General features: G+C 59.0%; 8 protein-coding genes and 1 long non-coding RNA gene across 18 annotated transcripts in view; 6 read left to right on the plus strand and 3 right to left on the minus strand.

The window, feature by feature from the left end:
* The window catches only part of FGF22 (fibroblast growth factor 22), a 5,982-nt gene extending 2,692 nt beyond the window's left edge, over positions 1 to 3,290 (plus strand). Inside the window, 2 exon segments of the mRNA XM_032625283.1 lie at positions 1,815 to 1,921; positions 2,010 to 3,290. Coding sequence (XP_032481174.1) covers positions 1,815 to 1,921; positions 2,010 to 2,192 — 290 coding nt within the window. The 3' untranslated portion in view covers positions 2,193 to 3,290.
* Positions 3,291 to 3,420: 130 nt separating this feature from the next.
* On the minus strand, positions 3,421 to 13,293 carry RNF126 (ring finger protein 126). 5 transcript variants are annotated; one of them, XM_032628111.1, is made up of 9 exons: positions 13,117 to 13,293; positions 6,655 to 6,713; positions 6,339 to 6,402; positions 6,092 to 6,150; positions 5,152 to 5,220; positions 5,006 to 5,075; positions 4,456 to 4,549; positions 4,216 to 4,331; positions 3,421 to 4,135 (listed from the first exon to the last, which is right to left on the minus strand). In XM_032628111.1, exons 1-9 carry the CDS (start codon positions 13,189 to 13,191, stop codon positions 3,989 to 3,991), a joined length of 753 nt encoding a protein of 250 aa, XP_032484002.1. In that variant the 5' UTR covers positions 13,192 to 13,293; the 3' UTR covers positions 3,421 to 3,988. The 5 variants fall into 5 exon arrangements, with proteins under 5 accessions (XP_032484002.1, XP_032484001.1, XP_032483999.1 ...); XM_032628110.1 differs by having other exon boundaries at positions 6,011 to 6,150; XM_032628108.1 differs by having other exon boundaries at positions 6,011 to 6,222.
* Positions 13,294 to 22,335: 9,042 nt separating this feature from the next.
* FSTL3 (follistatin like 3) lies at positions 22,336 to 28,572 on the plus strand. 2 transcript variants are annotated; one of them, XM_032628295.1, is made up of 5 exons: positions 22,336 to 22,519; positions 23,871 to 24,056; positions 26,221 to 26,436; positions 27,022 to 27,249; positions 27,340 to 28,572. In XM_032628295.1, the coding sequence occupies exons 1-5, from the start codon at positions 22,417 to 22,419 to the stop codon at positions 27,393 to 27,395; spliced, it is 789 nt and encodes a 262-aa protein (XP_032484186.1). In that variant the 5' UTR covers positions 22,336 to 22,416; the 3' UTR covers positions 27,396 to 28,572. The 2 variants fall into 2 exon arrangements, with proteins under 2 accessions (XP_032484186.1, XP_032484185.1); XM_032628294.1 differs by having other exon boundaries at positions 27,022 to 28,572.
* Positions 28,573 to 29,269: 697 nt separating this feature from the next.
* PRSS57 (serine protease 57) lies at positions 29,270 to 40,369 on the minus strand. The gene is made up of 6 exons (XM_032628296.1): positions 40,323 to 40,369; positions 33,104 to 33,248; positions 32,624 to 32,777; positions 31,521 to 31,665; positions 30,887 to 31,141; positions 29,270 to 29,756 (listed from the first exon to the last, which is right to left on the minus strand). Exons 2-6 carry the CDS (start codon positions 33,180 to 33,182, stop codon positions 29,544 to 29,546), a joined length of 846 nt encoding a protein of 281 aa, XP_032484187.1. The 5' UTR covers positions 33,183 to 33,248; positions 40,323 to 40,369; the 3' UTR covers positions 29,270 to 29,543.
* Positions 40,370 to 40,630: 261 nt separating this feature from the next.
* Positions 40,631 to 66,889, plus strand: PALM (paralemmin). Of its 2 annotated transcripts, XM_032628217.1 has the most exons (9): positions 40,631 to 40,793; positions 53,154 to 53,205; positions 53,669 to 53,749; positions 53,942 to 54,072; positions 55,626 to 55,788; positions 57,406 to 57,427; positions 58,839 to 58,898; positions 61,336 to 61,467; positions 64,778 to 66,889. In XM_032628217.1, the coding sequence occupies exons 1-9, from the start codon at positions 40,789 to 40,791 to the stop codon at positions 65,305 to 65,307; spliced, it is 1,176 nt and encodes a 391-aa protein (XP_032484108.1). In that variant the 5' UTR covers positions 40,631 to 40,788; the 3' UTR covers positions 65,308 to 66,889. The 2 variants fall into 2 exon arrangements, with proteins under 2 accessions (XP_032484108.1, XP_032484109.1); XM_032628218.1 differs by lacking the exon at positions 61,336 to 61,467.
* A 5,235-nt stretch (positions 66,890 to 72,124) lies between these two features.
* MISP (mitotic spindle positioning) lies at positions 72,125 to 76,269 on the plus strand. Its single transcript, XM_032625529.1, has 4 exons — positions 72,125 to 73,805; positions 74,361 to 74,491; positions 75,567 to 75,605; positions 76,180 to 76,269. Exons 1-4 carry the CDS (start codon positions 72,125 to 72,127, stop codon positions 76,267 to 76,269), a joined length of 1,941 nt encoding a protein of 646 aa, XP_032481420.1.
* An 18,642-nt stretch (positions 76,270 to 94,911) lies between these two features.
* Positions 94,912 to 98,594, plus strand: LOC116752073. Its single transcript, XR_004349403.1, has 3 exons — positions 94,912 to 94,972; positions 96,591 to 96,718; positions 98,172 to 98,594. It is a non-coding gene; the product is annotated as an uncharacterized LOC116752073 (long non-coding RNA).
* A 9,983-nt stretch (positions 98,595 to 108,577) lies between these two features.
* On the plus strand, positions 108,578 to 120,330 carry PTBP1 (polypyrimidine tract binding protein 1). Of its 4 annotated transcripts, none has more exons than XM_032626789.1 (15): positions 108,578 to 108,694; positions 111,043 to 111,073; positions 113,867 to 113,942; positions 114,181 to 114,353; positions 114,435 to 114,581; positions 114,666 to 114,836; positions 114,927 to 115,037; positions 115,109 to 115,283; positions 115,485 to 115,562; positions 116,239 to 116,387; positions 117,536 to 117,569; positions 117,959 to 118,051; positions 118,148 to 118,364; positions 118,662 to 118,739; positions 118,838 to 120,330. In XM_032626789.1, the coding sequence occupies exons 1-15, from the start codon at positions 108,687 to 108,689 to the stop codon at positions 118,968 to 118,970; spliced, it is 1,674 nt and encodes a 557-aa protein (XP_032482680.1). In that variant the 5' UTR covers positions 108,578 to 108,686; the 3' UTR covers positions 118,971 to 120,330. The 4 variants fall into 4 exon arrangements, with proteins under 4 accessions (XP_032482680.1, XP_032482681.1, XP_032482682.1 ...); XM_032626791.1 differs by lacking the exon at positions 108,578 to 108,694 and adding an exon at positions 109,194 to 109,329 and having other exon boundaries at positions 118,838 to 120,239; XM_032626792.1 differs by lacking the exon at positions 108,578 to 108,694 and adding an exon at positions 109,375 to 109,459 and having other exon boundaries at positions 118,838 to 120,328.
* Positions 120,331 to 120,646: 316 nt separating this feature from the next.
* Positions 120,647 to 123,377, minus strand: PLPPR3 (phospholipid phosphatase related 3). Its single transcript, XM_032627429.1, has 6 exons — positions 123,198 to 123,377; positions 122,979 to 123,120; positions 122,698 to 122,893; positions 122,548 to 122,605; positions 122,291 to 122,464; positions 120,647 to 122,005 (listed from the first exon to the last, which is right to left on the minus strand). The coding sequence occupies exons 1-6, from the start codon at positions 123,276 to 123,278 to the stop codon at positions 120,647 to 120,649; spliced, it is 2,010 nt and encodes a 669-aa protein (XP_032483320.1). The 5' UTR covers positions 123,279 to 123,377.
* Between the last annotated feature and the right edge of the window lie 12,581 nt (positions 123,378 to 135,958).

Raw genomic sequence — 135,958 nt, forward strand, 5'->3', positions numbered from 1 at the left:
GGGGAAGCTCCCAGCCCTGGTCCTGGCTCAGCAGAAGGGTCTTTGTGAGATAATTGACGTTGGGGTCACGGGACCCATTTACAGAGGGGAAGCTGAGGCTCCCGGAAGGGCCCCCGTGGGCCCAGTACATAATGAGATGGGGCCAGAGCTGGGTCTGAACTCCCCACCCTGCAAAACAAAACTCAGGACCTGCCAGAGTTGGGGACCCCTCTATGTCTTCCTAGACACCCATTTGGCAGATGAGGAAACTGAAGCAGAGAGAGGGCAAATGACCTGCCTGAGGTGGGAGGTGGGGGCATGGAGCTAGGGCTCCAAAGTGCCCAGAACCTCATCGAGTTGGAGTCATATCCCTGCTGCCCTGCCCAGCAAACAGTAGGTGCTCCATAAGTGTTTGTGGAACGTATGAGGCAAGAGGAGATGAAGGGACAAAGAAGGAGAAGGAGGAGGTTGGTGATAAGTGGGAGACCAGGGCGGTCGGTGACTCCAGGCTTGTCTCAGTCTCCCCACATTTTTGAGGCTGGGCAGGGGAGCGGGGGAGCCGAGCCATTGCCGGCCACTGCCTGAATCACCACCATTAGGGCAGATAATCACCCCTGCCCTTCCCACCTGCTTTCATCTGGGGCTCTCAAGGCCCTCATTAGGCTAACTGGACGAGGGCAAGGACAGGGGGAGTGGCTGGGCCGGCTGCTCAGTGCTGGGCCTGGCCAGGAAGGGTGGCCTCGGGCTGGGGGTGAGGTCTGGCTCTGCTGGGTGACCTGGGACAGTCACTGCTTCTCTCTGAGCCTCGGTTTCCCCATCTGGGCAGCGATAAGGGTGACAATGAGGAGGTGGGCTTGAGTTGAGCCTCATAAAGAAGGAGCTGGCCATGCACAAGAGGAGCTGAGTGCCTGACCCAGGAAATAGCAGGTGTGTCCTGTGGGACATGAGGTGAGCTGCCCATCACCTGAGGCATCCAAGTCCAGAGTGAACACCAGAGGGCAAGGCCTTGACTCCAGATTAGGCCCCAGTGCCTGGGTGTGGCTCAGAGAGAGTGGGCTGGGGCTTGTCCCCCAGCTCTGCTTCACTGGATAGGAAACATCAGCTCAGATGGGGCAGGGCTCGCCCAGGGTCATCCATCCACAGACAGGGCCCGAGAAACTGGCTCTGCCACTTCTCAGGCCTCAGTTTTCCCCTGTGGGAAGTGGGCACGGTCCACACCTCCCTCCAGGGGCTGCTGTGTGGGCTTGGTGGGATACAATGCCTGGCATACAGTTGGCACTCAAGCAGTGTTAGCGGGTATCACTGATGCGAACACACTGTGCTTTAAACACCCTATGTCCCACCCCCAGGCCGTTGCCTGGGCCGTACCTCCTGTCTGGAATTGTCTCCCCCATAACCGGACACGGCCGTGGCTAGCCGAGCTGTCAGGGTCGTTGCCGGGGGTCTACATCTGATAGCAGCAGCTCACCTGGCAGGCACTCACCTCCTCTGGCTTGGTTTTCTCATCCCTGACTAACGGGGCCCTCCCCTGGGCTCCCTGTTGCCCTCCAGAGAAAACCCTGAGCTCTCCCCAATGACTTCCCCCGACCCATCAGGGCCAGTCCTGCCTCAGGCCTTCCCCCTGGCTTGGTGTCCTTCCTCCCCCACCCCGTCACTCCCACGGCCACGGCCACTCCCACGGACCTGCGTGGTCCCTGGTGCATCCCCACGCCCAGCACAGGGCCAGGAGCACGGTAGGTACTTGGGGAATGTTCCCCACACGAATGAATGAATGAAGAGCGGGGTGGGTGGGCAAGTGGGTGGTGGGCGGGCCCTGACCCAGCCCCTCCCCGCAGGCGTCTTCTTCGAGATGCGCTCCATCCGCGTGGGCGTCTTGGCGCTCAAGGCCGTGAACACCGGCTTTTATGTGGCCATGAACCGCCGCGGCCGCCACTCCGGGTCGGTGAGTGCAAGTGCGCGGGGCGGGCTGGGGTGCGTGGGGCGCGCCCGAGTGGGGGCGTGGCCAGGGGCGTGGCCAGGGCCGCTGTGAGCGGGTCTGCGCTAAGTTCCGGGAGCGCATCGAGAAGGGCTACAACACCTACGAGTCCGTGCCCTGGCGCCACCGCGGCCGGCCCATGTTCCTGGCGTTGGACGGGCGGGGGGCCCCGAGGCGCGGGGTCCGCACGCAGCGACACCACCCGTCCCCGCACTTCCTGCCCGTCCTGGTCTCCTGAGGCCCAGGATCCATGAGTGACGGCTGGACCGAGATTCCAGGAGGCGCGCGAGCCGGGCGGGCAGCTGAAGACCGAGGCCGGGGAAGGCCCGATCCGGGCGAGCCCGTGTCTGGTTACTCAGTGGTTTCACATGCGTTGAGCGCCTGCTGTGCGGGGCATTGGGGACACAGCCGGACCCCACAGACGCGGCCGGCCCTCAGGGAGCCCCTGAGTCTGAGGGGACACTGAGCTGAGCAGGGGCCATAGGAGTCCAGTCACAAGCTGGGGTCAGGGAGGCTTCGACAAAAGCACCTGCCAGGCGGGAGACGGGGACTCGGCCACGCGGGGGCCAGGTCTGGGAGGGCACTCCAGGCTGGGCACAGCCAAGCAAAGGCTCGGACCTGGGAACTCATTGGGGTGCCTGGGGCAGCGAGGAGGTGAGGGAGGCTGGGGAACACCGACCCGCCACAGACTGGCAGGGCCTGGTCCTGGGCCACCGAGCACGTGTCACCTCATGAGGCAGAGGGGACTTCGCAGGTGGGATTAAGTTAAGGCCCCTGAGACGGGGACGACCCTGGATTCCCTGAGGGGCCCAGCGTCATCCCAGGGTCCTTATAAGAGGGAGGCGGGAGGGTCAGACGCAGAGAGAGACGGGAGATGCTGCGCTGCTGGCTGTGAGGATGCAGGAGGGGCCGCGAGCCAGGGAGGCGGCGCCTCTAGAAGCTGGAAAAGGCGGGAACCGATGCTGCCCTGGAGCCTCTGGAGAAACCAGCCCTGCCCACGCCTGCATTTAGCCCCTAAGATGCAAATTGTGACCCCAGGACTGATATGATAAGCGTGTTGTCTTAAGTCACCAAGTTTTGGTGAGTTGTCACAGCTGCCCTTGGAGACACGAACACGGTGTCCTCAGAGCCCCTCAGATCCGGCAGGGTGTACAGGCTGGGGTGGGGGTGGGGCGTGATCAGCCTCCTGGGGGTTGATCTTCCTCCGAGTTGCAGGGGTGGAGCCAAGAGGGTGCAGGGGAGGCTCCCACCCCTCCCAGCAGCCACCTTCCACTTCAGAGACGGAAGACCAATATGGGGGGCACTTCCCAGGGCGCAAGCTGGACACTCACCGGCCGAGGCAGCCGTGTGACCCTGATGGGGGACAGCCTGTGGATGACACGCCAGCCGCGGGGGCTCGGCCGGCTCACCTCCCCGGCCCGGGGCTGCGCCCCCCGACGCACACAAGTAACACGCCAACCACCTGCTTTTCTTTCTAAGTAGATGTATTTTTAAATAGCTTTCAAGATACACATATTTTCTCCTTTAAAAAACGTCTGTCAGAGCAGTTTCGTCCTTGTTTTGCTGGTCATCCTGGTGGTCCCGGGCCCCCGAGCTTGGAGTGGGGTGCAACGGCCTGTCCACGCAGTTGGGACCCCAGCCGAGCGACTCCACCCTGTCTCTCCACAGATCATGCAGGGCCGCGAGTGAGCTCAAACGTCCATTTATTTCAAAGCAGTAATAATTTAAAATTATAAAAACCTTTCTGCCGTCGAACACGTAGAGGGTGAGGTCACAGACAAACAGGAAGGGAGTCAGACGCCCCAGGCGGCATGTGCCTAGCCTAGCCTGGCCCGGCCCGGCCCGGCCCGGCCCGGCCCGGTCCGGCCCGGCCCTGCCCTGGGGAGGCCGGGCTCCCTCCGCAGCCCGGAGGGGCGGGTCCTCCAAGCCTGTGCCGTGTGGGGCCTGGCGGCACCGCAGTCCGTGGGCGCGAGGGGTGCGGGAGTCCGCCGAGGCCCGCAGCCGGGTGCTCGCCCTGGGGGTCGGCTGGGACACTCAGGAGCTGCTGGCCGGGTTCTCGTTACCGGGCGAGCTGGAGGAGGATGACGAGGAGGAGGAGAAGCTCACGCCCGCCAGGCCCGGGGGGTCGGTGGCCGTGTTCTGTCCTGTGAGGCTCTTTCGGCAGACGGGGCAGCTGTCGTGCTTTGTGGGGACAGAGGGGAGAGGGGAGCTGTTCAGAGGCGGGCGGGGCGGGGAGGGTCCCGGGCTGGCCCGCCGCTCACCTGCTCCAGCCAGGGCACGATGCAGCCGTCGTGGAAGAGGTGGTTGCAGGGCAGCTGCCGCACGCGCTCGCCCAACCCGTAGTCGTCCTTGCACACGGGGCACTCCAGCCCGGAGCCTGTGGGAGCGGGCGGGCCATGGGGCTCTCAGGGGGGCTTCTCTGCAGCCCCCGCCAGAGGTGTCCCAGGGGATGGAGGGCACACTGGCCTCCGGACCAGAGAAGGCTGGGCATAGGCACGTACCTACGTGCTCCTCGGTCACGGGGATGGTGGGGAGGGCCTGGATTTTCTCTTTGTCTGCGGGTGGGGGACCCGTGTTTTCAAACTGATTGAGGAGCTGAAACACAAGAGGCCAGAGTGCCGGGAGCCTGTTGGCGGGCGGGCAGGGCCCTCGCCCCACGGGGCTCTGAAATGCAAGGCTGGGTTACCTGCAAAAGCACCGAGGCCCCGTTTGTCCTGGCCCGACCCCCTCGGGGGTCAGAGGTCAGCTGCCCCCAGGAGGCCCAGCCCCGGGCTTCTGCCCACTCTTCTCATCTAGTGAGCGTCACTTCACAGCCGGGGCCGGCAGGCACCTCCCACGGCCGAGGCACCTCCCCAAATCCTCGCGCGGCTACAACCAGGGGACCAGGCACCAGTGACAAAAAATACTCAGTGGAAGGCCCCAAGGTGGTCACGTCCCCACCTCACAAGTGCCACCAGGGACGTGGATGTGGGAGATGACACCCCGTCCTCCAGGGAGCACGGGCCTATAAAGTCGTCGTGCCCAGTGCCAACCCCGGGGAGGCCCCTGTACCTGCGTGATGATCGCATCCAGGCCGTTGGCCCCCCAGGCGTAGTCCATTGGGTTTGAATGCAGGACGCCCCTGGGCAAAGAAGTCTGGGGTTCAAGTGGCAGAGGGGCCGGAAAGGGCACAGGGGGACCCCCCCCCACCTACTCACCAGGGGCCCAGGCCCAGGTTGGGGATGGTGGCCGGGGTGATGATGCCGTTGACCAGCTGCTGGATGATCCTGGAACAGAGCAGCCAGGCTCAAGGTTAGCGCCCTCCCAGGGAGGGGCCAGCGTCAAAGGGCTGGCTTTTCAACTGGTAATAATAAGAACCAAACACGAAAGGCGCCCGAAGGCAGTGTCTCCTTGAGTGCTGTATGGCACCTGTCAATGCACGACTGCATCCAACTCTCATTTTGCAACCTGGGGAAAGCACCGTGGGGGATCCCAGGGGCTTGAGGAAGCCTGGGATCAGCCTGGCTGTTCGCGGCGGCCCTGAAACGTGCCGGCTGAGGTCACAGTGAGCCAAGGCTGTGTCCTGAGCTGGACAGGCCTCGGCCTACCTGCAGTCAAGTTCCATCTACAAAGACCCACAAGAGCTCAGCCCCGACTCCTGCAGGGCTGGGACGGGCCTACTAGGTCCTCCTGTCCTCATGACCCCGCACACGGGAGGGGCAGGGACACCGGACACCGCATACCGCTGCTCGCCTGCACCCGGGGCGGCTCGTCTGGGCGTGGACCAGCGCATCTCAGCAGATGAAGATGCCCATGGGGCGGAGGCCCCTCTGAGAAGGACGATGGGGGGCAGGGGCGGGGTGCGGGGAGGGCAGGCAGGCAGTGGGCACACAGCTCCTCGGGCCAGCCGGACCCACCGGGGAACTGCCCTGCCCGGGGCACAGCCCCTGAGCCAGCACCCACACCTCCGTGCCCACAGAACCTCCTGGAAGGATAGCTGGCTGCTCTGCCTGAGCGGGGTGGGGCGGGCTCGAAGCCCCGAGCGTCCCGCCCGCGGCCGCCCCCGGGCCCCCTCACCCTTCCAGCGTGGGGACGCCTTCGTGCCGGCCGGTGGTCCGCCTCGCGGTGAGGCGGGCGCGGGGCTGCCGGGCGCCGTACCGGTGCCGGGAGTGCTGCTCTCTCTCCCGCCGGCTCTCGGGGTCCCTGCCGTCGTCGGCCTGTGCCCCGGGGGGGAAGGTGGGAATCTCGAAGCTGTCATCAAAGATGCCGAAAGCAAAGTGCCCGTAGCCCTGCGGCAGCGTGAACAGGGGCTGGTCCACGTTCTGCGGAGAGGAGGGCCGTGACCGCGTGGATGGGGGCGCGGAGGGGGCGGGGGCAGGGAGAGAGGCCACTGCTTACCACTCACCTCGAATGGCTGCCGGCTCTGGTCCGCGGGGGCTGTGGAGGGGGTCGAGCCATTCTCTGCACTCCTGGGAGGACAGGCGCCGTCAGCAGCGGGACAAAAGCGGGACCCCCCTACCCATGGGCCTCAGGCCGCCTTCCACAGCCCCTGCCCAGGGCCCGAGGCAGGAGGCTAAGGAACCTAAGGGCGGAGGTCCAGCCCAACCCCCACCCAGGTCCGGCCGCTGGCCCTCGTCACGGCCCCCCCCCCCCGCCGTCCCCCCTACCAGGTTCGGCCAGCGCACCCTCGGGCCGGGGGTCTGTGCCGGGGGAAGCCTTACCTGGTCTCTTCTGGAAGCTCCTCGATAAAGCCAGACTCGCATCTTGGGCAGATGTAATCCTGCGGGAGGAGAGGGCAGCGAGCGTGATCTCTGGGCTGTGGTAGGGCCAGCATGGGCGTCATCTCAAGGCCCTGGGTGTGAACCCGCCAGGTCCGGCCGGGCCGCTCCGGGCAGGGCTGGCGCACAGACGCCCTTGCCCGCGGCTACGGCCTCCGATGCTCCCCTCGCAGGTGGCCTCCTCGACCTCCCATGTCCCCGAGTCCATCAGCCGGTGCTCCCCACAGTGACAGAAGTCACAGTTTCGGGGCCTCCAGTCAGCCGCATCCATCAACAAGCTAGTTCACATGGGTTCAGCAAACTCTCCCAACTTGGGGGACACGAGAGTGTTCTGTGACACCCTCACCCACACACGCACAAAAAGGAGGGCTGGGAGAATGACTAGCGGGGCTCCAGGACTATCTGGGCCTCGGAGCAGATCTGCTCCCAGGAAGGTGGCCACCAAGGGCGGGAGGCACCACCCAGGCAGAGGGACCGGCCTGCGGAACATTCTGGCAGCCCCAGCATGCAGCCCGTGACACCAGGCTGGAGCTCGACTCCATCCACACCGGCCACCTGCCCTCCCAGCCCTTGCTTTCCCCAGGCCGGACAGCCAGCGGGCAGAGACCATGATGTTCCAAGGCAGCGGAGAGGGGGACCTGCCCCAGGGACGGCAAGACGTCTGAGCACCAAAGCCACCACTCAGGCCCAGAACCGGGCCCAGGCCACACGTGTCCCAAAGCCACGCAAACAGGGAGCTGAGCCGCGAGCGTGAGGTCCTTCCACCCGAGGCCAGCCACGTACCCACGGGGAGAGGTGCGGTTCCTGGGGGCAGAGGGCACCACTGGCCTTGCCACCCTCTGCGGGGAGCGACGCCGGGGTGCAGCGGGCACAGCCCACCCTGCGGACGGCGGGACCACCACGGTGCATACCGTGTCCCCCCACCTGCCCCGCTCCAGAAAGCAAAGGAAGGTCGAGGATCAGAGGACACTGTCTGAGCCACGGGGAGGGTGGCTGGAGCTGCACAGGTGATGGGGACTTGTATCCAGAATACCTACAGAACTCTCACAATTCAACAACGAAAAGACAAACACCCTGGTTAAAAAACGGCCAGACAGAATGGCAGTGTGATGAATTGGAAGATCGGGACTGACATACATACACTAACATGTATAAAATGGATAACTGATAGGAACCTGCTGCATAAAAAAATAAAAATAAAATTCAAAACTTCAAAACAAACACAAAAACCGGACAGAGGATCAGAACAGACGTTTCTCCCAAGATAGACAAGTGGCAACAAGCCAAGAACAGACACACAACACAGGCAACAGGGAAACGCAACCCGAAACCAGCGGGACACACTTCACACCCGCCCCGGACGGCTGGACCCACAAAGCCAGCAGGGACCAGTGCGGGGAGGAGCTGGAGAAATCAGAGCCCCTACATGGCCGGTGGGGGCGTGAAACGGGGCAGCGTCCTCGGAAAACAGCCACAGTCACCCCACGACCCTGATTCCACAGCCAGGTGCCCACCAGAGGCAACGGAGACACACGTCCACAGCAGCCAAAGGTGGACACAACCCAAGTGTCCACCAGCGGATGACGGATAAACACCACATGGTCCCTCCACACACGGGAGCATCACTCGGCCACGTAAAGGGGTGAAGCCTCGACGCTCACAACAACGTGGACGGACCCTGAGAACACGATGCTCATTGAGAGAAGCCAGACACAGAAGGACACACAGGGTGTGATTCCATTGACGGGAAACGTCCAGAACAGGCCGATCCACAGACACAGAGAGTGGGTTCATACTTGTCAGGGGCCGGGGTGACAGCTGATGGGCACAGGGCTTCTGTTTGGGGTGATGGAATGTTCTGGACTTGGACAGAGGTGACTGCTGGCTTCAGGACTCTGAGTGGACTGAACACACCAACGTGTACGCTTTAAGTGGGTGGAGTGTATCTCAATAATGCTGAGCCAGAAACAACAGGGATGGCAGCGCTCTGCCCTCCTGAGCAGGGCGAGGGGCCCAGGGGAGGCTCCCCTACACAGTGAGTGGCCATGACAGTAGTCACTGGCGTGGGATTTCCAGGGCCGGCGGGGACATCACTCAGGGGCTCCTCCTCAGGCCCCCCAGCCAGCCCTCAACCTGTTGTTTATTTCAACGTTTCACAGGGTGCAAAACGTGGCCACAGGAGGCTTTGTGATGGGTGACCAGGTGACCAGGGTTCTCACCCCCTCTGCCCAGCCCCCGGGGGGAGGGCAATGGACACAGGCAAAAGGGCTGCAGGTGAGTCTGTGGTGACCGAGGTTAGGAAGCTGGGAACCAGACGGCCCCTGAACACAAGCTCACAGGCAAGCTAGGACTCCGGCCTGCCCACACCACCAGGGTCTGATCTAGGTCAGCAGGCAGGTCCAGAACCTCACTGGAGCCTGGCAGAACCCCCGTGAGAAGCATCTCTCTCTCTCTCCCGGGGACCCTGCCTGCCCCAGGCCCGCACCCTGCCCCGGGGAGAGCCTGGAAGAGCCAGGGCGGGGCCGGCGCCACACCCTGCTGGAGATCGGGCACCCCCACTTCCACTCTTGAGGCTCGCCACTGCTCCTGGGTGCCTGAGAGCCTGTCACCTCGCCATTCTCTGGAGTCCCTGTGTCTCCCTGAGCCCAAGTGCTCCCCACCTCACCTTGCAGCCCCAGGAACAACCCAGCCCGGCCACGCCCACTCCCAGCTCCGCCCATCTCTGGGCCTCTGCCATCCCCTGTCCCCTGTGTCCCCTCGATCCGAGCAGATATCTACCTGGCTTGCTCCCTCTTGGAAGCTGGGTCTGCTCAAACATCACCTCCCGGCTGCAAGCCTCGGTCTCCCCATCTGCAAATGGAGGGTGGCCTCAACCCCAGGCTCTGGAATCCGGCAGCCGCGGCTGTCCTGCGGCTCAGTGCTGGCTGTGGTCAGGCCCTGCTCTGCGCCCTCCATCCTCGGAGAGCCCCACGCCCTGAGACTGAGTGGCCTGGCTGAGCAGTGCTCGCCCCGCACCCAGGGATTCAGGCAGGGCCCCGGGCTCTGCTCGCAGGCGGTGGGGAAGGCCCAGACCCTGGTCTTCCAATGCTCTCCTCCAAGGGCGTGTCCCTGAGATTTTTATTACATCACTGTGTAATAAAAGCGGTGGAAACCCTGGGATGGAGTGCTCGCCCCCCACAGGGCAGGGCCTGTCTCCCTCGGCAGGACCCTAGCTCGTGAGCACCTGTTCCTAGATGAAGACTCCTCGTCTTGAGGAGATGGCCGGCAAGAGGGCCATCCTGTCATCATCACCACGGCAACAGCCGCCGACCGGCAGACGAGTGCTACAGTGCTACATTTACTGAGCGTTTGCTCCCTGTGCTCGGCCAACTGGGGCCCTCAGAGACAGGCCTCACCCTTCACGCGCCCTTTCACACCACGTGCAGACCCAGGGTCCCCAGCCAGGCGCGTGTGGTGAAGCCGGGGACGCTGAGGTGGGAGCTGGAGAGATGCTGGCCTCGGCGGGCCCAGGGCCCCCAGAAAGGGTTGGGGCGCAGAGCTGTGGGGGGTATGTGAGCTCAGGTCCAGATACAGACCTGACGAGACTCCCCACGCCCCTGCAGCCCCTCGTGCTCCCAGCCTGACCTCACCAGCCCACAGACCCCAGGGGCAACCCTCCTCAGATGTCACTGGGCCCACCCAGACCCCGTGGGCAAGTGCCCCTGCCCCGCAGCACTCTCTTCTGCGACTTAGCAGCTGCCCCACAAAGCGCATTCACGCCCCTCTGTCCCCCCCAGCATCTGTGAGCCCCACGCATGCTGCTGAATGCCGGGGTGCAGCACCGTCCCGGGGCCTCGCATCACCTGGGGCCCGCTAAGTGCCGGCAAGCGCCCATCGACGTGACACATGGGCCCACCCTGCCGGGGGTGCGCCTCACTTCAGCCTCCAACGGCGCCGGGAGGCTTGGAGGTGCAGCCGGGGAGCCCCACAGTGTGGCTCTGTCTGGCACCCCTCGTCCAGCCACCCCTCCGGGGCTCAGCCCCCTGCTGCACCCCCAGACTCCCGCCCTGTGCCGCACCGGCTGTCTCTGGAGCAGCCGTTGGGTCGGCCCTGTGGGGCAGCCCTCATCTCTGGGCCCCTGGGTCTCAACTCCAGGCCCAGGGCTGAGCCTCCCTGGGCCTCGGCAGCAGCGGGGGAAAGGGGCGCCCTCGGCAGCTGCACAGCACGCCGCCGGGCGGGTGGGGGCCCAGCCTGCTCCCCAGCGGCTCTGTGTGGAGGACAAGGTGCGGGTGCGTAAGGCTGGGGACGCACACGGGCCTTCTCTCCTCACCCTGATGGCCCTCCGAGGCAGCTGCCAGGTCCTGTCCCCGTCCTCCGACCCTGCTCAGGGACACTTCCGAGAGGAAGACAGGGGTCATCCACAGGACAGCAGGCCTCAACAAGGCCACCCGTGGTGGTGGGCCAAACCCCAAACGCCACCTGGTCCGCCCACCCGCGGGGCCCGCCCGCATACGCCCCATGTCCACCTCGTCCCTGGTGCTCCCATTTCCTGGGAGATTTCCTGGGGGAATCGAGTCTGGGCCTGCGCACCTGCGCAGAGGCCTCCGGATCGGCCAGCCGGTCCGGTTCCTGCTCCCACATGCCCGCTCCAGGCAGGCACCAGCCCCTCCCCAGCTTCCCGGGCCCCCCCTGACCACGCGTGCCCGTCAAGCACAGGGGTGCCCTCGCCAACCCGTCTGACAGGCGAGGAGACCGAGGCCCAGGGCGTCTGGGCTGCTGCGAGGAAGCCTGCGGGCAGAGGGCGGGCAGAGGGCCTCGACAGCAGGTCAGGACGAGCAGCTCAACACCAGCCATTGTCTCACTGCACACCAACCTCGGGCCGGTTTCCCGTGAACAGAGGTCCGTGCTGGCGGGCGGCAGGGGCTGGGGGGCAGGGGTGGTGGTGGTGGCGGGGAGCGCAATTGCTGGTGGGGCACTTCCAACGTCACCATGTTAAGAGCCCACCTTCCTGCCCCCGAGAACACCAAGTGCGCCCCTTACTCATAAACAGACACCCACTCTACTGGGCCTCTTCCAATCCCGTCCCAAACTCCACGCCGGTCCCCTCCCTGCCATTATTTGCGCTTAACAGAATTTACCAACGTTCCCGATCAAATATTTGCCAATCGCTTGTTCAGCGTTGGCTCCCTATAAACTGGGAGGGCAAAGGTCATGGCTACCTTGTCACCACTGGATCCTGTGACTAGGAAAAACCTCGCTAGCCCAGTGACAGTCGGAAAAGGTCAGGGTCCTTCTGGGCCAGGACCCGGGCCCCAGGCTGGCCCCAGGAGGGGAGGCCAAAACAGCTAGCAACACAGACTGCCCGGCCCCAGGCTTCCGATGGCTCTGGACAGGCCACTCTGGGGTAAGCCTGAGACCCAGGGCCTGTCCAGGGCTCACAACAGCTGCGAGGGGCTGCGTGCAGCTCCTCCAGGCTGGGGACTGTCCTGCGACCAGCCCCTTCCTGCCAGTCGAGAAAACCAGACCCATTGCTGGGGCGTGCAGGGAGCCGGAAGAGGCAGAAGGAGGACTTCTTCCGGGACGCTGGAGTGGGGGAGTGGGGCAAGTCTCAGCTCCTCAAGTCTGCTCACGCACCCAGGGTTTCGATTTATGCACCCCCGCCAAGCCCCTTGCCTCTGGAAGCCACACCACCTCTACCCTTTCTCTCCTCCTGGGCCCGGGCACTCCTCTCCCCTCCAAACCCTGACTCTAGCTCAGTCTCCTCTGAAGCTGGGATAATGTCCACCAACTCCTTCTCCTGCCTCCCCCAGGGAAGCCCACAGCTGCAAAGGCAGGACTAAGAGTCTGGCTCTAAAATCAACCAGGTGACCAAGGAGAGCTGGTACTCTATCAATCGCTGCCACCTGCAGCTCCTTCCCCTGGTCAACCGCACCGCCCGCTTCTTGCTCCCCGGGAGCTAGCCGAGCGGCAAATGCCGGGAGCGGGGCCGCCGTGCCTTCAGTCTTCCACCCGTGCAGCGGGGGAGGGTCGGCCGGGAGCTGGGGCACTGATCCCGTCCCGGACCTACCGACTCGGAACTTCCGGGCTGAGAGGTCTGGAAACCGAGCCTTTCACGAGCAGCCCTCCCGCGGCCTCCACCCAGGCGAGGGCGCAGGGCCCACCTGGGTGCAGGCCCCCACCCTCGGGAGGCAGAAGAACGCAGGATTGGGCCGCCGTCGGGCCCGGGAGAGCGGCGACTCCCTCCCACGAGGCGGCCGCGGCGCCGACCGCGCTCGGGGCCGGCCCCGTTCCCTCCCGGCCGCCGGCCCAGCTGCGCCACCAGGGCCGCCCGCTTCCGGGCCCTCCGCGGGGACCTCAGTTTCCCCGTCCGAGCCAGCTCGCCTCAGGCTGAGGCAAAGGCCCCCGCCCGCCTGGCCTGGGCCTCACCGGCAGGCGCGGCACGATCTCGACCGAGCAGCAGTGACAGAAGTACCGTCCGGGCTGCGGTGACGCCTCGGCCATGGCCACCGCCGCCTCCTCCGCGCCGCCCGCCCCCCGCGCGGCACTCGCCGCCCGCCGCCGGCCGTTTGCTGCTCCCTCGCCGGCCGACGCTCCCGCGCACGCTCACGCAAGGCACGCAGGGCACGCACGGCGTGAGACAGGGAAGGGCGGCGGAAGCGGAGCAGGCGGCGCACGCGGCGGGCGGTGGCCCGGGCGACGGTGGCTGCCGAGGGGCAAACTAGGAGCGGGCGCAGGGCCGGGGCGGGGCCAGGCTGTGGGGATGGCGGGGGGGCGGGTCCTGAGGGGGCGAGGCCGAGTACCCTTGGCAAACCTGGATCAGGGCCCGGGGTGGGGTTGGGGGCGGGGCCGAAGGCTGCGGGAAAGGCCGAAGGCGGGTCTTGGGCGGGTCCGAGCCCTTCCTCTTCTACAAATCTACAAAGGTCCCCGCTTCCCTCATTATTGCTCTTATTGCCAAGTCCCACCTTTCTCTCACCTTTCTGTCCTCTCTGTTCCTGGGACGCTCTTGAGCGCTCTCACCTGCGGGCCTTTGCACTGGCTGTGCCCCTACCCGGTGCACCGTTCCCAGGACACCTGCGTGGCTTCCGAACCCACACGTTTCAAGTCTTTGCTCAAATGTCCGTCTATTGAGGCGCCCTCCGCAATAGCACTCATTTCCGCCTGATAAACTGTAGGGTCAGCTCCACAACAGAAGGGGTTTTTGTATCTTGTTCCCAGCTGGACTCAGAACAGTGCCTGGCACACAGGCAATCCATAAACATTCGTTGAATGCATACAGACAGGAGACCCATTCCTGAATCAAGGAGGGCTGCCCTCCCATGTCTCAGTGTGGCACATGGGATAAGAGTCTGAGGCCTGCCAGGTATGGCCTTGTTTCCATGATGCCTTCGGGTGAGAAGAGGGCAGAAAACCTAAACCCCCCCAAAAATTAATCAGCAGGCCAGGGTCATTTCTGAGGTTAGTTCCAGGCCAATCATGCACTTATTTCTTTATCCACTCGACAAACTTTCATTGAGCTCCTGTAGTATGCCAGACCCTTTGCTGGGTGCAAGGACACAGCAGGGGCAATCACAGACTCAACAGGCAATAAAAGTGGTTTTCTGAAGTACTCCATGTCTGGAGGAGACAGAGCTGGTTGAAGATACCCTCCAGCCCCGTGAGGTTGAGCCGGAGGATGAGTCCCTAGGGTAGACTTGGTTCGGCCTGGGGAGACAGACAGGACTTCCCAGGGGAGAGGACATTGGAGCCAGGGCTTTGAAGAACGAATAGGAGTTGGTTGGAGTTGCGCTTCCTGCTGAAGGGAGCACTGGAGCACGAGCGTCAAGGAATTACAAATTGGAGCCTGTGTATAAACGATTTTGAATGTCAAGAGACTAGGAACAGAGACTTGTCTGCCAGCCACCATTTTGTACCCCTCAAGGCTCAGTGATTCCAAGCCATTCCTGCTCTGACCACCAGAGAGCGCCCCAACCCTGTTGCTGGGAAACCAGGCAACACCCACCCACCCCTGCCCCGCCCCCCCCAGGATGGGCCTTTTGTCTCAGGCCGTTAATGCCTAGCCCTGGGCTTGTTTCGCACCAAAGACATATATTCATTCATTCATCCTGCAGAAGTTTGTTTTTTTAGTGTGGGTTTTCTTGTTTGTTTGTTTGCTTGCTTGTTTTGCCGCGCAGCTTGTGGAGTCTTAACTCCTCAACCAGGGATTGAACCCTGGGCCCTCGGCAGTGAGAGCACGTAGTCCTAACCACTAGACTGCCAGGGAATTCCCCATCCTGCAGAAGTTTATGAGGTACTGCGCAAGAGGCCTTGGAGTTAGCGGGCATGCGTTCAAATCCCACCAAGTCACACTGGCTCTGTGGTCCTGGGCAACTCGCTTAACCTCTCTGGGCAGGCGGCAGAAACTGCCTCTCAGGGTTGTGAGATTGGATTAGGCTTGGGGCACCTGTGGGTACCCAAAACACCTCCTCACTGGGCCCTGCTGCCTGCCCTGAGTTTATCTGCCCCTCTCCCACCCCTCCCCAGCCCAGTCTCATTGGCGCCCATGGGTAGGCCAATCTGTATCCCACCTCAGGGCATTTACCTGGTCATGCCCTCTGCTGGGAGTGCCATTCCTACCTTCCCTTCTCTTTACCTGCTTCTCATGAGGCTGCCCCTACCCTATCCTGGGGGAGCCCACATCTCCTGCTGCACCCGGCTGCCCAGTGCCTTCTTCCCTCTCCCCCTGCCACGGCCACTCCTGGATCCAGGAGTTATCAGTGGTGTCTCCCAATATGTGAAGCCAATACCCTGCATATAGTAGGTGCTCAAAAGCACCTCAGCGCCAGGCCTGCACAGGGTGCTGGGGATACAGTGGGAACAAGAATATGGGGTTTTGTATATTATAAAACTAAGAGCTCAGGATGTGCCAGGCCTGAAGTTTAATCCTCACACAAGCACCATGATGTGGGAAAAATGAAGACTCCCATTTTACAGATGAGGAGGCTGAGACTCAAACATGGTCATATAGCAGACTCCACCGTTGGACCTCTGGGTCTGGGCTACTTGCCCTGCTGGTCACCCTGGGACTGGGGCATTTGAATTCAAGAAATCGGGCCACTGTCTGCATGTGATCCAGTGTTCCTGAGGTTCTTGGGCCTCAGGCATCCATTTGTGACTGGTGGCCACCTTGCTGCTGCCACTGATGGGACAGACTTGTGAGGGGTGCCCTGGCCACCCCAGGGCTCTCTGATTGCGGGGTGCAGCGAGACACAGGTGCCTCCTGATGGGTTCTCAGCATTTTCTTGAAAAGTCTTTGAAAGTGGATTATGAGGTAACCCCTCAGGACAGAACCATGTCACCCCTCCCCCCCGCCCAAGTCACTGACTTGGGTTCAAATCAAGCCTCTGGGAGTGACCTTTGGAGGCTTTGGAGCTGGAGAAAGCACTGCTGTTACCCACCTTGCAGGCAGGCCACCGCTCCACCGAGCATTATTTCAACAGGTATGAGTACACTGCTACCTGCTCATGCAATTTGTGGTTTGCTTTTTATTCTTTTATTTAAATATTTTCTTATGTCTTTTTTTTCTTTTTATTTATATTTGTTGGTTTGTGTTTTTTATTTCTATTTTTCATTTGCTTTTTAAAAATTAATTAAATTTTTGGCTGCATTCGGTCTTCGTTGCTGCACGCGGGCTTTCTCTAGTTGTGGCAAGCGGAGGCTCCTCTGTTGTGGTGCGCAGGCCTACTCACTGCGGTGGCTTCTCTTGTTGCGGAGCACAGGCTCTAGGTGCGCGGGCTTCAGTAGTTGTGGCTTGCAGGCTCTAGAGTGCAAGCGCACGGGCTTAGTTGGTCCGCGGCATGTGGGATCTTCCCGGACCAGGGCGCGAACCTGTGTTCCCTGCATTGGCAGGCAGATTCTTAACCACTGCACCACCAGGGAAGCCCCATTTGCTTTTTTGTTTGTTTGTTTTTGATTTCTGTTGATACTTTTTGAGTTGCGCTTTTTCCTTTTTTTCACTTTTTTGTTTTTTTTTGCGGTACGCGGGCCTCTCACTGCTGTGGCCTCTCCCGTTGCGGAGCACAGGCTCCGGACGCCCAGGCTCAGCGGCCATGGCTCACGGGCCCAGCCGCTCCGCGGCATGTGGGATCCTCCCGGACCGGGGCACGAACCCGCGTCCCCTGCATCGGCAGGCGGACTCTCAACCACTGCGCCACCAGGGAAGCCCCACTTTTTAATTCATATGTTTTAGTTTGTGGAATGGGTTTGTTTTTTAACTTTGTTTTTTATTTGTTGGTTTGGAGATATAAATACACACAGTAATTCCTCAGAGTTCTGTTCAAATGGCCTGACGTGGACCCCTGAGTCACCCATACCCAGACCAGGACCCAGGACCCTGCAGCCCCAGAACCTCCGATATTCCCCAAGCTATTCCCCAGGAGGGTAGTCACCATCATGTTAGATCAAACTTCCTTCATTTCTACCTGCTCAAAGAATCTTTCAGGAATAAGCCGTCAGAACAGGGACGGGGAAGCCAGTGGGGAAGATGGATGCCTCCATTCTCTCTCTCCTGATGAATGTCCCTTGAGTGCTGCTCAAAAGTTGTTACTTTAAACAATTTCTAACTTGCAGAAAAGTTTCAAGAATAATACAAAGGGTATTATTGACCCGGGCGTCCTTGACTCAGACGCCCCAGTGGTTGACATTTTTTGCTCTCTCTCTGTGTCTGTGTGGAATTTCAGGCAACGTTACTGCCCCCACGCCCCTTTATCCCAAACACGACCAGGCGTACTTCCAAAAGCAGGCCTCTCTCTTACCTGAAACAGTAGCACGTTTACCAAATTGGGTAATCAGCTTTCAGGGCTTTACCAAGGCTGCCCCACCCCCACCCCCACCCCCGGAAAAGGGGGTGGGGTCCCTCCACCTCTCAGCCTGGCAGGGACAGAGACCACCATGCAATCCCTCAATCAAGATGCTGGTGGAGGATCGACTGTGTGCCAGGAGCAAGAACACAGCCAGGATGCAGCAACAAATGTCTGCGAAACTAGCCACGCACTCAACAATACTGAGCGCCGTGATGCGCAGAATAAAGGCCCCCAAATACGTCTGATTTCAGCTCCTGTCGGACTCCTGATCTCCAGAAGTAATAAGTGTGTGCTATTTTCAGCAGCTAAATTTACGGCACTTTGTTAAAGCAGCAAACAGGAAACTCATACGTCAAGCTATACTGCGTCGCCTCCAGACACAGTCCGCCTGGGCATTTGTGAGTTTCCTTGAAACCCCACCCCCAACAGGCCATTGGCCAGTGCTGTATTACATGATTGTGCCTGACAGCCCGTCAACTCTTTTCAACCAATCAGAATTCACCTCTGGGCTGAGGGAGGGCCCTACCTTCTGCCGCAAACGTGGCCGCCAGATTCCTGCGTAAAATCCCGTAGTCCGCTGTAGGGAAGGGGATGGGGTGGGGACATTCGGGGGTAACGTGGTAAAGTAGCTGCGGGAAGGGGCATGAATTGAGCAGGCTCACAAGCAAGGGCTTCAAACCCAGGCCGGCAAGCCTGGACTCCATCCAGGGGCTGTGGGGAGCCATGGGTGGCGTTTGGAGCAGGGACCGTACGTACGATGGGGGCGTTATAATGCCCAGCTCTGTTCAGAGATCTCCCGTGCTATCTACCATGGTCGAGTCTTCAGTGCTGCCTTGGTTATCATCATATGCCCCATTAGGGAACAAGCAAGGCCTTGCTTCCCACAGCCTGGAGCGTTTCACGTCTAGTCCAAGGGCTGCAGATGCTAAGTTCATGTGGAGTCTATCACAAGCATTCTTCTGCCTTGAGTAATATGGGATCGGGTGACCCTGAGTGTTCCGGACCAGGCCACGCATGACCTGCATCCTGGACGCAGTGGCACGTCAGGGTGTGTGTGATTCCTACAGCCCCTGCAGAACCCGCTGCTCTGGATTCTAAAGGCTCCGCTTGAATAAAATGTAAACGGGCTTATTGTAAGCTGGTCTTGTCCACAGCAAGTGATAGAAACGCCTCTTAAACCAGCTTTATCTAATTGGGGAGGCGGAGTTCAGGCACAGCTGGATCCAGGACCTCCAAGAACAGCACAGGGCATTGCTGCTGCCTCTCTTGGCTCAGTGTCCCACTGCGCCGGCCTCTCCCTGGCCATTGGCAGGAGCCACCTGCAGCTCCAGGTTCACACCCCTCTAGCTCAGGCAAGAAGTGGGTGTCCCTTCCCCAGCAAAAGTCTCAGAGCTGACTCTTCCTGGTTTGCTGAATGTCCGATGATTCTAAGTGGTTGGGCCTTGGTTGGTGCCCACTCTTGGGGACATTTGAGCTGGGATTGCAGGAGATGATCCCCCAAAGGAAAATCTGGTGCTGGAACTGGAGCAGGGATGCCAGCCACAACCTGGGGGCTCACCCTGATTGCTCGGGGCTCAGCACATGGGTCCTGGAACCTTGCTTACCTGGTATTGACTCCATTCCCGACCTTGTGGGGCTTTGTAACGCATCCACCCGAAAGTCACTTTCCTTCCTCCAGCCTCAGTTTCCCCCTTCTGTAAAATGGATGCCTGCCTTACAGCATTGTGGGGAACGGCAAAATACTTACCCATTCTTAATTAATAAGAATCTCTGCACCATGTCATGCCCCTACCATGCACCAGGCTTTGTCCCTGGTGTCCTGGCTGAAATCTGCAGTACTAGGATCTGTGCCCATTTTACAGATGAGAGAATGGAGGCATGGAGATGTCACATGTGGCTTGGCCAGGGTGGCACAAACTGGACTGGGCTTCCACCAGATGCCTCCTTCTCCCTCCAGGCCTCAGTCACCTCCTTGGAAACCTTCCTGCTCCTAGGGTCTCTGTCCTGCGACCGTTTTCCACCAGTGCTCACTCCCTCGTTTGTCTCCAGCCAGGCAGGGACCATATCACTGCGACACTGAACCCCTTTGTATTAGCTGCTGTCACAAATCGACACAAACTTGGGGCCTTAAAACAACACAAATTTTTCTCTTCTAGTTCTGGAGGTCAGAAGTCCAACATGGGTTTCTCTGAGCTAAAATCAAGGTACTGACAGAGCTGCATTCCTTTCTGGAGACTCCAGGGGAGAATCTGTTCCTTGCCTTTTCCAGCTTCTAGAGGCTGCCCACATTCCTTGGCCGGAGGCCCCCTCCTCCCTCTTTAAAGCCAAAAACAGCAGATCAAGTCCTTCTCATGTTGCATCCCTCCAACCACAGTGGGGAAGCTCTCCACTTTCAAGGACCTGTGATGACACTGGGCCCACCTGGATAGCCCAGGATCATCTCCCATCCCAAGGGCCTCAACTTAATCCTATCTGCAAAGTCCTTTTGCCGTGGGAGGTGACATATTCACAGGGTCCAGGGACCCACATGTCTCAGGGGGCTGTATTCGGGCTTTCTCTTACTTGTAGCACACACATCCCATGACTTCTTTTCCCATCCCTCCTTCCCTCCCCCACTGTTCAATCTAACAAAGTAAATGTCCTCCTCTTCTGAGAAGTCTGCCTTGATCTCCCCAGGCTGGGTCAGGTACAGCGTCCTCCATCACAGCTCTGTTTATGTTGGACTGTCACTGTCGGTTTCCCTGGGGTGGTGAGCAGGGACCTTGGGGAATCATGATGGGTATGGGCTAGGGAGGAACGTTATGGCAGGCGCCTGGGGTAGGAAGCAGGCTGCAGGCTGGGTCGGGGTGGTGAGGAGGGCACAAATGGGAGATACTCAGAAGAGGGCTCCCCAAAGAGGGCCATGACTTTTTTGAGGTCACCCAGTGCAGAGCCTCTGGGCTGGGGAGACACGCCAGGCTGGGGAGCAGAAGGCCACTGACCGCTGGCCTCAGTTTCGAACCCACGCCAGGCCGACAATGGCCCTTTTATTTGCACAGCTCAGGACGGGGTGGCTGAGCCATGGTAGGGTCAGGTCTCGGCCAAGGTCACCCTGTCCAGCCCCCGCACACCCTTGCTGAGAACACAGGGTCTCATTCCTGCCCCATTTCCCAACAGGGGAGAATCTCCTTGGACTGTCAGAGGCCAAGGCCAGGGAGAGACAGCTGGGTGCCCTCCCTCAGTGCTGCTAGGAAGTAATGCGGCCCTTGGCACTGCCCTGGGGACACGGGTCAGGCTGGGCAGCTAAGGTGGAGTAAGTAGTCTGGGCACGGTGTCGGCCAGCAGCAGATCTCGTGCATGCAGAGGAAGGGCTGTGCCTTCAGGGATCCTCTGTCTACACCTGGGGTGGGGGCAGATGCAGGGATGGGGGGCGACGAGGCATAGGTGCCCCTGGGAGATGACCAATTGCCCTCAATCATTTTTGTTTTTTCCTAAAAGCATTTTCCACTCTTAAAAGCTATACATTAGTTTGGTTTTCTATGTATTTTCTTGTCTATGACTCTGACAAACCATGAGCTCAGCGAGGACGGGACTGGGTCTGCCTTGGTCAACCTGAGGCTCCAGCACCCCCCAAAGGTCCCTGCTACCAGCAGATTGTCACTTATTATTTCCCAGAAGCACAAACACAGAGGGGCTGCACAGGACCCATGAGCCTGTTGGGGTGCCCTAACAATTTGGGAGGCCCCCAAGATTGAAGAGATCAGCTCCAAAATAGGAAAAGCAGGGGCTTCCCTGGTGGCGCAGTGGTTGAGAGTCCGCCTGCCGATGCAGGGGACGCGGGTTCGTGCCCCGGTCCGGGAAGATCCCACATGCCGCTGAGCGGCTGGGCCTGTGAGCCATGGCCACTGAGCCAGGGCGTCCGGAGCCTGTGCTCCGCAACGGGAGAGGCCACAACAGTGAGTGGCCCGTGTACCGCAAAAAAAAAAAAAAAAAAAAAAGGAAAAGCACGCTGCTGCACTGAGGCCCTGAGGCCCCAGCGGACTCAGTGCTTCCCAGGCCCACGCTGATGTGGCCATCATAAATTGCGGAAAACCCAGGATTCCAGGGTGTCCCAGGACAGGGAGCACTGACCCTTGGAGGAGAGAAGTCAGCAGGTTGTTGATGTGGCCTGGGGGCACGGTTTGCAAAGGCCTGGGGTGTTTGGTGCAACCTCAGCTGTGAGGGGCAAAGGCCAGGCACAGTGGGCACTTTACCACAGTGTAACTCTTGTGGTATGATTATTGCCGTCAGCGATGTAGTCAGGACCATCGTGTCTCTGGGGTCTCTCTCTGCCACACCTCTCTGCCTCTGTTTCCCACCCCACCAGCCTCCCCATTCCTCCACGCGCTCACACCCAGCCGTGCCCACCGGCTCCAGCGGCCAAATGGCCAGGCGGATGGCCGGGTGTGTGTGATTAGGGAACTGGCTGGGGCTGAGGTCCCTGGGGCGTGTAGGGACGGGGAGGACAGGCCACGAGTCCAGAGCACACTGGGGCCACCCCAGCGACCACATGCAGAACACGACGCGCACGGATCCGCAGACGCGCTCCCCTTGGCTCACCGGCCAGTCCCCCAAACGCACGGCGACACCTCGAACTCACAGCCACCAGCCCGGCTCCCGGGTCGTGCCCCCGCCCCCGACCAGCTGCCGCCCACATCGCGCGCGACAGTGCCCCGCGCCCCGCCGTCCCCGCGCCCCGCCCCGGCCGGCCCGCCCCGCCCCGCCCCGCCCGCAGCCCGCGGGACCTTTATAGGGCGCGCCGGCCGCGCGCTGGAAGTGGTGCCGCCGCCGCCCTCCCTGCAGCCCGCCCGCCCGCCCGCCCGCCGCCCGCGCGTCCGACGCGGGGGCCGCCGCCGTGTCTGCGTCCGCCATGCGTCCCGGGGCGCCGGGGCCACTGTGGCCGCTGCCCTGGGGGGCCCTGGCGTGGGCCGTGGGCTTCGTTGGCTCCGTGGGCTCTGGGGACCCCGCGCCCGGTGAGTGGGGCGGCCGGAAGGGGCGGGCGGGGCGGGCCACCCACGTGGGCCTGCCCGGAATGCGGGCCTGGGGGCGAGGTCGGGGGGCGCGGCGGCGGTGGCCGACCGCGGTGACCCGTGGTGACCCGTGGCCGCTGCAGGTTGAATCTGGGAGGGCTTGAGGCTCCCCTCCCCCAGCCCCAAAAGGCCCAAAGGAGGGTCACCAGGAGGTCAGGAGAGCAGCTGGGACTCCTTCACAATTTATTTATCAAGAATCTAGTCACAAGAGCTGCTGACAGTTATTGGGCGCCTAGTGTCTGCCTCTTCCGTCCTGGAATCCATGCAACAGCCCAGTAGTGTGGGCACTCTTCTGCCCGGTTTCCAGGTGGGGAAACTGAGGCACAGGGTCACACAGCTTTCAAGTGGCAAAGCGGGGATTTGAACCTCGACCATCCGGGTCCCAATGCTCCAGAAAGGCAGGGCTGGGTGGCTGGACTCAGGACCTCCAGCTGGGGTCTCAGATTTTCCCTGGGTCTGGTTCAGGCAGACAGGTCATTGGAATCTCACACCTGCCACTTGCGGAGGTGCCGGGGAAGTCACATCCCCACTCCTGGCCTCAGTTTCCCCTTTTATACGGGGTGCCAATGTGCTGGGCTTCCCAGAGCTGGTCCCTGGGAGGCGCTCAGCACAGAGCCTGGGAGCTCCATGGAATGGGGGCCGTGGCGGCCACCCCCGCCCCCACTTAACGGTGCAGAAACCGAGGGCCATCTGCCCCCCACCCCACCCTGCAGCCCCACCCCAGCCCCGCAGTGAGGGGAGAGCCAAGCCCCCTCCCCGAAGGCCGCATCCCCGGGGAGACAGTGAGCTCATGCGAGGGGAATGTTCCCGAGTTGGAGTGAGTAAGAGGCGGGCCAGGCGAGGGGGGGCTGCTGGGCGAGGGGGCTCCGCGTGCCCTCGGGCGCTGTCTAGACAGAGGGCAGAGGCGGGAGAGGCGGCTCCAGGGCCCGCTGACCCTGACACGTCCAGCTCTGGGCGTTTGCCTGCTCGGGCAGGATGCCAGGCCCGGGCTGGGGGCCTGGACCCAGGGGGGAGAGGTTCCCAGGAGGGGGGTGGGGTGGGTGCTGGAGCAGTGTTGGGGCTGGAGCCCAGAGAGGAAGGGTCCCCAAAGAATCTGCAGCCAGGGTGGGGACACCTGTGCGGTTCTCTGCCCCTCCTTCCCAGGTCAGGGGCAGATCATCCCCTCCATAATTACTGAGCACCAATGTATGCATCGCCATGGGCCGGCAGCTGGCTGGAAGGCCAAGGCCGGGGTGTGGGGAGGGGCACCGGAGGGCGCCTCTGGCCACGTGGGAACTGGCCCGCTTGTCCGCAGGTGGTGTCTGCTGGCTCCAGCAGGGCCGAGAGGCCACCTGCAGCCTGGTGCTGAGGACGGACGTGAGCCAGGCTGAGTGCTGTGCGTCTGGTAACATCGACACGGCCTGGTCCAACTTCACGCACCCGGGGAACAAGATCAGCCTCCTGGGCTTCCTGGGCCTCGTCCACTGCCTCCCCTGCAAAGGTGAGACCCTGGGTGTCGGCCGCAGGCCAGGGTCACAGGGTCAGAGGCGGGACAGCCGAGAGTGAGCCCCCCGTCTTGGGGGCAGGCAGAAGCTTGAGGCTGCCGGCACGGGGATCCCAGGCTCAGAGAGGGGTTGCGGGCCTTCAGGCTCCCAGCTTAGCCACCTGCAGGTGAGGGTTCAGGAAGCTCCAAGGAGTCCCCAGTTTGGATTCCAGCCCCTAGGCCCTTGCTCACGAGGAGCCCTCCGCCAGGGTGGCCTTTCCCACTTGCCCTGCACCTGGTGGATGTGCTCACACCTAGTTCCTAGGAAGGTGGATTTTCCCCGACTGGCCATTAGGGTTCGTGACCCCACACTCAGTGTTCCCAGACACTTATCTGCCCTTGACCCCGCAGATTCCAGGGTCTGGGGTTGGGCTTAGCTGTGGTTAAACAGCTGCATGTTAAACAAGCGTGTGCCTCTGCACCACGCTCTGCGAAATGCTGCCTCCCCCATCAGACTAGGGGCTCTCTGAAGGCAGAATGAGTGAATGACTAAGTCAAGACATCGTCTCTGCCCTGGAGAAGGGGTTGGGGACTTTCCCAGCCCCCTGTGCAAGGCTGAACCTGCAAGGACCCAGAGGGCGCAGGGGGGCATGACTTGAAGGAGGTGGGCTCTAGAGCCAGGGTGCTGGCAGATGATTAGGAGTTCGCCAGCTGGAAAAAGCATGGGGGAGAGCATCAGCAGAGACCATGGCCTGGGATCAGACCCTGGTGGGTGGAGTCAGGACAGGGGCACAGGGAGGAGGCTGGAGCTGAGGGCTGCAGACCTGCAGGCCAAACTGAGGAGCCTGACTGGCCGCTGGGATGTGATTAATCCCAGATCAGCCTGGCTGGGTGGTCCCAGACTCAACTGCCATGTGCCCTGGCTCCCTCCAGAAGCCCCTCTGGCTTCTGGGAGGAGGACAGACTTCAAAAAGTGCCTGGCCTGGTTATGAGACGGTCCAGGACCCCCGCCCCCTAACCTTGTCTGGCCTTGGGGACAGGAACTCAGCCCTGCCACTTCTGTTCTTGCTTGCGTGAAGCCACCCGGGAGAGCGTTTCCAGATGTGCGTGTGGGCGGGCAGCATGGGAGGCGCCCAGGTGCAGCCCACATGCCCTGGCACAGGGACTTGGGGCACGCCAGCTAGTCTCTTAGGAGCATCCATCATTTTCTGCTCACCCTGTAGTGTGGGTTTCCCCATCAGCCCCACTTTACACACAGGGAAACTGAAGCTGAAACATCAACTCGAGCTCAGAGACGGCCCTCCAGACCCACAAGCCACAGAGCTGGGGGGGTCCATCGGGTCCGGCCTGGAGTTCTCACGCCGAAGTGCCCTGGCTGTCTCCAACTCACAGCTGTGACCGTTTCCCCCTTTTGTAAAATGACGACGAAACGGCACCACCTTGTGTGGGTAGATGGGAGGCTGCACTGGGCCTGGGAGGCCAGAAGCAGCCGTTAGCCGGGCCTGAGTGGGGGAGGGGATCTCAGAGAGAGACTTGTTTCCCTACCTGAGAAATGGGGCTGCGGGGGGCGGTAACCCTTGGTTCGGAGGGCTCGGGCTGTGGGAGGCCCCCTCCTCAGGAAATGAGCCTCAGACCAGGCCGACGCCCCGCCCTCCCTGACACCTCCTCCGGGGAGGTCCTGGCAGGCACGGGGAACAGACGCTGCCCGTCCTCCCCATACCCGCGCCTGGACGGGGTGGAGCCCCCCGCTCCCCCCGCGGGCTGACGCAGCCGATCCCCCGCCGGCCTTCCCAGAAACGCGCGTAAATCAGGGAACAGACGTCAGCCCGAGCGGGTGGCCCAGCTGCGGAGCGAGAGCTGGACCGGGGGCGGAAGCCCGTTCCTCCCGGACCCCCAGATTCCGGGCAGAGACCCCTCCCTCCCGCCCACACTGAGCCCCGCCCCCCGACAGAAGCCCGCCCCAGGAGCAGCGTCGAGTCCGTGTCCACCCGGGCCGTGGCTGAATCTCGTTCCTAACGGTCCCGCCCCCAGACCCCCAAATCAGTCTCCTCCCCTGTGGGCCCCGACTCCGGCCCGGCCTCTATCCCTCGGAACAGGGAGGGGGCGAGGGCGCGGGGGGCCCTGAGGACCTCCGGCCTCGGCCACGCGCCCCAGCCCACACGTGTGTGTCCTCTGTCCACAGATTCGTGCGAGGGCGTGGCGTGCGGCCCGGGCAAGGCCTGCCGCATGCTGGGGGGCCGTCCGCGCTGCGAGTGCGCGCCCGACTGCTCGGGGCTCCCAGCGCGCCTTCAGGTCTGCGGCTCGGACGGCGCCACCTACCGCGACGAGTGCGAATTGCGCGCCGCGCGCTGCCGCGGCCACCCAGACCTGCGCGTCATGTACCGGGGCCGCTGCCGCAGTACGTAGGGGCGGGGGCCTGGGGGAGGGGCGGGGCCGCCGGGCCTGAGCATCCTGTAAGGCCGCTGCCGCAACGCGTGGGGGCGTGGTCTTGGCAGGAAGGGGCGGGGTCTGAAATCCAGGGTGTCCTATTATGTCTTACGGATTTGGGCGGGCTAGGCGGGGTGGCACCCCACCCACCAGCCCTGCTCCCAGGCCTTGTGCTAGGCGGGGCTTAGATGGGAGCTCGTGGGCGGGGCCTAGCGGAGGGAGTCTATTGTCCCGCGAGAGTGTCACTGGATTAGGTCTTTTGTGGGGTCATGAATGCGAAAGAGTTGGGTGCAGGTTTGGAAAGGGGATTCTGGGGCTCATATGGGGTGAGAGATACGAGTGTGTGTCAGAGAAGCTTACTGGTGCAATCAAAGGGGGGAGGGATTGAGAGTGGATCTGGAGTGTGGGCGCGGTTCGTGGAAGGGGTGTGGCTTCTGGTGCAACCAGGGGGCCGCGTCTGAGGGTCGGACCCTGAGGGCGGGCTCGCGGCGGGGGCGGGGCCTGTGGCCCAGGTTAGGAGGAGCGCCCCTGACCCTCCCCGACGCCCCACCGGCAGAATCGTGCGCGCACGTTGTGTGCCTGCGGCCGCAGTCATGTGTGGTGGACCAGACCGGCAGCGCGCACTGCGTGGTGTGCCGCGCGGCGCCCTGCCCCGCGCCCTCCAGCCCCGGCCAGGAGCTCTGTGGCAACAACAACGTCACCTACATGTCCTCGTGCCACCTCCGCCAGGCCACCTGCTTTCTGGGCCGCTCCATCGGCGTGCGCCACCCGGGCAGTTGTGCAGGTGCGGCGAGGGGCGGGGAGCAGCGGCGGGGTCTAGCCCCCAGCCCCTCTCCGCGCCCGCATTTCTCTTTTGGTCCCTCCCACTCTGCAGGCACCCCCGAGCCGCTAGATGCTGAGTCGGAGGAGGACGAGGAGAACTTTGTGTGAGCCTGAGGGACCGGCCTGGGCCTGGCGTTCAAGGCAGCCCCGTTTTATTTATTGCCACAGCAGAGTCTAATTTATGTCCCACGGACACTCCTCAGAGTCTGGACCGGGACCATTTTGGGAGCCCTGTTGCCCCCCGACGATACCTTGGAAGGACTGGGGGAAGGAGGCCTGGGAGCAGGGCTGGTGGGTGGGGTGCCACCCCAGACCTAGGTACCCTACTGCCCAGGAGGACCCCACGCTTCTCCTTCCTCGTGGATAACTCTATTCATTGTCGCTGCCACCGAGAGGGCTGGGGACTTCCTGCCAGCAATTAATGAAGAGGCACCCTGGCCTCTATTGATAGAACAGGGACCAGGGGGTGAGAGGGGATCCACGGCCTGGGTGTGTAGAGATGAGCCTCAGAACATGCCCAGACCCCAGACAGGCCAAGGAAGCAACCACTGTCCCCCACCAGCCCCAGGGTAACCAAGGGGCTTACCTTCCCTCTCCCTCCAGCTCCCAGTGTGTTCTGTGAAGGCCCCTGAGAAAAGCCCAGCTTGTCCCCAGGGACAGGGTGCCATCTGGGCCTCTGGACACAGGACTTGGGCATGGAGAGGCCGTATCTGCCCAGAACAGGGCACCATGTCCGGTGGTGCCCGGCCCCCTTAGGGTGGGACCCGGTGGGGTCCCTGCTCACCCACTGGCCCGGGATGGAAAATAGACACCAAGACCCACTGCACACCTGGCATCCTGGAGCCGTGTGTCTGAGGGGCACCCCAGTGCCTGCTGCCCCGTGCACAAGTGAGGTCCAGACCCGGGACCCTCTGTCCCCCGCATCCTGCCCTGGCCACGCCTCTAAGCCCTGTTCCCAGCTGAGCCCCCGCTGCCTGCCAGCTGGGTTCCCTCCATCTTCCTGGGCTGTTGCTCTTTGTCACCTCCCTGTGCCTGTGTGTAGACTGGAGGTTCAGACCAGGGTGGGGGCCCAGCGGGGCAGGAGCCCAACTCCCCGAGTTTGGAGCGAGGAGCACAGGGCAGTGGGGCTCGTCCGTGTCCTTCCCAGCCTCCAGGAAGTGCCTTACCTGTGACACCTGGAAAAGTGCCCTTGAGCAGTGGGTTCGCCTGAGCCCCCGACAAGGCAACCTCCCCCGCCCTGGGGTCCTGCCTCGCCTGCCAAAGAAATAAACACTGAAAAAGCCACTTTGGATGTCCAGGCCTCGGTTTGCCTGCCACCTCTCTGAGCCTCTGCGCCGCCCACTTTGGTAGGGGGTTACCAGCCTGGGTCCTGGGGTGCTGTGATGCTGGTGCATAGTGTGTTCTGGAAGCATCCAGCGCAGAAACACAGGTGTATGTCCTTGGGGCGGCCACTGCCCGACTCGGGGCCTCAGTGCCCACCTTCAGGCGGTGGGCGGCAGCCGAGGTAGAACTGGGGCAGGTGGGGTGAGGGTGGGTGGGAGAGTCTTGGCCTTTATGGGGCAGGGGAGGGGAAGAGGGGGGTCAAGATGGCTTAGGGCAGCCCCAAGAGGCCACCTGGTTTAGGGTCCAGAAACGGAGGCCTGGCCTGGAAGGGTTGGAGGTACCATAGTGACAGTAACACGATTAGTAAAAGTACCAGCTGGGACTCGCCCAGCCTTGCCGCCAGCCGGGCACCATTCACTCAAAGCTCTTTTCAGAGGGTGAGCCAGGCCAACCTGAGACCCCACCCTGAGGACCAGAGACCCTACCCTCTCCCGGCCTCGGTTTCCCCATTTGTGTGGGGTTGGCTGGAGGGCAGAGGAGTGGCGGTCCAGGTAGGGACCAAGGCGGGGAGGCAGGGTGGGAAACTCCAGAGGGGTCAGCGCGGGGAGGGTGTGGGAGGGCGGAGAGGGGCCCAGGTCCTATGGCTCAAGGTCCCTCCGGGAGGGAGTGGTGGAACTGGACCCTCGGCCACGCTGAGGCCAAGGAGAAGCTCAAAGACGTGCATGGACCCTGGAGGCAGACCATCGTGTCTGGTGAGCCAGTTAACACTTTATTGTGTTATTTTGCCCTTTTTGTTTGGAACTGATTCCCCCCTATCCCACCTGCCATCCCACACACACCAGGCTTCCTGGGGTTTGGGGGCCCGTGGACCCTCTGCCCCAGCCACGGAATTTTCCAGGCCGGAGCTAACCTCATCTTGTGCGCTGCTGTGGTTCAGGCAACTCCTGCTGGGCCCCCAGTGGTCCTGGGTGGGGGGCTGGGCTGGGGGCCGTGCGGGCCCCGCCGAACCACATCCCAGATCCAGGTCACGAAGGCGGACACCAGTGTGTACACGTCGGGGGTCTTGGGGTTGCCGCACCAGAGGCCGGAGAAGGAGATGACGCCATGGGCCTGATTTCTGCAAACCAGGGGCCCCCCAGAGTCTGCCTGGAGGTGGAGGCAAAGGTGAGGCCAGGGGTCCCTCTCTGGGCCTCACTTTCCTTAAAGGAGCTCATACGGGTGAATGTGAGAAGGACCCTCCCTGCCTCAAAATCCTTCCATGGCTCCCTAGAGCTTTTACAGCAAAGACTAAGCTCCTCACCTCAGCCTTTAAGGCCTAGAGGATCCAGCCCCCACCCACCTGTCTGCCCTCCTCTCCCCCGACTTGCTTGGTTTCAGCCATGCCAGCCTACCTTGCTCTTCCTGCAGCAAACCAAGCTCCAACCTCTAGGCTTTTGCATATTCTTGAGACCCGTTACTGCCCCCTGCTGGACACTGCTTGTATAAATACACAAGTCGGCAGCACCTTGTGCAGTGCACAACTTGCGCAGCTGTACACAGCAGCTCTGTGACTGGTCTCTCTGCCTGGCATGCCTCCCCTCAGATCTTCTCAAGGCCCCTCCAACTCTCAAAAGTACTTTCCTCAGAGAGACCTCCCGGAATACTCACCGTAAAACTCCTGCTTCCTCCTCTCCCCTCGCCTCCCCACACCTATCACCCTAATTGTCACCTGGAATCAGCTCTGACCCTAAGAAGTAGGTCCTATTTGTGTGACAGTTTTACAGATGGAGAAAGTGAGGTCCCGAGAAGTGAGGTGACTTTTCTAAGACCACACATCTGGGAAGTGGCTCAGTCTGGACGTGGACCCAGGCAGTTGGGCTCCAGAATCTGAACCACTGCACTCTCATGGCTGGAACAAAAGACACCGCCCCCCACCCCCACCCCACACCTGGGCTGAGTTTCTTCCTTGGCACCGGGGCCAAATTTGCCATTAATCCATACAAGGGCTTAGGAGCAGGAGCTTCTTCCTTGAGATCTGGACCTCGCTTTTTTTTTTTTGACACTGCTTTTAAAGACACAGATCTGTAGCTGTTTGTGCAGTGTGCAACCTGCACAGCCATACACGGCATCCCTGTGACCCTGGGCAAATCCGCGCCCTTCCAGGGCCTTAGGCGAGGCCCATCTGGTCAAAGGTGACCTGGGACTTAGTTCCCAAGGCTCTGCCCAGCTCTGACCCTCTCTGTGGGCCTCAGTTTCCCCACGCGGTAAGCAGGCAGGACAGAGACTGAGTGTCTCACCGAGCAGAAGCCACGTCGCTGGCGGTCCCCACTGCGGGTGCAGAGCATGGCAGGGCTCAGCTGCCCGTTCCAGGAGCTGTTGCAGATGTCCAGGTCCAGCACGCGGACCTCGGCCTCCATCAACACAGGCGGCAGCTCCTCGAAGTTGGACACGGAGCCCCAGCCGGCCACCTTGCACCGTGCCCCGGCCTTGGGTGGCCTCTGTGGCAGCCCCAGCAGCCCCACTGCAGGACCCAGGATGGCAGAGCTGTTCAGCTGCAGGGGGAGCACTGAGGTTAGCCCCCCGCCCCCCGCCACCACAGCCACCCACCACTGCTCCTGCCTGTTTACCTTTCTGGGTTTCTTCTTGGCTTCATGGAGAGAAGTCAGTGGCAGCCGTCATTAGGCTGTCAGAAGGCCACCACGTGCCGCCGCCCGTCAGGCCTCAACTGCCTCAGACCAGGACTCTGGTCTTCCCCAGCCTCCAGTCTCAACCCCTCAGCTGCCCAAAGGGTCTTTCTAACGAGCCTCTCCTTCCCTGCTCTGAGCACGGGTGCTCACAGGATCCCAACAGCTGATTTTAAACAAATCAGGCCATCGTGGGGGGGGGGGCTGGGACCCGCGTCTGGCCCTCGTCCCCCACGCAGCGTCTCACCCGCAGCAGACAGATGTCACTGGTGTGGGTGGCCGGATGGTAGTCGGGGTGCGTGAAGACAGCCGAGATGCTGAACACCTGCTGCGTGGCCTCTGCGGCGCGCAGGTCGTGGGCCCCTAGCACCACCAGGCCTGTTTGGGGGTCTCTGCGGGGTGGGGAGGGTGGTTGTGAGCGAGGCTGGGGTGAGGGCCACCCGGCACGGGGTGGGGTCTCTCCCCACCTGCCGAGCAAATCCATGTCATCCTCACGCCAGCCCGTGATAATAAGCGTCACGTTTATTACCGTTCCACCTCAATTACGGTATTAACTCCAATCGCGGCAATATGAACTTAATTTAATTTTTTTTGGCCACGCCGCGTGACCTGCAGAATCCTAGTTCCCCGACCAGGGATTGAACTCGCTCCCCCTGCAGAGAGACCATGAAGTCCTAACGACTGGACCACCAGGGGATTCCCACTGCAGTACTTTTTAAAAGGAATTTAATTAATTAATTTTTGGCTGCATTGGGTCTTCGTTGCTGCGCTCGGGCTTTCTCTAGTTTCAGCAAGCAGGGGCTACACTTCGTTGGGGTGCCCGCGGGCTTCTCATTGCGGTGGCTTCTCTTGTCGCGAAGCACGGGCTCTAGGCACGCGGGCTCAGTAGTTGTGGCTCGTGGGTTCTAGAGCGCAGGCTCAGTGGTTGTGGCGCCCGGGCTTAGTTGCTCCGCGGCCTGTGGGATCTTCCCGGACCAGGGCTCGAACCCGTGTCCCCTGCATTGGCAGGCGGATTCTTAACCACTGCGCCACCAGGGAAGCCCCTGCAATATTAATTTTAATACTTATAAAAACATACTTAGAATGAATATAATACGCATTATATTTCTTCTAATTCCCACCTCGATTATAGTATTGCCTCCAGTAATTTCAATATGAATGTTAGTAGTCGTTATAACAATATGCTCAGGACAAGCATAACGGTTATAACATCGGCTTATGGTCACGGCTGCTGCTCGTTCCCTACTTCTCCTGCCGCCCCCCCATCCCTGATAAACTCCCCAGCTGAGAGGCCTGTCTGCACGAGCCCTCACCCCACCCACACCAGGGCACCCCTTCATCCTGGCTCACCTGTCTGTGAAGCAGTGGGCGGCCGACACAACCCAGCGGGTCTGCAGCAGGAAGCCCCCGCAGTGGTGCTGGCCCTGGAAACTCACGGACGCCATGTAGGGCCGGGAGTGGGGGGTCACCTTGTGGCCCCCGATGATCCGGGATGCCCAGGAGCCTGCAGGCAGGGTGGGCAGCGAGTCAGGGACGGGGCAGTGTGGGGTAGGGGTCAGGCTGGGCGGGATAGGCAGACACAGAGATACACAGAGATGCCCAGAGAAGGCCGTGGAGTTTGCCAGGAGAGGGGCCGGGTGCACTAAAAGCTGGGCCTGGGCCTGGCCGAGACCCCAGCTGGGCCTCATGCCCGCCTCCCAGCTGAGACCCGAGAGGAACAGCCATGCAGGGGGCTGAGTAACTGACTACGTGGTGCTACCTGGAGCTTCCTGGGTGGGGTCCCTGTACGGGGCTCTGACGGGCTTGGTTGGGCTACTCGGGGGTCCTCACCTGGGGGCCTCATGGGCAGCATCTGGAAGGCGGTCAGAGTCAGCAGCAGGCAGGCCCAGCTCCCCTCCCCGGGCCTCATGGCTGCTGCAGGTCAGCCTCTCCCTGGAGAGCTCTGCGGGCTGTGGTCCACCCACTGCCCAACGGCCTGGAAATGGGGAACTGGGCTGTGGCCTGTGGTCAGAGCCCCCACCAGCCCAGTTCTGAGCCAGTGCTTCGGAAAGTCTGATGACTGTCCTGCATCCGGGTCGTTGATGATAATCGTAATGTCACGGGAAGCCAGGAGCCAGGGCAGCGGAGTGGGCACGGGGGCTCTGGGGGGCTCCTGGCTCTGCCAAGTCATGTGACCCCAGAGGTCCCTAATGCGTGCCATGCCCCGGTTTACCCAGCATCTCCCAGGTATGCAGTTGGCAGCACAACAGCCCTCGCTGCCCCTCAGGGCTGGGGACCAGCTCTCCAGCTGAAGGGGGTCCGGGTCCAGCCCTGCCCGTCACTGCCTCAAACCTCAGTTTCCCCATCTGCCACCCCAGCCTCCAGAAAGCCTTGTGACTGCTGCTGCCTTTGTTGCCTGTATTGAGGTATTGAGTGCCTACGGCATTACCAGCCTCCGGTAAGTGCCGGAGATGGAGCCCAATGTGACAAAGGCACCCACCCTCGCGGTGCTGGCGTTTCTCGGGGTTGTGGGTACGGATGAGGTGATCTGCTTTCATGGCTGAAGCACAGGCTCTGGTGGCCAGAGAACAGCGAGCTTGTCAGGTCAGTTCAGGGCCTTGAAGGCGGGGGCTTCTCCTGTGGGTACCGGGGAGCCATGGAGGCTTCAGAGCAGGGAAGGGGCAGCAGGGCCTTGGTGAGGGGCCACACACAGGGGACACACAGGTCAGAGGCCCTGTGCTGCCTTGCGGAGGCTTTGCTGAGACCCCGTGCCCGTCCGCCATCAGTCACTAAAGTGGAGATGCAGAGGGACATCTGGGAGGCAGGGGACCCCGCACAGCATGGAGGAGAGCGACTGGGGCTAGGGGTGGCCCTGTGCAGAGAGGGGGCCAGTGTCACAGGAAGGGGAACGGAGGCTCAGTGGCCGCTGCTCACAGTAGGCTCGCCCCACACACGCCTCGGAGGCACAGAGGGTACCTCGCCAGAACGCAGTGCCCAGCCCGGAGGACCAGGGTGGGCTCCATCAGTGCCGGGGCGGGGGAGGGTGGTCCTCCCAGCCCATCACTCAGCATTGCGACAAGGGTGTGAGGGCGTGGGATGGACGGAGAAGGTGAGGTGGAGCTGGAGGTGGGAGAGACCCAGTGGCAGAGACATGGAAGAGAGGCAGAGACAGAGAGATAGACACAGAGATAGACACAGAGACAGAGGGAGACGTAGAGGCAGGACAGGACTCCAACATGGGCCTCCCGGGGCTAAATCCAGGTGTGGGCAGGGCCGGTCCTGCCGGAGCCTCCAGGGGAGCATCGGTTCCCGCTTTTTCCAGCTTCCAGAGGCGCTGCATCCCTGGCTCGCGGCCCCTCCTGCATCCTCACAGCCAGCAGCGCAGCATCTCCCGTCTCTCTCTGCGTCTGACCCTCCCGCCTCCCTCTTATAAGGACGCTGTGATGACGCTGGGCCCCCAGGAATCCAGAGTCGACCCCATCTCTCTTAACTCAATCCCACCTGCAAGGTCCCTTCTGCCCCATCAGGTGACATACCCACAGGTCCCAGGATCAGGATGCGGAGGCTGTGGGGCCGTATTTAGCCAACCTCAGTCCCCTGTGTTAATTAGTTTGCTATGTTGTTATCACACCCATTTCACAGACAAGGAAACTGAGGCACAGCCTTGAAAGCTGCAGGGTGGGGGTAGAACCAGCTGGTTTGGAAGGAACCGGCCGTGCTGGCATGCAGACTCCTAGATCTCAGCCCGGATAGGCCCACTGATCAGGTAAGAGAAGGTCATTCTAAGCCACTAAGTTTGCAGTGCTGTATTACTGCAGCTGCGGGAAACCATCAGGCCCTGAACATGGAGGAAAGTGGGAAACGTCCATGCGAAAGTCGTTTCCGGGGTCTCGGCCAGAGCTGGACCCCGCATTTCCCTCGGAAGTCAATGCAGGCGGTAGCAGATGATTCTTCGGGAGACTTCGGTGGCTCCTGTCCACTCTGGCTCCCTGGGGCTGTCCTGTCTCGTCTGTGCCCCAAGGCCTCAGTCACTTCCCCCAGCCACATGCCCCTGGGGGTTGGTATTACCCGAAGCTGCAGATGTGTGGAACTCATGCAGTCCTAGAGCAAACCAAGGCTGTCGGTACTGTTTCTGTCCCCATGGGGAAACAGAGGCACAGAAAGTTTAAGTACCTTGACTAAGGCTGCACAGCGAGGGGGAAATGGGGCCAGGGTTGCAGCCTCAGGCCAGCTCCTGTTGCCTCTGCCAAGGGCCGATTCTTCCCACAGCCCGTTGTATTTTCCTTCTTGTCTGGCAAGCAGTTATGAAACCAGCAACTGTCCTTCAAGGATCCAAGTAACCAAGTCCTGAGGAACGGACTGTGTGGAGCTCAGTGTTTCCACTTCCCAAACTGAAGCCCAGAGAGTGGAGCTTGGCTGGTCTGGGGCTGCACAGCAGACGGTCTTGAACCCAGAACTCCGGGACTGTCATCCTTGAAGGGTCTTTCCATGGAGGATTTGGGTGGCTTTCCAAGTCAGAGCAACTCAACAATAATAATGTCGCTTCTGATGACGATGATAATAATAGCTCTCTTTACTGAACTCTTACTTTTGTTATTGATTTGTTAGAGCTCTTTACATATTGAGGAGATTAGCTCACAGTCAGTTCCTGAGCATCTGAGTGGGGTATGCATGCAGTCGGTGCTCATCACCCAGCCCTGAGTGGGGCATGCAGTCGGCGCTCAGAAAGTGCACAGCCTCTTCCCTAGCCCAAAGCAGCAGCAGAGGTTCAAGAAGTCAGGAGAGGTTATGGGGCTTGGTCAGGAGTCCCTGAGAATTTGAGAAAAGCTCAAAATCTTCCCAGGAAACCCCCTGGGCTCAGTGTTGGAGCCCAGGGACCCCACCCCACTTGGCCCCTGTGTGTCTCAGTGTCCTCATCTGTGAATAGGGTTGGTCCTTGGAATGGGGCATAGGCCCGGCAGGTGTCAGCTGGTGACGCTTTCCCTTACACCCCACACTTTACTTTTTAACCTCGTTAACTCACATTCCAAGGAAATCACTTCTTCTTTCTTTCTTTCTTCCTTTTTATTTTTTATTGTTTTTTGGCTGCGCTGCACGGCATGTGTGATCTTAGTTCCCCCACCAGGTATCAAACCCGTGCCCCCTGCAATGGAAGCACAGAGTCTTAACCACTGGACCGCCAGGGAAGTCCCAGCTTCTTATTTCTTGAGTGGACGGCACTGCCTTAAAAGTAAACAGTCCAGGGCTTCCCTGGTGGCGCAGTGGTTGGGAGTCCGCCTGCCGATGCGGGGGGCGTGGGTTCGTGCCCCGGTCCGGGAGGATCCCACGTGCCGCGGAGCCGCTGGGCCCGTGAGCCATGGCCGCTGAGCCTGCGTGTCCGGAGACTGTGCTCCGCAGCGGGAGAGGCCACAGCAGTGAGAGGCCCGCGTACCGCAAAAAAAAAAAAAAAAAAAGTAAACAGTCCGGGACTTCCCTGGTGGCATAGTCGTTAAGAATCCGCCTGCCATACATATAGCTGATTCATTTTGTTATACAGCAGAAACTAACACAACATTGTAAAGCAATTATACTCCAATAAAGATGTTAAAAAAAAAAAAAAACGAATCCGCCTGCCAATGCAGGGAACACGGGTTTGATCTCTGGTGCAGGAAGATCCCATATGTCGCGGAGCAACTAAGCCCGTGCGCCACAACTACTGAGCCTGTGCTCTAGGGCCCGTGAGCCACAACTACTGAGCCTGTGTGCCTAGAGCCCGTACTCTGCAACAAGAGAAGCCACTGCAATGGGAAACCCACGCACTGCAACAAAGAGTACCCCCACTCGCCACAACTAGAGAAAGCTCAGGTGCAGCAACGAAGACCCAACGCAGCCAAAAATTAAAAAAAAAAAAACCAAAAAAAAAAAAAACAAAGGAAGCAAATAAATCTCTAAGAAAAACAGAATAAACAGCCCAATCCTGCATCCTGCATCCTGCATCCCAGCCAGGTTTCCTCTGGATGCCAGCCCTGGCCAGTGTGGGGTGGTGACAGACACCACTGCCCTTCACAGACTTTCTCCTGGACCCGCATCCAAAGGCCTGGCAGAGAACGGAGGAAGCGACAAGTAGGTGTGAGTGGCTGGCACGTGGGGGCCCTGAGCAAGCCCATTCCATGGATGGGTGAACTGAGGTGGCGGGCAGAGCGTCACCACTGCTGTCCACCTCGTCTGCCCTTGCAGCCTCCAGGATTTCCACAGGGGGAGGATGGGTGTGGGGATGCGGCTTGGCCACTGTTGTCCGGGCCTCGGTCTCCTCCTCTGGGAAACAGGTGACCCCAGAGCATCTCTGAGGGTGTGGCGAGATCTCAGCGGGGGGCTGGGTGCCCTGGGCGCCCCTCGTCTGCAAACTGGACACCAGCGCCACTCTTCCTGCGGGGAACGTCAAAGGAGATGGAGAGAGGTATGCAGCCCTTCATTCCATGAGTGTTTATTGAGTGCCTGCTGTGTGCGGGCACTGCATGAGTGCAAGGGGGGGCAGGGAACACAGCAGCAGGAGGACACAGACCCCTGCCCTGGTGGAGAGACAGTGAATTGACATCGTCTGCAGCAGAATTAAGTGGGGAAAGAGTGACCAGAGTCGGCAAGAAGCATAGGGAGGGGGTAGGATTTTAGGGCAAGAAGGAAACCCAGGAACCCTGGTAGAGTGAGGAGGGGAATCCAGGAGGAGCCCAGGGTGGGTGCGGAGAAGGTGTCTGGACAGCCCAGCGGGGTGTGCGGCAGGGGCAGGGGAAGGAGTGGTGCTTTCATTGTTCACCTGGGCCTCGAGAGCCAGACTGCAGGGCACTGGGGAGCCATAGAAGGTGCTTGAGCAGGGCAGGTGGGGGCAGATCTTCTGGTGAGAGTGGAGAGGAGAGAGGAGGTGGGGAGATGGGGAGACTGTGGTTGAGCTGGAGTGGGGGACACAAGGCCTGAGCTAGAGTCAGGGCTGGGAGAGGTGAGGGGGTTTGCGACTCAGGGACAGGGGAGGAGTGGGCTCTTGGGGCCCACACAGAGCCCAGTGTCAGACCCCCCTGGAATCCAAGCGCCCAGAGGATGTCCGGGAGCAGCCGGAGTTGCTGTAAATAAAGTTTTTTTTGTTTTTTTCTAAATAAATTTTATTTATTTATTTTATATTTACTTTTCACTGCGTTGGGTCTTGGTTGCAGCGCGGGCTTTTCTCTAGTTGCAGCGAGCAGGGGCTACTCTTCGTTGCGGTGCGTGGGCTTCTCATTGCAGTGGCTTCTCTTGTTGCAGAGCACGGGCTCTAGGCACGCGGGCTTCAGTGGTTGCAGCACGTGGGCTCAGTAGTTGCGGCTCGTGGGTTCTAGAGCGCAGGCTCAGTAGTTCTGGCACACGGGCTTAGTTGGTCCGCGGCATGTGGGATCTTCCTGCACCAGGGATTGAACCGGTGTCTCCTACATTGGCAGGCGGATTCTTAACCACTGCGCCACCAGGGAAGTCCCTATAACTAAAGTTTTATTGGCACATGGCCACAGATGTGGCCATGTACTGCCTCCGGCCACTTTTGCACTGCAATGGCAGAGCTGAGTCCTTGCCACAGAGAGCGGCCGGCCCGCGATGTTGAAAATGTTTACCATCTGGCCCTTTACAGAAAAAGTTTGCCAACCCCTGAGCGAGTGTATGCTGGGCCCTGTTTCAAGTCCTTCGTGTATGTTCGCTCCGTCAACCCTTCCAGCAGCCCTAGGAGGTAGGGAAGTGAGGCTCAGAGAGGTTAAGAAACAGATCCAGCGTCACACAGCATCTACAGAGCTGAGCTGGAACTGGAACCCAGGCCCCCTGATGTTTCTGAGTCTCTTTCTTTGTTCTGTTTGCTAATTTATCTCATCGTTTTCCTGCTAAATGGGTACATGTTCATTGTAAAAGGAGGGTGCAAAGGCCTGTGAGAGGAAAGGCAGCCACGCCCTCCCCCGTCTGGGGTGCATCGTGCCCCATTTTTCTCCAGAGCTCATCCAAGCCTCTTTCCCTTTACACACCCATTTACTGAGCACCAGCTGAGCAGAACAGTTTTACAGAAACCCTAAGGGCTTTGGAAGAACCTCCCTCTCTGCACCCCCCCTCCCCCACCCCATGGAATAAGTGTGTTCGGGGCCCGGTGGCTAGTGTCCTTCTAAGAACACGTTGGTGGGGACAGCTCCTGCCTCCCTCCTGCTCTGTGGGGTCTGCACAGATGAAGGATCCAAGATGGACTACAGGGAATCGAGGGGACGGCAGGGGAGCGAGTCGGCTCTTTCTGCTGCCTGAACCTGCTCCCCACCCTGGGGAGCCCCCCGTCTAGCCCAGGCTGGGCCTGACCCCAAGCTCCAACCTGGGCATCCAGCTGCCCAACCAAGGCCCCTTTGTCATCTCCCAGGCCCCGTTCATGTCTGCATGTCCTTCTAGGAGCTCAGGCTGGAGAGGGGAACCCTGATGCCTGTCATCCCTCATCCCATCCCGTAGCAATCCTGCAGCCTCCCCCTTCAAGATCCATGCAGAATCCACCTGGTTCTCACGCTGGTCCAGCCTCTGCCATGTCCCTGGGGGCCCCAGTTCAGCCTTTACTGGCCCCCAAGCCCCCCCCCCGCCCCCTTAGCCCCTTTTCATCCACTCCCCACCTGGCAGCTCGAGCGGCCTTCACAGACGTAAACCGGGGTGACCCCTCTCCTGCTCTCAACTCTGCTGTGGCTCCCCAGTGCCCTCAAGACAAAGTCTAAGTTCTCCCTGCCCCCGCTACGGACCCCTCTCACTCTGAGCACGCAGGCCTGTTTGCCCCGTGGGAGCAGATTCAATTCTTTAACCCTCATCCAACTGTAGGGCCGTCCCCAGAGCCCAGCCACTGCTCAGAAGACCAGCAATTGCTCTATTATGATTATTTCTCCTCAAACGGGCCTGGCTCGGTCCCACCGCCGGCCTTTTGCGCTTGCAGTGCCCGCTACCCTGATGCTCTTCCCCAGATACTCCCGCAGGCAGTCTGCGGGTCCTTCCGCCCGCAGTAGGGCCGTGGTCCTCGGAGCGGCCTCCTGGACTTCCCCCGGGCTATTTGTCCCCATTCGCTCACCCTCCGGACCAGGAGCCGGGCAGGGGTGGGATGGATGGCGGCCAGGCTGCGTCCCAGGCCGACTCCGGACTGGCTCGGCCGGAGAATCAGCCCCGCGCCGAGATGGAATGAATGGGTCGGAACGGCCGGAGGTTCCGGCCGGCCGGGCGGGCAGACGCCTGGCGACCGGGGCGCGGTGGCGGCGGCGGCGGCCGGCAGGAGGCGCAGGCGGGCGGCGGCGGGAGGCGGGAGCCGGCGGGAGGGGGCGCGAGCGAAACGCGGCGGCGGCGGCGCGCGCGCCCAGCCCACCCCCCGCGCCCGCCGCCGCGCGGACAATAAACAGCCGCGCGCGGGGCGATGCCCGCGCCGGTGCAGCCGCCCCCGCGCCGTTCTGCCCAGGCCGCCAGGCCTTAGCCCGCCGGCCCGCCGGCACTCCCCGCGCGCCCCCGCTGCCCGGCCTCGCGGACCCACGGACCTCGGCGGGGAGATGGAGTGAGTAACGCGCTCGGGCCGGGGGCGCCGGGGAGGCTGAGGCCCCCACTCCCGCCGCCACCGCGCGGGCAGGGAGGTGGCACGGGGCTCCCGGGATCCCCGCTCAGCCCGGGAGGGACTCGGGCTGGGTCGTGCCCGACCCAGGCCTCCCCACGATTCGGCCCCGGCGGCCCACGGGTTCCTGGGGACTCGGGCGGCAGCGGCTGGGGGCGGCCCGGGACGCGCGCGCGGGTGGGGAGGGGATGCGCTGTGTCTCCGCCCGTGCTCGGCCCGCGCCCCCGGGGCAGGCCCTCGTCCACTTGGGGCGATGGGGCGACCCTCCCCACTGCCCCGGCCGGCCGTGAGCTCACTCCCCCACCCCCAGCCTGAGCTCGCCGTGCCCTGCACCCTGGATGCGCACCGGCCGGTCCTCCCTCGCCTGGCTGCCCTCCGCAAGGGCCTCAAGTGCTGTCCGGAGCCCCTGCTAAGGCGGGGATCCACCCGCCCGAAGTCCCGGCTTGTAGGGGGCTTTTCTCCAGGCTTCCGGGTCTGGGATGTGTGTGAGACCAGAGGACCAGGTGCTTTCCAGCAGGGGAGCTTGGGTCTCATGTCTTCCTGGGGAAAGTGTCCCCCGAGGTGGGGCCCCAAATGATGTAGCCAAGAGCCCGCTGGCCCCCGTGCGAATGCGGTGGGCAGCCTGGGTCTGGGGGCTTGGGTGAGGAGCTGCCGGGCAGCCGGTCCTGCACCAGGAGGTGCCCAGTGAGTGTGCCTGGTCGCTTCCCACGCAGGTCCTCTCTTCCTGGCGTCAGGGCATCCCCCCACACCCCCACTCCCACAGGTGGATGCAGGGAGGTTGTGGGGTGCGTTTACGTGGGCAGGGGGCTGGGAAGGGGGTGTCTGGTGTCCCGCAGCCCACCTACCCTGTCCCAGGGCCAGCAGCTGCCCCACTGTGGGCCGGGTCCCCACCCTGCCTGGGGCCGGACATGGAGGTCCAGCCAGCCCACCCGGCCCGGCTCCTCTGCCCTTCCCACTGGGTGTGTTTTCTGAGCCTGCAACTTTCCTCCAGGGATTCACCCGTGACCCGCCACACCCTCAGCTGGGTGGGAGCCGCTGCCTCCTGCCTGCCCCCCTCCCAGGAAGGCGACACCCTATGTCCTCTGCTTTTGAAAACCCAGACAAAGGCCCAGCCCGGCCCCGGGAGCCCAGCCAGGGGCTCAGGGGAGCCGGGGCCCAGACCAGTCTGCTGCGTTCCCCTCACTTGTTTATCTGCTCTTGGGGCCCAAGGGGAGCCTGTGGGCCTGCCCACAGCAGGCCCTAGGCAGGGTGTGGCCCCGGGGAGGGGGCTGCCTGGGGGAGGAGGGGTGAAGAGGGAGGAAACGCCCACTCAGAGCAGAGGAGTGAGATATTCCGGATGGACCCCATTGTTTCATTTCCAGCCCCCCTTTCATTCTCGATGAGGTTATGGAGGCCCAGAGAGGGGCAGCCGCTGGCCCATGGTCACACAGCACACGGAGGGCCCCCGGGTGCTTGCTGCCCTGCCCCCAGGCCTTCTTGGTCATGGGTCAGATATGGTGCTGTGGGTCCACCGTTAGGCAGGTCACTGGCTTTTCTGGCTGCAGGCGTGGGACAGGACTTGGCGTTAACCGCTTAAATAGCCGTGCGAGATCTCCTGTCCCCACCTGGGTGACGATGGGTGCAGAGAGGCTCCATCTGGTGCCGCCCTACGTGAACACCTGCCCAGGCTCTCCGTCCTTCTCCACGAGGGCAGAGCAGGCTCCAGGCACGGAGGCAGCAGCTGCTAGGACGTAATCGTCCACCTCCTTCCGTTTCCATGGATTTTGCCATCACGGGAGATGGTGGCAGCTTATGGTGGTGCTGGAAAGTTTCTTTTAAAGAGACGTTTACGACTTTTGACAATTTTTCGTTAATTTAAGGATTAAACGAATTTTCATTGACTTAAGAATGAAAGGATTCTTACGAGGCAGGCCGTGTGGGCGCTGGGTGGTGCTCTGAAGGTGGGACAAGGGTGGGGCCTGGGTGGGGGATCCGGAGCTGGATGCATCGTGCTATGGGGAGGATTTGCTGTGTGGCCCAGGTGAGGGTGAGGTGCTTTTCTCCTCTGGGACCCTCAGGCCCCGGCTGGTAAAATAAAGATATTTTAGCTGGGAGCAGCCACCTCAGATGTCCAAACCCCTCTCCTGGGTGAGGGGAAGGCTCAGAACCCGGGACGGAGCAGGAGAGCAGAGTTGGGTCGGGACCTTCCCAGAGCCCTGACCGCCCTGAGGCCTGGACAGTTTCAAGGAGAACGTCTCCATTGGGTGCTAAGTGGGTTCTTAACGCTGCTTTCACACTTGCGAATCTCCCTTTAATGAGAAGCAGAACCAGTTAAAAGGCAGCAGTATCCAGTGATAATTGAGCTTAATGACAAGTTTTTATTTTCATCGTGTATCTATTTTTTTTTTTTTTTTTTTTTTTATGTTTTTACTCTGATGTGTGTGGCAGTGGCTTCTGGTTTTCTCAGTCTGGGTAAGGATGTAACTTTGTTTCCTTTGAAAACAAAGGGGTTGGATTTAAACAGTGAGTGGATTTGAAGGGAAGGGACAAGCAGCTGATACTAGAGGTGGTGGCAGGAATGCGGGAAGGTGGTCTGAGAAGTGCAGGTGTGATTTATTTACTTAACAGTCATTGAGCACTTGCAGTATACCAGGCCCTGTTCTGAGTGCTTTGTCCACGTGGACGTACTTGGTCCTTATAGCAGCCCTGTGAGGTGGGGAAACTGAGGCACAGAGAGGTGACAGGACATGCCTGAGGCCACACAGCCAGAAAGGGGTGATGTTGGCATTTGCCAGGGAAGGCTGGGGAGGGGGTCTTTGCACATTCCTGTATCCAGGGGCTGTGGGCTGTGGGGCTCCTAGGTATCCTGACATCGGCTTTTCAGCCTGGTTGGCTGGCTGGGCTACACAGAAGGTGGCCTTTGTTGTGTTCTGGGCTCCTGGGGCCATCTGCCCTTGCGTCCACCCCAGGGACCCCTTCTGTGACTGCTGACTTTGGAGTGGGGCATGGAGAGGGGGTTTCTCACCCCCCATGGGCCTCGGTCATACCACACCCCTTCTCTGGGCCTCACTTTTCTCATCTGGTGAATGGAGACACGAGCCCACCCAGGCCCCTCCTGGGTGGGGTGCAGCTAGGGGAGGGTGGGTGCTTTAGGGATTGAGCCCTGTAAGGACCACTCACAGCTCTGTCCCAGCCCCATGGGGAGGGCCCATCTTCAAGGGCTTCGGGTTTTGATGCAGGAAAATGGGTTGATTTTCTTAAAGAGTATCACGTCACCTTTTTCCTGGGACCCTATTCCCTCCATCCTATCTCTACCCAGGAAGCCTGTCATCTGTTTTGGGTTTTTGTTTGTTTGTTTGGTTGGTTGGTTGGTTTTGTCCACAACGTACAGCTTGGAGGATCTTAGTTCCTCGACCAGGGATCAAACCTGGGGCCCAGCAGTGAAAGGGCCGAGTCCTAACCACTGTCCCACAAGGGAATTTCCTCCTCTGTTCATATAAGAAACACTCCCTGGGCTTCCTTGGTGGCGCAGTGGTTGAGGGTCCGCCTGCCGGTGCAGGGGACACAGGTTCGTGCCCCGGTCCGGGAAGATCCCACATGCCGCGGAGCGGCTGGACCCGTGAGCCATGGCCGCTGAGCCTGCGCGTCCGGAGCCTGTGCTCCGCAACGGGAGAGGCCGCAGCGGTGAGAGGCCCGCGTACTGCAAAAAAAAAAAAAAAAGAAAGAAAAGAAACAGACCCTGCTGATCACCCTAGCCCTGTACAGGATCAGAGGGGTCTGGGTCTGGAGGAGCCCATGGAGGGTCTTCTCTGAGGTGTGGGGAAGGTTTCCTGTCCATTCTGTCATGGACCTTTTCTGAGAAATATATTTAAGGGCTCACCCAGGCAGGCAGAAGGGTGTTCCTGGTGGAGAGACTGGTCTGTGCAAAGGACCAGAGGTGGGAAATGTGTTGGGAGAAGGCAGTGTTCTTTGGTTTGTGCTCTTGGGGCCAGGTCCTTCTGGGCCTACAGTGCCCAGCTGGGGAGCCCCAGGGAGCCATGGATGGTATCCGAGCAGGGGAGGAGTGAGGTTCTTACCCAGGCACCAGAAAGAGGTTCTGGCAGCAGACGGTCCAGAGCAGGGAGAAGCAAGTCAGACCTCAGCCTGGACAGGGACAGTGTGAGCATCTTGGGGAGAAAAGCGAGAGCCGGGGGAGGGGCGGCAGGACCTGATGTCTGGGTCGGCGTAGGCTGACTTCAGAACTTTGTGGTGGTCAGAGCTGCCCACAGGGACGGTGTCCTGGTCAGGGCAAGATGGCCCAGCCCCTGTATGTGCTGGGAGGCTAGAGTGCACCCTGGCCATGCTTCAGAGGGGTCTCCATGCGGCACGAGATGGCTGAGTGGGGGTCATGGTGCCTAAGGGGTGGAGAACTGGGCTGTGGCGTCTGTCTCGTGCCAGACAGGTTTCAAGCAGAAACTCAGGGCAAGTCAGAGCCCATCACTGGAACAGTCTGGACTGGGACAGGTACTGGGAGGCGAAGCCCAAGCCAGTCCCCGTGGTGGGCAAGACACACAAGGACCAGAGTGAGGGCAGGCCTGGGAGCCCAGCCTGGGCGGTGGGGGGGAGGGCAGCTGGCTTGGCGGGAGGCTTCTAGTAACACTTGTCAGGGAGCTGGCAGGTGATGACCAGGTCAGTTTGTGTTCAGATCCTTCTGACCCTGGAGAGCCTCAGGGCATGGCTGGCAGGGCCTTACAATGCCCCGTGGGGTGGGCAGGACCCCAGCTCTGGCCCCAGTAAGGCCCTTGGTGAGAGGGCCAGCATTTCTGCTGTATCTATGTATATCTTTATTCTTACCAGCTTTTTTGAGATATCATTCACACACCACACAATTCACCTATTTAAAGTGTACAATTCAGTGTTTTTCAGTACATTCAGAGTTGTACAGCCATCACTGCTAATTCCAGAACGTTCCATCACCCCCAGAAAACCCCGTCCCCGTCAGCAGTCACTCCCCACCCCCTCCCCAGCCCCTGACAACCACGAATGCACTCTGTGTCTGTGGATCGGCCTGTTCTGGACGTTTCCCATCAATGGAATCACACCCTGTGTGTCCCTCTGCATCTGGCTTCTCTCACTGAGCATCGTGTCCTCAGGGTCCATCACGTTGTAGCGAGTGTCGGGGCTTCACCCCTTTTCAGGGCTGAGTGGTGCTCCCGTGTGTGGAGGGACCACATTGTGTTTATCCGTGATCCGTTGATGGGCATTTGGGTCGCTTTATATATTAATTTGTAAGTCACGTCCGAAGTGGTTGGGGCTTGTCCTCTGTCCTTTCTTGGATGTGAGGCGCCCAGGTCCTGTTTTAGATAAATGTAAGATGTTACAGTGAGTTTCTTTAAAAAAAAGGAAGTGATCACAGTACAGATGGTCCCTGGGGGTGGCAGGAATGTGACAAGGGTGGGGAACCCTTAGGTGGGTTCCTCCACTGGAAATGGAAGGACCCTAATTGATGTGCTGGCCCAGTGGACGTTTATTGAGTACTTGCTGTGTACCAACTGCTGGGGACACGGCAGGGACAAAAAGAGACAGTCACTGTCATTGTGGAGAAATCAACAAAATAAGTTAAATGATTAGGTGTTTCCTGATGGTGATGGCTAGGGGGCGGTGTTGGGAGGTGCTGGGGTTAATTAGGGTCAGAGGAGGCCTGAGTGAGGAGGTGACATCTGAAGACAGGCCCGAGGGAGTCAGTGAGCCCCTTGGAGACCTGGCAGAGAAGTGCCCCAGGCCCGGGGACACGGTCAGTGCAAAGGCCCTGAGGTGGGATCATGCCTGGAATGTTTGAGGTGGTGGGAGCAGCCGAGGGAGGGGTGGGAGGGACCTTGGGACTTTGGGGCTGGTCTCTGCTGCTGGATTTGCCTGAAGCCGGAGAAGGGCCCGCATTCATTCCCTGCTGCCCCATCCTGTTGTGAGGGCCCAGGGCAGGGTCCAGCTCACCCCTCCCCATCCCAGGTTAATAGGCAACAGATTTGCTCCCCTGGGTCTGGGACCTACTCCAACCTTGGTCCCCACCATGGGGGTGGAGATGTCTCTCTGCCTTGAAGCTTCTAGAAAGCCCATGCCTCACGGGCTGTTCACCTCACCCATGACAGCAGTGTTCCCGGGGGCCCACTTGTGCTGAGCGCTGAGGGGCTTCGAGAAGGGGAATTCCTTCCTGATGAGGGGAGAGACCTAGGAAGGCTTCCTGAAAGAGGCAGCTGTGTTTGAGCTGAGATTGGAGGTGGAGGAGAGAAAGGGGAAGGCAGGGAACTGGCGAAGGGTGAGGGACGAACACAGGGGCTTGAACTGCGTGCTGAGAGGCTGAGGTTCACTCAGGGTGACAGGACTGCGGGAGGGTCTGGAGCGAGGAAGGTGCTGGCGCTTAGGAGGAACCCAGTCTGGGGCTGGGAACCAGCCTCCCCCCACTCCATCCCCCACCCGATGGGGGAAGGGGCCGCTGGGCTCCCTCTCACCCCCCACCCCCAGCACCGCGTGACTCTGCCTCTCCCCCACCCCCCCACCTGTGGCCAAGGTCGTTGTCAGCTGTTTCCTTTCAATCAGCACAGGAATGTTCCAGCGCTGGGCTCCTTGCCTGTCTGGGCTGGGACCCCCTCATTCCTGCTGGAGCTGCCCAGGAGTGGGCTCTGGAAAGACAAGTGGCACCCACACACACACCGGCCTCCCACCGCCCCCCCCCCCCCCCCCCCCCCCCCCGTCCCTCCTGCCCGCTGGGTGACCTTGAGCCGGTTGTGTAACCTCTCTGGGCCTTTAAAAAATAAACGCCCGAAACACTGAGGCCTCTGCCTGGCTCGCTGGGTTTGGGTCTCATTAGCTCATCTCCTGGAGCAGCATTATCTCACGCGCTCCCAGCCGACGCCCTCGCCGAGTCCTGAGCCGCCCACAAGGCTGCTCGAGCCCAGAATTTTCTCCATGCGCCATAAAAATAATTGCGCAAGGACCAGACACCTGCGCGGGCTGCTGGTGGGCGTCCTGACGGAGGGCATGTCCCTCCACCAGCAGCTGCGAGCTGTGGCCCATTGCCCAGAGGAGCCAGTGCAGGCTCAGAGACGCTCGTGGCTTGCCCCGGGTCACACAGCCAGCGGAGGCAGCCGCCATGCTACGCTAAACCCTCCCCATGCGTTTTAGCCAAAATTCAGCTTCTGCGCCCGGCTTGTAAAATCTTCTGTAATCTGGCCTCTGCTTCCCTCACTGAGCCCAAGTGAGCATCTCAACCATCCCACTGACCACCCCTACTCGCGCCAGACCTCAGGGGGACCCTGCGCTCCGTGTGCCCGACCCTGCCTGGGTCCAGGTCCCCACTTCACCATTTAGATGCTTTAGTCCATTCATTGATAAAACAGCCATAATTATCCCACGTGCCTCACAGGATCTTCAGGAGATTGGACGCTTAGGAAATGTGTACAGACCCCGCTCCTCCCCAGACTCAGTTTTCCCTTCTGTAAAGTGGGGCTGAGACCCGCCCGCGGAAGATGGTTAGCGCTGGGGAAGGTGTTCCTATTGTATTGCTGTTTTATTAGGGTTCCATCGTCCTTTTTTTTTTTTTTTTTTTTTTTTTTGTTGTACGCGGGCCTCTCACTGCTGTGGCCTCTCCCGTTGCGGAGCACAGGCTCCGGACACGCAGGCTCAGCGGCCATGGCTCACGGGCCCAGCCGCTCCGCGGCATGTGGGATCTTCCCGGACCAGGGCACGAACCCGTGTCCCCTGCATCGGCAGGCGGACTCTCAACCACTGCGCCACCGGGGAAGCCCCCTATTTTGTTTTATTTTTCGGATTTATGATGCTGAACATTATCTTCGCTTGACCTTGGCTGCCTCACACCGAGGGCGGGTTCAGACCCTTCCCGGGTAGAAGCCCCTCCCTGGGCAGATGCACCTAAAACCAGAACGGGGAGCCCTCCCCGCTGCAGCAGGGGTTGGGTAGACCCTGTTATCCATCCAAGTCCCACCCTGTTTAGGCAGCCCCCGACGCCCGAGGCCGGAAGCCCCTCAGGCCCCCAGCGCAGGGCTGGGGACTGGAGATGCTTGGCGCCGGCCCCACCCCCGCGCGCCTGCAGGCCTCGGCGTTGCCATGGGGATGGCGCGGTTGCCCGGGCGACCGCCTCCCGTGGGCCCAGCCATCCATCACCAGAGGCAGCGGCCGCGCCCAGGGCGGCTCTGGCGCCCCCAGGCCTGGGGAAGGGCACCTGAGTGGGGCTCACAGCCTGCGCCCCTCGGGCTGTCTGGGCTGAGACAGCCAGGCGGATGGGGAGGGATAGAAATTCTCTGCCTGGTCCGGCGCCTCTCCTTCGTGTGTCCGCCTGACCTTCCCCTGCCCTCGCTTGGCCCGGCAGGGACTGGCCGCCCTAGCGAGGACACTGCCCGCCTTGTCTCCAACCTGGAAAGCTGACCTCACAGCCATCCCTGTGTCCCTGTGTCTGGCCTGAATGGCCACCTGCCTGTCAGGGTGGGGACCCGGCATTAGCCGGCTTGGTAACTCTGCCCGCCATGGCCCTGTTTGCACTAGGGTCTCAGCTGCTATGCCCCCTCCCCCAGCTCTGCCTCCCGCTTGAGTGGGTCCCTGGAGGCCGCGCTGGGGCTAGGAAAGGGGAAGCCCTGTGGTGCGGCCCTGGAGCTGGGCAGTTGTAGTTTGAATCCCAGCTCTCACTTCCTAGCTGTGTGACTTTGGGCAAGTGACTCGCCCTCTGTGGGCCTCGGTTTCCAGCTATGGGAAGCGTATAGCAGGCAGAGGGAACATCAAGTGCAAAGGCCCTGAGGTAGGGATGAACTTGGTACAGGGCAGGCACAGCCAGCAGCTCCTGGTGGCTGGAACAGAGTGAGCGGGAGGGAGAGTGGAGGGCGCCAGGGCAGGGAAGTGGGTGCGGGCTGGGCCTTGTGGTGTTTTGCAAAGGGTGGTTGGGAGCCTGGGGGACTTGAGGGCAGGAGAGCGACCGGTTTGGATTCTCGTTTGGAGAAGCTGCCTCTGGCTGTGGGCTGTCAGGGGGGCAGGGAGGTGGCAGGTGATGGTGGAGGCCTGGGCTGGGGTGGGAAGTGTGGCGTCTGCAAGAACTGAGGAAACAGGCCTGTGTGGGGAGCTCAGGGGGTGGCACCCTGCCGGCGTCACACAGGGTGAAGGGGCTGACCCAGAAATCCAGCTGGCCTGGCCCTTCAGGAAGGGCAACTGAGTCAGATAGCTGGATCAAGCCTTTCTTGAACTCCACCCAGCTGAACCCAGCCTCCCTGAGGAAGGACGGGGGAAACGGCAGAGGGTGCAGCTGGGGCTGCCGGGCCCCTGGGAGGGGAGGAGGTGCCTCCTCGGGAGGGAGGAGCTGGGTGGGGTCACCTGGCTGGGGCGTGGGAGCTTGATGACTTCACCGGTCTCAGCAAGGCCAGGAAACCACCGAACCCTAGTGGGGCGGGCGGCTGGGGCACTGCAGCCCGGGATGGATGTCCACCTGGCAGCCGCCCGGCGGCAGTGGGGGGGAGGGAGGGCGGGGGCGGGGGCTTGGGTCGGGGTAGACCCCGAGCGCTCTGCGACTTGGGGCCTGTTTCCCTTCCGAGCCACAGCGGGCGGGAGACATACAGGAGCGTCAGGAGCTGGGGTGTGCAGATGGAGAAACCAAGGCCAGACCCGCAGGGTCTGTGGAGGCCTCGGGGTGGCCCTGATACAAGGCCAAGGAGTGGGTGGGGCCCAAACACGGTCTGTAATTTCAGTGCCTGCCGTGCCCGTGAAGATAAGGGGCTCGGGGCAAATGGGGGGACAGGTGGGGGGTTGTGGCTCCCACTGCTCAGAACCCCTTCGTGCCCGCCAGGCCCTCCCCCATGAGACGGGGCCTCCAAGAGTGGCCCTGTGGTCCTTGGGGATTTGAGGCAGACGGTCCCAAAGCCCCCCGCTTGGGCTCGAGACCCTCCGCCCCCCACCCCCCTTTTGCATCGTCGCAGCGGCCCTGGAAGCGTGAGGTTATTCTGAGGCCCGTTGTAGAGGATGTTCTGGGCTTCAGGGGTCCAATCATTTCACTGCACCTACTGTGTGCAGCTTCCAGACCGGAGACTGGGAAGGGAAGTGTCAGGTTCTGAAAGCTCCTCTTCCCCCACCAGGTGGGGAGGGGGGATGCAGGAGAGCAGGGAGGAGGGGCAGGGATGACTCATCCTCCAGGTCCTGGGCCTCCTGCTGGCCCCGTGCCCCCACAGAAGGCCCCAGATCCTCAACAGCATGAGGTCCTGTCCCTTTAAGGGCACCTGACATTTATCCAGCTCCTACTGCATACCAGTTTAAGGCTAAAACTGCACCGGATGGGCTCTCAGAAAACATGGATGGGGCAATTCCCTGGTGGTCCAGTGGTTAGGACTCAGCACTTTCACTGCCAGGGTCCAGGTTCAATTCATGGTCAGGGAGCTAAGGTCCCGTGAGCTGTGTGGCGCAGCAAAAAAATCAAACAAACAAAACGTGGATGGGATGAGAAGGGAGTCTGGGGTTGAATTTCAGCTTTGCTTCTTTTTTGCTGTGTGTTTTTGGGAGGCTCACCGCTGTCTCTGGGCCTTTTGGAGTCCTGGTAGACTCCAGGTGAGGCGAGTGTGAGAAGCGCCAGAAATCCCAGGACAGCATCGAGGACTTTGCTGGTCAAAGGTTGTGGGGTGGGGCTTCAGGGTCCTTCCTCCCCCAAGTGTCCCTCCCAGGGCTGGAGAATGCTGAGGCTGAGGAGGGGGCGGTCTGGGTCAGGCTCTCCGTCTGAGCAGAAAGGTGATAGCATGCTCTTCCTGAGACACTCTTCTCCAGGCTTTGATTCCCAGGGAACTCCTATGAATCCTCAGAAGCCCAGCTTCAATGCCCTTCCTAGGTCTCTAGACTGGGCCTCACTCCTCATGTCCCTTGGTCTTGCCCCGAGGGGTGGCAGGAGGGTTTGTTGGGAGGAATTAATGTGGGAATAAGGCTGCTTGGAGGGGACTTCCCTGGTGGTCCGGTGGTTGGGACTCCCTCTTCCAATTGATAAGTGGAATATTTATAAATGGAATGGAATATTTATAAATGGAATATTTCCTGCCATAGCAATAAACAAAGGATGTCACAGTCATCAACGATTGCAACCCTCTAACGTGAGCCGGTGAGCCCTCAGGAAACTCAGGGCTAAAAAGAATACCTGCCATCTAGCAGCCATCAGACTGCAGCCATTCCCTGCGGTGAGCCCTGAGGAAACTCAGGATGTGTCAGGATACTGGCCCCAGATAGCTGAGGTGCATATCAAAGGAATGGTTTCAGTGAGCCCAGACTGTTGCATCTTCCCATACATGGAAAAGCGCTAAATTCCTTAACTTGAGATATCTGATTTTCTTTATCTTTTATTTTTTTAAAGGTTATTTTATGACACGTAGGTTTTTTTAAAATTTATTTTTGGCTGCGTTGGGTCTTCGTTGCTGCGCGCGGGCTTTCTCTAGTTGCGGGAGCAGCTACTCTTCATCGCGGTGCGCGGGCTTCTCATTGCGGTGGCTTCTCTTGTTGCGGAGCACGGGCTCTAGGTGCGCGGGCTCAGTAGTTGTGGTGCACGGGCTCAGTAGTTGTGGTGCACGGGCTCAGTAGTTGTGGCGCACAGGCTGAGTTGCTCCGCAGCATGTGAGATCTTCCTGGACCAGGGCTTGAACCCGTGACCCTTGCATTGGCAGGTGGGTTCTTAACCACTGTGTCACCAGGGAAGTCCTGGTTTTCTGTAATTAACTATAATCTTTTGACGTTCCCGACTACCTGCCCTTGTTGCAAAACTCCTAGATGTCCTGGCTTCCCCCCTCGCCTCCTCGGAGCCGTTTCTCAGAGTTATCTGAAGCTCTGTCTCCCGGGCTGCAGTCCTCATTTTGCCCCAAATGAAACTTAATTCATGGGCTTCCCTGGTGGTGCAGTGGTTGAGTGTCCGCCTGCCGATGCAGGGGATACGGGTTCGTGCCCCGGTCCGGGAAGAAAAAAAAAAACAAAACTTGCAACTTTCACATTGTGCATATGTATTTTTTTAAGTCAATATGATGCAGGCGGTGAGGGTTCCATCCCTGGTTGGGGAACTAAGATCCCACATACCTCCTGGCCAAAAAACCAGAACGTAAAACAGAAGCAATATTGTAACAAATTCAATAAAGACTTAAAAAAAAAAAAAAAAAAAGGCTGCAGGGAGAGGAGGCTGGTGCCTCTGAGGGGGGTGGGTAATGGCCCTATGCCACGGATGGGAAACTCCGGCTCACCCAGCAGGAAGACACAGGGTGGGGATTGGAACTGGATCTGCCAAAAGCAGGGTTGGGGTGGACCCCCTACCTCACTTGACCTTTTCTGTCCCCCCAGGGTCCTGGCGGCAGAGACCACGTCCCAGCAGGAGCGGCTCCAGGCCATTGCAGTGAGTTTTTCCTGGTCCCGAGGATGGTGTGGCCAGTGGGGGCAGGCTGGGGGGACCTGGGGTCTCAGGGGCTCCCCACACCCAGCCTGGGGCTCCAGGACGCAGAACCGCAGTGTGGAGTGGGAAACTTGGGTGCCTGCTGGCACTTCCCCACAAAATGAAGATGTCGAGATCCACTTAGTCCTCAGAATGTGGACTCTTAGGCCGAGAGCCCTCTCAGAGCCCCTGGGCAGCCCACCTGCAGGGGAGAGACTGTGCTGGCATGTGGTGGGGGGGGAGGAAGGTGGGGGGACAAGCTGCGGGGAGGTGGAGGGGGACAGGAGGGGGGCAGGTAGATGGCACAGTCTGGGGGGGCCAGTGGGGTGCCATTTACAGAAAAAACGGGATCCGTGTGGGCAAAGACTGGGCGTTTGTGGGGTCTCCGCACCCCACGCCCACCCTGACCGCGTGGTCCGTCTGGCAGGAGAAGCGGCGGAGGCAGGCGGAGATCGAGAACAGGCGCCGGCAGCTGGAGGACGACCGGCGGCAGCTGCAGCACCTGAAGGTCCGGGCGGAGCCTCGGCCAGGGAGGGGGCGGCAGCGTCCAGGGTCCCCGGCCTTGGCCGGAGCAGGGGGGCAGGAAGGCTGAGGTGACCCCTATTCTGATCCCAGTCCTGACTCAGACCCTAACCTGACCCCCACCTCAACCTGACCCCAGCCCCGACCCTGGCTTTGACCTTGGTCCCCACTGTCCCAGTCCAAGGCGCTGCGGGAACGCTGGCTGCTGGCGGGGACGCCGTCCTCAGCCTCGGAGGGGGACGAGGACATGAGGAGACAGATGCAGGAGGACGAGCAGAAGGCGCGACTGCTGGAAGAATCCATCTCCAGGTGGGTGGGGCCGCGGCAGCCGCGGAGGGCTCGGTGAGATGCCCAAGGAGTGGGATCCACCCGCGGGCCCCTGTGCCTGGGTGGAGGGGGCGCTGTGGGAGGAGCCTCCCACCCAGGCTCGGGGAAGGGGGGTGTGCTGCCTGTGTGACCCCTCCTCCTCTCCACCCCGCAGCAGGCAGGTGTGAGAGGCGTGAGGAGGCAGGGCGATGGTGCATCTCTGAGCGTGGGAGATGCGGCCTCCCCCTGGGCTTCCTGGCGCCAGCCCAGCTGGCTCTTCCCGGCGCTGATGGAGCCACGGAGGCACTGCAGCTGGGCCTGCAGGAAGCCGGGGGAGGGGGCAGGCCGGGGAAAGTGACCATCGCCCTGGGCTGAGACAAAAGGCCCAGAGGAGTTTCCGGGCAGGCAGGCCCGCGGCCCAGGCTCAGCTCCCGGGGCAGTGGGGTCATGCGGAGGGAAGTGACAGCCAAAATTCCAGTGTCCGCTGGGCCAGGGAAGGCCCTAGAGGCATGGGCCAGCCCACCAGCCAGCGGACGCTGAGGCGGGCCCCCGCAGCGGGAACCTTGGGATCCTGTCTGGATGTGTTTCATCTGGAAGAAAGTGGGAGAGTATTGGCTGGGATTCCCTTCCCCAGGCCTCAATTTTCCCACCTGTGACCTGTGTGCCCAGACGGAGGCGGGGCTGAAATGGGCCCGGGAGAGATGGTAGGGACTGAGCAGGCCAAAGGCTCTTGCGGGTGGTATGGAAGGTGGATGGGAATCACCGGCCACCGGGGGCTGGGCCAGGTGGTCTCCTGCCCCTCCCACCCTGCTGGGTACAGCCCTGTGCCAGGGGAGGGCCTGCCCTGGAGCCCTACTGTGTGGCTGGCTTTCGGGGGCCTTGGCTTTCTTCCTGACAGGGCAACCCACTCCTCGGGTGGTTCCATCACCTGTATTTTGCCTGCTCAGTGTCCCCACTGGGCACCTCCTCCCGGAAGCCCTCCAGGCTGACCCCAGCTGTGTCTAGCCTGCCAACCTGGGCTCACTTTGTTAGGGGGCTGCAGACTCACCCGCAGTCTGTCCTGAGTCTTCAAGGAGAACGTGTCCCCGGGTGCTGAGTGCCTTTAACGTCTGCAGCCCAAAGGCTCAGGCAGGTGACACTTCAGGCGGGATTGAATATGCCTGTCTTGTTTTCACTGGGTTTATGTGCACCATTGTCTTCTAATACTTGGAAAGTGACATGGTTTTTCCAGTTTCCCTGGAGAGATGAAGGTTCCTGTAAAAATAAATGTATTTGAGTGGAAAAAAGGAGAGTCTGTCGGAAGCAAAAACAGGAGTAACCAGTGGCACGGGCGGTGCAGGGATCCAGGGACCGGCCGGCCCCTGGGTTCGGGTCCCCGCTCTGCGGCCTGCTGGCACTGCTCCAGGACTCCATTTCCCCTGCCATGCGCGGGAAGGAGAACACCTCGCAAGGTCGTTAGAAAACATCCAAGTTAAGGAAGCCCTTCTGGGATGTGCCGGGCGGTGCTAGGCACCGTAAGTGCCCGGCAGGGTGGTCACCTCGTGCGCCCTCCCCAGGCTGGAGCAGGAGATCGAGGAGCTGGAGAACGCGGATGCGCTGCCGGCCGCCGCCAAGGAGAGCCCGGCAGCCCCGAGCCCTGCCCGCGCCCCCGCCCCCGCCCCGGCCCCACGCCCCGCCCAGGAGGATCAGAGGGCCGAGGCTGTGCTGAATTCTCAGCAGGTAAGAGGTTCCCGGGGCGCCGCCCTGCTGGCCCAGATCCAGACGCCCTTACCGCCTCTGGGGCTGTGGCCAGTGGCGCATCCAAATCCCAGCCTGGCCACTTCCCAGCTGCGTGACCAGCGTGCTTTGCTTTGCCTCCCTGTGGGGGCGTCCTGGGGGGTCAGTGAGTCAGTGGAAAACCAGCGTTTCACGGGTAAAGGGTCTTTCCCTGCTTGGCATCTTTCTCACGTTCGTGAGCACAGCAGGCATCACGTCTAATCCCCACAACAGCCCTTTCAGGTGCGAGCAGCGTCCCCATTAGATGGAAGACAAAGACTGAGGCCCGGGGAATTCCCTGGCGGTCCAGTGCAGCGCTTCCACTGCAGGGGGCACGGGTTCGATCCCTGGTCAGGGAACTAAGATCCCGCATGCCACGTGGTGCAGCCCAAAAAAATAAAAAAAATAAGAGACTGAGGCCCAGAGGGGTTGAGAGACTGGCTCAAGGCCGCACAGCTGAGCAGTGGCCTTTACTGGGCTCAGCCATTGATTCCCGGGTGTGACATCCAACCAGGTTCAGGTGAAACCAGACCCTGGAACTCTGGACCCCGAGCTCGTGGTTGCCACAGTGTGTTAAGGCAAATGTAGAAGTCTCCCAACCACCTTTGTTGTCTGTCTTCAGGACTCTGGGGGCTGTGGGACACGCCTCCTCTCCCCCCCATCCACACTTGTTACCCCCACCCCAAAGGAGCTGCAGCTGGGGAGACATCCCTGCTGTGTGCCCCAGTCCTTCTCCAGCTGCTGCTCTGATAGCTTCAGTCTGGAGCCTACAGACCTACCCTCACTGTTTCCCAAGGCTTGGTTGGGGCAGACCAAGAGGACGTAGACCCAGGCCCTGGCCTCCCTGAGCTGTTGCTGAGTGGGCAGACGGGCATGGTCAGGCAACTGCAAACACAGGAAGGTGGTCGGACCTATTGTGGGGGAGCATGGGGTGCTGTGGAGTCCCCAGTGAGGTGTCTGATTCATGGGAGGGCTGGGCAGGCTTCCCAGAGATGGGTTTTGAAGGCTGAGTAGGAGTTCTCCAGGCTCGGACTCAAGTTGAGAGGGGGCTTTCCGTGAGGTTGATTGAGCACAGACTGCGTGCTGGAGTGGTCTCTGCCCTCACGATGCCCACCTCCTGGCTAGGTAAGTAACATGGTAACCTGAGGGACAGTCGATGGGGTGGGGGAGCCACCTTTAGGTTGGGTGGTCAGGGGGCTGAGCGAGCAGCCAGCCAAGTGGAAATCCGGGAAGGGCCTTCGAAGCGGAGGGACACTGCTCATGTAACAGCGAGGAGACCAGGGACGCTGGCCAGGGATGGGAGGAGGCAGGAGAGGCCGGTGGGTAGGTCTCCGCTGGCACAAGCCCTGGTGCTCACCAGGAAGGGCTGGACTTTGTTCTGGGAGCTCTGGGAGCCCCGGGAGGCTTCTGAGCAGGCTGGGACCTTTCTGGCTGTCTGGGGGATCGGTCCAGGAGGAGACAGCCCTTCTGATGGGGTCACCTCTCAGCCAGGCCCTCCCCAGGCTCCGGCCTCGGCAGGTGGGACACTGGTCATGTGGGAGGGGGCGCCGGCACCCCTGACCTCTCCGTTCTTTCTTGCAGGCCCCGGTGGGCACGCCCAAAGGTACGTCTTTGGGAAGGGGCGGGCCGAGCCCCGGCGCCCTCTGCTGGCCAGATGGGGGATGGCAGTCAGGGGAGGGTGACTTTAAGGGACTATTGTTGCTAAAAAGTAAATATAATAGCACGATGACTCGCATTGTCATTGTTCTCAGCGAGCCCCGACTTTGAGCCGGCCCAGTGCCCCTTAATATCATTTCATCGAATTTTCACAACATCCCTGGGTGGGGCTGCTGCAGCACCTGTGTTACAGGTGAGGAAACTGGCTTTGCCGGGGCGTGTCTGGCTGAGGTCTTAGCCCTGGGGTGGGTCCATCCTGTCCACGCGGGGTGCCTGGCCTTGGCCGGCCCTGCCCCTGTTCCACACCCACTGGCTCTGGGCTCCAGGGCAGGTGGATTGGTGGGGCTGAGACATCAGGGTCCTGGCTGTCCTGGAGATAGTGCACTCTTTAAAAGGACAAGGGTCCTGGGACTTCCCTGGCGGTCCAGTGTTTAGGACTCAGCACTTTCACTGATGGAGCCCGGGTTCAGTCCCTGGTCAGGGAACTAAGACCCTGCAAGCTGCGTGGCACGGCCTTAAAAAAAAAAAAAAAAAAAACAGAATGGAAAATAAAATAAAAAGACAAGGGTCCCACACACACAGATGCAGAAGACTGCTGTCCAGGAAACAAAGAAGAAAGCCCAAAGTTCGAACTCTGGCACCCATTTTATGCCCCCCCCCGATTTATTACAGGTATGTAGTGTACACATCTACAAACACTTCACATGTTCCCATGACATTTAAATACATACAGTTAGCTGTAACAGTTTATTACTAAGTATATTAAATTTCTTTAACATGTCATATTTTAAAATATATATCGAGCGTCTCTATTTCTGTGTGTAAAGGCATGGAAAGAGCGCCACCAGCCAGGATTGGAGGTGGCAGCCAGAAGTGTCTTTGGCCTGATTTGTCATGAGTTAATTATTCATGAGGAGAGAATGTCTCCTTGTCTCACTGTGGAATTAAAAATTAATAATTAAAAAAAAAATCCATGCAGGCTTCTCAGGGATTTTGTGAAAATCATTTGGGTCCAAGAGATGGGCAACGGACTGTGGGGCTGAAGTGTGTTTTCTTTGGGGGGAGCGATTCCATGTGTGTTCGGGGGTTCTGGGCATGCACACATGTGCGGAGGGGTCCAGGTGCGTGCACGTGTTAGGGGGAGGATCCAGGTATCTGGGTGAGTGTGTGGGAGGGTGGTCTAAGTGTCCGGGGGTGTCTCCACACACCTGAGGGTGTCCACGTGTCTGGGGTGCGTCCATGTGCCTGGGGGGAGTCCATGTATCCGGGGGGTGTCCACATGTCTTGCAGGGGGGGAAATCTGTGTGTTTTCTCATCTGAATCTGTCTCTCTCTCTCTCCCTTTTGCCCCCCGAGCAGAGAAGAGAATCTCCAACACCCCCCTGAGGACGGTTGAAGGCTCCACCATGATGAAGGCCGGTGGGTTGGCCCCAGGCTCAGACCCATGTCCAGCCACTGTCCTGGGCTGAGTGTCAGCCCTGGGGGGCCTGGGGGGCCAGGTCAGGGGGCCAGGTCGGATGCAGACGCGCCCTCAGCAGTACCTGGTGGGGGCTGTGGTTATGGGTGGGTGGTTGGACCAAGGCCGCAGCTCTGAGCCTGGGTGGGGCCGGGCGCCCCCTCTGCTTTGGCACATCCGTCACAAGCCAGCTCAGCTTCCCCGGGAAGATGGGCCCCCTCGCATGGCGTTTCTAACCTGACGCCCCTCCTGGCTTCCATCCCCCAACCTCGCCGCTCGCTCCTGGGGCCCGGGAGGAGGGAGGCGGGCACAGGCTCGCACGCTCACTGCAAACCTTCCCTCCTTCATCATCGTCGGCCCACCTTGGGAGAGGGAGTGAGCACCCTGTCCCTGGAAGTAACCAAGCAGGGCAGTCCGAATTAGTGCTCAGTGCTCTACAAGGTCAGGTTCACATCCCTGCTTGATCACATGACGGCTGGCACCGGGTTGGGGGGGGGATTGTAGTGACCTCGTGCCCAGGGCCCAGCACAAACCCAGTAACAAGAGTGAGCAGAAGTCAGGACGAACGGCAGAACCTTGTTGCTGCTGTCCCCGAAGTTAGTTTGGAGGCACAGAACCAAGGGAGGCAGTGAAGACCAGGGCGTGACGACACCGGGGGTGGCCGACAGAAGGGGGTGTGCCAGTTAGAGCAGCCCTGCCCGAGCGCAAAGCCAGAGGCCCCCAGCCGGTGACCTTGAGCAGTGCACAACCTGCCCAACTGTATGTCTGATGGCGGGGTGTCAGGCTTCAGAGGGATGTGGGATTACAGAGCATCCTTCACCCACTCATTCATGCTACGATGCTTGCTGAGCACCTGCTGTGAGCCAGGCAGGAGAGACGCAGCCAGGGGAGCAGGGGTTCTGACGGGAGTGAGAGCCTGTATGGTTAACTTACAGAGAGGATACAGCAGAGCGCGGGGAGCTGGAGAGGGGACGATTTGAATTAAAGGGCTCAGGGGAGGCCTAACTTAGGAGGTGACATTTGAACGAGGACTCGAAGTGAGGGCGCGAGGCATGCAGGTGGGGCGGAGGTCACACCAGGAGGGGGCACCGCCAGTGCAAAGGCTCTGGGACAGCACTGCGCCTGGCGGGTGGGAAGGACCGCGCGGAGGCCAGTGCTGGTTGGAGCAGCCTGAGTGAGGCGGGGAGGGGGAGGAGATGAGGGCGAGGAGGGGACGGGGCGGGTCAGGCCATGCAGGGCCCAGGGTCGGGGTGGGGGGTGGCGTGCGAGCCCTCAGGGCGGCTGGCGGAGCAGGGACGCGCCCCGCTGGGTTCTCACAGGCGCCCCCTGGCGGCTTCGGGGAGAACAGGCCGTGGGCGGCGGCGGGAGACAGGGCGGAGGGGACGGCGGGGGTCCGGGAGGGGTGGCGGGGCGTGAAGGTGGGGCGTAAATGGTGGAGGATGGCGGGTTATTGTGTGGGGGATGGGGGGGACGATGGCGAGGGATGGTGGGGGGAAGTGGTAGGGATGGCGGGGAGGGGGAAGGATGGTGGGGGGATGAAGGGAAGGGATGAAGGAGGAAATGGTGGGGCAGATGGTCCAGGAGGACTGTGGGGGCATGCTGTGGGGGACAGTGGGGAGACGGGGGAGGGCTGGGGAATGGTGGCGGACGCAGCTCTTCTCCCCTCGCGCAGGGGCTGCGGAGGCACGAAAAGTGGGCGGGTACTGGGAGTCCTGAAGGCAGCACCCAGGAATTTCCAGATGGACCGAGGAGGGGGTGTGGGAGTGGAGAGAGGGAGGAGGGAGAACGGAGGTGTCCTTGTGAGAAATGGGAAGACCTGGGAGGGGCAGGTTGGGAGGGGTCTTGGCCGTGGTGATGTGGGGCCCTTCATGGAGGAAGGCTGGGGACCCCAGGCAGACGATGTCTGCAGAACGGGGTCAGATGCAGGCTGTTGAGCGATGGCCTTAACGGGTTGTGACTGCATTCGTGTCCAGAGGGAATCATCCCCTCTGCACGGTGGAGCACGTGAGAATATCGATATATCAGTAGTCGACTTAGACGTGCAGCACAGAGAACGCGGCAGTCCAGAACATTGCGGGGTGCGAGCTTGCTCACCCGCGTTCCAGTCCTGGCTGGAGTGGGCCAGGGACGCCCCTGAGCCACTGGGACAGTTCAAGGCTCTGCAGACGGGGCGGGGTGGCCGGGGTGTCCTCGGATCCCCAGCACAGGAATTCAGACCCCTCGCCCACGGGACTGGGGAGCTAGGGAAGGACGCTGAGCTGGGGGGGGGGGGGGCGGGGCGCGTCGAGGGCACCTGCTGCTTGGCTGTGCACTGCCGGCTCCCCTTCCTGGCTTGGCTGCAGCCCGGCGGGGGGCACATGGGCAGGTGGGCCGCGGCGTGACCCGTGCCTCTCGTGCCAGCCATGTACTCGGTGGAGATCACGGTGGAGAAGGACAAGGTGACGGGGGAGACCCGGGTGCTGTCCAGCACCACCGTGCTCCCCCGGGAGCGCCTCCCTCAGGGCATCAAGGTCTACGAGGACGAGACCAAAGGTACGCGCCCCTCCCCCGCCCCGCCACCGCCCCACCAGAGCCTGAGGCCCAGTCCTCCCTCCATCCAAGAACCCACCTGGAGGCGTGGCCAGCGCCAGGCTGGGCTGGGGAGGCGAATCCTGAGTGGCGCCTGCTGTCCTGGGTGCTTCCCGGCCAGAGGGCCCAGCCCTTCAACCCCGATTTCACAGATAACTCATTTAAATAGTTACTGTTGTAATAAAGGCTACAAAAAAAAGAAAAACGCGGAGGGGGCCGAGTGAGGGTCCAGCAGTGCGGGGAGGGGGCAGAGGAGGTGAGAAGGGGCACAGTGGGTGTGGGGGAGCAGTGCGCCTGGTGAGGACACAGCATGTGCAAAGGCCCTGAGGTGGGATGGAGTTTGCTGGGCTGGGGAATCGAGAGGAGCCCATGCGGCTGATGCGGAGTGTTGGGGGGGATGGTGAGCCTTGGTGGGGGTGGCAGGGGCCACGGTGCTGAGATCTGGTTTGGTTTTTAGGGTTCCCTCTAGCGGCTGGGAGGGGAGCAGGCTGTGGGAAATACCCACGAGGAAGCTGGGAACGGCAGGAGAGGGCAGCCTTCTGCAGAAGCTCCTGAGTGCCTGCCTCTCTCTATATATAATTCACAGAATGTAAAATTCACATTTTTTTTTTTAACTAAGGAAAACTTTCCTTTAAACTGTGAAATCTGTCAGAATTTAGACAGCCATCTCATAAACATCTTGGCATTTAAACTTTTGTTTATTTTTGGCATGACCTGACTGGGGAGGGGAAATTTGGGGCAACATTTGCTGTGATGCCAGGAATAGAAGCAAACCTACCTTAGTAAAGATAACATTTTAAGAAGATGTTAAAAGTACATTTGAAGTCAAGGCAAACGTTTGCTTTCTTCAGGACATGGGGTCCCCAGAGCTGGTCCCTTGAGTCAAGTATAAAATTAGCACAGCTCAGCCTCAGGGTCCATTAGTGAGTCTGTAAATGCTGCCCTCATGAGAATATGGAATTTGGAGAGAGAGGCTGCAGGACGCCCATACAATTCAGTATACGACTCAGTGGGTTTTGGAATATTCACCATGTTGTACACCCTCGCTAGCTGATTCCAGAACATTTCTGTTCCCCAAATAGAAACCCCACCCCTGCCCCATCCCCACCATGGCAACCGTGAATCCACTCTCCATCTATGGATTTGCCTGTTCCGGACAGTTGCCATCTATGGAATCACACACTGTGTGGCCTTTTGTGTCTGGCCACTCCTGTTGAGCATTACGTTTTCAGGGTTCATCCATGTTTATATTTTATGGCCGAGTAATATTCCAGCGTATGGATGGACCCCATTTTGTTTATCGAGTCATCGGTTGATGGACGTTTGGAATGTTTCCACCTTTCGGTTTTATGCCATACAAGTTTTCGTGGGGGCGTATGTCTTCGCTTCTCTTGGGTGATACCTAGGCATGGAACTGCTGGGTCACGTGGGGACTCTAGGTTTAACCATTTGAGGAACTGCTGGGGTGTCTTCCACAGTGGCTGCACCATTTTACTTTCCCACCAGCCGTGCGTTAGGGTTCCAAGTTCTCCACATCCTCCACAACCCTCATTATTGACCATTGGTAAATTGTTATTATTATCATCGCCATCCTAGTGGGTGTGAAGTGGTATCTCACTGTGGGTTTGATTCCCGAAGCCCTGTGTTCTTAGAGGTTCAGGCCTCTGGGATATCCAGGATGCTATCAAAGGGGTCTTGTCACAGCCCAGCTCTGCTGTAATTTGGGGGCATCGACCCAAGTAGAATCCCAGCTCCAGTTCTCACGGGCTGTGTGGTTCCTGGGCATATCCCAGCTGCCCCATTTCCTGGACAAGGGTGAGACCGCAGAGGGCCAAGGAGCAGAGGTGTCTGTGCTCACAGAAGGTCCTCACCTTGGCCGCTGAGCCCTGCCTGGCCCAACCCCTGGGGATTCAGGACCCGCCAGACTGGACTCTGGTTGCTTAGCAATGGGAAGGTGATCCACTTCCATGGCAACCAAGGGCTCGGATTCCTACCTTGGGGCAGTGGCCAGTGGGAAATACCTAGCTTGGGTCTGTGTGACCTGGGTACACCCCACCCTCTGGGCCTCGAGCCCAAAGTCACTGCAAGGCCTTGATGCATGGACGCCCCTCCCCAGGGATTTGGAAACTGAGAGTGGAAAGCACTTTCCTTCTGGCCAGAAGCCAGAGACTGGCCAACGCTGAACCTTGGCCTGGGAGGAGGCGAGTCCCTGGGGTGTCCAGTGTGTCCCTCCCTCCATGCTAAGCAGCTGGGCAGCTGTGTTTCTAGAAGGGCTGTGATCTGGGGCTGGCATCAGACCACAGCTGGGACTCCTCCCGGGTGCCGAAGTCCGGTCCTCAGAGACTGTAACACAGGTTAGAAAATGACACACCAGCGGGACACGGGTGACAAAAGCCGGAGAGATTGGAAAATACACTTAACAAGCTTGACTGCACATATAAAACTCTGCCCAGTGGAGAACACACATTCTTTTCAAACAAGGGTGGAGCATTTTCAGAAAGTGACCAATGTCCCGTTGCAAGGTTGTATCTTACACTCTGTTTTCCTGGACCACAGTCCTCCGCTCCCCTAAATTTAAAAACACTCTTCTAAATAAATCTTGGCTTAAAGACGTAATCAGTCAAAATGGAAATTATGAGATATTTACACTTGAAACAGAATGACATAAAGTAATCCATGAACTGCAGCCGAAACAGAGCTCAGAGGAAAATGTATAGACTTTGGGGCATTTACTAGAAAACAAGAAAGATGGGTGAATGAACTAAACTTTAATTCAACATCGTCCACATGAGCTCAAGGAAGGAGGAAATCAGAATCCCCGCAAGTCCTCATGAAAGGAATGCCTAGACTGGTAGAAAGAGCAGGGTCCGGCCGCAGCCGGCCGTGTGACGTGGGGCTAGTTAACTACCCTTCTCTCAACTCCATTTTCTCTGTCTTTGCGATGGAAAAAAACAGACCTACTTTGCGAGGTAATCACCTGGGAGCAAGTTGACTGGGGAATATGGAAACGCTTCAAACTGCGAGACAATAAAATCCCAATTCATTTATTCTTTCTTGGTTTCTAACACATGCTTTTGTGCCTATACATTTTCCTCTGTGCACCAATTTGCCTGTGCCCACAGATTCCCATAGGAGCTTTAATTGTCAACTGGTTCCAAAGGTGTAATTTAGTTTCTGATTCCCCTTTAGCCTAGAGGTGGCTCTTAGCCTTGCCAGGCCTCCCCTCCTGTCTGGGAACCAGCTCACTCTCTCCTTCTCTCCCCCCACATGCCAGTGGTCCATGCCGTGGACGGCACGGCGGAGAATGGGATTCACCCGCTGAGCTCCTCTGAGGTGGACGAACTCATCCACAAGGCGGACGAGGTCACGCTGAGTGAGGCAGGGTCTGCGGCCGGGTCAGCAGAGCCCCGGGGGCCGTCGGAGGAGGCAGTCCGGACCACGCCGTCCAGGCGGGAGATCACTGGAGTTCAGGCCCAGCCCGGCGAGGCCACGTCAGGCCCTCCCGGCATCCAGCCGGGCCAGGAGCCCCCAGTCACCATGATCTTCATGGGCTACCAGAATGTGGAGGATGAGGCCGAGACCCAGAAGGTGCTGGGCTTGCAGGACACCATCACCGCAGAGCTGGTGGTCATTGAGGACGCGGCCGAGCCCAAGGAGCCTGCCCCGCCCAACGGCAGTGCGGCCGAGCCCCCTGCCACCGAGGGCTCCAGGGAAGAGAACCAGGTGGGGCTCGAGGCCCCTGCCAGCGACCCCCAGGACCTCGACATGAAGAAGCAGCGCTGTAAATGCTGCTCCATTATGTGACCCACCCGGACCCCCAGACCCCGGCCCCACCCTCCACACCAGACACCCACACAGCCCGGCCCTCCTGGCGCCCGTCCACCCTCCACCCACAATCACGGGCCCAGGACATGCTGTGTCTTCACACGTTCCTTCTGAGTTTTCTTTCACCGGAAAGAGAGGGACAGGGGTTCCCCCCTCCCGTCACCCCCACACACACCCTAAACCACTGAGCCGTGTACCCACGCCTGGTAGGAGAGACACGGACACACCCGCTTCTCCCCAAACGAGGGCCCCCCCATGTCACGGCAGCTCCACAGACACGGCTCTTGCCCACAGCGGTCCTGGCTGGTGTGACCTGGAGCCTCAAAGCAGCCCCAGGCCAGCCCACCTCCCTCTGGGCCTCCTGCCTGTGCCTTCCTGCCACCTCCAATGAGGTCCCTGAGGGGACACCCTGCCGGAGAGGGGTCCCGGGAGCCAGGGCTTCTGGGGGCCTGCTCTATCTCCACTCAGCCTCTGGAAGTGGGGGGGCGTTCCCTGGCCAAGGCGCTGGGTCCGGATCTCGGGCAGCTGGGCTGAGGCTGTGCCTCTTTGGGGAGCCCAAGCTCGAGGTCTTGGAGTGGAGTACGGGCCCCGCTGGACACCCCAGCCTGATGTGCCCCTCCCCCCAACGCTCTGTGTGGGCGCAGCCAGTGGACGATGCAACCTGGGAAGGGGGAGCCCTGAGGATATGCCACCCACTCAGGAGGGGCGTGACCGCTGTGCTGTCTTCTGGCCGGGCTGGGCCGGGGGTCTTCGAGCTGCCTCCTGAACAAGGCAGGGCCACGTGAGCCCCTTTATGTCCTGAGCTCCCACCCCCTCTGGGCCCTCCTTCCTCCTGGTGCTAATTTAGGGACCCTGGGGGACTGCCCCTGGCCTGGCCCCTTCTCCAGCCTGCTTGGACCAGGGTCCTGGGTCTCCCCACCCGTACCCCAGAGATCAGGCCCACCGCCAGCTCTGCTGGCCTTGGCTCATTCTGGGCAGTGGAGGGGGGCACACCGCCTGGGACAGGGAGCTTCCCCTGGGTTGCAGCTGGAGACCCCCATTTGCTTCCCAGCCTGATGTGCGCCTGCCCCCCTCTCACTGGAAGCGGTGAGGGGTGAGGGGCTCCCCTCCTGGGGGCAGCTGACACCTAGATGTACAGACACATCTCCTTGGTTGCAGCCACACTCGTCCCCAGAGGCACATTAGTGCACGTGCTCACAGGCCCTCTCGTGTGGGCTGTGGATGACCAGGCCCCAACTCGGCCCCTCCCCTAGGGACCTGCAGCCTGGTGCCCAGGGCCCAGGCCGCCCCCCATCTCAGCAGGGTGGGTGCAGGGGCCGCCCTGGACCGCAGCCTGGGTCCCCATCTCGGCTGTGCCCCTGGGTGGCTGGGACGAGAGGCCCTCTCTGAGGTGACCCTGAGCAGTGGCCATGGAACCCCCCCTTCCTCCTCGACTCCACCTGAGTCCTCGAGCTGTGAGCCTCCGCTGAAGTGCCCTTGCTGCCCGCTCTGCTTTCAATGTGTGATGAGGCCCCAATGTTCTTGACTTTCCCAGAGACGCAAATAAACAGTGTGAACAGCCCCAGGGCCTGGAGTTCTTGGATTTCACCTGCGTGGGGAGGGTACGGCCAGGCCAGGGCGTAGGGCGCCGCCGGTGTAAGGCTCACAGAGCCCAGGGAGCTGGTTTCTCCCGTCTGCGGCCCACGCATCCCTCAGACCCACCCCAGTGCTGCGGGTGAGGGTGGGCATCTGAGCTGCACCTGGGCAGGTAAGGCCTGGAGGTAAGGGGGCAGCTTCCGGTGGCAGGCCTTCCTTTCTGTTTCCCGTGGAGCCCTCGGGTTCCACACCTGGTCCACCCCATCCTTTGGCTTTGAGGCTGCCCCTTGCTGGGCTCACGGCCCCCGGGAGACAGACAGCCCTAAGCTTTGCCGAGAAGTCAGTCCCTGGGAAATGGGTGGGGACACGGGGAGGAAGCATTTATGGGGGCTGCCACCCCTGCTTCTATCTCATTATGTGATCTGGGTGGGAGGAGTGGCTGCTCCCTCCGGGCCTCGGTTTTCCCACCTGTACAGTGGGCTGTGTGACCCCTGAGGGGGAGGCTGCCCCAGTCTGGGAGCAGGAGAGTGAGTCCTCACCTTCACAGTGCCCCTCAACATGCTGGATGACCCAGTCTCTGCCCTTTCCCCCCATGAGCAGCCCTACCAGATTTGGAGCTGGGGGCCCATTGGATGGAAGAAGAGACTGAGGTTCAGAGGGGTCCCACAGTCAGCCAAGGGGCAGGTCAGGACAGAGCCCTAGCCCGGGGGACGGAAGCCCCATCCACTGTGTCCCCTCCCCCGTTGACTGACCACTGTGCCCCATAGACATTGGGTTCCATGGCTCTGGCAGGTCCTCTGCACCTCGACCAAGAATCAGGACAGCCAAGCACCTGGGACACCCACCACCCTTTTCGAGCCTCCGTGCCTCCCTCTGTCAGTGGGGCCCGGGCCCTGTCCGTCCCAACGCTTTCTGGTGCCTTTATGTCCTCATTTGGCCCTTTATGTAGAAGTGGGCTGGGGGCATCTCCCAGCCCTGTGATGTCCCCATTTCCCAGAGGAGGAAACAGAGGCTCAGAATGGTTAAGTGGGATTTGAACCCAGGCCCAGCTGAATGACCCCAGAGACTAGAAAGCTGGGCTGGTCCCAGAAAGGAGCTCTCTGGGGAAATGGCCCCAAAGGGTGGGTTAAGCCAGGTGGCACAGTGGGGGTTTGGACTTGAACCGCCACCCCCACCCCCCCGCCCTGAGAAACAGCAGCTGGTTCGTGGACCAGCCATGTGACCCCGGGCAAGGGACAGAGTCTCTCTGAGCTATGCTGAGAGGTGATGGGAAAGCCAGACGGCAGCTGGAAGGTCTCTGGGTGAGTTCTGGCTGCAACTTTGTGGGCTGGGGGCCCCTGGGGCCCGAGGGGCCGTGCACCATGGGCGTGGTGCCTGCCCTCTACTCTGTGGTGTCGTCTTTCTCCTCCTCCTCTGGACCTTGTTTCTTGAGCCCAGGTGGGGCCTGGGAGGAGGGGGTGCACCTGCTTCACGGGGCGGGGCTCTGTCCCCTGGCAACCTGGGGCAGGGCGGGGCTGGGAGGCCCCTGTGCTGTCCACGGAGTCAGAGCCAGGCTTGGAGGCTGCTGGGGCTCAGAGCCGAGAGGTGAGTCTGGGGAAATGGGGGGCCGGGATGGACGCAAGGCTTGGGCGGGCGGGGGTCCTGAGTGGGGTGGGCTCTTCTTTTGGCACGGGCGTTTGTGTGCCAGCGGCACCATCTGCTCACCGGCGGGGCCTTCAGGGTACAGGGAGGGAGCCCCCAGCCCCACCCTCAGCCCCCTCCAGACTCAGCGGGGTCCCGGGGGCTGGCGGGGGCCTCCCCTCGCTCTGTACCCGCTGGCTGGCTCTGAGGCCAGGTCTGTGCCCTTCCCACGCTGCACCCGCCCAGGGGAGCAGAGGCCCATCCCTGAACTTTGCCAGGTCCCCAGTCTCCACCCGGGGCTTTGGGACCCCAAATCCAAGGGGCCTTGATCTCTGACCCTCTAAGTGAGGGGCCTGACCGGCACCCCCAGGGCCAGAGGCACAGGGGCCCCACTGGTTCTGGGAATTCTGGAGCTTTCTGGGGAGACGCTTAGCACCAGCCAGAGCCCTGCTTGGGGAGGCCTTGGACAGCCTACAACCCTCCCGTGGGATCGGAGGGCTCATAGGAGGGGGGTGGGGCAGTCAGCGTGGGGAGGTTTTCTTCCTCTGGGAGGGCAGCTGGGATCCTGTGGGGCCGGTTCAGAGACTTGGCCCAGTGTCCAGGGGTTGGGCCTCTGCCAGCCAGGGTCCCGGAGACTGTAGCCCCGAGTGACGGAAGAAGCCCAGGAGCCCATCCCTGCTGTGTGGCCTGCCCTGTCTGAGCCCCAGGCCCCTCCAGCAGGCCTTTGCCCAAGGGCAGGAGGCCAGTCGCGGTGATGAGGAAGCAGGTGTGTGGCACCAGGGGCCATAAACCCAGTTTCGGTTTTGGTATCAACAGGGTACAAAGTTGGGGCTGGGGAGGAGCCATCCAGGGGGGCTTCCTGGAGGAGGAGGTGGCGACTACCTGGCTTCAGAACCTGTTGCTCTGTCACTCCCTGGTGTGACCCCTCTCTGGGCCTCGGTCTCCTCTGCTATATGTTGGGGAGAAGAATGGTTCCCCTCGTCACAGGCTCTTATGAGAGGCAAAAAAGCTGCCGGTGTGAGATGCCCGATTACGAGGATCCCACCAGGAGCTGGGAGGCTCTGAGCGCTATTACTACTCATTTGCACAGAGTCCACGAAGCCTCCAAGAGGGTGTTTCTCCCCGAGGGTTTCTCTGCGCCAGGCACCCACTCAGGCCTCCTTGATCCTCCCCACACCTGGTGGTGGGGTCAGCAACGTCCCACTTTACAGACAGGGAGACTGAGGCTTTTTGAGAGGGAATGCCTGCCCCAAGGTCGCTTCGAGATCAGTGGTGGATCCAGGGTATAAATAATAACGTCAGCCACTGCCGTGAAAGCATTTATCGAGCGCCTACTGTATACCAGGGACAGGGTGCCAAGTCTTCATGGCAGCCCCTCGTGGTAGCAGCTGCGTGCTCTGGACTCTACCTACTGTCCAGGTGTGGACACTGAGGTCGGAAGGGAGACTTGCCCAAGGACGTGGGCTAGGGGGACCCCACCCCACTGACCTCAGTGAATCACCCAGAAGGAATGGGCTGAGGAAGGAGCAGTCCCCCACACTGCCCCACCCACAGGCAGACTTGCCACCCTCTGGGCGTGCGGTTCTTTTTCCCGGAATGTGGCTTATAAATCCTGCTGGGTGAGCCTCTGGCCCCGCACTAGGCAAATGATTCTGAGTCAGTCCTGCCACACCTGCCCTCCGAGGGGAGCTGCAGGGCGCGGGCACCAGACCTGCCGTCCAGGGTGGGCTGGGGCTGGAGGGGTGGTCTGGAGGGGCATCCGGGTCTGGGCTAGAATGAGCCCAAACCCTGGGCCCTGAGCACCCAGAGTGAGAGTCAGCCACTGTGTACCTGCTGTGTACCAGAATCCGGGCTGAGGGAGGGGGTGCTCACCTGGCCCACTGGGAGGGAGAGAGGGTCCTGGCTGATGGCTTCAGGTGGGAGGTGACGGGCCTTAAATATAACCTTCTCCCTTCAAAGAGATGTGCACCCCCAGCCACTTTCATCATTGGGACAGAGGCTCTGCCCGCTTGGCTGGGATTTATTACCCAAGCCTGCTTGTTTTTTAATATTGTTTTCTTAATTATAGTCTCAATATTTGAAAGATTGCGTGATACTGCGTTAGGTGTAACATGGTTCCCCAGGATCGACTTCATGTTCAGGGAGGGTCTGCATTTTTCTTTTTAAAACTATGTTTAGCTTTTACAAGCAAGTTGGTGTAAAAATGCAGCGATGGACCCAAAAGCTCTGGTGGCACCAGGGGGCCAAGGCCGGGGGACCATGGTTGCTTGAGGAGTTGAGTTCCTTTCCTCAGCTGTAAAACAGTGGTGCCACACTGTGCCGGGCTGGGTACACACAGGATGATCAGGCCACAGGTTCTGAGGGTGGGGACAATCTGGGGGCGGGGGCGCTCCCTGGAGGAGGTGTCCTGTAGGCTGTAGCTAAGAAGGCTGCAGAGGAACAGAAATAAGGGTCGTTCTGGCACAGGGAGGAGGAAGAGGGTCGACCTTGGGGTCCGGTGCCTGCAGAGTTTGGGGGTTTGGCCTGAGGCCGGATGGCGTTCTTGAGAGCCCTGGGCAGGGTGTGAGGATGCCAGGAGTCACAGAGGCGTGAGAGCAAGGGCCGGGCCTTCACGACGGCTCCTGCAGCTGTGCTCAGAGGGAGCTGGGACTCTTGGGAGGGGGGCTGGGCCCCCTGGAGCACTGGGTCAGGGTATCGCCTGGCCCAGCGGGACAAGGTCCAAGGCGCTCCTTAGCCCAACCTGGCTTTATGGTGCAGAGGAGAAGGATTGTCTGGGATGGGACAAGGTGTCCTGCTGGACAGGTGCAGGAGAGAGAACCAGGGTGTGGGAGTCTGCTCGTCACCACCCCTCTCTGGGTCTCAGTTTCCCCACTTGACATCCCCAAGAGAGGGGCAGGCCCACCGGGCTCATCTGTAAATGTCAGATGGAAAAAATCACAGAAGGAACCTCAGGGTGTGTGTGCCCCGGGAGAGAGGCTTGTCTAGGGGTGGCCCTGGGTCTGGGAGCGGTGAACTGGGTGGAAGGCTTACCCTACAGGGTGTGCAGTGTCTGGCAGAGGAGGTGGGAGGGGTACCTGCAAATGTTAGACACACGGGAGCCGAGTTGTTGGGTCAGTACAGGGGCACCTAGGGATTCAGGTGTGGCTGGATCCAGGAGCTCAAACAAAGTTTTTAGGATGCTGTGTTGGGATTGGGGGTGCTCTTAAGCAAGGTGCGTCCACAAGAGGACACATATGGCCCCCCAACAGCTCTCGGCCTCATCCAACCAGCCTAATAAGCCCAGCGGGAGGAGGGTCCAATTTTCCACGTTAATCGCAAAGTCCCAGGATTTCATGTCATTGGCCAGGTTGCGTCACATGTCCATCCCTGAAGCAATCGCAGAGGCCAAAGGGTGGAATGTTCTGATTGGCAGGGCTGGGTCACCTACCCTTCCCTGGGCCAGTCACAGAGACCACTTGACCAGGACTTTGCCCTTGAAGGGAGTGGGATTGCACCTCCCCCCAGGTGCTCTGACCTGGTGACTGACATGTCTTTCTCTTCCCTCAGTGAGCCCAGATCTTCTCCACCCTGGGATCCTCTGGTGGGCAGAGACCCCAAGAACATGGACCGGGTGACCAGATACCCCATCTTCAGCATCCCCCACTCACCCCGTGTGGCCGGCATCGCCTTCAAAGACGACACCAGCTACTCGTTTGAGCTGGTGGACGTGAGGTCCGTGGCCAGAGGCTGGGGCGAGGATGAGCCAGTGGCATGGCCTGCTGACCACGAGGCCTCTCTGGAAATGGTGCAGACGGGGACATCCCTCAGCCTGCGTGTCTTCTCCGGCCGGCTGGCCCCACAGCTGCCCTGCCCGGAGGACAATGAGATGGAGGTGAAGGCCTACCACCTGGAGGCTGGGGACACCCCGCCCTGGCGGCCACGTGACCTGGAGTGGGAACGCCGGGTGGTCATTCAGGACCAGGTGGTCAGGAAGAGCGGCACGGTGGCCATGCTCCATGGCACCCCTGACCACGGGGAGCCCAGGAGCCCCGGCCGCCCGCAGTCCACGCCCCTGGAGGAGAGCATGATTGACACAGAGCAGATCGACTTCCTGGCAGCCAGGCGGCAGTTCCTGAGCCTGGAGCAGGGGAGCGCTCCACGCGGGGTGGCCCACGCCCGTGCGGGGGTTCCTCGGATCCCACCACCTGGGGCCAGCCAGGCCTCCAAGGCCCTGAACGGGCCACCCCTGGTCAATGGGTATGTCGTCCCAGTCAAGCCTCAGGAGAAGGAGGTGGTCACGGACGAGAAGAGGGTCCACGGTTTGCCCGCCAGGTCTGCTGCCCGAGCCTCGGATGACCCTGGTTCCTGGTCCCAAGATGGGTCCCCGGAACCCGCCAAGGAGACGCCCATTGAGCGGGAGATCCGGCTGGCCCAGAAGCGGGAGGCAGACCTCCGGGAGCAACGGGGGCTGCAACGGGCGGCCAGCCAGCAGGAGCTGCTGGAGATCCCGGCCAGGCCGCTGCTGAGCAAGGCGAGCCTGGCCGCGGCCCCGCGGCCGCACAGGGGGCGCCTGTCGCTCTACGTGCAGCGGGACATTGCTCAGGGGTCGCAGCGCGAGGAGGACCACCGGCGCGAGGGCCTGCAGGTGGGCCGGGTGTCCACATGCGACTGGTTCTCCGAAGGCCCTCAGCCCATTCTCAGGAGAGTCCACAGCTCAGACTCCATCCTCAGCCCGACCCCAGATGCCAGCGCAGCCAGCCCCACACCAGAGGTGAGGAAGGTGAACCGCATCCCACCTGATGCCTACCAGCCATACCTGAGCCCCCGGACGCCCCCGGGAGAATCCCCAGCCTTCCACACCTACCGCAAGCCCAGCGGTCTCTCTGCCGATGAGGCCAGGCCTGTGGGCTCTCCAAAGGCCACAGGGTCTCAGAGGCATCCCTCGGGATCCTCTGCAAAGCCTGCAAGCACAAAGCAGGAGCCTCCCCGGGGACCCCTGTGTGCCAACAGGGGTGTCGTGCGATGGGAGTACTTCCGCCTGCGTCCCCTGAGGTTCGGGGTCCCGGATGAACCTGAGAAAGCTGAGGCCCCCCGAGTTTGGGGCTGGGAGGTGGCTGGGGCCCCGGCGCTGAGGCTACAGAAGTCCCAGTCATCAGAGCTGCTGGAGAGGGAGGTGGAGAGTGTCCTGCGGCGGGAGCGGGAGGTGGCTGACGAGCGGCGGAGCGCTCTGTACCCTGAGGTCTTCTCCCCGCCTCCTGACGAGTGCTGTGACCAAGATTCCAGGAGCTCCTCCAGCGCATCTGGTGAGGCAGGGTCCTGGGAAGGGCTGCTTTGCTCAGAGTCTCAAAAGTTGGAGCAGGGGAGGGTGGCATGAGGAGTGTGAGGGTGCCAGGAGAGGCTGGGGGTTGGGGGGCATCTGGGGGACTTCGTCTACTACCCCGGTTGGCTGGTCTGTCTGCTTAAGCAGTGGCTTTTGGAGAAATAACTTTGCCTTGGGCTCTTTCTTTATGCATTTGGACACTTTGTTGTTAGGTGCATAAAGGTTTGCAGATGTCCTAGCCTCTTGGTCAATTGCTCCTTTTCTGTCAAGGCAAAATACCCCCCGTGTGACTTTTAATGTTTTTCTCCTTGTGTGGTCGGCTCATCTGTGGATCCAGTTTATCCTAACTGGCTATGTTGGCCAGTCTATCAGTTTTTGCAACCCGCTGTCTGCTCTGTCTGTCCATTCACCCATCTCCTTAACTGGTCCAGCCTCTTAGCCAGACTCTGTGTCTCTTGGGCTGGGGTCTGACGAATTTTCTGCCCTCAGGAGACCCTGGGATCCTCCCTGATGCCCTTTCTTTCCTCCCCTACCCCAGGCATCACGGGCAGCTACTCGGTGTCTGAGTCACACTTTTTCACCCCCATCCACCTGCGCTCCGGCCTGGTGTGGACGGCAGAGGCCCCAGCTGAGGAAGTTCCCAGGCAGAGAAAGAAGAATGAGCAGTGGGTGAGTCTCAAGCCCTGCCACGTACTCGGAGGCCTGGACAAGGTCTGACACTCCCCATTAGGGCCAGGGAAGGTCAGGCAAGGCTCAAGCGTGAGCCGGGTTTGACACCTGCCTCCCTCACTGCCCTGCCCGTGACTGTGCGCCTGTGTCCCCCACACGTGTGGTGCACGATGGGTAAACTGGGCCTCCCTTCATGTCTGGGCCACATAAGCAGGGTCCCCACCATGAGGTTGTCCCCCTGAGCCAAAGGCTGAGAGGCAGCTCTGCTTGGAGGAGGAGAGCTGTGGCAATCTATCAAAATCACCCATATTATTTTCATGTGTTTATTACCATCACTGTTATTTCTGATTATTATCCACACCTCATGAGGGATGTCTCAGAGCTCTGCACGCGCTGTGCTTTTAACACCCTGGAGGGATGTTCTGTGGCCCATTCTATGGAGAAAGCTGTAGTCGCCTATGCCCAGGGTCATGCAGTCTGAGCTCCCAAGCCAGGACTTGAACCCAGGCCTGACTCCAAACCCCACATTCATAACCATGAGGCCCTCTCCTCCCCGGGTGGGTATTGTTGACACCATGGAGAATAACACCAACTCCAGCCTCGCCAATCTGGTGCTCAGAGATTGGCCCAGAGGTTTGGGGGCAGAGTGGAGCCCAGGGGCCTGGGTTCAAGTCCCAGCCCTGCAGCTTGCCAGCGGTGTGATGGGCAAGACCCTACTCCTCTCTGACCCTCAGTCTCCTCCTCTGTAAAATGAGCATGATAATAAGAACAGCGCCCTTCCAACCTTAGAGTAGGGCCTGGCCACGGCAGGAGCTCCATAAATGTCAACTGTCTTTATTACGATGACGTTTACAAAGAGAAAACAGTTGCAAATGATGGACCGAGGCTTCACTGAGGAGAGCAGCATGGTGGATGGCTTTGAGTTTGGGGTGATTGGGGGGACCACGGTGGGCAGGGAAGACCTTCCCTTCTGCCCCAAGTGGTGACTGAGGGGGCTGTGCATTGAGTCCAGGGGGGCTCTGGGGTGGGCAGGGCTAGAGGGCCCTGGGGGCTGACATAGGTTCCTTTCCTGTAGTATGCCGGCATCAACCCCACTGACCAAGTCAACTCGGAGGTGAGTGTGCTCCTGGGGGCGAGGACCTGAGCCTTTCCCTCCCACATCTGTGCCCCCTGCCCTATTGCATCAGGGCCCTCAGAAGCCTTTCTCCTGGGTGTGGGGACTTCCCTGGATATCTTCTTGATTGATAGTGTCTGCCTGAGGTGGATTTTTCTGTGACCTGCTTTTGATGCCTGTCATGAGCATAGATTGTGGAAAGAGGTTCCATGTGCCGCCTCTTTACCAGATGGTTTTGGGGCTGACTTGGCCCAAGACAGGGGGGCATTTTCTTTGAGGGAGGCATTTCATCTGAGATGCGTAGAAGGCCAGCTACCTCAGTGGATTTGTGGAATACATTTGTGACCCTCTTTGAGCTGAGTCCAAAATGCCAGACCCGGGCATTTCCCTACTGTGGAGCTCAGCCTGAGTTAACACATTCCTTGGCACTATTACTAAGAGTAGAGGGTCTGGAACAGAGGAGGGGATGGTCCTGCTTTACCCCTGCTCTAGGCCTCTCCTATGGGTTAGCAGCGTGGGGAGCTGTTTTGGGGGCGTTAGGACCCCGATGGGGACTTCGTGCCTCCTCTTGCAGGTCTTGGAGGCCACACGAGTAACCCGCCACAAGAACGCCATGGCGGAGCGCTGGGAAGCCGGGATCTATGCCAGCGAGGATGAGGATTGAGCCTGGGGCCGGGCGCCCACCCCCTGCCCTGCCCTGCCCTGGGCCCTGGGCCCTGGGAACTGCGGACCGTCCTGAGCCCCCGCCTTAGGACATAGGTTCCTCTTTAAATCCAGATCCAAGAACCTCAAATCTCATGCTGCCAAGCCCAAGGGTGGATGCACTTTTGGGCTTGAGGTTTTTCTTTTCCACTTTTCTTTTCCTGCAGAAATCGTTGTGCTTTCTGGGTCAAAAGCTGGGGATGACTCCTTCTGCCCCTATGATGTTGCCAAACGCTCTTGGGTCCGGGGAAGAAGGAGACCAAATCCCCCACCTCCAGATGTAATTGTTCCCGCTAGTCTGAGAGGGGAGACGCTCAGCTCCTTCCTCTGGGACATCCCAATCTAACAGGGGAGACCTGCCCTGCTCCAGCCCTGGGAAACCTCCAGTCTGAGGGCCAGCCCCGGGCAGAGAAAAGGGCTCGACTTGGGGTCTGAAGGGGGCCCTTCTGTCCCCCCATGAAATAAAGCAGCTGCGGGGCCGTCCCCCGCCTGGTGTGGTCGGCCGCCCTGGACCTCTCCCTCCCCCTCTGCCTGCTTCACTTCTCCGGGTGATGTCACTGCCCCCAGGGCTGCTGCTTCCTGCCTCTGCCCCTGCCCCACCCAGGCTGTCCCCCACATCCCTGAGTGTAGTATACAGAAGGTGCTCAAGCAGTGCTCGTTCAGTGAGCAAGTGACCGTCTCAGTTCTCCCACGTGGCCCCATCAGTCATGCTCGGAGCACTTATTAAGCGCTTGCTGAGTCACCAGCCCTTCTGGCTTCAGGGGAAGTTGGAAGGGTCTTTAGTTAGGCTCCGTGTGTGTACCAGGGGCACAACCCCCGCAGAGAAGATCATTGTGGGCAAGGCAAGGCCATGGGCAGCGGACTCAAACCTGGCTCTGCTGCCCCTCCGTGTGGCCAAGGGGCCCCTCCACCTGCCCTGCCTCTGTTTCCCGCCCCCACCCATGGGGATGGTGATGGGACCCCTGGCCTTGACCCCAGAATGACCCCGATGGCAGCCCCCTCCTCCCACCAGCCTGGGCCTCCAGAGGCTAGGAGCAACTGGTGGCACCCAGCCGGCAGGGCCTGTCCCCTCCTGCTGCCCCCGGCCCCTCTCCTCCTTAAAACTCCTTCCCCTGCAGTCGCCGCAGGGAAAACAGCTACAGCTATTCTAAGAGCTGCATCTTGAAAGCGGCCCACGCGGGCCAGGGAGGCTCTGTGGCCTGAAATAGCTGAGGCTGCGGGTCTCCAAGGGTGCCCGGGGCAGGGGTAGCTGAAGTCGAGGGGGGCTGCTTCGGGCAGAACAGGCTATCTGAGGAAGGAGGGCATCTGTCCTCAGGGGGAGCACCTGGGCCCGGCGGCATGCCCCTCGGTGGCCAAGGTCAGCTCTTCTCTCGGGTTCCAGCCCCAGGAACCTAATGTGGGCCCCCGCCCTTCAGGAAAGCATTTTGGGGCTTTAGATACAACCTGCCTGAGTCTCGCCAGGTCCTCCCCCATGTCCCAGCACATCCTCACCCTGGTGTCCATGGGTCGGTCCCCCCGGTCCCCCTGCTCTGAGGATGTGAGTCTCCTGGGGTGACTGGAACAAGTCATCGTGAACAGGGGGCTTAAACCAGCACAGATTGGTTCTCTGACAGTCCTGGAGGTCAGGAGTCCGACTCGGGTCTCCGACGGGGCTAAATCCAGGCGTGGGCAGGGCTGGTCCTTCCGGAGCCTCCAGGGGAGCATCGGTTCCCGCCTTTTCCAGCTTCCAGAGGCGCCGCCTCCCTGGCTCGCGGCCCTGTCCTCCATCCTCACAGCCAGCAGTGCAGCATCTCCCGTCTCTCTCTGCCTCTGACCATCCTGCCTCCCTCTTATAAGGACCCTGGAATGACGCTAGGCCCCCCGGGGAATCCAGGGTCATCCCCGTCTCAGGGGTCTTAACTCAATCCCACCTGCAAAGTCTCCTCTGCCCCATGACACGTCTGCAGTTCCCGGGACCAGGACGGGGATGTCATGGGGCCGTTATTCTGCTGACCAGACACAGAAGGACACACAGTGTGTGGTTCCACTCACAGGGGGGCCCTGGGGGAGTCAGATCCACAGAGACAGGAAGTAGATGGTGGGGGCCAGGGGCCGGGGGAGGGGTGGGGAGTCAGGGTTTCATGGGGACAGAGCTTCAGTTTGGGAAGATGAGAAAGTTCTGGAGACGATGGTGGGGATGGTTGTCCAACAGTGTGAGTGTGCTTAATGCCACTGAGCTGTGTGCTTAAAAATGGTTAAGATGGTGAATTTTATGTTCTGTGTATTTCACCACAAGTTTTTGAAAAGAGAGAGAGAAAGGTATTCTCTCGCTTGAAGACCTCAGAAGCCCCTTGGGAACAATCCAGGAACGATCCACTTACTGGCTTAAAAAGATGAGGAGTGTCCTGAAAAGTGCAGCGTCCTTGAAGTTCTTGATTCGATGAGGCTGGTGGGAAGGTCTTGTTTTGATGATTCACTTTTCATTTAATTCTTCTCACCGGCCTCTGCCCTTAAGGAACGAAGAGAGAATTCTATCCACCTGCCAGGCTGCCGTCCCACAAGGCTCCGGGCGAGAGGTTTAAATGAAGTCTTAGCGCAATTCCCAAGGGAGGTGGGGGGCGGTTCTGTCTGGATGGGGGCCGAAGTGGGGACAAAGCCTGGGTCTGCGGGTCCCGTGGCCACTCAGTCTTTCCTGGTTTCCTCCCAGCTTGGGGTATATGATCCGGGGAGGGAGGGAGTTTTCTCGAAGGCCATTAGAAAGGCTGAAACACAAGCCGAGATTCCAACTGAAAAGCCAGAACCCTCGCTCGCTCTCAGCGTTTTTCACCTTCTCTGGCAGCATCGCTCTTATTTAATTAACTCCTGCGGGACCATGTGGGGATCAGGGTCCAGGAGCCGGGCTGCCCCTCCGGGCTCTGGGGCTCACTCCCTGTGTGTATCCGTCAACTTCTGCTGTGTGACAACCATCCCAGCCCTCAGTGCTCCAACAGCAGCTGCTACGAGCTCATGATCCTGTGGTCAGCTATGGAGGTGCTGCCTGGTCTGAGGGAACGCTCACCCACACGTCCATCGGCCAGGGTGGCAGGGGGAGGGATGGGAGATAACATTCAGACACCCGGTTCCATTTGAAAATCAGGCCAATGATGAATGACTTTTCCAGTATAAGTATACCCCGTGCAATATTTGGGACATATTTACGCTAAATAAAAATCACTCATTGTCTCTTTGAAGGTCAAATGTAAGTGGACGTCCTGGGTTTGTATTGGCTGAATCTGGCCGCCCTGGACAGGGCGCCACGGCCGGATCTCGGTCAGACTGGCGGGCTCATCCCCAAGGTGCTCACAGGAGCCCCGGGGCACAGGAGGAGAGGCAGGTTCCAAAGCAGCAGCATTAGGGTGATGCTTGTGTCACATTGGCCGCTGTCCCTCTGGCGACGCCAGGGGTGTGACCAGCCCTGAGTCAGGACAGATGGGGACTGCAAGGCTGGGTGGCAACGGGCACTTCCTCCGCCTGGAGGGGCAGGTGGACCCTACGTCAGTCACACTGCCCCTTGGAGGTGACGGGCTGTCCGTACCTGGGCTGGAAGATGTGCAGACACCCACTTAGCGGCTACAGGGCCAGCTGTGACGCTTGGGGCCCCAACGGTGCTCCTGGACAAGCAGGCTCGTGTATGAGGGAGAAAGCGGCAGCGCCTCCGCACCTGACGTCCAGAGGAAGTGTCCTCACTGAGTATGGGGCACCCAGTGCCCTCCCGGGAAAGAGGCAGGTCCTGCCCTAGTATAGGGGGAATCCATCAACAGCCCTGATTGTTGAGGGGACAATGTCCAAGGCAAAAGTCACAGAGAATCCCCCCTACTGTCTTAGATCACAGATGTGCCCGCGTTCATAAAGGCAGGTCAGAAATAGCACACGTGGACTTCCCTGGTGGCACAGTGGTTAAGAATCTGCCTGCCAATGCAGGGGACACGGGTTCGAGCCCTGGTCCGGGAAGATCCCACATGCCGCGGAGCAACTAAACCCGTGTGCCACAACTACTGAGCCTGCGCTCTAGAGCCCGCGAACCACGACTGCTGAGCCCGTGTGCCACAACTGCTGAAGCCCGCGCACCTAGAGCCCGTGCTCCACAACAAGAGAAGCCACCGCAGTGAGAAGCCCGCGCACCGCAACGAAGAGTAGCCCCCGCTCGCCGCAACTAGAGAAAGCCCGCGCGCAGCAACGAAGACCCAACGCAGCCAAAAATAAAATAAATAAATAAAAATAGCACACGTGTGTCAGCACAGCAGTGAGCTGGCACGCAGGGAAGGATGAAGGGGGCTCTTTGGCCTTGCCTGGAACTTTAATTTTCAATCACTAGGCTGTGTGAGTGGGTAGCTTAGAGACTGGGTATTGATTTACTGCAGAAAAGGAACTTTGGGCAGATTGGCTGTATTACTTAGCATTTGCTGTGGAACAAACGAACCAACTTAGCTGCTTTAAAAACAGTTATCTATTTCCCCACAGTTTCTGAGGGTCAGAAGGCCAGCACAGTGTGGCTGGGTCCTCTTCTCAGGGTCCCACCGGGCTGCAATCAAGGCGTTGGCTGGGTTGCGTTCTCATCTGTAGGCATCTGCTTCCAGGCCCCTTTGGGTGTTGGCAGAATTACTTTTCTACATTTGTAGGACTAAGGTCCAGTTTCCTTGCTGGCCACCCCAGGTCCCTGCCACACGGCTCCCTCCACCAGCAGTTCAGCACATGGCTGTTTGCTGCTCCCCAGACTTTTATGAAAGCCTCACCTGATTAGGCCAGGCCCACCCAGGAAGATCTCTCTTTCAATCAACTCAAAGTCAGCTGATTTGGGGACCTTGATTGCATCTGAAAAAGCCCTTCACCTTTACCAAATAATGTCTCACCCACACTCAAGGGGGTTGCGCACGGTGTGTACACGAGGACAACTCAGAATTTGGGCCATTTTGGGGGGACCTAGCATGGGGTTTAGGGCATGGGCTCTGGTGGGAGAAGTTGGGTCCGAACCTCATCCCCAGTTCCTCCTCTTCACCCTCAACATCTCAAACGGGCGGCAGGGGGCTGGATTCAGGACACAGGCCTCTCTTGGCCATCAACATTAAAAAAATTTTTTCTCTTTTAAAGAATTTGCCAATGTTTAGAAATCAGGAGGGCTTCCCTGGTGACGCAGTGGTTAAGAAGCCGCCTGCCAATGCAGGGGACACGGATTCGAGCCCTGGCCAGGCAGGATCCCACATGCCGCAGAGCGGCTAAGCCCGTGCGCCACAACTACTGAGCCTGTGCTCTAGAGCCCATGAGCCACAACTACTGAGCTCGTATGCCACAACTACTGAGCTCGCACTCCACAACAAGAAAGGCCCCTGCTCACCGCGACTAGAGGAAGCCCACGCACAGCAACGAAGACCCAACGCAGCCAAAAGTAAATAAATTTTAAAAAAATAATATATATTTTTTTAAAAATCAGGAAATTTTACTAAAAATCTGGATTTCTTGCTTTTCTTGAGAAAGCTGTGCATGGCTGTGGATGGGCAGCTACAAGCAGATCCTGTGGCGAGAACCCCTCCCACTGTGTTTCACCACATCTCTCTTCCACAAGAGAAGAAACTATAATTGGATAAAAATTAGCGAGGGCCTTGATGAGAGAAGTTTCTTTAAAAATAAATCCTCCTTTACATCTTTTTTAACTTTCCAGTCCCTGCCACGCTCCCCCACTCCATCTGCCTCTCACACAGGGCTATGCCTATACCCAGCGGCAGTGCCATCCAGCGGGATTGAATTTCGGGGTAAAAACGGGGTCTGAGCTCTGAGGCTGTTTGCAGGGCCCCAGCAGCCCACTTTTCGAAGGCAGTTGCTGTTGTGGGTTAAATAAGTTCCCCCCCCCCCGCAAATTCATGTTCAGTGAAAGCTCAGAATGTGACCTCACCTGGGGATTGGGTCGATTGACTAAAGGTCTTTGGATTGCAAGAAAAAAAAAAAGGCTGAAGCAAAGTCAACTCAAATTGGCTTTGGTAATGCTGGGATCTACTGGTTCATGTAAGTGAACAGTCAAAGTAGAACAGCTTCAGGCTCAGTTGGTTCCAGCCCCCAAACAGGGTATTTGGGTCCCTCTTCACTGTTGAGAGCCCCAGGTTCAAGTCCCAGCTCTGCCGGCCTCAGTTTCCTCATCTGTAAGGAGAGGTAGTCTCAGTGACCCCTCCCAAGGTGGGTGGTTATGAGGGTTACCAGGCATCTGGCACACAGTCAGGGCTGCATAAATGTTAGCTCTTGTTGCTTTATGGACCAAGTAAAGGAATCCTCGCCAGATAATCAGGGACTCAGATGCAACTTCTTGTTATCAAGGCCTAGGGGAGCAAATGCACGCTGCCACCAGAGGGCGGAAAAACACCAACAACGCAGCAGTAGCTTTCACCCAGCACGAGAAACCTGCTTCCCACTCCTCTAATTGGCTGGCGTTTTCCCAGAATCCCCGAGGGCCCAGGTTGGAGAAAACGCAGCCCCCGACCCAGAGAACGACCTAAGCTGGTGGAGGTAAGAAAGAGGGGTGTGGGCAGGGCAGCACGGAACCCTATTAGAGGAAAACAGTTGCCTTCTATATGTGTTTCTATGTATTTAAAAATCTTTTATTTATTTTTTTCCTGGAACACTAGTTGAACAAAGTCGAAAAATCGAAAAGTGGGCATATTGAAACGGTGTTATTTTAGGCTTAAATACGTACATTTCATTTATATTCCAAACAGAATTTATGCTTTTGTCCACAGTCCTGTCCCTGAAAACGGTGTTTCCTGCCTTGGTTTCCTGCTTGGGACCAGCTGAGTGTCTGGATAGAAAGTTCATCTGGCAAAGAGTCTCTGGCATCTCGAGAGAATTCTAGAGACGTGGAGGTAATATTTGGGGGGCTCGTTGGCCAGGTCCCCACTATGGGCACGTTGTCAGGTAGGATTCGGAGCAAGGCAGGGTGGGGTGGGGCCCAGGGGCTTCTGAGAGAGACCCCATGCACTCCTCTCTCCCTCCACAACCTGCTGGGGCTCCACGTGGCCGAAGGCCAAAGTCCACAGACAGCACAGTCTCCAAGCCATTCGCTCATTCATTCATTCAAGTCTCCAAGTGCTGGTCAGACCAGCGGCAGGAAATCACAGCAGTCCAACCTTTGTGTGCGCTTAGGGAAACCGTTCTAAATCATTGCGGTCTTTAGGCCTCGGAAATAGAACCCACCCACTGCTCGCCCTCCGCGACCCCCACCCAGGATGGATTCCAGCACCCCTCCCCCATCCCCTGCCATCCCCCACCCCACATCCTCCACCGTTTCCCCCACCTCCCCCCCAAACCTTCCCTCCCCCATCCCCCCATCCCCCCATCCCCCCATCCCCCCGCCATTCCTCCAACATATACCCCACCCCACCCCACCCACCCCTCCCGGACCCCCGCATTCCACCCCCCCGCGCCCCCGTCTCCCGGTGCCGCCCACGGCCTGTTCTCCCCGAAGCCGCCAGAGGGCGCTTGTGAGCAAGCGAGCGGGGCGCGTCCCTGCTCTGCCCGCCGCCCTGGGGGCTCGCGCGTCCCTCCGGGTGAGAGCTGAGCCCTGCGCGCCCCCGGGCCCTGCACGGGCTTCCCTGAGCTCCAGCCGCGTGGGCCTCCTTGTGGGTGTGTGCCCAACACACCCCTCCCGGCGCCTTTGCACATGCCGGAACCCCCAGGTACACCCGTCCTCAAATGCCCCTGCACGCGGTTCCTCCCCGCTGCGCGTCTTGCCCCCCGCCATGTGCTATTTGCTCAGTAAATACTGCGTGAACAACTGCGCCCACGGAGGCTGCACCCTGAGCCTGTGAGTCAGGAACAGACGAGGACTCCCAGGCCCAGCGGGAAGCGCCGACAGGATCCCGTCACGCAACCTGGCTGTCCGAGGCCCCTGCGGGGGGCGCCAGGCGGCCACGGGCCGGGGGCTGGGGTGGGGAGGGGAGAGCTCCTCTCTGGGCTCAGGTCCCCTCCTGCGCCGACCTCACGGGGCGAAATGAGGCCGTCTGGTCAAGTGCCCAGGTCCGGGCACACAGTAGGTGCTGAATAAATGTCTGCTGGCTGATGCCCGGAGGAGGAGGCTCCCTAGGGCTGCCACCTGCCTGGCCTGGGTCTCCCCCTCGTCCGTTTATGGGAGTCGGGTTTCCAGCCCGCAGCGGGGGGCTGGGCAGTGGGGGCACCCCAGTGGCGCAGGCCAGTGGTGGCGGGTTCTGATGTGGAGTCCAGGCGACACAGCACTGGTTCCAGGGGCAGACCAAGGGGAAGCCTGGAAGCTGCTGGGAAAGAGAGGCGCTCTGACACCCCGCCCCCAGGCTTGGGTTCAAGCCCAGACTCCCTCCTGCTAAGCTGGTCACTTTGGGCACCTTGCTCACCCCCTCTGTGCCTCAGTCTCCTCATTTGGAAAGTGGTTGGGTGGTCATGAGGTGACAGTGTGCCATAGGCTCCCGGAGCTTTGGTGCTGAAAATAACGCACAGGATGCTGGCCGATATGGGCCAGCCCTTGGGAAGGACCCACTGTGATCTGGGCACCGTGCTTCTCAGTGTACAAGCCCCAGCTCTCGGGGTCCTGACAATTATCAGCAAAGCGCTTTCACTGTCCCCATTGTTTAAAATTTGAGGTAAAATTCACATAAAACTAACCACTCACCACATTAAAGTATACGATTCAGTGTTTTTTTAGTGCCTTCACAAGGTTGCATAACCACCACCTCTAATTCCAGAACATTCCATCACCCCAAAAGGAGCCCCCGTCCCCATCAGCACTCACACCCACCCCTTCCGCCAGCCCCTGACAACCCTGAACCCACTCTGTGTCTGTGGATTTGCCTGTTCTGGACGTTTCCCATCAATGGAATCACACCCTGTCCTTCTCCGTCTGATTTCTCACACTGAGCATCGTGTTCTCAAGGCCCGTCCACGTTGTAGCGAGCGTCAGTGCTTTTCTCCTTTTCGTGGCTGAGTGATGTTCCTGTGTGTGGAGGGACCACATTTGTGTATCCATCAACTGTTGATGGACATTTGGGTTGTTTCCACTCTGACTGTTATGAATCGTTCTCCTATGAATATGCGTGTAGTTTTGTGTGTGTGTGTGTGTATGTATGTATACATTTGGGCATATACCTAGGAGTGGAATTGCTGGATCATACAGTAATTTTATGTTTAACTTTTTGAGGAACCGCGGCCTATTTTCCACAGCTGTTGCACCATTTTACATCCCACCGGCCACGGACAAGTGTCTGATTTCTCCACGGGGAGCTGCTGCTTCTTCTTTTTTTAAATAAATTTATTTATTTTTGGCCGCGTTGGGTCTTTGTTGTTGCACGTGGGCTTTCTCCAGTTGTGGCGAGCGGGGGCTGCTCTTTGTTGCGGTGAGCGGGCTTCTCGTTGCCGTGGCTTCTCTTTGTTGCAGCACACGGGCTCAGTAGTTGTGACGCACGGGCTTAGTTGCTCCATGACAAGTGGGATCTTCCCAGACCAGGGATTGAACCCGTGTCCCCTGCATCGGCTGACAGATTCTTAACCACTGCGCCACCAGGGAAGCCCACTGGGAGCCTCTCATGAAACGAAGCACCCAGCTGGGGAGGTGAGTGGCTCAAGAGGTGGCCTGGAGCTGGTGAGGACTCTTCCTGCCCCACAGGCTGACTGTGGGTCCCCAGGCCTGGTCTCTTCTCTCACCCTCAGGCTCCACATCTGGGCCACGCCATCAGCCTGCCCCATGTCTGGTATCTCGTGGATGAGGCAGGAATTAGTATGGAGAGGAGGAGAGTTGGCGAGGGAGGAGTCTGGGTCCCGGCTGTGTGGCTTGTAGCTTAGCTTCTCTGAGCTGCAGTTTTCTCATCTGTAAAATGCGACAAGAGGAAAACAGTCTGGACGTTCTTAAAAAAAACGATCATGTGGTCCAGCACTTCCACTCCTGGGTACGTGCCCCAAAGAACTGGAACAGGTATGTAGACAAACCCTTGTACACACATGTTCACAGCAGCGCAGTGCACAACAGAGTGGACACAGCTCAGATATCCATCAGCTGATGACCGCATACACACACTGTGGTCCATCTGTACAATGGAATAGTATTTGGCTGTTGAAAATTGAAAGCACTGATTCTTGCTACAGTGCGGGTGAACCTTGAAAACATAATGTTGAGTGAAAGAAACGAGACACAGAAGGGCAAATATTATGAGTCAATTTATATGAAGTCCTTAGAATAGGCAAATTCACAGAAGAAGAAAGTGAATAGCGGTCACCAGGGGCTGCAGGGGAGGGGGTGGGGTGACTGCTAATGGGGACGGGGCTTCCTTCTGAGGTGATGAAAGTGCTCAGGACTCAGACCGTGGTGATGGTGGCACAACTCTACAGAATGTACTACACATCCCTGGATGGTCCACTTTAAAATAATGAATTTTATGGTACGTGATTACATCTCAATTAAAAGAAGGCGCTTCCAGAGCTTTTCCAAAAGCGGCTGCCCCCTCTCACCTTCCTGTCGGAGGTATCAGGAAGTTCCTATTGCTCTTGGTCCTGGCCGACACTCGGCGTTGTCCGTATTTTTGGTTCCAGTGGTTCTCATGGAGTGAGGTGGCCCCTCACTGAGGTCTCACGCTGCAGGCAGGCCACATGGGATTCAAGCTCATTGGCCATTGGGGTGTCCTTCAGGACCTGACCTTTGAGGTCTTTGGCCCATTTTTCTTCAGTTGGATAGTTTGGTTTTTGTCATTGATTTGCAAGGGTTCTTTACGTATTGTAGACCCTAGTCTTTCGCTGGATTATACACTGCAAGCGTCTTCCCCCACTCTGCACTTTGCCTTTTGACTCTCCTAATGGTGTATTTGGACAGACTCACTTGTTTAAAATAAAAGACTAAATGTTTTAATTAGAAATAGATTTTATATGCAAGGAGGCTCAGCTCATGAGTCACGGGGGAGAGAGTTTACCAGCAGTAGCATTAGCTTCTCCACTCAGAGGGCAGAGGGAATGAGATCGGCTTCATTCACAGATGAAGAGACGGAGGTTCCCAGAAGCACCCTGACTCGTCCTGGGTCACCTGGGGCAGCAGCCCCAGCTCTCCGCTTCTGCCCTTGCTTTGGGAGGGATGTTTCCAGAAGACACACCTCTTGGCCCACATGAGGGTATTTCTGAGCAGATTTGCAGGTTTGGCATGAAACCCTCAATTTCAAGTTACAAGACCTCATTTCCTGCCAAGGCAAATAGAAAAGGCTGGGGACGGAGAGGCCACTGTTTATGTCTCGTCCACTCCAGCTGGCCACCCTCATAGGTCAGTCATGTAACTACATGGTGTGGAGTGAGGACGTGGCCACACGCAGGGGTCGCGGAGGACCTCGGTCACCTGGCCTGAGCTGGACGCTGCTGCTGGGGCCCATCCCCCACACGGGGCCTCCATGTCCAGCGCTGGGTCCTCTTTGCTCCTCCCCTGGGGGGGTTGCTGGGAGGAGCCAGAGTGGGCAGCCAGGAGGCACTGAGTGATAGGCGCCCTGCCTTTCTGGGCATTAAACATTTGGGGTCTGGAAAGTCTGCTCCTGGATATATATACCCAAAATAATTGAAAATAGGTATTCAGAGAAAAACTTGTACACATACGTTCACAGCAGCACCATTCACAAACGCCAAAAGGTGGAAACCACCCAAATATCCATCCACAGATGATGGATAAACACAATGTGGTCCCTCCACACATGGGAACGTCACTCAGCCACGAAAAGGTGTGACGCCCTGACACTGGCTACAACGTGGGTGGACCCTGAGAACACGATGCGCAGTGAGAGAAGCCGGACACCAAAGCCCACGTAGTGTGTGATTCCATTTACGTGAAACGTTCAGAACAGGCAAATCCACAGAGAGAGAGAGTGGGCTCCTGGTTGTCAGGGGCTGGGGAGGGGGCTGGGGAGTGACTGCTGATGGGGATGGGGCTTCTTTTTGGGGTGATGGAATGTTCTGGAATCAGATAGAAGTGATGGTTATACAACAGTGTGAATGCACTAAATGCCGCTGAATAGTACATTTTAAATGTACAATTTTATGTGAATTTTATCTCAATTAGTATTTTTTTAATTTTAATTTTATATTGGAGTATAGTTGATTTACAAGGTTGTGTTAGTGTCAGGTCAACTCCGCAGGCGTAGAAAGCCTGGGAGGGCGGTCCAGGCCCCACCCCAAGCCTCAGCCTCGGTGGCCCAGGTGCTTCCCAGCCAGACACATCCCCACACCCGCGCAGGGCACCGGTTTTTCCTCCTTTTCTTTCATTTCTCTCCCTCTCTCTCTCTTTTTTATTTGGAGTTCTTATATGTATTTTTAAGCTGCTTTGTCGGGTATGAGTGATTTCAGCTGGGCGCCCACATTGGAAGCGGCCCTGCGATGTTCCCATGGGCCTGCCCGTGGTCACAAGAGCAGAGCAGAATCAGGACTTTTTTTTTTTTTGGAAGTTTAGTTGATTGACAATACTGTGTTAGTTTCAGGTGTACAGCAAAGTCATTCAGTTATATATATATATATATATATATATATATATATATATATATATACATTTTTTCTTTTTGCAGATTACTTTCCATTTAGATTATTACAAGGTATTGAATATAGGTCCCTGTGCTTAGAATCGGGATTTTGCAATGCGTCATAGGATAAAACTGCCACACACGTGGCTTAACCAGCCCAGAATCTGCAGTGTCTCCCACCCCTCGCCCGCCTCGGGGCCCTCATCCCCAGGACCCACCGCAGACCTCGGGATCCTTGGAGAAGTAATTACGCATCGTACACACACGAGGGTTTGGATGGACGTAACACACGTGCAGCTATGACCTGCTTTGGTTCTGGTGGCTCCGCTGGCTGCCTTGGGGCTCAGAGCCCTGCTGGAACCGGACCTCCACCTGCCCTTCCCGGGGACGCGCCTGGGAAACCGAGGAGGGGGAGCGGGCGCCCTAGGGCGCTGAATCCTCACGAGACTGTCCATGTAGGGACGTGGGTGACAGTCTGGCCCCTTGGACGGTGGTAGAGTCACCGGTGGGCAAGAGTCGCCGCAGGGCCTCGGTCCCCCTGGCCAGCGGCCACCGAGCGTTCAATGGGTCCCTGCGGGCGCCCCCGGCCTCGTGGCCTCCATGCCACCCCCCACCCCTGAGCACGGGGCATCCACTCCATCTCCCTGACCTCTCCCCCAGGGCTGCCCAGTCGCCCCACAGACCCCGTGGCTGCTGCCTAAGAGTGTTGTGGAAAGGTCTCCCCGGGGGGGGCGTCCCCCAGTCTGCCTGACCCCTCCCCGCAGACGCAGCCCCCCAGGAGCATCCGGCCCCCACCCCCCGTGGCCTCAGTGTGTCTGCCTGTGAAATGGGTGGGGCGGAGCTGCGCTGGGGTCCCACCTCCGCTGCTGAGGAGCCAGGAGGGAATGGACCAGGTGGGCACAGGGGAATGGAGGTAGAGTCTGACCTGAGAGAACAGACACTCTGACCGTGGGCTCTGGTCTTTATAAACCTCCCTGGAAGGCAGACAGGATAGGTCCCCCAGGCCGGGAGGAGACCAAGGGGGACCCGGATGCCCGCAGCCCCCAGGGGCTCGGGGCTGGGAGGGACAGGGCTTTGCTGGGGGCTCCAGTGGGGGACGCCCTGCCAGGATGGAGGCCCAGCCCTGAGCTTGGGGACGGACGGTTCAGGACAAGGAAAGAGGGAAGAGCTGGACGGCGGGGGGCCCGAAGGGGCGTGGCGGGTGGGAGCAGGTGGGCAGCATCCCACAGGGCATCTGTCCAGAGGCCGGTGGCTGGCCCCAGCCCCTCAGAGGGACTAGTGCTGGGGAGGCTGGGGGCTGAGGACCAAAGTGGCCCTGACCACACCCAGGCGGCTGGTCTGAGCGGTACACCCGGTTCTGAGCCTCGGGAGAGGGTGGCCGGCCGGCACACCAGCCCTATTTATAATGGGAACCCATGGAAAGTTCTCCTGGCTTCACCGAGCTGCTCTCATCAATAAGTCGTTGCCAGGATGAAGATTCCACCCCAGGGAGCAGCGAGGAGGCTCCGCCTCACCCCCTCCAAGCCCTGAACGGGCCTTGGACGTTAAAACTGCTGGCCAAAAAAAAAAAAAAAAAAAAAACTGCTGGCCAGCTGTTCCTCAAAAGGTCAGATGTGAGGGGCTTCCCTAGTGGCGCAGTGGTTGGGAGTCGTCCTGCCAATGCAGGGGATACGGGTTCAAGCCCTGGTCCAGGAGGATCCCACATGCCGCGCAGCAACTAAACCCACGCACCATGGCTGCTGGGCCTGCGCTCTGGAGCCCGCGAGCCACAACTACTGAGCCCACATGCCACAAATACTGAAGCCCGTGCACTTAGGCCCGTGCTTCGCAACAAGAGAGGCCACCACAATAAGAAGCCAGCCCACCATAACAAAGAGTAGCCCCCGCTCGCTGCAACTAGAGAAAGCCCGCGCGCAGCAACAAACACCCGACACAGCCATAAATAAATAAATAAAATTTAAAAAAAAGGTCAAATGTGGAATTTCCATGTGACCCAGAAGTCTCCCTCCTGGGTGGAAATAAAGTGAAAGCATGAGTCCACACAAATTCAGCCACATCCAGAGCACTACGGGAAGAGGCGGACGCACCCAGACGCCCATCCACCAACGACAGGTGATTGCGACGTGGTCCCTCCACACACGGGAGCATCACTCAGCCACGAAAAGGAGGGAAGCCCTGACACCCGCTACGGCGTGGACGGACCCTGAGACCACGATGCTCAGTGAGAGAAGCCAGACACAGAAGGACACACAGGGTCCTTCGATGACTCCATCGATGGGAAACGTCCCGAACAGGCAAATCCACAGACAGAGAGTGGGTTCCTGGCTCTCAGGGGCTGGGGAGGGGGATGGGGTGACTGCTGATGGGTATGGGGCTTTTTTTTAGGGTGATGGAATGTTCTGGAATTGGATGGAGATGATGGTCCCACAACTCTGAATAGACAAGAAAGCATTGAATTGTATAATTAATCTTTCTCTGCATAATTTAAAGATATCTTTACTAGTTTTCTGCACAAATTAATTTATACAATACAGCAGGGTATAATTTTTTCTGAAAGCCTGTCCCAGCTCATCATTTCATGTAATTCCATCAAGCCATTTCTCTAGGAGCAAACACTTTTTCCCCTCAGCTTCACTGAGGTATGATTGGCAAATAAAAATTGTGTACATCCAACATGCAGCGTGTGACGTTTGATATACGTTTACATTGTGAAACGATGACCCCGATCAAGCTAATTGACACAGCCATCGCCTCAAGTGGTTACCTGTGCTTTTGTGATGAGAACATTTTTACGATCTACTTTCTTAGCAGCTGTCAAGTACCAATGCAATATTATTAACTATAATCACCGTGCTGCACTTTAGACCCCCAGGACCTATTCATCTTATAACTGAAAGCTTCTTCCCTTTGAGGAGCATCTCCCCACTGCCCACCACCCACACCCCCCAGCCCCTGGCAACCACCGTTCTGCTCTCTGCTTCCATGAGCTTGATTTGTTTTTGAGTACACATTTAAGTGAGATCACGCCGTATGTCCTTCTCCATCTGACCTCTGTCTCCTAGTATAATGGCCTCTGTGTCCATCCACGTTGTCACAAACGGCAGGATTTCCTTCTTTTTTAAGGTTGAGTAATATTTCATTGTATATATAGGTACCACGTCTTCTTTATGCATTCATCCATCGACGGACACTTAGGTTGTTTCCATGTCTTGGCTATTGTAAATAACGCTGCAGTGAACACGGGGATGCGGATATCTTTTTGAATTAGTGTTTTTGTTTTCTTCAGATAAAAACCCAGCAGTAGAATTGCAGGATGATATGATAATTCTATTTTTAATTTTTTGAGGAAACTCCATGCTGTTTACCACAGTAGCTGCACTAGTTTACATTCCCACTGACAGTGCACAAGGGCTCCATTTTTTCCCATCCTCACCAACACTTATTATTTGTTGTCTTTTTCATGATGGCCATTCTGAGCGGTGGGAGGTGGTATCTCACTGTGGTTTTGGTTTGCATTTATCTGATGATTAGCGATCTTGAGCATCTTTTCATGTACCTGTTGGAAAAATGTCTATTCAGATCCTCTGCCCATTTTTTTTTTCTTAAAAAAAACCAGGTTGTTTGTTATTTTGTTGTCGCATCTGGACCTCCCTTGCTCTGCCCTTACGAGCATCCGCCCCTTTTTAAAAACTAGATTTCGGTTTTTGAGCAGGTTGAGGTTTACAGAAAAATTGAACAGAAATTGCAAAGAGTTCCTGCGTACACAGCCTCACCCTCGTTTCCCTGTTGTTTCCTCCCCGGCCATGAACGTCTGGTGTTGGTGTGCTACGAGTTTCAATCCATGAGCATTAACAATACTTTATTATTAATTAAAGGCTGGAATGACACTCAGGTTCACTCTTGGTGTTGGATGTTCTGTGGGTTTGGACAAATGTACACTGACCCATATCCACCATTACAGCATCACACGGCGTCGTTTCACTGCCCTAAACCCCTCTGGTCCCCACCTATCCATCCCTCCTCCCCCCAAGCCCCGCACCACTGATCCTTCTCCCGGCTCCAGAATCCTGTCTTTTCCAGAATGTCCCAGAGTTGGAATCACAGTGTGTGTGTAGCCTTTTCAGACTGGCTTCTTCTACTTAGTCGTGTGCATTTAAGGTTCCTCCGAGTCTTTTCGTGGCTTCATAGCTCATTTCTTCTTAGCGCCAAGTCACATTCCATCGTCTGGACGTCCAGCGTTTATCCATCCATCCACCTGCTGGACGGCATGTTTGTTGCTTTCTGTCTGGGCAGTTATGGATGAAGCTGCTATAAACACCGGTGTGCAAGTTTCTGTGTGGATGGCATCACCTGCTTTTACCTCTTCAGAGCTCAGGCCACTCGATGCAAGGGTCTCGTTGAATTCTGGAGCTCTGGACCGATGTCCACCGCCACCAGCAACCGCGTGAGGGCGGGGACGATGGCCTACTGCCCCTGCTGGTCCCGGAGCTGAGCCTGGGGCCGGCTGGAGGCAGGGGCTAGGCAGAGCCGCTCCAAGTCCCACCAAGCTGAGTGACCTCAGAGACTTCCCTGAGCCTCAGTCTCCCCAGCTTCATGAGGCCTGGAGGGAGGTCGCAAAGGGGGCTGCCGGCACGGGCCTCCCCTCCCTCTCCCCGCTCCCCCTTCATCTTCCCCTGCTCCAGGCAGAAAATGCTGGGGAGCCGCCAGTGGGGCAGCCACAGTGGACAGCTACTGCCCCCCGAATCCTTGCTTCTCGGGGACGGGAGCCTCCAGACTCGGGAAAGTGGGGCACCAAACGTCCCCAGCAGGTTTTTCTGGCCCACGGAGTCCAAGGTGGTAACTCACCGTCGGGCTGCCTGAACTTGTCCAAATTTCCCAATTTCCCTCCTGTGCACACAGCCCTCAAATGATGGAAACTCCCGTGTGGTCTGACACGTACCTTCCCATGTCCTGACGCCACCCCAGCGCAGCCTCGGGGGCCACCGGGAGAAGACGGAGTCTGCTGTTTTGAGCCCCGGGGCTCATGTTCTGTCCACAAGATGAAGAATCCTGCTCACCGGTGGGAAGGAAGTAAAGCGGGGCAGCCGCTGTGGAAAACACTTCCTCCGGAAGTAAGACATAAGTTACCGTCCATTCCAGTAACGCCAGTCCCAGGCCTTTCCCCCAAATGACTGAAAACAGGTGTTCCAACAAAGATGTGTTCACAACTGTTCACAGCAGCCCCAAAGTGAAAACAACCCAAGTGTCCATCGATGGATGAACAGGTTCACGAATGTGGTCCCTCCACACACAGGAGCGCCCCTCAGCCAAGTAAAGGGGTGAAACCCTGACACCCCTTCCCACATGGATGGACCCTGAGAACACGATGCTCAGTGAGAGAAGCCAGAGACAGGACACACGGTGTGATTCCACTGATGGGAAACGTCCAGAACAGGCCAATCCACAGAGAGTGGGTTGGTGGTTGTCAGGGGCTGGGGAGGGGGTAGAGAGAGACTGCTGATGGGGACCAGGTTCCTTTTGGGGAGATGGAATGTTTTGGAATTAAATAGAGGTAATGATTGTACAGCATTGCAAATGTACCGCCACTGAATTGTGCACTTAAAAATGGTCAATTCTGGGAATTCCCTGGCGGTCCAATGGTTAGGACCGCCAGGTCCTGTGGTTAGGTTAGCTTTCACTGCCACGGCCTAGGTTTGATCCCTGGTCGGGGAACTAGGATCCCACAAGAAGCACGGAGTGGCAAAAAAAAAAAAAAAGACTAAAAATGCTCAAAACAACTTTACTCCCAGATGGGATCTCCATGATCATAAACTTGACCTTAAATCTAAAACAATCGGATATCTTAACAGCAGAACGGGTTTATTCGGGAACGGCAAACAGGTACAATTCTGGATACACGATCCAGGAAGCCACAGGCTAGTCTGGAGAGCAAACCTGAGGAAACTCTTATAGAGAATAGGGAGTTGTGAGGGGGCTGTTGTAAACAAAGAGCCCATTGGAGGAAACTCGGAGCTGGGAGTGTGGTGGCTTTTCATTGGCTGAGTTCTGATGGTCTCTCATTGGCTGGGCTATGGTGGTCTCTCATTGGCTGAGTTGTGATGGTCTCTCATTGGCTGGGCTGGGCTGTTGCCGTGCGGGGAGAAATGCCTCCTTCTCCTGCTGGTGAGAAGCAATAACCTTCCTCATGTTTGAAGTCTGCAGGGGTGGGGGTGAGGGGTAGGGGTAGGGAAACCTCCACTGTAAATGAGGTTTCCTTTGTTCAGTGTCAGAGTCCCGTTGGCTGTGTGCCCGCCCTGTGCTGGGCAGAGGTGATAGGCTCGGGGCAATAATAAAGGCCCCAAGCATGAGCACCTGCTGTGCGCGTGAACCTGCCCAGAATTCTCCAGTTTCGTGGAAACAATCCCATTTCTACAACAGCAGTCGCTGACTCTGCTGGTGTCCCACCTGAGGGCCGGAGCCCCCTGAGGCCTGACAGGTGTTACCCGGTTTGGTCTTACTGTTGTTTCCAAGAGGAGGTCAGAAGGTCAGGGTCACACAGGCGGGGCTTCTGCTCACTGCGCGGGCCGGGGTCTGCAGACAAGAGCACCGCAGCCCCACGAGGGGCGAACCTTGCCCCCGTTTTAGAGGTGACACCACTGAGGCTCAGGGCAGTGAAACAGCTCCCCAAACCGCCCGCCGGCCCCACGGCCCCACCGCCGTCAGCCTGGCCCTCTTTAGGTGCCCACTGGGTGCTGGGGATAGAGCCTGGACTCAGTGGAGGGGCTGCAGGGGCCGCCGGACTGAAGGTGGTAACCCCTGTCTCGGTTTCCTCGCTGGCAAGCTGGATGTCAGCTGACTACCTGGCGTCTGAAATTCTGCCCCCTCCCTTTGTCCAGGCCTCGGTGTCCTCCGTGACCCAGCCTGCTCTGCAAGCGGCAGAATCTCCTTTCCATCCTCCTCCCGCCCACAGCCACGTGGGGGGCGTAAGGTGGGTGGGGGGAGGCGGCAGAGCAGTCCAGGCTGGAGCGCTGAGGTCCTGACGGGGAGATCGGGGCGGGCGGGGGAGGCAGCTTGCTCCGTGGGCCTGAGGTCCTGCGGGTCCCCGCACACACTGAGATGCAGGATAACCCACAGCGTGGGTGTCTCTGCGGGGGGTGGGCCTGGGAGGGTACTGGAAGGTTCTGTGGCTCGGCCAGGCGGTGGTTCTAGGACAGCAGAATCCAAAAGGCAAAAGGAGTTCCTGGCGGCTTCTAATTTAAAACAAACAAACAAACAATGTGGGAAGGAGAGAAGGAATGCTAGGAATGCGGCCATTCCCCCTCGCGGGTGGGGCCCTGGGCCTACAGCCTCCAGTCCAGGACCCGCTGAGGGATGGAGGCCACCCCCGGCCCACCCCGGCTCCCCCCAACCTCTGCGCTCCGCGAGGCAACCAAGACAATTATTAACAACCTTGGAAAAGCAATTAAAACTGCCGCAAACCCTCCCCCTGGTTTTCTTTCATTCTTTGGCTTAATACCTCATTCCTCAACCGGAAGTAAAAAGAGGAAAATTATCAAAGACAGTGCTGGGGAACCAGCACTTCCTTGTCTGCGGTCAAGATCTCTGTGATCCCGCCGGCCTCCCTGTAAGGGGACCTGGGGGTCTGGGCGGGGAGTCCTTGGTGGTTTGAATTCTTCAAGGTCTGGGGCGTAGGAGAACCCCCGCGGAAGGTTCCAGAGACAGATTTTCACAGGGAGAAATAACCGTGAACTTCGCAGGTTGTCAGTGGCATACAGGGATTTAAAAGCTGTGTTTCTATTAGAGCCTTGGCCTGGTCTGTCCCGGCTGTGTCCCCGTGTCTCTGCCGGAACCCTATACAATATCTGGAAATGACACAAGAACATTCCGGAGCCCAGAGGCCGTGCTTTGGAGATAAATACAAGCGTCTCGGTACGTTTGTTTTTATTATTGGGACCTATTTTATCTTCAGCAAAAAGGAAATCGCCAAGAAAACAGGGGTGATGGAAGCTGGTGGGGCTTTCCTTGGCCCAACTGCTTCTAGAATGTTCCTTCAGGATAATGGGCGGGAATTTAAACCCTGCTGGCTCCACAGAGAGGCTTGGGGGTGGGGGTGGGTTGCAAAATGTGAATTTCTTTAAAAAAAAAAAAAAAAAGCTAAGAATGTTGGATCGTAGGGAAGGAAAGGTGATCACCCCAGGCTTTCTGGGTTTTTCTGGTTGTTTGTCCAGCTCTGATGCTCTGATAGGAAGGCCCAGGGGCAGCGGGCTGGCTGCAGGGTGCTTCTGAGGACCCCGGGGGAGGCAGCAGGGCCCAGGTCAGCAGGGCTGGGGGACTGGGGAGCACAGAGCCAGAGTGTGCAGACCTGGGCCCATCCGCACCGAGTGAGTTCAGAGTAACCAGCTCAGCCACCCACGTGAGAGGCCAGGGAAGGACGTGAGGGGCGTGGCCTCGGCAGGGGCTGGCCAAGGTCGTTTGGCATCTCAACCATGATCCAGCTCTAGTTAAAGGTGATGTTTCCAGGGAATTCCCTGGCAGCCTAGTGGTTAGGATTCGGCACTTTCAGTGCCATGGCCTGCGTTCTATCCCTGGTCGGGGAACGGGGATCCTGCAAGCCACAGGGTGCGGCAAAAAAAAAAAAAAAAGATGATGTTTCCGGAAAGCTCTGGGGATGGATGGTGGGGATGGCTGCCCGACGATGTGAATACGCTTAGTACCACTGAACTGTGCGCTTAACGATGGTTCAGATGGTGAATTTCATGTTCTGTCTCTTTTACCACCATTAAAACAACAAAAACGATGTTTCAGAAGACATGTTAGTATCATCCAGAAAGTTTCAGGATATCAAATAAGTGGAAAGGAAAATGGAGGGGAACCATCTTAACAAGGAGACATAGCTCTCTCCTTGGTTAACAGAATAAAAGTACCAAGTAAGAATTTAAAAACCTGCTCCATATAACAACAGTTAACAGTTTAACCTCCAGATTCCTGGGATATTTGTTTCCCTCTCTGCATCAACTCTATTTTTATTTTTTATTTATTTTGTGGTACGCGGGCCTCTCACTGTTGTGGCCTCTCCCGTTGCGGAGCACAGGCTCCGGATGCGCAGGCCCAGCGGCCATGGCTCACGGGCCCAGCTGCTCTGCGGCATGTGGGATCTTCCCGGACCGGGACACGAACCCGTGTCCCCTGCAACTCTATTTTTAAATGTTTTCCTGCCTAAGCTTGGGAGACCCCCTCCCTGAGCTGGTTTTTAAATGTATCAATGAGAAATTGATACAAAAGACTTGAGGACCATTTAAAAACCACAGGAGAGAAACTGCCTACCAGCCAGGAACATGGTGCCACCTTATAAAATAGAAAAACGATCGTATGATTCCCTCAGATCCTGGGATGTGGAAAATGCCTGGAAGTGAGCAGCGTGGGCTTGGAACAGCAGGAATCTGCCAGGACCAGGAGAGAAGAAGAGCTTTGCACGCTTATCTTTTATTCTTCCAGGGTTGTGTGAACTTGCTACAATGACACTTAGTAATTTTTAGGCAAGGTTTGGAGAATATTAGCGTGATCCCAATTTTATATATACATATATATATGCATATATATGTAAATATGTATACGGTGTATATGTATTGTATATATACATACATATGTACAGATATATAAATATCTGCACATCTATGTTTACACACGTACACATTTCCCGTACAGCATAAATAGATCCAGGAAATATTCTGAAGGGAAAACCTCTGATGTTAAAGGCAATTATTGTTGACTTGGGGGGGGCCGGGTGTTACGGACGATTTTTAGTTTTCTTCTGTTTGGTTGTCTAATTGTGTAGAAAGTATTTAACATACATAGATTTTAAAGTCAGTCAGAAAAAATACGTACAAAATGCTCAGGAACCGAAAGAAGCCCCGTGCCCATCAGCAGTCACCCCATCCCCTCGCCAGCCCCTGACCACCACTAACTCTTTGTGGACTTGCCTGTTCTGGACATCACACCCTGTGTGTCCTTCTGTGTCTGGCTTCTCTTACTGAGCATCGTGTTCTCAGGGTCCGTCCACACGGTAGGGAGTGTCAGAGCTTCACCCCTTTCTGTGCATGGCTGAGTGATGTTCCCGTGTGTGGAGGGACACATCTGTCCCTCGATGGACACTCGGGTTGGGTCCACCTTTTGTCTGCCGTTCACCTCGTTCCCGTGAACATTTGTGTACAGTATTTATGTGGACTTGTTTTCATTTTCCTGGAGTGGAATTCCTACGATGGGATTGCTGGCCACACAGTAACTCTATTTATACCCTTTGGAGGAACGGCCACTGTCATCCACAGCAGCTGCACCGTTTCACCTCCCACCAGCTGTGGACACGGGTTCCAGCCTCCCCACACCCTGGCCCACACTTGTAACTGCCGTGGGGACATTGGCCGCCCTTGTGGGCCGGAGGTGACCGCCGTGTGGACAGTGGTCATCCTCGTGGGTGGGTGGTGATTGCCGTGTGGGTGGTGGCCACCCTCATGGACGGGAGGTGCCGTGTCACTGTGGTCTGACTTGCGTTTTCCTCATGACGTTGAGCATCTTTTCATGTGCGTGTTGGTTGGTTGTCCGTCTTTGCAGAAACGTCCACGCAGAGATGCAGAGGAATTCGGAGCCAGTGCTCTGGCTCCGTCCCCTTTGGGTGAGCACCAAGCAGCCCCCACCCCGTGGCCTGTCAAAACGAGAACAAATTGGTGACATAACGTCTCCACTCCAGGAAGGGGAGAGTTCTTTGAAAACCATGGCACCAAACGCCGGCTGGTGTGTTCAGACTGAGAAGGGGCCCATCCTGTCCCCCGGGTGGGTCATCAGGGGCCTCCCCGGCAGGCGGCCCTGAGGCACCTGAGCCAGCTGGCCACAACACGGGATCAAGTGTCCGTTTCCCACTATAAACTATTGATGCCACTGATGTCACTCCCGCGAGGTTCACGGGTCTCATGTGTTACCTACCGTGAAACCCGAGGGCTGCTGCTCTTCTGTCCTGGAGTCCCACGGCCTGCCTGGGGGGGGCACAGTCCTTCCCCCCTCCTGGATCCTTCCAGAATTAACTTCTTACCAGAATACCCCCTGCCCCCAGGGAGCAGGACTGCAGAGACCCCAGAGCGTTTCGTTTATCTGAGCTGACATCCCTCTGCAGGTCCCCATTGTCCCAGAAAACATGCAAAGGCACCAAAGGGTCTGGGCCAGTCTCCTCGGCTCCGAGCATCCTCTGTGGGGTGTCCCGGGCTCTGTGGGGTGTGGAGCGGCCTCCCTGCCCCCACCCACGCGATGCCGGGAGCCCCCCATGGTGATGACCACAGATGTCCCAAAGATGTGGCCCAGTGTCCCCTGGGGCAGAAACTCCGCAGGTGAGAGCGGCTGCTTTCCTGTAGTTAATTCTGGACTTCAACTTGGTTTGGCCTTTTGAGCCGCCTCACACCTGCCCAGGGTCAGAGGCCAAGGTCTGGACAAGGCGGGGACGGACTCTCCCAGAACAGGCTCCAGACGAGGCAGCCCCAGGGGTTGCCAGGCTTGGTCTAGGGTCTCTGCTCCTGGGTGCTCCTGCAGCACCCCCTGTGCCCGCACCTGGCCGGGACCCCCCGGGCAGCCCTGACCCAGCCGGTGCCTGCGGCTCCATGACCCCGAGGACAGGCGGGCAGCGGGTGAACAGGTGGCCTCGGGATCGCTTACAGCCCGGCTCACGTTCCCTCCGTATCGAGACATCGTCCTTGTCATGAATTTTGCAAGCCCGTGGAAGCCAGCCGCCCTCCCTGCCCGCCCAGCCCCCACCTCCCTGAGGCAGAGTGAGTTTCCCGTGGCTGCCGCCGCCAAGAGCCACAGCGGGTGACCTAAAACAGCGCACATTTCTTCTCTCACAGTTTGGGGGCCGGAAGTGTGAGGTCAAGGTGCGGGCGGGCCGGCTCCTCTGCAGGCTATGAGGGACCATCTTCCTGCGGCAGCTGGCCACCCTGGTTCCAAATAAGGTTGTGTTCACGGGTGCTGGCAGTCAGGATGTGGACAGCTTTTGGGGACCACGATTCAGCCTCTGATGGGGTCTCTGTGGGTCCCTCCTCCACACTTGGGCCCAGCCCTCCAAGTGTCGCCCCCCCTGCACCCCCCCGGGTTAGATGTGGCCCCTGAGTGAGGTCCCAGCCCCTTCCTGCGCCACCCACACACACCCGCCCCCGTTTCCTGCTGCTGCCCTCAGTCATGGGGTTGTCATTCACCTTCCCGGAGGCCCGGGCTTTCGGTACACCTGGTGCCCGGCAGCAGTCCCCGGGCCTTTTGGGCTGTGGCTTGATAGAGAGACCCCAGGCCCGCCCTGTGTGAGGGCTGCACACAGAGACACTTCCCAGGAGGACGGCGTGCAAGGGAAGGAACCCCCCCTCCCCTCCGTAGAGCAGCCAGGGGGTCAGGTCAAGGTCGGCAGCGGGGCCCCTGGGGTAATGGGTGAGAAGAGCACCTCCCTTCCGACGTCTCCCCCCGGGGAACCCATGGCCCCGGTGCAACCACAAGAAAACACTGCACAAACCCAGACTGGGGACATCCTGCAGGACTCCCAGCCCGGGCTCCCCACGACTGCTCAGGGGCCCCCTCCAGGAGAGCTCATGAGACCGGCACAGCCTTGAGGGCCTGGTACCGCAAGGGGCCTGGGCAGAGACGACGTGGAGACAAACTGAGGAAATTCACCAATAAAGACAGACGTGGAGAGAACGTGGGAAATCAGAGCCCTGGACGCGTAGGCTGGGGCAGCCACTCTGGACGGTCTGATGCTTATTCCAAAGGTTAAGTTCAGAATCATCCTACATATGACCCAGCAACTCCACTCCGGAGGGTCTATAGTTGGCTGATTGTGTCATGCCCTCCACCCCCTCCCCAAAATAAGATATCCTGGGGCCCTAACCTCCAGTACCTGTAAATGAGATCTTATTGGAAACAGGGTCTTTACAGAGGCGATTGAATTAAAATGAGATTATTAGCATGGGTCCTAATCCAACATGATACCTAATCCCTGGTGCCCTTATAAAAAGGGGAGATTAGGGACAACCACGTGAGGACACAGGGAGAGGATGGCCATTGACAGACCCAGGAGAGAGGCCTGGGGAACCAGCCCTGCTGAATCCTTGATCTTGGACTTCTGGCCTCCAGAACTGCAGGGGGATAAACTTTGGTTGTTTCAGGCCCCCATCTGCATCATTCATTACGGCAGCTGCTGGAAACTAGCACAGATTTATCCAAGAGAAACGAAAACGTACGTCCATGCAAAAACCTGTACACACACGCTCACAACTGCAGAAAAGTGAGGGGAAAAACGACTCTCCATTGACGTATGAATACTAAATGTGGTGTATACAGATATGCACACACAGGAATATTACTCAGCCGTGAAAAGGGGTGAAGCACTGACACTTGCTGCAACGTGGACAGACCCTGAGAACACGATGCTCAGTGAGAGAAGCCAGACACAGAAGGACACACAGGGTGCGACTCCACTGATGGAAACGTCCAGAACAGGCAAGTCCAAAGAGAACAGACAGTGGGCTCCTTGTTGTCAGGGGCTGGAGGAGGGGGTGGGGATGACTGCTGATGGGGATGGGATTCTTTTTTGGGGTGATGGAATGTTCTGGAATTAGATAGAGGTGATGGTTAGACAACAATGGCCGTTCAGTGGCCACTCAATGCCACTGAATTGGATTCTTCAAATATACAGTTTTATAGTATGAATTTTATCTCAATTAAAAAATTGTTTTGGGCTTCCCTGGTGGTGCAGTGGTTGAGAGTCCGCCTGCCGATGCAGGGGACACGGGTTCGTGCCCCGGTCCGGGAAGATCCCACATGCCACGGAGCGGCTGGGCCCTTGAGCCATGGCCGCTGAGCCTACACATCCAGAGCCTGTGCTCCGCAACGGGAGAGGCCACAACAGTGAGAGGCCCGTGTACCGCAAAAAAAAAAAAAAAGATTTAATGTTTGCGGCTTTCCTGGCTGCTCTGCAGAGGTAGAGAGCCTGGGAGGGTGGTCCAGGCCCCATCCCCACCTGTTCCTGCACTGGGGCAGCTTCAGTGCCTGGCGACCCCCCGGGACACTCCCTCGGTCAGGGGTACACGACGGGGACACAGGGTGGCTCCACAGTTTTACTGTCTGTTGCCGAGTAGTAAGTTTGTGTCTGGGTGCTTCACCCCCGCTGCGTGGCTGCCCACCCCAAATCCATGTGCAGCCCAGCCAGCCCCCGCCTCACCCTAAGACCCTCTACTCCCTCAGTGCCATTCCCTCTGCTCACCACATCTGACATACCTCCCCCAGGAAGCCCTCCTGGATCCCCCTCCGGTCCCTGCAGGGCCCTGCTCCGTCCTCCACTACCTCTCCCGACACGCACGTCCAGAAGCGGGGGGATGACCCGCAGTGTGGCTGGATCTCAGCTCTGTGCCCAGCGCCGGTCACAGCATGTGTGGGGCTTGAGAAGCCGCGAGGGGCATTTGGGAAGGGGGGGCTCTGGCCCTGCAAAGAGGTGCAGCAGAAAGAAGTGCCCAGAGACAGCTGTCCCCCGGGCTGGCCCACTGGCCCCTCCTGTGACCACAGAGATGTCCTCTGGCCGGTGAGCAGGTGTGCACTAAAAGTTTTTACATTTAGTGCTTTTTGTGGGTGATTTTGGCCCCCAAGTGTCCCTGAGCACAAGAAGGCCGTGAGGTGCCTTTTGGATAAAATAGGAGTATTTGCCGTAAGTTGTTCTACAGCCCTACTGGCTACTGAATCAATCAATATATGTTAAATAAGGAGGCTGCAAACAGAAACTCGCGGGACACAAGGTATGTGTGACGGGTTGGTGACACTGTTGTGACCAAAGGCTGGCAGGACTCTCACCCGCATTTCCCCCAGGAGCCGGGGTTCCGTGCTTCCCAACCCAGTGTTTGCTGTGACTTCACAGACCCTGAGTGTAAGAATGATGAGAATCAACAGGATTTTCTAAGCAGACTTTCTACTGAGCTGCAATTTACATGCAGGAAAGCACCCCAATCACAAAGCATTTTGTGAACTGAACTCCCGTGAGTCCCCAGGTCCCCCCTCCTGTCCTTCTCAGCCACTGACCCCCAAGTGCGCCCTATCCCAACTTCTGGCACTGTCGGTGCATTTTGCCTGCTGTTGGACTACATTTGTATACTTGGAACAGAGGTCTACCCGGCTGGTCTCTGTGCTTCTCCATTGCCGCGTGGATTCCCCCGTGCCAGAGACCCTCCGCACAGCACGTCTCCATCCTTTGCGCACTGCTCACTTCCGTTCTTTCCAGTGTTTGTCTGTTACGTACTTTTTTAAAAGCTGCTATGGAGATTCTTTTCCAGGCTTTTGTTGACTATTTCTACACGTTTCTCTCGTGTAAACACGCAGGAGCGTGAGTGCCTGGCCTTAGGGGAAGCATACAGGCAACTTTTCAAGAAACTGTCAAGCTGTTTTGCAAAGCAGCTGCACTGCTTCCCCCTCCCCAGCGGCGTTTAGAGTTCCCCCTGCCCCATCCTTGCCAAAGCTGGCATTTCCGGTCTTCATCCTAATGATTTCTTAAAAACAGCTTTATTAGATACAAGTCACATAACCGCACTGCCCATCCATTTTTAAAGCGCACAGTTCAGTGGTTTTTCAGTTTATTCACAGAGTTGTGCAACCATCATCACGATCAATTTTAGAACATTTCATCACGGGGGAAGAAACGCCAGCCGTTGGCAACCACTTCCCAGCCCCTGACAACCAGGAATCCACTCTCTCTGTCTGTGGATTTGCCTGTCCTGGACGTTTCCCGTCAATGGAATCACGCACTGTGTGTCCTTCTGCGTCTGGCTTCTCTCACTGAGCATCGTGTTCTCAGGGTCCGTCCACGTTGCAGCGAGTGTCGGTGTTTCGCCCCTTTGCGTGGCTGAGTGACTTTTCCTTCTGTGGAGGGACACGTGGTGTTTATCCTTCACCTGTCGATGGTCACCTGGGTTGTTTCTGCTTTGGGGCTGTTGTGAATCGTGCCGTTGTGGACGTGCATGTTCAGGTTTTGTATGAACGTGTGTTTTCATTTCTGCTGGGCAGATACCAAGGAGGAGAATTGCTGGGTCAGGTGGTAACTCTACATTGACCATTTGAGGACCGGCCACACTGTTGCTCACCCTCCTTGGTGCCCCCGTAAAGGCGGAGCAGCCTGGGTAAACCACAGGGGGGCCGCTTCCTGGCTGAGAGGCCCAGGCAGCTCACCCAGCCTCTCTGGGCTTGGGAAAAGGAAACATAGTATTTCCTACTCAGAGGATCCAAGACTTAAAACTGGAGCCTGGAGGGAGGTACCCAGCCCAGGCTGAGCTCCCAAGGGTGTGGACTGGGCGGTGGGTGTGGAGGCACTTAGGGCAGAGAGACAGCTCCCTCTCCGGGCAGGGCCTGGGGACACAGTGGGTCCTTCGGGGAGAGGCTGGCTTGCTGGTTTGGGCAGATAAGGTTTGCTTCTTGGCCTGAGGGCCTGGGGCTGTGGAGTCAGCTGTTGCCCAAGGACCCCCGTCAAGGGGCAGGAGACAGATTCTGACGTGAATATTCCCAGGCCCGAGCCAACCGTTTTGTTCTGCCCCTCAGCTGGGGACTGGGGTGGGGGGCTCCAGCTTGGAGGGGCTGCAGGGTAGCCTCTTTGGCACCCCCTACCCCCAGCTCAGTCCCACAGATATCTGGAAAATGGGTCAAAGAGGCTAGGACGCCTCTGAGGGGAGGGGAGATGTGGAGCCCAGGCCCCCACCCACCCTGGACCCAGGCCCTATGGCTGTTGTAATCAAGGCAATGAATAAACAAACACAGGGAACAAATATTCCGAGACTATTAAGCCATTTCTATTTGAAACACTAGTGAAAGCCCGTGGGAAGGAAGGGGGCACTGGCCTAACCCTGCCCCTTATTTTGACAAAGGGGTAAACTGAGGCAGCCCCATCAGATCCGTAAAGAGAAATAAAACCCAGCAGCCTTTCCCCCCACCCGCCCCCGCCAGGGCCTGGGATGCTGGCCCTCCACCCCCATCTGGCTGCCACCCACCTCCCTTGCCCCTGCCACAGAAGATATCCTTTTCAAAATTCTCAATTGCAAGGGGATCACACACCCACGTTCACCCTAAATCATTGATGAGGGAGCCAGCTGGCCGGCGGGCAGAAGGGTTGAGCAGGGAGCAGACAGCCAGGGGAGCCGGGTTTCTCCAATAAACCAGGGCATCCATCCAACTGAGATGCAGGGCCTGGGGGCTCCCTGGACCCCCCCCGCCCCGCAGACATGGAAGGCCTGCCAGTAGTCTTTCATGGCTGGTCCAGGGTCCAGGTGGGGTCCTGGGCTGACGAACAGCTCCCAAAACGGTGTGTCTGCATCCTAATCCCCTAACCCGTGAGCATGACTTTGTTTGGGAAAAGGGTGTTTGCAGGTGAGATTAAGGGCCTTGAGATGAGATTATCCCGGTGGTCTCTAAATCCAAGGGCAAGGGTCCTTTTTAGAGACACAAACAGGAGAGACAGAGAAACAGGGAGAAGAGAACCATGTGACAACAGAGGCAGGGACTGGAGGGACCTGTCTACAAGCCAAGGACACCGGGGCCCCCAGAGCCGGAAGAGGCAGGAAGGACCCTCCCCTGGAGCCTCTGGAGGGAGCTCGGCCTTGTTGACACCTCAATTTCTGACTTCTGGCCTCCAGGACGGAGCGAGAATAAATCTGTGTTGTTTCACGCCGCCTGGTTTGTGGCCCTTGTAAGGGTGGTAACAGCGTGGATTCCGATCCGGGCAGGGGCTGTCTTCTCTCCCTCGTGTTCCAGTGGAAGGCGAGAAAGAAATCCTCAACCGTTTTAAGGGAGAGGTCGGGGAGACTGTACTGATGAGGGGGCCTCTGCGCGAACGCCCCAGGGCAGGGAGTAAAAGGAGGGAGTGGGTTTAGGGAGGAACCTTCCAGAAGGGAACAACGTCGTAAAGGAGACCTGTGTAAATGCGGTCAGAAACCAGAAAGGCGGCTGCAGGTGAGAGGTCTGTGGGGCCACGAGGTCGACTTGGGCTTTGACTCTGAGCAAAGCCTGGAGGGCGGTGAGCAGAAATGGCTTTTAATAGATTGCGACCATTTAGATCCGTGCTAGGAACCTGGTGGAGGGTCCACCAACATTCTCCCTCTGGGCTGCGACACTCCCATGTCTCCAACCATCCCTGCTGTCAAGAGGGCCCATCCCTGGCACCAGTAACCGAGGCAACAAAGATGAGCAACTGCCCCTGGTGGTACCCAGAGTGGAGCGCGACAGGAGTCCTGGAGGGAGCAAATCCACAGGAATGCGTTGGGGATTCTCCTAAATCCACCGGGACAGTCCTGATTAGCCATTCCTGGGCTTCAGATGGCCTTCGGCGAAACAAGGGGCCAAGGACTGCAAGGCGGAGGCCTCCGTGAAAATCGGCGGCCGCCCCTAATCCGAGAAAGCCCTCTGGCTCGGGAGCCCCGGTCTCTGGGCTCCGTCCAGGCCCGCGCGGCCCTAAAATGGACGCTGTTGCCATGACTCCGCCCAAGCTAAAACCGACCGGAGAGGCGGGAGCAAAGGCCTGACCTCGACTTAGGGAAACAACAAATGTCATTCTCCCTCTTTAGGCTTGTGCCAATTAAAAATCCTTTTTTCTGCACGAGACGTATAGCAAACACTATTCAGGATAATTTCTTCTATTTATTGAACGTCTGCTCCACGCTGGGAACAAGCAAGCCCGGCATGCCCATCATCTCCTGGATGCTTCCAAAAGCCTGGGGTACCGGACTGCCGCGGCCTCCCTGACTCCGCCTGCCCCTCCCCCCACTCGCCCCACCCAGCTGGCCCTGTTTTCCGGCACCTTTCCCGGGGTTCCCCGATCACCCACAACCCTGTTCAACTCTTTTTGAAATCAGCATTCTCCGAGTTAAGTTTGGAGTGTTCTGCTGCTGGGATGGAGGCCCGTCCAGTCCTGAACGTCCTTTGACGGCGGAGTCTGATCTGTGCGCCCCGGGCCTCAGTCCCCCCCTCCCTCCATTGCAGGCAGGCACGGCGGTGTTGTCCGTGCGCCCCCGGCCTCATGTTCCTTCCATTGCAGGCAGGCAGGGCGGCGTCCGCCGTGCCCCCCGGGCTTCAATTTTCCCATTCCTGCAGTCAGGCGAGGAGACCGTGGTCGGGCTTCGCTGCTCTGGGGCAAACAAAGGACAGTCAGGGGCGACCCGTGGCCACATCGTGCCACAGGCTTGGTGGCCAGCAGTGGAAACAACCCCGGCGCCTCTGGGACGCGTTAGGCAGCCGCCACTTCGCGTGCTAACCTAAGGGTAACGTCTAAGTTCGAAATGGACTTCGGCCAGGTGCCCACAAGCAAGGTGGCGCCCTGGAGGTTTCCTGCCCTACTTCAAGATGGCGACGCGCCTCCCTTTGCTCTCACGCCCGAGGTGGAGGTGGACTCTGCCCGTTTGCAAGATGGCGGCAGCCTGGGGGAAGCACGCTTCCCACCGCCTGACCCGCCACGTACCCACTCCTAAGATGGCTTCTCCAGCAAAGCCCCACGCAGGAGGGCAGCTCGCTCACTGGCTCTGGCGCAATCACGTGGCCTCACCTCTTCGCCCCTCCCCCGACTCCACGGGCCGTTTCCGCCTCGAGCCCTGACGGACGGCCATCTTCCCCAATGGCCGCCTGCCACTGTTTGTGGCCCCACCCCTCGAGCGACTTCCTAGCCATTGGGAGGCGCTGGCGGGGTCCCGCGGCGCTCGCCCCGCCCATCTGCGCGGCAGGAGCCAATGGGCAGAGCGCGCGGGGGACGTGTTCGGGCGTCTCCGCCATTTTGTGAGTCTATAACTCAGAGCCGTTGGGTCGGTTCCTGCTATTCCGGTGCCTCCACTCCGTCCCCCGCGGGTCTCCTGTGTGTGCAATGGACGGGTGAGTAGTACTCGTTCGCTCTACCCCCTATCCTTCTCGCGCTCCAGTCTCTTTCTCGTCGCCGCCCCGGCCTCCTCGGGGCGACGGTCCTGGCGCGCCGCTCCGCCTCCACCCCGGGCCCCGGGGCGCCGCCCGGTTCCCTCCCTTCCCCCCGGCCTGGGGCGCGGGTGCGGCCCTGGAGGGGGCCGCCAGGGGCGCGAGGCGGCGGGGGGTCCGGGGGAGCCCTGCCCGCTTCCGGTGCCAACGAGGCCTGTCCCGTGCGCACGCGGCGGCCGCGCGGCCCTTCTCGCTTCCCGTCCGGGTTCTGCGCGCACGCGCCGCCCTTGGAGAGTCTTGTGGTCCTTCCGGCGCCCCGTATGGTATCCGCGCGCCTCGTATGGTATCCGCGCGCGTGCGCGGCCTCGCGCGTTCCCGGCAGCTTTGGCGCGCGTGCGCGGGCTTTCCCGCCGCGCGGACTGCCCCGGCCTGCCCCGCCCGCCGCGGGCCCGGGCGCGGCCGGAGACGCCGCCCTCCCGCCCGGAAGGGCGCGGGCCCTCCTCCGCCCCCTTTGTTCCAGCTCGGCGTCTCGGGGCAGCGCCCCGGGCGCGGTGGGGGTGGGGCGGCTCGGGACCCGAGCCCGCTCCCCGCTTGCCGAGGTGTCCGGGGGGGGGGGGGGGGACCGGGCCGCGCGGCGGCCGGGGCTCTGTTCTCGGGAAGGGGTAGAACCCGGTGGAAGTGCGCTCTCCCGTCTGGCACCCCGTGGGAAGCGTTCCGGGGCAGTTGCGGGTATTTTGTGGTGGGGTGCTTCGAACTAGCTTTCCTTTCTCTCTTGGGCCCGACCGGGCGGGGCGGGCGGTTAAAAGTGCCCGGAGGGTCACGTGCCTTCGGTGTCTCGGGTTTGAAATGATAGGTTTCAACCTGAATTGAGGCCAACCTTTTAGAAAAATTGCTGCAGCAAGAGGAATTTGATCTCCTCGTGGTCTGCCTTCCGCTTTGGCTGGGGTGGACTTGCCCAGAGAACCCTTTCCCGAGCCAGTAGGCCGTGTGCTCGGTTTTCTTGGCCGTCTGGTCAAATTCTCGAGTTTTGTCTCTTCCATCGCCCCCCCCGTAATCTGGTTTGGGGGCGCATCTGCAAGTCTCTTGTCGGTGGTGGTGTTACCTAGGCAGCCGGGCCTGGTCTCCGGGTGCAGCTCCTTTTTGGTCTGCCGTCTTTTTGTATATGTGCTGCCGAAGCGAGCACTGGCCTGCCGTGTTTTTGGAAGGTCGGAAAATCTTTCCCAGAAAGGCCGTTTTACGTAAAACACTTGCTGTGTCCGAAGCCCTCGCTGGGAGTAGGAAGCCGCCAGGCGGCCTGGGTTAGCAGTTGGGAAACTGCGTACTTTTCATTATTTGTTTTTCTGGGAAGTTTTTTCTTGACTCATTAAAATTTTTAAAAGTCGTTGTCGCTGGCCCGTGAGGTTTTTGAGGGCAAGAGGTGGAGGTTCCGCCGTAGAGGCGGAGGGTGAGGATGGGGCAGGGCCCGAGCCGAGGCTGTGGTGGGAGCCCCCTCCCTGAGAGCCCGAGGGGGATCCTGCAGCCGGCGGCCCCGGGGCCCTCTGCCGGGCCCGAGGCTGGGCCGGGGGACATGTTGTGTGACATCATGAGAGGCTCTGGTCACGGGACCGCCAGGCCTTGGAGGCCAGGTGACCTTGTGAGGGCCGTTGCTGGCTAAGTTCTCTCCTGAACTGATATTTCGGGAGTCGTTAGTTTGTTGTCAGTTTCTGTTCACTACATAGACGCCCTCGGAGTGTTCTGCTGTCCAGGGGGTGGGGGGGTGGGGCTTGGGCTGCAGGACCCAGGAGTCCGGGGCAGCTGTGCTCTCCCCCGGCCCCGCCTTTCGTAGCGGGGCCTGCTCTGGGGGGGCGGGGGAGAAAGTCCGCTCTCGTGGAGCCCGGTTGATGAGTAACTCGTGTCAGCTGTATCTGATCCTTTGCACCGAGCTGCCCACTTCTCGGCCCCGTGGGGCCCGGAGCTCTGATCTCGGGCCCTTGAGTTGCCTTTTTACCGGCCTGCCTTCTGCTGGAAACGTTCCCCAAGCACTGCCAGTTTCTAGAAAGCAAACAGCAGCACCTGAACCTTAACCAGCATCAAGTGTCTCTCCTAGGGCCTGTGGAGGGGGGTGTCTTTGTCTTTGGACGGGTCGGGAGGCGGGGCCGGGGTCCTGCCGGGAGGGAGCCAGAGGACAATGATGGCTCCTTTTCAAGTGGCGATTAAAGGGCGGACGGCTCGCTTCCCTGCTCCGGCCTTCTAGCTGACGAAGGCCTCGAGCGGGCTCGTGCGCCGGGATGTGGCAGGCGCCCTGGCTGACATCTCCTTTTTTCTCTCCGCAGCATCGTCCCAGACATAGCAGTTGGTACAAAGGTAGGCGCTTGTGATGTTGCTTCCTCCTTCCGCCCGCTCCCACCATGGGCTGCCCGGCTTGCTGCTCCTGGGGTGGACAGCCTGCCTCGGGCTGGGGGTGGGCGGCCCCTCAGCAGTCTGATTTCGGGATCCCCTGCCCTGCTCTCAAGCTCAGAACGGCTTGCGGTTGGAGGTGGGATGCGCGGCAGGGTGACTGGATTTCTGTCCTCGGTTTCGTGTGGGTAAAGTTGAAGTCTGTTTGCACCTCAAGCAGCTAGTTGGGTGGGGGGGCGGGACCAGAGAATCTCAGGGGACTCTGGGGTAGTTCCAGGCTGCTTCTGAGGCTGTCCTTGTTCAGATCATGTTTACTCAGAGAAACGGGATGGCAGGGGCAGAGTGTCCTGAGCCCCGTAGGTGGCCAGGTGTCCTGAGGAGCAGGTAGCAGCTGGTTTCTGGTCTGGTGGCCGCCGTGCCTGGGCTGGTTTCGGTTTTCCCAGGCGGGCTGTCTTTGCACACCACCTGTCCCGATCTTCCTGCAGATAAAACCTGATTGGTGGCAGGAGGAGGGAGAGGGATTTCATCCGGAGTGCTGTGATTGGCACGGGGACCCTCCCCCTGCTTCTCTGGGGGCCACTTCAGCCGGAGCACCCCTTCCAGGGGCTGTCTCCTCCATCCCGTGCCCCGGGGGTCTTGGCTGCACAGGACAGAGGCCCTGAGCCTGTAGGGGGCGTGCACTGGGGGACCCACCGGGAGGGCAGCCTGGTCCTCTCTCTCAGGTTCAGGATAAGCTGGGCCCCAAGTGAGACGCCAGGGGTGTTGGTGTGTAAGCTATCAATGAAGAAGCGAGTGGACTCTAGGCGCTGTTCCTGGCGTGGTGGTCGTTTGCTGTTGGTGCTGAATTGACTTCAGGGCAGGGGACCTGTGGCAGCAGCTGGGAAGAGCTCCCCCGCAGCGTGGACTGGCCCACGTACCCCCAGGCTTCTACCCCACAGAGTGGCTGTGCCCCAGTGGGCTGTCCCTGTGGAGCCACTGGTCACCACGTGCACCTGCCTGCCCGCGCGCACACACACACACCCCCCCCCCCCCCCCCCCCGTGCTGGGGGAGGGGGCGGTGTCTGGGAGGGAGGCCTGGGGGAGATGGGTGGCCAAGTGGGCGGGGCTTGCCCCACAGACCCTGCAGATGTAGGCGTGCCAGGCCCTCTGCTGTGAGAACATGGTTGGGGCCAAGAACACCCCACTCCTGAGGGAATCCCGGCCCTGCTTGTCACCTGTCAGAGACAGGAGCCGAGATGCTCTTTTTAAGGTTGTGCAGCCGGTGTGTGGGATCTGCCTGGGTGCCCCGTCCCTGTCCAGCTCTGGACGGGGGCCCTTTGTGTGTGTGTGGGGGGGCAGGTCAGGGCTCCAGGTCCACATTCCTACCACTCTGTCCTCGGTGGCTCAGGGCATTCTGCCTGGGTTCTCATGTGGCCCTTCATTCACGGCTGGGGCTGGTCTACTGCTCTGAGCCTTGGAAGCGCCCACGTCCACTTGGTGAAAGTGAGCTGGGGCGTGACGGGTCAGGTCAGCCTGGAGTGCTTGGGGTTTTTAACATTTTGCTTCATTATAACAAATTCCAGCCCGTAAGTGGTCTGCGGTTCTGGGTCCTTTTCTGGACTCTAAGACCAGGCAGGGGTCTGAGCCTTTGCAGCCTCCCCACGGGCTCAGGTGCTGGCCCTCTGCGCATCCATCTCAGCCCTGAGCCCTGGGGAGCCAGGGGGTGGGGAGGCCCCCGCAGATGCCCGCCCGGCGTGGAGTCATGCCCGTAACAGGTGGCCTAGCAGCCAGAGCGGCCCAGAGCATCCTGTTTGCTGCTAGCAGTGTTGCCATGTGCCCGATTCCCGTCCTGAGGGGCAGACCTTGAACCTCCCTGGCTTCCTTTGGCTTGTCTCGAGGGGCAGGGTGGGGTGTGAGTGTCCCATGCAACTTCGGTGCTAGACCACGGGAAGGTGGGAAGGACCCTGGGTGTTTGGCATCTTTGTTTGTAAGTGGCAGTTAAGCTGGCCTGAGGGAAGGGCAGAGATAAGGTGTTCTTGAGGAGGGACGAGCTGGCGAAAATGGCAGTTGGAGGGTCTGGCCCTGAGAAAGGCTGGTTTTTGCTGTTCTGCCGGGAGGCCACGGGGCACCGGTTTCGTGTCCGGAAGTTGTTAGAGGGGAGCCAGACCCAGTGGGGTCTCCTTGCCCCTCGGGTGGGGTTTTGTGCTCGCCCGGCAGGAGGGCCCCCTGTCTGCTTCTTCACCCTGGGCTCGGTCTTACCTGGTTCTGGGGGTTGATTCAATTAGATTGAGATTAACGAGTCAACTAGTCGTTTCTGGAGAGAGAATGGGCTGGGCACTTTGGGAGCTTCTTGTTTGTCACCAAGGTGCCCGGCGCCTGGAGAGGTGGCCTTTCTGGTCATCGGGCTCCGGTTTCCTCAGACTGGAAAGTAGGACAGACTCCTGCGGCTGAGCGGGTGGCTGCAGTGTGTGTGACAAGGGGGCTTTGTCCTCGTGGGCCTTGAGTGGCTCTGCCGTGATTGAGAGCACGACGGCCGAGCCTCGGGGTAGCCAGCCTGAGCCCGTGCAGACCCCAGGCGTGGGGGGTGGGGGGACGGGCCGCGCAGAGCCCCTGTAGGGGACGAGACGCTGGCCCTGCTTGGGGAAAGACCCCCCCCCAGGGGCTCCGCAGGTGGGGAAAGGAGCTGTGTCTTAGGTGCAGAACTATTGGGCCCCCGTAGGGAGGGTTGGGGGGCGCTGTGGTGAAGATGCGGCTCGGTTCCAACCCTCCCCTCTCTTCCAGCGGGGATCTGACGAGCTCTTCTCTGCCTGTGTCACTAACGGACCTTTTATCATGAGCAGTAACTCAGCCTCCACAGGTAACCCTAACCGCGGCCCTACCTGGGAGCACTTCCTCTGTGTCTCTGAGGAGCGCACTTGGGGTTGGTTGGTCCTGGCCTTGGTGACCTTGAGCCTCACTTCCCCGGGAGCCAGGTGTGGAGACCTCCCTGTCCCAGCAGCCTCCCAGAGCTGGGAGGAAGCCGATACCAGGAGAGGGGTCCCTTGCTCTAGGGGAGCCGGGAAGTGCCTCGTGCCATGCACACCATCCTTTTGCAGCAAATGGAAACGACAGCAAGAAGTTCAAAGGGGACAACAGGAGCACAGGCGTGCCCTCCAGGGTGATCCACATCCGAAAGCTGCCCAGTGACGTCACTGAGGGGGAGGTCATCTCCTTGGGGCTGCCCTTCGGGAAGGTCACCAATCTCCTGATGTTGAAAGGGAAGAACCAGGTACAAGGCCTAGGCCTTCTCTGGGGTGGTCGCCGGGCCTCCCGGGTCCAGGCCTGGCTCACACACGACCCCCGCCCCCAGGCCTTCATCGAGATGAACACGGAGGAGGCTGCCAACACCATGGTGAACTACTATACGTCGGTGACGCCCGTACTGCGCGGCCAGCCCATCTACATCCAGTTCTCCAACCACAAGGAGCTCAAGACGGACAGCTCGCCCAACCAGGCAGTACGTGCCCTGGGCTGCGGGTGGAGGGGGGTGGGGTGGGCGGTGGCCTTGGGGCTGGTGGGACTCACGGCTCTGCCCCCACAGAGGGCCCAGGCGGCCCTGCAGGCGGTGAACTCAGTCCAGTCGGGAAACCTGGCCCTAGCTGCGTCGGCTGCAGCGGTGGACGCGGGGATGGCAATGGCTGGCCAGAGCCCGGTGCTCAGGATCATCGTGGAGAACCTCTTCTACCCGGTGACCCTGGACGTGCTTCACCAGGTGAGGCAGGGGGGTGGCGGGGCGGCGCCGGCCTGCGCGAGGGGCTGGTTCCGGGCTGAGGCCAATCCCTCCGCCGTGCTCTTCCCATAGATCTTCTCCAAGTTCGGCACCGTCCTGAAGATCATCACTTTCACCAAGAACAGTCAGTTCCAGGCGCTGCTGCAGTTCGCCGAGCCCGCGAGCGCCCAGCACGCCAAGCTGGTGAGTGGCCCCGGGGCAGCCGCGCCGCCAGTTGCCGGCCCCCACTCACAGCCCTTTTGCTGCCCCCGCAGTCGCTGGATGGCCAGAACATCTACAACGCCTGCTGCACCCTGCGCATCGACTTCTCCAAGCTCACCAGCCTCAACGTCAAGTACAACAACGACAAGAGCCGTGACTACACGCGCCCCGATCTGCCATCCGGCGACAGCCAGCCCTCGCTGGACCAGACCATGGCCGCAGCCTTCGGTAAGATGCCCGGTGGTGGGATGGCGGCGGGGCGGGGGGCAGGACGTGTAGCTCGGTCCTAGGCGCCCGGCTCTGCACCCAGGGAGGACAGCGCCCGTCTCCCGGATGCCCACACAGCATCAGCCCAGAACCCACCGGGTAGGGCGCTGGCAGCCGGCTCGCACCCGTGGGTGCGATGATTAGTGTCTTATTTGTTTCTAGGTGCGCCTGGTATAATGTCAGCCTCTCCGTATGCAGGAGCTGGTTTCCCTCCCACCTTTGCAATTCCTCAAGCCGCAGGTATTCAAACGCTCGTCCCCACCACCGACTCTGCATGCCCAACACCTCTCCCGTAGCTCTGCTTCCACGGCAGCCGACGTGGCGCAGTCACGGGGGGGAGCCCATCTTCCTGGGCACAGGCCTCCAGGTTCCCCACGGAGCCTGGACAGGGCAGTCGTAGGGCAGGGCTGTGCAGAGAGCCCGCTAACCCCACAGTCTCTGGTCTGGTTCCCTTCAAGCGCCCGGTGAGGACCAGCGCACGGTGGTTGGAGGGATATGCCCTTAGTAGGTGCGTTTAAGTGGCCTGGTAAGCGGAGCGGCGTGAGCTGGGCGGGCACACCTGAGCATCCCTCCCGGGGGCCAGGCGCCCACCTACGTGACAGTCCTGAGCCTGTTGTCCCGCCCGGCGTGCCATTTGCATGGTGACGGGCACCTGCATGCGAGCACGGCCGAGGCTGCTGGGCTCGATCCTGCATCCGAGGAGCTGGAGCTTTCTGTGCTATTTGGCGCATGTAGACAGTCAAGCCAGCACGGTCTGTGCCACGAGAAGCGTGGAGGAGCCGCAGGCGTGCCGCTGGGCCAGCCGCTCCCCCCCCCCCCCCCACGTGTCTCCGTTTGCATGAGGATGGGCAGGATCCGCGTTTCTGTCTCAGACAAGGTGGGCGCCGCTGCTTATCTGACCGCCTCTTCCCTCCAGGCCTCTCCGTCCCTAACGTGCACGGGGCTCTGGCTCCTCTGGCCATCCCGTCGGCGGCGGCGGCGGCGGCAGCGGCGGGCCGGATCGCCATCCCAGGCCTGGCAGGGGCAGGAAATGCTGTCCTGCTGGTCAGCAACCTCAACCCCGAGGTATGTGGCTCTTCTAGGCTGTCCTTCCGGATTCCTACTTCGGAAGTAGGAGTCGGGAGTTTGCTCTCAGGTCCTAGTGCAGACTGAGCCCCTCCCCCAGGCACTGGGGCCCCTGGAGCCGGATCCCCTGGCCTGGCCAGTGCCTGCAGGTGTCACGCTGTTCTCCTCTCTGCACTGACGTCACTCACTGCTGCGTCCTTTCCGCAGCGCTTGGAGTCCTCCTGTTTTCCTTAATATCTCAATGTACGTTCTTAATTCCATGATGCTGAGAGTTGAAGTATTTGGTGTTCACGAGAGCAGTTTTGCAATTTCGAGCCCAACCAACCTCGGTCTGCAGGGGCCTGCGGGGCGCCTCTGGGGAGGGGGTGCAAGCCAAGGCCACCAGCCACGGTCCCTGAGGTGGCAGCCAGGCCTGTGCTTGTCTCGGTGGCCAAGTTCAGCTCAGGGAGCTGGGATGAAGTGATAAAGGCTCGAGATATTTTGATTCTTGAGAGATGGGGTTCCTGTTTATTTTAACGAGCTGCTCTCTTGCCTGTCTGAGCATGTGTGACTTGCGGCCTCTCGAGCCCTGTCCCAGCTCCTCTAGCCAAGCTCTCCGCTAACAGCCACCCCAGTGAGCCTGACTGGAGGCCCTGGTGCGGGCCCCGGGGAGACAGTTCCTGGAGGGCCTGTTGGGGGAGTGGGGGGGGGGGGGGCGGGCGCTGTCTCCTCCCCGCGGGGGGCGCTCCTGCTGTCCGCCCGGCGCGTGGCTCGTAGTGTGTGTGGTCTTGACTGATGGGACACCGCGTGTTTTCTTATGTATTTACTGACCTGTGTTTTTGCTACTTTTTTTCTTTTCTCCCCTTCCCCTTTCCCAATTTTTTTTCTTGCCCTGATCCGGAATTTCTTTGCCAACTGACTGCACGGTACTTCTGCTTCCTGTTGTTGCTTGAAACAAAACAAAACCATAAATAAATAAAAACAAAATTCCCCCTCAAACCCTGCTCTCCGGAAACCAACCTGCCCTTGAATATTAACATCCTGACAACTTCATCATCCATCAACCTGCACGCCTGCGGGGCTGCCTCCTCGTGGTGGACGATTCCAACTCGCCCCCTGACCTCTCCCTTTCCCTGTCCCTCGCTGCCTTGCTCTGCTGTCCTCTAAAGAGAGTCACACCCCAAAGCCTCTTTATTCTTTTCGGTATGTTATCGTTCCCACTTTTATTATCTTGTTTTCGTGTAATTGAGGTGGTTGTCACGCTCTGAGGCGTCCGAGCGTGCTGTCTGGGCTGCGCTTTGCCTACTGATTGGACTCCAGAGCATGGTTTACGGCCCCGCATGCTATTGGCAGAGTAGACGTGTCGGTAGCAGCCGCAGGATGACTCTTGGCAATTGGCCTTTCCTGGATTTCAGGGCTTCTTTGCTGAAGGCAGCCCTCCCGGTAACGCTCCCTGCGACTAGACAGCTTCTCAGGCAGAATAGCAGAGCTGCGGGGAGAGCCAGCCCTGTGCGGGAGTGCGGGTCGCGGGGCCGGCGGGGAGGGGCCGCGGGGCCCGGGCGGCTCAGCAGTCTGTCCCTGTGCCCTCGAAGGCGTGTACGGCGACGTGCAGCGGGTGAAGATCCTGTTCAACAAGAAGGAGAACGCCCTGGTGCAGATGGCTGATGGGAGCCAGGCCCAGCTGGGTAAGTAAGGGCCGCAGGGCCGCCGGGCCGGGGGGCTGCGGAGTCGGCGGCCAGGGGACTTGGGTCACGTGGGTCCTGTGTCGTCTTCCACACCAGCCATGAGCCACCTCAATGGGCACAAGCTGCACGGGAAGCCGGTGCGCATCACACTCTCCAAGCACCAGAACGTGCAGCTGCCCCGTGAGGGCCAGGAGGACCAGGGCCTGACCAAGGACTATGGCAACTCGCCCCTGCACCGCTTCAAGAAGCCCGGCTCCAAGAACTTCCAGAACATCTTCCCGCCCTCGGCCACCCTGCACCTCTCCAACATCCCGTGAGTGCACCCTGCACCTCTCCAACATCCCTTGAGTGCCTGTAGAGGTCTCCTGGGACGCTCCCGCTTCCAGGGGCTTCCACAGGCCGTAGGGAGGCCTTGCTGGAGGCCCAGCCGAGTGTGTTCTCTGCTTCTAGTGCACCTTTCAGATGCTCATGGTCATTTTCTGATAACCTATTTCAGGGGCCCCTAAAAAGCTCCTGGAGACCCCACCCTTCCCTGGACGCTCAGCTGCTGTCTTGAGGGAATGGCCTTGACCTTCCACGGAGTGGCTCAGGTCCCTCTCTCTCCCTGCAGGCCTTCCATCTCTGAGGATGACCTCAAGATTCTCTTCTCCAGCAACGGCGGGATCGTGAAAGGGTTCAAGTTCTTCCAGTGAGCCCAGCCCCACCCCCTCGCCCCGCTGCCCCTGGGCCTGCCCTGCCCCACTCGGCCCTTCACGCCTCCTTGTGTCCCCCCCGTTTTCCCTGCAGGAAGGACCGCAAAATGGCGCTGATCCAGATGGGCTCCGTGGAGGAGGCCATCCAGGCGCTCATCGACCTGCACAACCACGACCTGGGTGAGAACCACCACCTGCGGGTGTCCTTCTCCAAGTCCACCATCTAGGCCGCCACCAAGGACCAGCCTGCCGGGCACCCGGCGACAACTTCCATCATTCCAGAAAAAAAGCCACTTTAAAAAGCAGCTGAAGTGACCTTAAAAAAAGACCAGAGATTTTATTTTTTTAAAGAGAAATCAGTTTACCTGTTTTTAAAAGAAATTAAATCGAATTCACTTGCTCACCTGGGGGAGGTGGGGTGCCAACCTCAGGCTCTTGGTGACCGTGGAGGCCCAGCCCGGCCCCTTGCCCGTGCCTTCTGTAGTCTGTGTGGCGGGCGCTCCCAAACCTCCACTCGGCTTTCTTGTGCCTTAAACCCGCTGCTCTGGCAGGGCCTGTCTTGGGGTAGCAGACGTGTAGGGGTTTGGGGGCCTGGTGGGGGGGGCGGTCAGCCTCCCGTGGGATCGTGTGCCTGCTGCGGTGGGAGACCGTGGGTGGCCAGGTGTGGCCGCCCCCCAATCCTTGTATCATTTGCCCCCCGGCCCCAGGGCCCCTCCCCGTCGCTTCTTCAGCTTTGTTTCCACCGTAACCTCTGTATTATGCTTCGATGCAGCTGCAGACACCTGTGCCTAGCAATATTTCCAGTTGACCAAATATTCTAATCTTTTTCATTTATATGCAAAAAATAGTTTTAAATAACGTTTTATATAGCAAGATGATAAAAATGGTATGAGTGTAACCTAAATTTCCTCCTCGTGGTATGACTTTGTATGCTGTACTTTTATTCCTTGTCACTGAGTCGCAGGGCAGGATCTAATTTCCAGGGCAGACACAATGGGGCCGGCACGTCTGCGACCTGCCGATGCCTTACTCACAACTGTCCTCTGTCCCGGAGGACAAGTGCTCTTAAACTTTCAGGGTTTCTTTTTTCCTGCAAATTTTGGACCAAAGTTTTGTTTCTGTTTTTTGTCTGCCTCTAATGCTGGGACCCCAGGAGGTGGGACAGCAGCCCTAACCTTCCGGTCTTTACCGCCTTGTCCTGCACTCACGGGTCCAAGGGGCTCCCCGCGCAGGCCCTGTGCTGGCCGGCCCTCCTTCAGGGCCTGGGCCTCAAGTTTCCATGTCGGGGTGGAACAAGGGTGTAAATATTTATAATTTTTTATACCTGTTGTAAGACGTGAGGGGCAGCAATTGCGGTTTTTTTATGGTGACACAGATGTATATTTTGATAACAGCAATTACAGGCTCAGTATTGTAAGGAGCATGGCAGGCCACTGCCCGCTGCCGGCTTGTAATGCGGAGAGAACTGAATTAAAGCAATTTTATAACAACTCCTACCTTTTCTGTAGGCTCTTTTTTCCTGTCCACATGTAGGAGGTGGTCTGGCCGGTCTGTACTGGACTCTGAATAAATTCTCTGTATCCTGCACTTGATTTCCCTCTTTATTGGGCCTGTTTGTTTCACTGCTGTTTCCTCCTCTGTGTAAACTCAGCCGTGTTGTTCCCCTCACTTCTCGCTTGGGGGTTTCAGGGGGCCTGGAGGTGGGGCCCCACATCTGCACTCCACCAGACAGATCCCCGCCCCCAGTTGCGCGCACAGGGGCCCCGGAGGCCGGGTCTGCCTGCTTGGCCCCGTGACCGAAATGACACTCCAAAAAGCCGCTCAACGATCTGCCTTTTATTGTCTGATGGGGCCCCACGTCTGAGTTCTGCCAGACCCCCCCCCCCCCGCCCCGCCCCCGCCCTCAGTCCTTGAACCTGCGGACCGCCTGCATCTTGCGGTAGTAGCTCTCTGCCTCTGCCTCCGCGGCCTCCCGCTCGCACAGCACCAGGCCGCCCGCTTTGCGCCGCAGTGTCGACTCTCGGCTGGCCGGCCCCAGGGCCCCGTCGGCCACACCCAACGGTGGCAGCCCCTCGCCTGTGGCCAGGTTGACGGTGGCCACGGCCCCAAACCGCGGCTCCTCCTGGTCCACGTCACCAACAGAGGAGCCTGGGGACACGCCCGGGGGCTTCGGTCCCCCACGGAAGCCGCGAGCCAGGTCCCCCAGCTCATAGCCGCCCTCCCCCTCAGCCCCCTTGGCCCCGCTGCCCGCCGCCTTCCACTCCCAGGGCCCGTTACCCGCAGACAGGTGGACCACAGGGTGGTGGGGCGCGTGGGCATCGATGGTGACGATGCTGGCGGAGTCACGGTCTGACGGCGACCTGTACTGGGAGGAGTCGGAGCTGGCACTCGAGGACGAGGCCGTCTCGGCCGCCTTGGGGCCCGGCCCGCCTGAGGCCTTGGACATGGCGATGACCTGCAGCAGCCGTGGCGGGTTGGCCACGCGGGGCTGCGTGGAGGCCGCGGCCACCACAGCGCCGCTCTTATCTGCCATCATGAGCCACTTGGCCCGCACGGCTGCGCTGCTCTTGGGGGACAGGCCTGCCGCAGCCTGGACCCCCTCCTCGGGGATGTGCACCATTGGCTGCGGGCCAGCCCGCGGCGGGAGGATGACCCGCGGCCCGAGCCCCGGCCGTGCCTGGACTGTGGGGTACAGTGAAGGCGGGGCTGGACCTCCTTCTTCCCCCTCCTCGTCCTCGTCCTCATCCTCATCCTCCTCCTCTTCTTCCTCCTCGGCCATGGGCTCCGCTGGCGCCCGCAGGTGCACAGGGCTGGCCTCGTCCGGCAGCCCCAGGCCGCGGCCCTCCAGCGACTTCTGCTTCCACTCGCTGATGAGCTGCTTGGAGCGCGAGGCGTCCAGAGGCACGTGGATGGTCATGTGGCGGCGGGCGGGGTCATCGAGCGAGGGCGTGCTGACGCGGGGCAGCGTGTGGCTGAAGGTCACCATGTTCTCCTTGCCCATGGGGCTGCGCGGGGCCAACAGGTCCACATCCACACTGGCCCGCTTCAGGCTGCCCAGTGAGGTCTTGTCGCGGGCCACAGGCCGGGGCACACCCTCCAGCCGCCCGGGGGGGCCCAGCTCGTCGGTGCTCACGGACTTGTTCTGCTGGTACACCGAGTCGTGGCCCCGCTGGGTCAGCGCCCGCAGCGCATCCTTGGCAGGTGCCAGGGCCGCTGGTCTCTCTGCCGGCGGGGCCTGGAAGTTGCCCACAGCGTGGCAGGCCTAAGGATGAGACACGGGCTGGGCGTGGGGCCGGCGGCCAGAGACCAGGGTCCCCAGCAAGTCACAGACTTGCCCGGGGGGTCCGAGAGGGGACGTCTGCCTTTCTCCCAATGGGACAAATTCTAGCCTCAGGTCGCTCACGCTGCACATTGGGCAGGTCTGGGCCCGTGATATTCTGCCTCTAGCTACCAAGGGACAAAACTCAGCAGAGTCCCCCAGGGTGGGGCTGGCCTCCCCCCTCAGACCTCCCCCTGGGCACCCGGACCTCTCCCCTCAGCCCCTCACCAGGTAGGCAGCGATGCCGGCACCAATGAGGAAGCCGGCGTAGACGTCCACCGGGTGGCTGCGGTACTGCGTGATCTGGGTGAGGCCACAGACGCCCGCCGCGATGGCAAAGGAGAACACCAGAATGGGCTTCAGCAGCTTGGTGGCGTCCGAGATGACCGAGTTGAAGTACATCTGCAGGGGGGCAGGCCGGGTGGTCAGGGCAGCCGGTCCTGGTGGGGTGTCCAGGGCACGGGGCTGGGCCAGCCGGGACTCACCGACACGTAGACAGCAGCGAAGGCGGACAGAGTGGCGTGCTGGGATGGGAAGGTCTTCCTGCAAGAGGCACCCCGGTGAGCCCCGCCAGCTCTGGGCCCCTGCCTCAGTTTCCCTGCATGCTCCACGGGACGGGGGCCGGACACGCTCACCGTGCAGACAGGATGGCGTGGGTGTCGTGGCCGGAGCAGATGTCCTGCGTGATGTAGGGGTTGGCCTCACACGATGTGCCCAGCAGGGTGTAGTTGGGTTTGCAGACCGTCAGGAAGAAGGGTGCATGGTAGCCCGTGGCCAGTTGGATGACGTCGGTCACCAGGGCTGTGGCACACAGGCCGAACACGTGGACGCCTGCGGGGTGGGAGGGTTAGGGCCGGGCGCAGGAGCTGGGGCCAGACCCGCCACCCTCGGCGTGCAGACGCTGTGGGGGACTCACCTACAAAGCGCACCGTCCGCCGAAGGAAGGAGTTGAAGTTGCAGCCGCCGGCGTGGATGCTGCCCTCGGGCCCGCCCGGGCCCCCGCTGCGGCCCCACAGCCGGGACTGCATGCAGTACAGCAGGCCCTCGCCCACCATGATCTGCCAGACGGGGAAGGTGCTCAGTCGGGCTCCCGGCCGCGGTGCCCACAGCTGGCCCCGCCCGCCCCAGGACTCACCGAGGCCGCAGGCGCAGCGAAGGCCAGGCTGAGGAGCATGAGTAGTGGGATGAGCTCCTCGCTGGTCTCCACGTAGGGCATGGAGAGCGCGCGGTCGTAGCACTGGAAGCCCACCTTGGCCGGCTTGAAGAGGTCGGTCAGCTCCAGGAAGTACAGAGACACGACAGAGGACGCCACTATGGGCAGCTGCAGGAACGGGACTGGCCAGGGTCACGCCACACTCGCTGACGGAGCCATCCGCCCACGAATTCAGTCCCTTCACTGATTCATCCACCTATCCACATGTCTGTGCTGCTGCCGTTCACCCACGGATCAGCTCATTCAGCAATCCAGTGACCCACCACCCATCTGGGTAACATCCACAGATCCATCCGTCCAACAGCCATTCCTGCACCCCTAACTCACTCATCGATCCACTAATCAGCCCATCCATCAACATTCCTTCCATGCATCCATCCGTCATCCATCTGTTCACGCATGCTTCCTTCCTTCCTTCCATCTATCCATCCATCAATCAACCCACACACCCATCCACCCACCCATCTATTCATCCATCAGTCCATCATCCGACCATCAACCCTACCCACCCATCCATCCATCCATCATCTTCCATCATCCAGTCATCAATCCACCATCCATTCATCCACTTAAGCTTCCTTCCTTCCATCCACCTATCCATCCATTTACTCACCCATCCATACATCTAACCATCCATTCATCCTCCCACCCATCCCCTCATCCATCCATCATTCATTTATCCAAACACCCATCCATCCAACTTCCAACATCCATTCATCCATTTATTTATTATCCATCCATCTGACCACCCACCCACTCATGCTTCCTTCCTTCCTTCCATTCATTCATCCATCCATCCACCCACCCGCCCATCCATCCATAGGTATGTCCATCCACCTACATTTCCATCCTTCCCTCCTTCTTCCCTTCCACTCACCTACCCACCCATCCATCCATCCATCATCCATCCATCAATCCACCATCAATCCAACCACCCATCTATTCATCATCCATCAACCCATGCTTGCATCCTTTTTTCCTTTCACCCATCCATCAACACACCTACCCATCAGCCATCGATCCATCAACCCAACCACCCATCCATCTATCCAACACCCACGCCCCCATTCATCCATCATCCATTCGTGCTTCCACCCAACCACTCACCCATCCACCCACACATTGATCCACCCTTCCTTCCTTCCAGCTAACCATCCTACCCACCCACCAATCCATCCTCCCATCCATCCATCCACCCACCCACCCATCCACTCATCCATCAATCATCCATTCATCCAAACACCCATCCCTCCATCCATCAACTTACAACATCCATCTATCCATTTATTCAGTTTCAATCCATCTGGCCACCCACCCACCTACCGAACCCACCCTTCCATCCATCCACCAATCCTCCCATCCATCAATCCATCATCTTCAATTATCCATCCATCAATCCACCATCCATTCATCTATCCATTCATGCTTGCTTCACTCACGACCCATCCACCCACCCACCCATCTATCCATCCATAATCCATCCACCCATTCATCCATCCGTTATCCATCCATTCACCATCGATCCTTCAATTATCTTCCATCATCCATCAATCCACCTCCATTCATCCATCCATTCACTCATGTTTCCTTCCATCCATCCACCCACCTATCCATGCATCATCCATCCATCCACCCACACTTACTACCCTCCACTTACCAGTCCACCCACCCATCCATCCACTTACCCATCTATTCATCAACCCACATACCCATCCATCACCCCCATCCATCATTCATCCATTCATCCCTCCCATCCATCATTCATCCATCCATTCATCCACAATGTAGCCATGAATTCACCATCCATCCATCCACTTATCCTTCCTTCCTTCTTCCATCTATCCATTAACCAATTCATCCATCCATCAATCCACCATCCACTCATCCATCTACTCATGCTTGTTTCCTTGCTTTCCTCCTTCCTTTCATTCATCTATTCAGACAACCATCAACCGACCCACCCATCCATCAATTCAGACAACCATCAACCAACCCACCCATCCATCAACCACCCATCATCTTCCATCAATCCACCAACCATCCATCAACTCATCCTTCCTTCCATTCATCCATCCACCCATCATCCATCCATCCAGCATCCACCCATCCATCCATTCATCATCTTCCATCACCTATTCCTAACCTAAATCCACCATCCATCCATCCATCCACTCATCCTTCCATCTAGCCGCCATCCATAGGTCTACCGTCCATACATCTATTCATGCTTGCTTGCTTCCTTTCTTCCTTCCATTCATTTATTCATACATACATCCACCTACTCACCCATCCATCCATCCATAACCCCACACACCCATGCATCCATCATCTTCCATCATCCATACATCAATCCACCATCCATACACCCATTCTTCCTTCCATCCATCCATCTTCCAAAATCAATTCATCAATCAACCATCCATTCATTCATCCACTTATGCTTCCTTGCTTCCTTCCATCCATCTATCCATCCATTTACTCACCCATCCATACATCTACCCACCAGTCCACCCAACCATCTATCCATCAACCCAGTCATCCATCCATCAATCCACCTACCCACCCACCCACCCATCATCCATCCATCCACCTCTATCCATCCACTCATGCTTCCTTCCTTTGATCCGCCCATCCATCCCTTCATCCTTCCTTCCATCCATCAATCTACCCACCCACACACCCATCAACCCGTCCACCCATCCACCCATTCATCCACCCGTCATCCATTCATCCACAAACACCCATCCATCAGCTTCCAACATCTACCCATTCATTTATTCATTATCCATCTATCTGAACACCCATCCACGCACCCATTCAGCCTCCCATCCATCATCCACCCATCAATCCACCCTCCATCCACCCACCCACCCATCATCCATCTACCCATCCATCATCCATCCATCCATCCACACTTCCTTCCTTCCTTCCACCCACCTATCCATCCATTCAGTAACGCACCCACCCATCATCCCTCCATTCACCCATCATCTTCCAAGTTATCTATCAATACACCATCCATCCATCCTCTTGTCCTTCCTTTCTCCCATCCATCCATCCATCCATCCATCCATGCACATCCATCCATCAATCCACCATCCATTCACCCATCTACTCATGCTTGCTTCCTTCCTTCCATCGACCCATCCATCTATCTGTGTATCCATCCACTTACCCATTCATCCATCAGCCCACCCTCCCACTCATCCATCCAACCACAACCTATCTACCCATTCAATAATCATCATCCTTTCATCCAAACACCCATCCCTCTGTCCATCACCTTCCAAAATCTAACCATCCATTTGCTCATTATACATCTGACCACCCATCTTTCCTCCCATCAATCATACATCCACCCACTTATCCATATTCCATCCACCCATCCAACCACACACCCACCCACCCTTCCACCATCTTCCATCATCCATCCATCAATCCACCATCCATCCACTCATCCTTCCTTCCATCCATCCATCATCCCACTCATCCATCAATCATCCATTCATCCAAACACCTATCCCGTCCATCAACTTGCAACATCCATCTATCCAGTTATTATTTTCCATCAGACCACCCTCCTACTCATCTGTCCATCCATCCACCCATCCTCCATTCCTTCCATCCATCCATCATACATCCATCCTGCCATCAATCCACCCACCCACACACCCATCCATCCACCCACCCACCCACACACCCATCAAACCATCCACCCATCCCTCCATCAGCCCACCCATCCACTCACGCATCCATCCTCCCATCCATCATGCATCAATCCTACATCCATCCACCCACCCATTCATGCTGCTTGATTCCTTCCTTCCATCCATCCATACACTACCCATCCATCCACCCACCCATTCATGCTGCTTGATTCCTTCCTTCCATCCATCCATACACTATCCTTCCATCCACCTGTTCATCCACCTATTCATTTGTCATTCATCCGTCCTCTCCCATCATCCACCCATCAATCCACCATCCATCTATCTACCCATTCTTCCTCCAACCCACCCATCCACCTATGCATCCACCCACCCACCCATCTACCTATCCTTCCCTCCACCTACCCATCCATCACCTGTCCACCCACCTACGCTTCCTTCCACCCTTCCCTTCTTCCTTTCTTCCACCCACCAATCTTTCCACCCATGCTTGCTTGCTTCCTTCCGTCTGCCCACGCATCTATCATCTGTCCATCATCTTCCATTATCATCCATACATCAAACCACCATCCATCCATCCACTCATCTTTCCTTCCATCCATCCATCAATCATCTTCCATCATTCATTCATCAATCCACTGACCATTCATTCACCTACTTATGCTTCCTTCCTTCCATCCATCCCACTCATCCTTCCTTCCTTCCATCCATCATTCCATCCTACAATCCACCCATCCATAGATACATCCATCCACCTACACCTCCTTCCTTCACTCCTTCTTTCCTTCCTTTCACTCATTACCCAACCATTCATCTGTCATCCATCAATCCATCATCTCCCATCATCCATACATGAATCCACAATCTATCCACCCACCCATCCATCCATCTACCCAATCTTCTATCCAACATCCAACCATCACCCATGCTTGCTTCCTTTTTCCCCTTCATCCATCCGTCAACCCATCCACAGATTCACCCACCCATCCATCCACCCACCCACCCATCTGTCCATCACTCACCCACCCATTCATCCATCCATCATCCATCCTTCCATCATCTTCCATCAGCTATCAATCCACCTCCATCCACTCACCCAACCATTCCATCATCCATCCATCCATACTTCCTACTTCCACTCACCCACCCACCCATCCACCCACCCATTCATATATCAACCATCCAACTATCATCTTCCATCATCCATCCATCAAACTACCATCCGCTCATCCGTCCTTCCTTCTATCCATCCATCTGCCCACCCACCCATCTACCCATCCATCCACCTACCCAACCATCCACCCACCTCCACTTCCTTCCTCCCTTCCCTTCTTCCTCTCTTTCACCCACCCATCCATGAACCCTTGTTTGCTTGCTTCCGTCCTTCTTTCCATCCATCCACCCACCCATCTGTCATCTATCCATCATCTTCCATCATCCATCCATCAATCCACCATCCATCCACCTCTCCTTTCCTTCCATTTCATAATTCACCCATCCATCATTTTCCATCATCCATCCATTCATCCATCCACTCCTGCTTGCTTGCTTCCTTCCACCTATCTACCCATACACCCATTCACTTACTCACCCATCCATCCATCAACCCACCCATCCACCCATCCACTCTCCCATCCACCCAACTATCTTTGCATCCATCTATCAACATACCTATTCATCCATCCATTCATCAGCCCACCCATCCTCTCATCCATCCATCATCCATTCATCAACCCACTCATCCATTATCCATCCATAAGTCCACCATCCATCCACTTACTCATCCGTCTATCCAGCCATCCACTCATCAATCATCCATTCATCCAAACACCCATCCATCATCAACTTCAATATCCATCTATCCATTTATTCTTTTTCCATCCATCTAACCAACCACCCCTCTGTCCACCCATCCACCCATCCTCCCATCATCCATCCATCCACCCACCCACCTATCCATTTTCCCATCCATCTACCACCCATTGATCCATCTTCCATCATCCATCCATCAACCCACCCATCCATCAACACCCATCCATCCATCTATTCACCTATCCTTCCTTCCTTTCATCCTTTAATCCACCCACCCACACACCCATCGACCCATCCATCACCTATTCATCCATCCATCCATCTACACTTCCTTCCTTTCCCCCTTCCTTTCTTCCACCCACCTATCCATCCATCAATCCACCATTCATGCATCCACTCATCCATCCTTCCTCCCAACCATCATCCATCCATAAATCCACTATCCATCGATCATCTATTCATCCAGTCATCCATCAATCATTCATGCATCCAAACACCCATCCCTCCATCCATCAACTTCCAACATCTATGTAACCATTTATTCATTTTACATCCATCTGACCACTCGCCCACCCACCCATCTGTTCCTCCATCCACCCATCCATCATCCATCCCTCCATTAATTTCCATCATCCATCAATCAATCCACCTCTATCCATCCATCATCTTCCATCATCCATCCATCTATCCACCAATTCATGCTTCCTTCCTTCCTTCCATCCACTCACCCACCCATGCATCCATTCGTCTTTCCACCCAACCATTCATCCATCCACCCCCCCATCCATCCATCCATAAATCAACTATCCATCCACTTACCCATCTATCAACCCAACCATCCACTCATCCATCAATCATCCATTCATTCAAACACCCATCCCTCTGTCCATCAACTTCCAATATGCTTCTATCCATTTATTCATTTCCCATCCAGCCGACCACCCAGCCAGCCAGCCATCATCCATCCATAAATCCACCATCCATCCATCCATTAACCCACCCATTCACTCATCCATCAAGAATCCATTCATCCAACATCCACCCATCCATCCGTTCATCCACCCACCCTTCCTTCCATTCATCCAGCCATCTACCTATCCATCCTCCCATCCATCTATCATCCATCCATCATCTGCCATCATCCGTCCACTCATACTTGCTTCACTTACCCATCCGTCCATCAACCCACCCACCCTTCCACTCATCCATCCATCATCCATTCATCCATCCATCCATCAATGCACCCACCCACCCACCCACCCATCTACCCACCCATCATCCATCCATCCACTATACTTCCTTCCTTTTCTCCCATCCACCCATCCATCAACCCACCCATTTCCCCCATCCAACTATCATCCATCCATCCATCCTCCCTTCCTTCCATCCATCCATCCAAGCACCCATCCTCCATACATCATCTTCCATCATCCATCTACCAATCCACCATCCATTCATCCACCCACTCATGCTTGCCTCCTTCCTTTCTTCCATCCATCCATCCATCCATCCACCCACCCATCATACCACCCACCCATCCATCAGTCCATCCATCCACCCACTCACCACTTCATTCATCTCTCTCCTCCAGCTACCCTTGCTGTCTTGAACAACCTAGAAACAACAGACAGGTTCCTGCCTCTGGGTCTTTCCTCTCAGGGATAGAAGGACGCACTTAGACACTCCCCTGGGGTGTCTGGCCCTCCTCGGAGACCCCCTTCCTGGCACCAGCCTCTCCATCCCTTGCACTGCTTTATTTCCTCTGCACCCTGTACCTCTATGTGCCAACTTCACACTCAGCCCTGAGAAGATGGGCATCTGGTCCATGGCAGGTGCTGAATAAATGAACGAATTCTTTGAATCATTCATTTGTGCAACTGTCCTTCTGCACACCCTGATCATGTGTCCTCAGGTGATAGGCACACAGCACACATGACACTCCTGCTCACAGCAGCCGTGACGAACGGGAAGGAGGCTGAGGTTCAGGAAAACTGAGCTGGGTCTGACCAAGTCGCAGGCATGGCGCCCGAGGAGGGCAGGGGGGCAGGATCTACACCTCACTCACTCACCCACTCGTGCTGCAAAGCTACTGAGCAGATTCCAGTGGAACCTTCTTGTGGAAGCAGAACCTCCCAGTGTCCTCTGCCTCCCCTTCTGGTCCAAGGATCTCAAACTCAAACCCCCACCAGGGCCAGGTGGGGCTGGCACATCTGGGGACCAGAGAGTAGGAGGGCCCCTAACGGCGCCCAGCTGCCTTGGGAAGCCCCCACCTCCACTCGATTTGTACGGCGCCTTGAGAGGGGCCTCGGCCCTCCACGCAGCCCTGGCCGGGGGCTCCCAGAGGGGAAGTGCCAAAGGTGGGATTGCAGGAGCTGGGCTGGTGTGCAAGGAGCGTTTATTGAGTGCCTGCTGCATGTAGGCATGAGGCCCAAAGCAGTTAAATGAAGCCACCTGCCTGGGCTTGCATCCTGGCTCCACCTCTTCCCGATGCCTCAGTTTCCCCAGCTGAAAACAGGACCAATAAAGTGGCCACCACCCAGGGCTTCAATGCAGGACTGGATAAGCAAATACACTGAAAGCGCTTAGAGTCTGGCGCACGTGGAGCCTGTAGTGGTATTAGCAGCAGTGAGCGGCTGCCTCCGTGATCACGGTCAGGGTCACCTGGCTCGGTGGGCAGACGGCGTCAAGCCACAGAGAGGGTTTACGTGGGGACTGGGAAGCGCCTTAAAATCACCAAATCTCTCCGCGACAGGGTCGTGCTGAAGACCCCCCACGACCTTCCAAGTCCCAAGCGGTGTGGCTATAACGCCTGGCCGGCTCCCCTGCTTCTCCTCCAGCCTCTGCCCGCATCTGCCCGCCGGCCCAGACTGGAGGGAGAACCGGCGGCCCCTCGTGGCAGGTTGGGTGGTGGCGGTCCCCCATCAGAGCCCGCCACCACCTGAGGGCCTGTAAGTGCCTCCGGAATCCCACCACCCGCCTCTCACCGCTTCCCAAGACCCTCGGCTGAAAACCAGGAACCTCTCAGCGCATATCTCTGCACCAAAGGAAGATCACTCACACACACCCACGATGTCGAGCCAACTTGCTTGCTTTGGGGGCGTGTGTGTTTAAAAACAAAGAAGAAAAAAAAAAAAAAAGGAATGGAACACTGGCCGTAAAGGAAATGCAGACCGGGACTGGGATATGGTTTTTCACCCACTGGGTCGGTCAAAATCCAGACGTCGCTAACGCTCGGGGCAGACGCAACTGCGGGAAAACAGGCACGCATGTGGGCGCCTCCGTGGCAGGACTTTGGGGTCTTTCCCGAGTGACCACACCCTGCTCCCCAGGGAGGTACCCTGCAGATAAGCTCTGCACACTTGTGTGGGGTGACACAGGCCAAAGGGCTTAAAGAGTCTCCTTCTAGGAATGTCTGTGAGACACAAAGGCTAGGAAGCACCCGAGTGCCCAACTCCCTGGGGCTGGGGCCCAGCACTGGAGTACTACACGGCAGTGAAAAAGGATGGGGCACCATTTCCTGGGACGATGGTAAGCAAAGATCTCCGCTAGAAAAAAGCCAAGGGCAGGAACTTGTGTTTGCAAAGGTGGTGGGGGGAGGTTGCATATCTGGTGGACTTAAATGGGTGTGAAAGGTTTTCTGGGAGGGGACACAGGAGAGAGTAGTGGGAAGTGAAGGGGGTAGGCGCCTGGGGAGTAGGGGTGCTGTCTCCGTGATGCCTGGAGAACACTGAGAAGGTACAACCTACTGTAATGAGGATTCAAATGCAAATCCGAAGAATCATCAGATTTCCTGCCCGTTGGGGAGGTACCCACCAGCCTGGGTGACCCTGCACAGCGTGGCAGGGGATGCTGTTTGCTCAAGTCTGGTGGCCCGCCCCCCCCACGCACACACACCTTGTCTGGGCCCCTCGCTGGAGCTGGGTTTCCCGGCACGGCAAGCAGGGTGTACTGTGGGTAACCCAGGTGCTAACCATCTAAGTGTGGCTACACGTTGTCTGGTCATTAGCGCTTAGTATGTGCCAGGTGGCTGCATTTACCGTCTTTTACTTTTTAAACACTCACGAGGCCTTCACTATGTGCCCAGCCTGTTCTATCAGAGCTTGGCGAAGTGCAGGAGCCTCCATCATTAGCAGAGGAGGGATCTCAACTCAGACCTTCAGGCCTCCGGCCCTCACGCTGGAGGAAGACACCGCATCCATACCCCGCGCCCCGCCACCCATGGCCCCCAGCGCCTTGCTCCAGGCCCTTCATTTGCGCTGCTGACCCGTACCCCAGACTGCAGGCCCCGCCTCCCAGCATCTGCCCAGCTCCTGCAGGACAGCCTTCTGCGTCTCTGCAACGCCTACTCGTCCTACAGAGCCCAAGTGTTCTGACCCCCCCCCACCCCCAGGCACCCTAGCTGTGCCCGTCCCTCGGCGTGGGGGTCCCCGACGACCGGCGGAACTGAGCCCTCTGCCCCTCCCCCACCAGCGCGACCACCCCCCCCCCCCCCACTCACCTCTACGAAGTAGAAGCAGGGCAGAAGCGTCATGCTGTCCTTCGGGCTTTTATTCTTCTCCTTGGTCGAGATCATGGTGCCGGGGGCGCCACAGGCCGTGGTGGGAGGGGACGAAGCCGCGCTGGAGGAGGGAGGGGCGCAGACTGAGCCCTGGGGGGACGCGGAGCCCGGCGCCCGCGGAGGAGGGGCGGGCCAGGATGCGCAGGAACCGCCCAGGGAAACTGAGGCCGGGGAGAGGGGAGCCCGCGGCCTCCCCCGCGCACTGCGGCCCTGCCCAACGCTCCGGCTGCCACTCCGGATGGGGAGCCGGGAGGGGGCTCGGCAGAGAGGGCGGAGACGGCCTGGCCAAGGGGCCTCCGGGCCGGGGCCCGTCCCGCGCGTCAGGGCGGGGGCCTTCGGGACCCGAGGAGCGGTAGGGTCCTCGCTCAGCCCGAAGGCCCCTCACCTGGCGCGCCGGCGTTCTGTGGGCGGAGCTGGCGACAACGGGGTCTGCGGCGCGGCTAGCACAAAGCCGGCCCCTCCCCCGCGGGGGCGGAGGGGAGGCGGGGAGGGAGGGGCCCCGCCCGGCCCGGCCCGAGACCCCGCGCCCGGCGGCCTAGAGGCGGCGCTAGGGGCGGGGGCTCTTTGTCTCGACTCGTCGGGGGCGCCGCGCGCGTCTGCCGCCGTCCCCGCGCCCCTTGCTCCCGCGCCCTTACTCTCTGGGTCTCCGGGATCTCGGTCTCCCGCGGGCGCGGGCATGGGCCGGGGTTTGCGGGCTCCTCCCCTCCCGGACTTCTCGGATGGGCCCGGGGAGCCCCATCGAGGCCGGGCGCTGGGAGACTGTCCTGGTCTCCGGGTTTCTCGCCTCTCTGCCCCCCTTTCCCGGCGCGCGTTTCCATGGCGAGCTCCCGGGTGCCCGAGCCTTCGGGAGACAAAAGAAGCTGGGGGTGGGGGGCCGCCCTCACTCCCGGGCCCCCGCACCGCGCACCGCCCACCTGTCCCCTGCGCCCCGCCGGGGTCCTCTCTCCGCTCGTCCAAACCCGGCCCCTCGCCGGGCCCACAGCGTCCAGGACGCACGGCCCTGGATGCCCCGGGATGCGCGGGCGGCGGCAGGGCCCTCGTGGTGGATTCACGTGAGGTTCACTTAGGCAGCGCTTGCTCTTTGCAGGTGTTTCCTCTTTTCCACACACACACAGCCATGTGGGGTGGGACCAGCTGACCGTCATTTGACAGGTGGGGAAGCTGAGGCCTCTGGGAACTTAAATCTCTGTCCACGGTCTCCAGGCCCCGCTGAGAACTGGACCAGACCCCCAAAATCAATCCCGCAGCTAAGCGTCCAGTTAAGGTCGGGGGTGAGGGCTGCACGGATGGCTAACCCGGTGTGTGCAGCCATTGGGCTTTATTCGCACGCAGCTGTTCACACTCAAACCTGGTCCTGGCCGTGGCCCTTCTTGTTTTAAGAGACTCAGCTGCATGTGTCTTCGAAGATGACTGTATGCGCGGTTAAGGGTGGGGCCCAGAGGGTTTGAATCCCACCGGGGCCTCCATTTGCTCACCTGGAAATGGGCATGACAAGGCCGCTTTGCGCATGGGGCACACCGGAGTTCTCTGTCCTGCCTCCCCAGGCCTGATGCCCACTGGGCCTCGGTTTCCCTGCCAGCCAGGGGCGGAGCCTGGGCTAGGCAGCCGTTGGGAATCCCGGTGTTGAAAGGTGACCACAAACAGCCCTCAGGAGGCGGGAGGAGGGGAAAATGGGGCAATCGCTCTTGGGGGCCTCCTGGGGGGGCAGGAGCAGGAAGGGGTGTCCTGGGAGACCCTCCTGACAGCTCAGGGCAACAGGAGAGGGTCTGGGGGAGTATCAGGAACCGAGGTGGGGGTATTCTTCCTGTCAATCCCCAGTGGTGGAGGAGCCAGGCCCGGCTGTGATGGCATATGGCCCAGCAGTGGGGCCTGGACTTGCTTCTGGGGCACTAGGGAGCCATGGCGGAGTTTAGAGCAGGGAAGAGGGATCGAGCACGCTAGGTGCTGCTCAAAGACTCTTGCACGTATTAACCCACTCGCTCACCACAGCCCTACTGGGGGTGCGGCAGGAACTGTTCACGTCCTGGTACCCAGACAGGGAAACAGGGCCAGAGAGGGGCCCTCGAGGTCACCCAAGTAGGAAGGGATGGACCTGTGGGCTCTGGAGTCACCCATCTCTCTGGCTGTGCTCTGTGCAGGACAGCAGCCTGGTCCATGGGCAAGGACAGGGTGGGTGGCAAGTTGGGCCCTCAGGAGGGAGGATGCACAGGTGGGATCCAGGGAGAGTGGAGACGGGAGGCAAACTTGGGGGGACACTGGTCTGAGGCAGAGGCCATGCGGGGGACACGGCTGGGCGGTGGGACCGAGAGACTCGGCACGGACCAGGCCTGAGCCCCAGAACCCCACCATTCAGGCTGGGTGGAGGACCGTAAGTCCGCCGTGACCCCCCCCGTTCCCGCCACCCTCCCCAGTCCTGCCTTGCAAGACCCCCCCCCAAGGCCCCAGACAGGAACTGGTGTCCTAGTGTCCTGAGACGTGGGGTCCACCACCAGCCCCAACCTCTTGGTGTCTCCTTGGAAATAAATCCTATTTTTTTTCAAATTGAGCTGTCAAAAATAAGTAAAAGTAAAAATAAAAAATTGAGGTGAAATTCACATGACATAAGATCAGCCATCTTAAAGTATCACATCCGCTGGTTTTTGGAA

Source organism: Phocoena sinus, chromosome 3, assembly GCF_008692025.1.
Source record: "Phocoena sinus isolate mPhoSin1 chromosome 3, mPhoSin1.pri, whole genome shotgun sequence".
NCBI lineage: Eukaryota > Metazoa > Chordata > Mammalia > Artiodactyla > Phocoenidae > Phocoena > Phocoena sinus.

Excerpts from the sequence above, each read along its gene's own strand:
- RNF126 (XM_032628106.1), bottom strand. The coding sequence starts at position 13,191 with ATGGCCGAGGCGTCACCGCAGCCCGGACGGTACTTCTGTCACTGCTGC. Across the intron at positions 6,256-6,338 it reads AGAGCCGGCAGCCATTCGAG|AACGTGGACCAGCCCCTGTT; the intron begins GTGAGTGGTAAG and ends TCCTCTCCGCAG. Across the intron at positions 4,136-4,215 it reads TCGTGCCCTGGCTGGAGCAG|CACGACAGCTGCCCCGTCTG; the intron begins GTGAGCGGCGGG and ends GTCCCCACAAAG.
- FSTL3 (XM_032628294.1), top strand. The coding sequence starts at position 22,417 with ATGCGTCCCGGGGCGCCGGGGCCACTGTGGCCGCTGCCCTGGGGGGCC. Across the intron at positions 22,520-23,870 it reads CTCTGGGGACCCCGCGCCCG|GTGGTGTCTGCTGGCTCCAG; the intron begins GTGAGTGGGGCG and ends GCTTGTCCGCAG. Across the intron at positions 26,437-27,021 it reads GTACCGGGGCCGCTGCCGCA|AATCGTGCGCGCACGTTGTG; the intron begins GTACGTAGGGGC and ends CCCCACCGGCAG.
- PRSS57 (XM_032628296.1), bottom strand. The coding sequence starts at position 33,182 with ATGAGGCCCGGGGAGGGGAGCTGGGCCTGCCTGCTGCTGACTCTGACC. Across the intron at positions 32,778-33,103 it reads GCTGCCCATGAGGCCCCCAG|GCTCCTGGGCATCCCGGATC; the intron begins GTGAGGACCCCC and ends CCCTGCCTGCAG. Across the intron at positions 31,666-32,623 it reads GCCCACTGCTTCACAGACAG|AGACCCCCAAACAGGCCTGG; the intron begins GTGAGCCAGGAT and ends CCCACCCCGCAG.
- PALM (XM_032628217.1), top strand. Across the intron at positions 55,789-57,405 it reads CTGTGCTGAATTCTCAGCAG|GCCCCGGTGGGCACGCCCAA; the intron begins GTAAGAGGTTCC and ends TCTTTCTTGCAG. Across the intron at positions 58,899-61,335 it reads CTCCACCATGATGAAGGCCG|CCATGTACTCGGTGGAGATC; the intron begins GTGGGTTGGCCC and ends CTCTCGTGCCAG.
- MISP (XM_032625529.1), top strand. The coding sequence starts at position 72,125 with ATGGACCGGGTGACCAGATACCCCATCTTCAGCATCCCCCACTCACCC. Across the intron at positions 74,492-75,566 it reads GAAAGAAGAATGAGCAGTGG|TATGCCGGCATCAACCCCAC; the intron begins GTGAGTCTCAAG and ends CCTTTCCTGTAG. Across the intron at positions 75,606-76,179 it reads CTGACCAAGTCAACTCGGAG|GTCTTGGAGGCCACACGAGT; the intron begins GTGAGTGTGCTC and ends CTCCTCTTGCAG.
- PTBP1 (XM_032626789.1), top strand. Across the intron at positions 117,570-117,958 it reads AAGCCTCTTTATTCTTTTCG|GCGTGTACGGCGACGTGCAG; the intron begins GTATGTTATCGT and ends GTGCCCTCGAAG. Across the intron at positions 118,365-118,661 it reads CTGCACCTCTCCAACATCCC|GCCTTCCATCTCTGAGGATG; the intron begins GTGAGTGCACCC and ends CTCTCCCTGCAG.
- PLPPR3 (XM_032627429.1), bottom strand. The coding sequence starts at position 123,278 with ATGCCCTACGTGGAGACCAGCGAGGAGCTCATCCCACTACTCATGCTC. Across the intron at positions 122,894-122,978 it reads GCGGACGGTGCGCTTTGTAG|GCGTCCACGTGTTCGGCCTG; the intron begins GTGAGTCCCCCA and ends CCCACCCCGCAG. Across the intron at positions 122,606-122,697 it reads CACGCCATCCTGTCTGCACG|GAAGACCTTCCCATCCCAGC; the intron begins GTGAGCGTGTCC and ends TGCCTCTTGCAG.